This window comes from Chelonia mydas, chromosome 27 (genome assembly GCF_015237465.2).
Source record: "Chelonia mydas isolate rCheMyd1 chromosome 27, rCheMyd1.pri.v2, whole genome shotgun sequence".
Lineage (NCBI taxonomy): Eukaryota > Metazoa > Chordata > Testudines > Cheloniidae > Chelonia > Chelonia mydas.
In genome coordinates this window covers 12,211,922-12,353,654 of record NC_057860.1, presented here as the reverse complement: position 1 = coordinate 12,353,654, position 141,733 = coordinate 12,211,922, and the positions used below count along the sequence as shown (strand labels likewise).

Below are 141,733 nucleotides of genomic sequence, written 5' to 3'. Positions count from 1 at the left end.
GGGATGCCAGTATCAGCAGAAGGGGTGACAATATTGTTCCTATTACAACACTGGCTGGTATTTCACTTTAAGAGGATCAGGATTTTTTTCTTGCCATCCATTCATGTTCTTCTAGGTTCTTTCATTCATGGTCTCTCTCACTGTCCCCTGCTCTCCCCACCCCAAACAGCGAACACCTTCTCCCTCTCAACCCAGGGGGCCCCCTCCCCAAACCCAGGGGGCCAGCCCCTGCCCAAGATTGCCAGACCCAGAGACCTGCTTTATCCCAGACTTGACAATTACACAACTCACCCTGGGACTTGTAAACAATTTTTAAAGACACAGCCAGTATTAATTATGCAGATAACGACTTGGGAATTGTCCAGTTACAAACGTAACCGCTGTCAGAACGGAGTGGGCTGGGAATAACGTGCCTCATGGCTGGAGATACACATCTCACAGCTTATCTAACACAGCACCAGGTGAGGTTGCTTCTGGTCACAGCACTGCCTAAGGTAACGTAGGCACGAGGCCGGGAGATCTGGCTTCGATTCCCAGCTCCACAAGAGGCTCTGTGTGTGACCTCGGACGAGTCACTTCTTCACTCTGGGCCCTGATTTCCCCCTCTGTAAAATAGGGATAACAATACTTGCCCACCTCCTGAGGATGCTCAGGCGGTACCTGATGGGGTGAATACAGGTACTCTAAAAAGATCTTTGCAATAGGTTCCGTTCAAACTATACCGTCAGTGTCATGGGAGAGCACTAGATTTATAATACAGGAGCACTTTAGACCAAACCCGAACCTGACTTTGGTTGTACGCTTTTTTGGGGGGTGGGACCATCTCATTGTTCTGTGTTTGTAAGGTGGTGGGCACGGGGGGGGAGGGGGCTGCTCCTAGGTGCTGCAGTAATACATAATAATAAATACTAATAATTAACCACAGTCTTGATGAGGGACCAACAACCTATTGTGAATGGTGCTGTACAAACTCTCAAGCCATCCATTGCTCCAGACAGTTTGCAATTGAGGCTAATGCTATTAACCATGTCAGGCAAGCAAAGGAAGGCACAAACTTTGGGCGGGGTTGCTAGACTTGCCTTCATTTACCAAGGAGGGAAGCAATTAGCAGAACTCATTAATTTTTTTAAATGCCTCTTTTCACTGAATAGATCCCAGGCCACAGAGTGTAGAGGGAGGGGCTGCACAGGTATCACTTGAAAAATTCTTCCAAATGAAGCACGGCCCTAGCCTGAATCACTGGGGTTTGAGATTGTCTGTGAGTGTTAAATACAAGGGAAACAGATTGCTCGTGATCAGCAGGGGCATGATAATGAAAGGTCCAGGAGCTGGCAAAATGTAGGCCTGGTCTCACAGTACAACAGCCAGGGACAGTGGATGGCATGGCAAGGTGGCCCATTTAAAACAGATGAGATGCTTTTTCATGCCCTGTGCAATCAGCCAGCGGAACTCACTGCCACACGTTGAGTCCAGGAGCTTAGTGGGATTAGGGGGAAGGGGAAAATCAGACATTTATATGGAGAACAGGACTAGGCGGAGTTGTAATAAGTAAGAGTTAAAAATAGCCAAAAGCTTTGGAGGCATTACAAACCCACATGCTTCAGGGCATAGACCAACCTCTAACTGACAGGGGTCAGGAGGAAACGTCCCCTAGGGGCAGGTCAGCCCAATCACTGCTGGGGTTCTTGCACCTTGCCATTGCTGGCCGCTGTGTGCCACAGGTTACGGGGCTAGATGAGCTATTGGTCTGATTCACTACAGCAATTACTAGGTTCCTCTGGTCCAGGGGATTGTAGGAAAGGGCCACCGGCCAGGGGAGTTGAAATGCCCCTATGCGTGATCTTGGGGAAGGGAGCCGACCTCCCTGCCTCAGTTAAACTGGCCGGGAAACCGGGCACAGAGAAAGCAGGATTTTCAGGAGGACAACGGTGCTGAAGCCGAGATGAGATCAGATGCAACAGGAAACCTACCGAGGCCTTGGATCCTGTTTTAAGTCTGTGGTGGGACTCTTCTGTGTGTTGTCTGCTTCCTGTGGGGCTACCAGTGCCCAGGGACCAGTCACACACACAGCCTTTGTGTGGTGTCTATTGGTTGGGGGCGGGGAAGAGAGGAGGGACAGTGTGATCCAGCAGCTAGGGCATTAACTGGGCAGTCAGGACTCCTGAGTTCTACGCTTGGCTCTGACACTGACCTGCTATGTTGCGTCCCCTCTCTGTGCCTCAGTTCCTCTACGATCAGCCCTCTCCAAAGCGCTTTCATGCCATGAGCTGTCCCGGTGCTCAGCCGGAGGAGCGAATTTCCTGCACATTCTCAGACCATAGAGGGAGCTCTAGGGAATGAAATGGGAGTGGAGGAGGCAGTTGGTGGGAGCCTGGGGGGTTTGGGGACTTCGCTTGACTGAAGAATCGAGGCTCGTAGAATTTCATTGACGGAGCAGCTGTTTGCCATGGTGCTGCTCATCCACTTCCTGTTAGATCCCAGCAGGGTCCACTAGGTGGCGCAGGACCATGGCCCCTATAAGAAGTGGCTTCTGGGATCTCATGGCCGTAGCGAAGACTGAGCTCTTTGGGGCAGGGACGGTCTCTCATCCTGCGTTTTGTACAGCACCTAGCGCAGTGGGGTCCTAACGGGGGGTGCTACGGCAATACAGAAGGGCAGGCAGCCTCCACTAGTTCTCCCACACACAGCGAGCGGGTCCTGCGCATACAGACTGCATGGGAGTTTGCTTTGTAGTTAAGGAAAGCAAAGAAAGAACGAATATAAAGTCTCCCTGAGAGCGAACGTAGGGGGAGCGACTGGCTCTTTGAACTGACTCCCAGCAGGGCGCCTCCCACAGGTAGGGAGGGAGAGCTCACCTGTTTAAAAGTGCAGGAGGCACAAACCAGATCCCTAACGGCTTTCATGGATTCACGTAAACACCTGTTGTTAGGCCAGGGGGGTTAGGGATTGCTGTCCTGCCGCCCAGAGCAGTGGATGGGGCGGGCACACGGGAGTAGGCGCCAAAGGTCTGGGTTGAGGGACGCTGCCACAGCTGTGGGAGTGGGGAGCCCAGGGTTGGGGTAGCAGGGGGCTGTGGGTCACAACTGAGGGGCATCGCCCGATCCATGCCTATTGGGACCCTGAATGTGCCCAGCTCTAATCGCCCTGCGTTGATCTCTCCCTCCCAAGAGCACTGAACCTGCTCTCAAGTTTCCTTCCCTTTCACCCCCCCTCACCTGCCTTTTTTGGCAGCACGGGCCCCTCCCTTGCCCCTCACAGACAGGGGCCATATAGCCCCTTCAGCCCCCTCCTCCCCCCAGACACAGCTGCCACCCCCCAGGCGAGAGATTGAGCAGCAACAGAAGGAGTTGCCGGCCTCTAGCCGGGAAGGCAGACTGGCTGCCAGCCCTGCCAGTCTCCCCGGAGGAGCCGTCTCACTGGCTGAGAACGTGCAAGCGAGTGGCCAGAGAGACAGAGCATGGGGAGCAGGTGTGTGGGGGGGGATCAGCTAAACTCTGGCTCACCCGCCTTCCCCCCTTGGCCTAGGTGAGTGCCCAGTTGGTTGCTGGGTCAGGATCAAGGCCTGGAGCTGATCTCTGGGCTTTATTGGATCCAGCCGCGCCTGAAAACAAGGAGAATTTCCTCCGGGAAGCAGGAAGACAAACAGGCCAGGCCAGCCTGGAAATGCTGGCGCGGGAATGCGGCAAGGCCCGGGAGCGCGGCCCCAGCAGGAGCACAGGGTTAGCTCCGCTGGGAAGCAGAGCCAGGAGCTTCCGAGCGGCGCCGGCTGCAGGGAGATAGAGATCAGAGACAGCAACACAATTGATACAAAAAGAAAAGGAGGACTTGTGGCACCTTAGAGACTAACCAATTTATTTGAGCATAAGCTTTCGTGAGCTACAGCTCACTTCATCGGATGCATACTGTGGAAAGTACAGAAGATCTTTTTATACACACAAACCATGAAAAAATGGGTGTTTACCACTACAAAAGGTTTTCTCTCCCCCACCCCACTCTCCTGCTGGTAATAGCTTGTCTAAAGTGATCACTCTCCTTACAATGTGTATGATCATCAAGTTGGGCCATTGGAATTAGCACCACAGGAAGGGCAGAGCCGAGCGCGCCACTCGCCAACATTGCAACCCGAGTCGGCAGAGCAAATGGGCTCGTTGCCATCTCTGCCCCTGCAGGCCTCACCTGGAGAGGGCTCCCATCGTGCGAGGCACTGTAAGGGCACCTCCCCTTTGCTGTGCCTCAGTTTCCTCAACTGTAACAGGAGGGTAATGATTAAGGAAGCATTCTGAGATCCGTGGAAAGAGCTAGGGAATACTCCCTATCCCCCTGTGCGTCAGGAGAGCTCGAAGCATTTTATACAGGAGAGTGGGACCATCATCCTCATTTTACAGAGGGGGAAACTAAGGCACGCAGCAGGGACGCAACCTGCTTGAGGCCACCCAGCAGGCCAGTGGCAGAACCAGGAATAGAACCCAGCTCTCCCAAGTGCCAGTCCAGTGATCTCTACACAAGGCCATACTGCCTCTTGCAACAGCAAATTTGGGGAGGCCGGGAGAAGGGGTGGCGTTAGCTGCAGGGAGCTCTCCTAGCCACAAACTCGGCCCTAGCTGAAACCTGAACCTCTTTCTCCAGTCCCACTCTACAGAGCCCAGCACTTACCCCCTTGTCGATGTCTATGGACCCCATTATCCACCCCCTGCAGTGTCTCACCAGCTTCCTCACTCACATCCGCGTCGCCCCTTCCACTGCTAACACTCCCCTCCGCTGCCCTCTCATTGTTCAAGTCCTTTCCAAAAGCCCCCGCCTCCCGCTGACACTAGCTCAGAATCAGTCGCCTGATGGATTCCTGTGTGGGTGCCTGCCTCAGTTTCCCCAGCCCTGGAAAAGGGGGGGGGGGTGAGGAGCCGTCCTTTTTCAGTCTTGCTGATTTAGATTCTAGGTTCTTCAGGGCGGGGACTGTCTCCCCCCCCCCCATGGGTTTGTACAGCACCAAACACAACGGGGCCCCAATCTCAGCTGGGGGCCTCTGGGCACCACTCTAACACACGATAACAATCATCAATTCGTACAGCTGGGGGGGGAGGGAGGTTTTTTTTTTCCCTCCCAAGGAAAATTTCAACCACAAACAAACAAAACCCTCACGTTAGTCAACAGTTTCCTATGGAAAAACATTGGGGGGTTGGACACGGAATCCCCCCCTTCTTTTTAAACCCCAAATGTTCAGTTTTCGGCAAACCAACCCAACCCATTGTGGGGCCAGCACTGAAGACCTACAGCCCCCCCAGATATTTTGCTCCAACACAAAAGCTCACCCCACTTTGTAGATTAGCCAGGTAGGTCACTGCATGTTTCTGCAAGGCTGCTTCTCCCCTCCCAGGGGCTTAGCCCACAGGCTCCCAGCCTGGGTCTCTCCTGGGACCAGAAGCTTGGCCTGCGAATAACAAGAATTATTACCATAGTGCCTGCCTAGAAGCCCCCACTATGGGCCAGACACCCTCTGTACAGACACTTGGTGGGCTCTTTGGGGCATGGACTAGCTAGTCAGACCCAATGGCTGTTGCACCTCAGAGCCTTGTGGCCTAGTGGATAGAGCACTGAACTGGATTTCAGCAGGCCTGGGTTCTAGTCTGGCTCTGCCCACTGACTGGCTGGCCTAAGACAAGTCCCTTCCCCTCTCTGTGCCTCAGTTTCCCCATCTGTAGAATGGGGATAATGATACTCCCCTCCTTAGGGAAGCCCTGTCAGATCGACTGATGAAGAATGGCGGCAGTTAGTCTATAGCCCTTCGTCTTCACAGATCTCAAAACACAGGTGGGTCTGCAGCATTAGCCACCTGTTTCAGGTGGGGAAACCGAGGCACAGCACAGGGTTGTGACCCTCTGGAGGTCAGTGGCAGAGGTGGGACTAGAGCCCCAGTCTAGTGGGAGGCAGGAGCCCTGTGCTTTAGCCACTGGGCCACGCTGCCTCCAGAGAAGAAGCCCCTCCCTCCCCCAGCTTGGCTGATGGCCAGATCCCCTTAAACGCAGCACCCGCTCTTGCGGCTCCCATCTATTTTTAAGGCCCCGCAGGATGACGGCGCACAGCCATCGGGATCTTAATAGGATTCGAGCCCATTAGGAACATCTGTGTCGAGGGGAATCGGGGGAAGCGGCATTAAGAATCGGACCCTGCAGGGATCCCGGGCCCTGGCCTCGTTTATTCACCGGTGGGGGGGGCTGGATGGATGGGGGGGAGGTTTCTCTCTCTCTCCCCCTCCTCTGCCATTTTCCCTGACAGTGGTTCCATTACACACATTATCCCATCGATCTATCTGTAGCCAGAAATATTGCCATGTGGCCATCTGGCACTGCCTGGGCTCCCCCCGCTTCGCCCCCAACTGCAGCTTGCAGGGTAAGGGCTCAGCTAGGAAGAAGCAAGAAAGAGCCATGAAGTCGGCTCCACTCGGGTGTCAGGGCAGCCCGGTGGCTCATGTTGTCCCTGCGGAGGGTCCACTGCTGGGCCTCAAGGCCTGAGGGTCACCCCTGTTCTACCCCATGGGAAGTGCATGCAGCATGGGCAGTGACGAGGTGAACCCCCCCCACCCGTGCCCCATTGGCATCAGATCTCACCTGGACAGGGTGGCAAGGTGCCAGGAGGACAGAGGCAGCCCATGGGCTCTGCTGAGGCTGCCAGCAAAGGGGCCAATCGGTGCCAGTGGCCTCGTCGTGATGTGGGAGCCGGGTGGAGACCCAGCAAACTCGTGTCCCGCAGACACCTGGTGGGAGCCCAATTCCCCACACGGCTTCACTGAGCTGAACCGGCCCAAGCCAGCGAGATGGGCTGTTCAGATCCGAGGCCAACGACAAACACCCCCATCCAGAGGGGGGAATGGCCACAAGGACACCAAACGGGAGCCCCGCAGTCCCTGGCTAGCCCAGCCCCGGGCTCCATCCCCAGATCTGCAGTGCCCCTCATCCCGATCCACAGCCCCCACTCCACCCCCCGCTATCCCAGCCCTTGGCCCCCTTTCCAGATCTGCCAGGGCCCCTCATCCCGATCCACAGCTCCCACCCCACCTCCCACTAGCCCCACCCTGTGCTCCCTGAACCAGCTCTGCCAGGGCCCCTCGTTCTGACCTGACATCCCCCTGCTATCCTAATCCTGGGCTCCCACCTCCCACCCCACTGCCTTAAAGCAAGTTACAGCTCATCTTAAAGTCCTCAGTCATCCCCTTCCTCTCTGCACCAGGTTCTTTGGGGAACTTTCCTGGGCACGGGGCCTCAGGGTTCTTCCAACAATGAAAAAGGAAACCCAGAGGATCTCCTCCCACCCCAGGGGAATCAATTCACAGCCCTTCATAGCGCCCAGTTCCCCCCGCCTCTCCCAGCCTGCCAGCTTACCTTCCTTCCAAGCAGCTTCCCCAGCCCTTCTCTTTCTGGCCCCCCTCCAGGATAATCACCACAGGAGCTAACTCTCCCCCCCCCCGACCCCTCAGCTCTCTTCAGGGCCTTCCCCTTGGCCACTCCGGCCACACTCCTACTGCCAGGCATTTCTCCTCTGATCCCCTGCCTAAGCTGTCGTCCCAGCCCTCGTCAGGCCCAAGCTGGGTGTACCTGCCTGGTCATCTGGGGAGCAGGACCAGCCTCACTTAAAGGGGCCCGCCACCCTGTGAGGAGGGGAGGGGTGAAAGCCCCCCTCCCTGGGACAGCTGACTAGCCCACCAGGTATCAGGTAGTGGGCACGTGTGGGGTTTGGGAGCAGCCTGCCCTCGCTGCTCGCACATCAGCTGAGCCATCCCCGGGGCTCACCTGTGCGCCGCAGACAACAGCTGAGCTGTCCAGAACGAAGGGCCCGGTCTGCCACACGCAAAGCAACTCCCTGGCTCGGGTCACCTGAAGGCCTGAGGCGGGATCTGCAGCTGTACGGGCAGAGACCAGCTCTGGGAGCTAAAGGACCAGCAATTACCTGGCTCCTAAAACACTGGGGACAAAGTGCGGCACCCTGTTCCACACAGCACAGGTCCCGTTGTACATACCTGGTGCCTTAGACCGTAAATTCTTCCTGCTGGGCACCAGCTCTTTGTTCTGGGTGCAGCACCTGGCTCATGACGGGGGCCTTTGGGTGCTACCGTAATACAAGGGAAAATGTGAATCATGCCCAGATGAGATGCGCTGCGGGGGTCATGGGTCCCGCAGCTGCTTGGGCGTCTGGCTAACGAGAGGCCTGCTGTCTAAAACCTGGCCTTACTTTGGGCACCTGCCTATAATTGAAGGCACAATGTGGGGTGGGGGTGCAATTCTCTGAAGGCATGCAGACCTGGACCACAGTGCCAGGGAGGAAGAATCCACCTTCCCTTCATTGGTACCCGCAAATACCGACACCCCGAGACGACTGGCAGACACAATCCAGGAGAGCACACTGACACGGTGTGGGTTTGTCCAAAAAGCACCCTTGGGTTTGAGCCCTGGGGACAAGCAGCCCCTTGTTTAGGTGTCTACGTAGCAGCTGGATTCTGCTGAACATTTGAGTGGGAGCAGCAGGGGGAGGCGTGGAGGAATTAACCCTCTGAAAATCAGCCCCATGTGTCCGGGGGGAAGAAGGGGGGGATTGATGCCACCCTGCACTGGCCACATCTGCATCTCAGGCCAACTGCCAGCTGCTACTCCCAGGGTGGCTTGGGGAGGGGGCCAGCGAGGAAGTGGGGGAGGGGGGGAAAAGGGAGCTATCCATTAGAGAAAGTCCACAGCACAATTAAGACGCGTTTTGGTTTCCATCTCGCAGCTCTCCTTTTATCCGCTCTTCCTTTTTCATGTCTCTGCTTCCTTCTCTCTCGGAGCGGCCATGCATGCTGATGAGCCCAGGCCACTCGCAAAGCCCAGTCGCTCCTTTTCAGGTCAGTGGACTTGACTGGACTCCCGTTTTGAGCTTCTGGTGGCTTCCCCCCGAGTTTGAGGGGTTTTTAATGCCATCTCCTTAGTCCCTAAGCTGCTTCTTGGGTGGAGCTTTTTAAGTCACTTCCTCCCCCAGCCAGTCTGCCCTGGAACCGTGACTTCCTTGGTCTCTTACCTTCATAATCTATATCCGCTTTAAGGCACCTACAGTGGGCATCAGGGGGCCTGGGCATCGCTGAGAATCGGGCCTTTTGTATCTTTCAGTCGCTCTCTCAGGGTTTTATACAGCTGCCCATCACCGTAGCTTCTGGCTGCGTAACCTAACAGCAATAGCCAAGACCCCAGTGGACTTGCCCCTTGTCCATTGCCTAGTTTGGTGGCTACATTTTAGCGCCACAGAATATTTATCATTTGTTATTATTTATAGTGCAATGACGTCTACAGGCCCCAGCCAAACTGAAGCCCCATTGTGCCGGGCACAGTCCAGATTCATACCGAGCGACAGTCCCTGCCCCAAAGAGCTTACAGTCCAAACAGACTAGATCTAGGATGGGGAGGGAAACTGAGGCACAAGGGGGTGACCCCCGCAAGGTCACTCAGCGAGTCAGCGGTGGAGCTCGAACTCAGGCCCCTGTAACTCCCATCTGTAGTAGGAAGGAGGGATATAAAGAGGTGAGGTTGGAGAGGCAGGACTCCTGGGTTCCACTCCTGGCTCCAGCACTGACACACTACATGACCTTCAGCAAGGCGTTTCCCCCATCTGTGCCTCAGTTTCCCCTTCTGAAAAATGAGGGTGGGAACACCGGGCAGCTTGCGAGGCTAAATTCACTCATGTCGGTAACGGGGTTTGATGGGCTGGTATAGCAGTTGGTGAGGAAAGGATACAAGTTGCAGGACTTTGCCCGTCCTCTGACCAGCTGGCACCGGTATATTTGGGCTGGAGACTCAGGCTGCCCCATGGGCCTGACCTTGGCTCGTGACCTCTTGTGAGCCCTCATGGAGGAGGGGATGGAGAGACGGCCAAGGTGGGCGCGTCTGCACACCCCCCCCCCCTCCCGTCCTAGTTTAAATGACAACGCAAGGTGCGAGGCAAAGGGAATCGGGCCCTGACTTTCCTCCTGGCTCTTAGATGGGCGAGGTGACTCCGTAAACAAGCCTCCGCTGGCTCCATCCTCCCTGTGTGCTGCGGGCGCTCACGTGATGGGGGGCATCGGCTCCCTGCACGAGAGCTGCGCCGGAGAGGCAGCCTGCTTGAGCGAACGCTCCGGATGCTGCTGCGTCTGGTGCCCTCGCAAGCTGCCACCTCCCTCCCCTCTGCGGTGGATGCCAGTTCGTGCTCTCGGGAGACGGGTCGAGAGACACACTTTGGATCTTAATATGCTAAGACGAGGAAAATCAATTTCAATCTCCACAACGCGGGAGCAGCAGAGCAGAAGGGGAGTGAGCATTTCCCAGTCACTCGGCAACCGCGCAGTCTTGAAGGCAAAATAAATAAATAAATCCATGGCCAAGGGCGAGCGGAAGACGGACGGAGGCGTGGGCTGAGGCCGGGGGCCAGGTGGTGCGGGCGAGCCCCGACCGGGGCCGAGGCGAGAAACGGGGAGTGGGGCGAAGGGGAGATCTGGGGGTTGCCTTCCCCCAGCGAAATGCATGGCAGTGCTGGGTCTGCACAGCCTGGTGCAGAGATACGGGTAGTGAAGCTGTGGGATCCCCGTCGATGGGGGGGTTTTAAGAACAAGCTGGACAAATGCTCACCAGGAACGGCTCACTTGGCCCCTTGCTGACCTCCCATGGTCCCTTCCGGCCCCGCCGAGCCCCCTCGAGGCAGGGGGTTATCTTCAAGGTGCCAATAGGCTCTCGGCTCTTTCAATGTTCACAGAGCAGGCCTCGCTTGGGCGGGTGTGTGTGCATGGGAAAACGTGTGAGCGTGTATGAGTGACCACGTGTGAGCACGCATGCTTCTCCATGCATGGACATGCGTGTACACCTCTATGTGTGTAGGCATGTACGTGAGCACACACGTGTCCATTCACGCTAGCCCCTGCATCTCTGGCCCTGGCTTTGTGACTCACACACACCTGTGATCCAGGCAGACAATGGTCCCAGCTCCTGTTTCGTAATCCCTTCTGCTGCCGAACAGCTCTCACGCCAGTTCCCGAAGGTGGGGCACCTCTTGGGACGCGTTTCACCTGAAGATCTGCCTTCTCTGGAATACAGAAGTTGGTTGATAATAAACCTTGGGCCTACGTGGGGCCGACAAGGAGCCTGGCTCACTCTCAGATCTGGGCCATAGCTGGGCCTGGACATGCCTAGGTTATTACTACTTGCTCAGCGGGAGGGTACAAAATGCCCGTCTCATCACCTGGGTGCCTCATTCGGCCAGCTGGGCGTGGGAGACATTGCGTCCTGTGGTCAGTTCCTGGGATCTCGCGCGGAAGACAGAAGCCCAGAAGGGGAGATTTGAACCACATCCCAGCAGACATTTGTCGAAGCAGAAGGGGAGGTGAAGCCACACAATCAGCTTTGATCAGCCTCACCTGCTTTCCCACCCAGGCTTTGTCCAGGGAAAGGCCTACACAGGGGCCTGCGACAGGCCTGGCGAACCGTACCTCGGCGCCAAGGTGGCGTCCGAATCGGCCAGCTCTGCCTCCCTCAGGAGAGTTCAGCCTCTATCGATAACCCGGAGCGGCTGCTGAATTGGTCACTCTGGTTTAAAGAGAGGGAGAAAAGGGAGTGGACACCTGGGGATCTTTGATGAGTGGCTGTTTCTCAGCTGAGAAGGAGGCGGGTGCGTTGAGACAGGCAGTAATGACGCCCCATTATGCTGTATGGGGGCTCGCCATTACCCTGTTATTACCCACTGCAAGTTTGCAAACACGACAGCAGCGAGCATCCTAGCTGGCAAGCCCGGCCCTGTGATTATGCCTCACAAAGTCGGGGGCTTGTTCCTAGCCTGGGTCAAATCTGGGAGCGGCCTGATTTTATCCCTCTCTTTACAGGTAGAGCCAAAAAATAGAACCACGCTCCTGGATTGTTAATTCAGCCGTGTGTGTGTTGGGGGGGTGGGGGAGAGAAAGACAGAGGAAGGGGTGTGTGTGAGAGAGAGGGTGTGTGTGTGTAACAGGGGAAGGTGTGTGTGTGTGTGAGAGAGAGAGAGGTGTGAAATATAGGAAGGGGTGTGTGTGACAGAGGGTGTGTGTGAGAGAGAGAGAGAATGGGGGGCAGCCTTTGTGCACAATATTGGCAAATGCCCAGACATTTACCTACCCTCTAACCTGCTTAGTGTGTATGTTGGGTGAGGGTGGGGGAAGCTAATCAATAACACAGCCCCTCCCCAGACACAATTCCACCTTGTGTGGGGATTGGATACAGCAGAAAGGAGTGTCCTCTGCTAGAAACCTTCCCTGGCACCTGGCTCTGGGGCCCTCCTCGGGGGGTGGGGGTGACATAAATTTGGGAGCCTCCCCCGTGCCCCCCCCCCGCTACCGCCTGGGCTCCTTCCCCTGGTTCGCTGGTGGCAGATCTGGGGAGGGAGCGGGGCTTGTCATTTTTTTGCAGCCTGCAAACCGCCCGGGCTAGATCTGGGTCCCTCGGTGCAGCCCCCTAGCCCCCCAACATCCCCCTGCCCCCCCCGCGACAGGAGCCTGCCCCCCACATTCCAGGGGGGCGTTGCTCCGGCTCGCTCCCTACACCCCATTGTTCAGCCCCCGCGCTGCTTCCTTGCCCGTGGTCCCATTTTGCAGCGTGTGGGCAGATCTGTAGATTTGGAAAAAAAAAATTTTTTTTTTCTTTTGGACTACAGAGTGACAGATGGCGATTCCTCCTTCCCCAGAGAGAAAAATCTCCCTGAATGCAGGCGCATGTCAATCATTGGCTCTCATGTGATCGCTCCGGCCGATGACGTGCCAACCATATGGCATGAGCATCAGAGCTGGTACCCCCTTTGCTTGGTCGAGATGCCACTCTCGCCTCCTTTTGGATAGCGCACTGAAGAAAGCTGAGCACCTTAAGGAGCAGTGCCCGAGTCCCAGAAGATGCTGGGGACAAGGAAATAAGAATCCCCCCCGTTAGCTTTGAAGGTAAGTTATGTAAGAAGTGCAGGGGGGGTGCGGGGCTGGAAACTTGAATGGATAAAAAGCAACTTCCAGGGGCGTGTGTGTGGGGGGGTTCTCCCCCAGAACTGGCTTTATTTATTTTTTTTAAGATCCGATCTGTTTTTTGGTTGAGGGGGGAGGGGAGGCTCATTGACATGCCCCCGATTTAAGAGGGCATCGCTCTACAAAAATGAAAATACACCCAATAAACTATCTTCCATCTGTTGTCCCACCCGGGAACCAGATAGCTCTGTGTATCTGCACACATCGGGTAGGAACAAAGATGAAGCCGGAGATTTTTTTTATTTTTTGACGGAGGCGAGGTGTCTTCAAAATCAGAAGGCTCCGGCTTTAATTTTTTGCTGGTTAAAAAAATAAAATAAAAAATTGCACACAGACACACACAGACAGAGACACAGACAGACACACACACACACACACACAGACAGACACACACAAATTGACATGAGATCTCCCTCCAGCCGCCTGGCTGGAGCGAAAGATTCCGGCGGCGAGATAAACCTCGCAAAGCAGAGGGAATTTGCTAGTTACAGCTCGCGGGAAACCCACTCCCGCTGCAAACTCCGTAGTTTTAGCAAGACACTCCCGTGGCTGGGAGCAGGGCTGGCCTCGAAGGGGCATTTTGATTCTTCAGTTGGATTTTTTAATGTCTCTATTTTTAAAAAATCGTTAACTGCGCTGGTTTGGTTTTAGCAGCAGCCTCTGAGGGGTTGATCGGGAGCCGCAGCTGGGGTGTGAATTATGTCTCGCCCCGTGCAGGGGGCTTGAGCGAACCCGCAAAAACGGGGCGTGGGCAGGGGACAGTGATCGGATGCAAAGTTGGACAGCTGGGCCGGGGTCGGGGGGGTGCCGTGGGTCGGATCGGGCCGGTCTGGGGAGAAGGGAGGGAGGTCAGAGTTATTCATAATAATGGGAATGAGCTGATCGCCTGTTTCAAGACGGGCGAAGGATGGGGGGACACGGGTCTGCTCTGACCCACACGGAAGGAAAAGTTGAAGCGTGTTCGCAGTGTCTTGGCCCGCAATGAATGGAGCAGAAATTGACACCCAGGGGGAGGAAGTATCAGCCGGGAAGGTGGGGCGGGGGAGAGAGACGCGAATGGGGTGAAATCGGTTTCCTAGCATTTAAATCCCAGCCCTGAGCCAAACGGGACGGAATAAAGACGGCGGGAAATAAAAATAAAAAGTAATTTAATTTTTTTTTAAATAACCGGGAGTTCAGAATGAATTGTGAACCCAAATCGACCAACCAAACGAGACGCCCTTTCCCGGGATCCGTCGCAAGGCGATGGGGAAGCCAGTTAATTGTAATCACACTTCCAAACGATTGGATCGTTTTGACGAGGGATCTGGAGGGGTATCTCAGTCCTTCCGATGGCAATTTCTCCACCCTCCCAGCACACGCTGGGTTTCCATCTCTCGGCGTGTGTTCCGCGTGGGGAGGGTTTCTCACCAGCTGACTGCAGGGCGGAAAGTCAAGGGCAGAATGGCCATCAAACGAACATCCCTCCCCGCCCCCCTGCTTCGTCTCCATGGCCAACTGCACCCCCCGGCCCTCCGGTTCGGCGCCTGGGGAAGCACCAATGCAAATCGCGTCCCCCCCCCCCCGGCAAAAAAAAATCGAATCGCTGGCCAGTCACCCCCCCCCCCCCCACACGGGTCAGGGGCTGAGATGCTGCTGAGCCCCCGCTTCAGGCAGCCGAGACAGGGGTCAGGGGACGGAATCGCCGCCGGGGCGGGACGCAGCCGAGACAATGAGCCGGGGGGGGGGGGGCGGGTTGGGAAGGAGCCTGGCTAAAATGTTTCCTCTCCCTCCTCCCCCGTTTCCCCTCTCCAGCCATCATGTTGACGAGGCTGTTCAGCGAGCCCAGCCTGCTCCCCGACGTGCAGAAATTCCCCAGCTGGGCGGAGGAGTGCGAGGAGGATGACCGCAGCGACAAGGAGGAGCGGAAAGGTAAAAGCTGCCCGCTGCAGGAGGAGCAGCGGGAAGGCTCCTTGGGCGAAAACAAAGAGGAAGGGGACCTAGGCGGGGACGAGGAGGAGGAGGAGGAGGAGGAGGAGGAAGGGGTGGAGGAGGCCGAAGGGGACCGGCCCAAGAAGCGCGGCCCGAAGAAGAGGAAGATGACCAAGGCCCGGCTGGAGCGCTCCAAGCTGCGGCGCCAGAAGGCCAACGCGCGGGAGCGGAACCGCATGCACGACCTGAACGCGGCGCTGGACAACCTGCGCAAGGTGGTGCCCTGCTACTCCAAGACCCAGAAACTCTCCAAAATCGAGACGCTGCGGCTGGCCAAGAACTACATCTGGGCGCTCTCCGAGATCCTGCGCTCGGGCAAGCGGCCCGACCTGGTCAGCTACGTGCAGACTCTGTGCAAGGGCTTGTCCCAGCCCACCACCAACCTGGTGGCCGGCTGCCTCCAGCTCAACTCCCGGAACTTCCTCACGGAGCAAGGCCAGGAGGCCGCCAGGTACCACGGCCCCAATTCTTCCTTTGCCCTGCACCCTTACACCTACCAGTGCTCCCGGCTCTCCGGCAGCCAGTGCCAGTCCAGCACCATGGCCAGCTCCCACGCCCTGCGGACACACGCCTACTGCGCCACCTACGAGAGCCTCTACGGGAACGCCTCCCCAGAGTACAACAGCTCGGAGTACGACGCCCCCCTGAGCCCCCCACTGTGCATTAATGGCAACTTTTCCCTCAAGCAAGACTCTTCCCCGGACCACGAGAAAAACTACCACTATTCTATGCATTACTCTGCCCTGCCAAGCTCCCGGCCGGCCGGCCACAACCTGGTGTTTGGCTCCTCTGGGATGCGCGGGGGGGTGCACTCCGAGAACATCCTGCCTTACGACATGCATCTGCACCATGACAGAGGCCCGATGTACGAAGAGCTCAATGCGTTTTTCCATAATTAACCCCCTCGTGACCACTGGAAATCCATCCCCCACCCCCACCCCCGACTGCACATAGCAATCCCTTCTCCCCCCGCCCCAAAAAAACCCACTTCCATTCTGCTCTAGGTTTTAAATGTCTCCTCCGCCCCAAAACTGTGAACGTACAATTGTTAGGTGTCTCCCTGTAACACACACACACACACAAAGCTAGACTTTGCTCAACTCACGGCTGTATGTGAACTAGTATCCCCCTTTACTTGTCCCCCAAGGATAGCAGACCAGGGCAGAGTATACACGGACAAGAAAATTTACTTTGGTGCAATATATATATATATAGAAAATGTACAAATATTATTGTTACAAAAGCTAGCCTTCGGGTTTGCAGTCGGTTGGAACAAGTGTCTATTCTGGCCACATGGAAAGAGAGTTTTAGGGAGAAAAAATTGGAAAATTAGAAAGCCCGTACCACTATTTAAAAAAAAAAATCATAATGTGGACAGTAAAAAAAGGGGGGAGGAATGGAGAAATAAAGCAATTTTCACTCCCCTCAAAAGTAAAGTATATTGTTTGGCAACACATCAAAGTAAATTTTAAACAATGCCAGCTCGTTGGGGTTTTTTTTTTTAATTTTATTTATCAGGATGCTTGTAGAAGGGGTTATCTCAGACCAGGGGAATTCTATATTCTTTCCGAGGATTAAATAAAAGATCCCATGGAAGTGTAATGAAGAAACACACAATGTTTGCCTCTTCAAATCAGCATTTCGATGCAGTAAGAACTTTTAGAAGCAATAAAGAGGCAAACAGAAGATAAATATATATATATCTATATATATCTATGCAAGTAGGCTCTGAACTAGAAAAGTAAAACACAAAAGAATTCATATGGAATATTAGACCATGGACCAAGCAACGTGTTGAGGTTAATAAAGGTGCACTTTTTGATTTGAAGGGAACTGAATGTTTGCCTTCCCTTCACTGTTAACAATCAGTGACTTCAGCTTTTTTGAACACCCTCGTACCACAAGTGACATGCTTTCCAAATTGTGCGTCGTGATGTTTTTTACCTGTTTTAAAAACTTTAAAAAAAAAAAAGAGGGAAAAACAAACAAGATTTCTATGAAAGGGCAAAAATCTTTTGTTATGCGTGGGTGGGAGCAAAAAACAATGCAAATATGCAAATGATAAAGGTGGTGTGAAGAGAGACTCACTATGCTATATATTTTAGTTGGCTATTTTTCCTACGATGAGAACTCTTTACTTTAGTTCTTTATGTGATGCATTTTTAGGGGAGGGAGGGAAAAATTTGTGTAACGAATACATCCGTGTAAACCCATGATACCAAGAGCCCGACTGATACATCCCGGTATATTTCTTGGTGCATTGCTCTAATTTGTTTCATTATTATTTATTCCAATCGTAACGCATTCTTTCAACCAGGAGACACTGTTAAAATATTTCTAACCCTGCCTACATCACCTTTAAACACACCAGCATTTTTAAATAAAAGGGAGGAAGAGAATTTCTGATAAATGTTTAAAAAAAGTTTTACAAAAAACAAACAAACAAACAAACAAACTTGTAGCCAAGGTGAAAATGTCTGTCGGACACCAGAAGTGCTTTTTTGTGTTTCTGTTCCGTTTAATTAAGATGAATAAATATTTATGTCAAATGAAATGCAACAGAAAACCAGTTTCTTACAGTGATGTAATTTTTTAAAAAGCAGTCCTCTTTTGCTACAATCATTTACACAACGTCTCTTGGTTTTACAGACGTCCCAAAGTTATTCGACATTTTAGACAGCATCGTAAGGCAGATTCTAAAGGGTTAGAAATGACATCCTATTCTGTATTTTCCCTTAAATCTCTCTGGCACTACTTTTTAAAAAGTGAAACCAAGAATGTGACGGTGTAAGCAAACCAACCAGAGATTCCGAGAAACTTACCAGACGGGGCGGGGGGGCTGCTTACAAGCTAGAGAAGTTAAAAAAGTAAATAAATAAACTGCATGCATCAGTATAAAAAAAAAGAAAGTAAAATACTTTTTCCAGAATCTAAACTCGTATTCAATTGGATGTTTTAAGTATTACTCACAGTGGAAATTTCCACCAGAGCTGATATCTTCTGTGAAATGCACCAGTATACTCATCTGACGTTAAGAGCAGCAGTCAGTAGTGATTTGATTCAAAAGTGTAATTAACAAGCGTCCTAAGACGACAATTAATAAATATTAAATGTTGACTCTGTCATGTTTACTAGTTTACTTGAAATACTCATGCTAAATATATATACACGAGACCCCATTCTTTCAACCAGAGCACTCTCTGAGTACTTTTTTGGAGTGAGGGGCAAAGGAGATCTCAGAACTACTCCACTCCCAGAAGCTTAACTTGTCTTCAAGGCAGCTGTCGATTGGCAACATGCTTAAAAATATATAGCGACTTTTGGAAGAGTCACATTCGATGTTATAAAGCTTAATGCAGTTTCCTTGTCTTGTACAGCTGGCGTCTCCTTGTAACCTTTCTAAACAGTCTTTTTCCTTGCCTTTATTCTGCACGCCAGTTGCGCGATAAATTCAGAACAAAAATATATCTAAATACTGGTGCAATGCATGCATGGTTTGCAAACAGGGGAGAAAACACAGGGTTTTGGATAAGGTGCATAGGGCTTATATTTTAATATTCCGGCTTGCAGATTTTTTTAAAAAATACATAATAATTAACATTTGAAAATACCCACCAGCGGCACTGATATGAAATCTCTCTGTACCAGGAAGACACCGTAGAGATAGTGACAACAATATCACCCCCAAATAAATACATAAATGCAATCTAGCTGCTTCTGATCGATGGGGGAGTCTGAGCCATTCATGATGGCACCCGGAGTTACCCTAAGGGGCTGGCAAAGAACGAAGAAGCGTTTGGTTCCCTTCCCCCCGAGGTTTGCTATTAAAAGGCATTGTCTGAGAGCCGGCCAGCGTGTGACCAGGCGGATCCTGGGAGCTGTCCAGACCTCCCAGGTGCTGAGCAAGGAGCTCGCAGGCAACCCGAAGCCTCCCACTCAAAGGGATCTTGGGAAGCGCAGACACCTGATCACCAATCCTTGTGACCCTGGATCCACCCTGGTCATTTCGTTCCCCCCCTCACTCGCCTTGGCTCATAAACCCAGAGTCGTGTCTAGGGAGGGCAGAGGGGTTACTGTCCACACGAAACAACCAAGGCATCAGGGAGGCTTTGACGGGCGCATGGTTTGCGCTGCCAGCCGCCGCACAAAAATGTCACAGTGGCCAGCCGAGAGAGTTGGAGCCTTGGCAATCCATGGAGGGGCAGGCAAAGGCACCCCTTAAAACACGGGGAGATAAATATCTCCCGCGGCTGATCGCTCCCTTTGGGGGAGGTCTGGGGAAGAGGCCCAAGCCAAGAGGCGCCCTTGCAACCTGCCATGTGATGCGTCACGGCGTTTGGCCAAAATTCAGACCAGTGTTTTTTGTTTGTTTTGTTCCCCTCAGCAAATTAATAAGTCATCAAGGCAGGTAGAAAGATGATCTTGAACTTACCAGCCATTAAAAACGGAAGGCGGGGGGGAATTCGCACCTTTATTTGAAGGCTAATTGAGGGGCTAATTGTGGGGTTTTTTCTTCCTATAACTCGCTGCGATCACTAAATGGACCTCCGTAAGCAAGGCTCGGGATTCCTATAGGAGAGGCTCTCCTTTGCTTAGTACGAAGTCCTTAGGGTCTCAGTCCCTGGGGCAGGGGCCCAACTGGACTGGGCAGCTGCCCATAGGGGGTGGGAAAGAAGAAAGAGACGTGATTCTGGAACTAGCCAGCCAGTGGCAGTCAATAATCTACCGGGCACCTCGGGGGGAATTCCAGGACCCCTGGTGCAGTTCACCCGCATCTCTCTCTCTGCCTCTCTCTCTCTCACACACACACACAAATACACACACACACCATTTTCACCCCCTATTTTCAAATCTTTGAATTTGAGGCGAGGAAGCAAAGGATGAGCCTGGAGCCACCCCGCCACGAGGATTTCTCCACAGAGCTGTGTGTGGACACACGCAAGCAGGCAGCCCCCGCACTGCCCGCACAAGGAGGTGACCTAGGCTGGGCTTTGGCGTTTTGAATTTCCCAGCAACAAAGTTCGTCGGGATTTTCAAATGGACCCGCTTTCTGTGAATCCCAGGCACGCTCGTTATGCTTGGGTCGCCCTTTGCTAGGAGTGTGGCTACATCACACACACGTGTGCGAGGTCTGTGTACACTGCGCAGCTCGAGTTCCACGTCTATTTCATGTATGACACTCTGCTCTGTGTATAGACACGTTTCTGGTCCAGCTATATCGATCGCATCTTGATGGATCATATGGAGGACACGTAGACAGTTAGGGCTACACCTCGGTTGGAAACCCATTTGGAGAGGGGGGGGTGTCGTGTTTTGCGGCGTGCCAGCGTCAAGATGAAAAGGAAAAAGGCTTTTTTTGTGGGGGAAAACCACTGGCGATTTCTGAATTGCAGAGGGAAAGGCGCAGTGGCCGAATGAAAGGGAACAGAGCAAGAGCAAAAGGAAGGCGCACAGCTGAAGACCCACTTAAGCAATTGGGTCTGGGTACAATCTGAGTAGCCCAGAAAATGTCACTTTTAAAGTTCGCATTAATTTGCTGTTTGTAGGATGGCCTGAACACCGCCCCCACCCCCACCTCCGAAGATGCGCGGGGCAGGCGAGGGGCCCAGCTCGGGTTCTCTTACACCCAGAAAGCTCCTTCCTCCAGGGAACCACCAACAACGTGTTTCAACAATCTGCCTTTCCAATGTCCACCTTGGCTGGAAACGAGCTCTGAAGGAGAAACTACTTTCCAGTCCCCCCGGAGGGAAAGCCAGGGAAACCTCCCCCCGCCTCAATAAAGAGCTCAAATGTCGAACTCTTCGGTTCAGCTCCCAGCCCCGGCCAGGCGCTCCGGTGCCCACCCGCCCAAAGGACAGCAGGAAACGGAATCCATTCGCCGCCCCTCTGACTTTTGAATCCATCAAAATATCCCCGCCAGAAACAGACCCACCGCGACCCTCCGCGACCAGCGCTGAAAATTCGATTCGCGGCCGCGCCGGCGCAGGCTGCGCTGGTTCGGTTTGGTTGGAAATGGCAGAGATCGGACAGAAGAGCGCGGGAGTTTGGAAGTTCTCTAAAAGAGGGGCTAATTTGAGGGACTTTGGAAGAGGGGATCGGATGACATCTGGGGGTTATAATTTCACCTGACGGCCATCTCACACACCGCCTTCCCCGCGCCCCTTTGCAAACTAAAGTTTGCCTGTTTTGCGCAGTTCATTTCTTAACACCTCTTTCCAGATCCGCTTTCCGCGCGGGATCTAAAAATGACCCACAGACCCGTTAGCGGTTTAAGCAAAACGCACCCCAGCCTAAGACATTCAGCAGGATTTCATTGTTCCAGTTCAAAACTTTCCCCCCTCTTGGCTTCCAATCTTGCCGTTTTCCAAAGGGAAAATTCGGCGTTTGAATTGCCACTTTCCCCCCTAAAATTCATTCCTTTCCCCCATTCATAAATGCACCGGGAAGCGGCTCGCTCCCAGCAGAAACAGTCATTCCAGCCTAATGCGAAACTCCATCAACTCCTTGTTTTCAGTTCCGGGAAGCAGATCCGAGCCACAGTCCGGGGCGTGTGTCCCACTACCATCGCCTCTCCCGAATAACCGGAATTTGTAGCTAGATTTGAATTTCAGGCTTTGGAGTGTAGCATTATGTCCAGAGCGATTATTCAAACGTCCCCGTCTGGTCTATATTTTCAGTACCTACAGAGGCGGGGTGACAGAACCTTCCCCCCCAGAGCAACTATAAATAGAAACAGTTTCTAGATTGGGTTTATACAGTAGCCAGAATTACAGGTAGCAAAAATTCGCCCACGCAACAGCTTCTGGAGGCGAAGCAAAACCAGGAGAAAAAAAAAGTTTTGCTCACTTTCCAACCTTGCTGGGGAAAGGGCAGTCTGGATTTTCAGAATCGCATTTTCAGACATTAAAAATGTCCCCGTTCCTAAGCAGGGCTCTATAACTATCTAGCTCGGGATCTGCCCCTTTGGGCTGGATTTTTTTTTTAAAAAAAGGGCTAAGCTTTTCAGATTCCTACTGTCTGGAAAGCTAGATTAGCTGTAACATTTATACTTCGCACGCCGGCTGCTTCTCTGAGCCACGGTCTCTGGTTCCGCGGTGGTAAACCAGAGGTTCTCTTTTGGGAGTCTAATGCCAGGCGCTATTTCGTGCCAACTGCCAGCCAAGGGGCACTGCGGGGAAGAGGTTAGCCAGCTATCCTGATTCTAGGACATCTGTTCATTATATAGCAGTTTTAAAGGGAAAGGCCCCTGGTATGCGAGGCACACCCCAGCATACGTCCATTGCACTAACCTGCCGGCTACAGCTGAGCAAAAGCAAAGCCCTGAGACCTGAGGAATGTACCGTGTAAGAGGGGCCAGGGGAAGAGGGGTATTTACAAAGGTGGGATGGGGAGGTGCGGTGGGAACTAGGATTCATTTGCAAATGTTGGAAGGCTTCTATTTTCTGAAGTCTCTTCCCTCCCATCCCTCATTTTCCTTGTTCTTCTGCCAAATTCCCAGACTTACAAATTCAACATTTTCTCCTTTTTCACCAGAGTTCGGCGTGATACAATAAAACTCTCTGGGGTTCCCCCCTTCTCCTTAAGAGCAGCTACTCTCTGCAACAATCCAGACTAGTTCCATATGGAAACGGCGGAGAAAATATGGGAAAAAAATACGAAAATACAAACCATAGTAGCTGGCCGACGGAAAGACAGGGATTGTTGATGTCACCTTGGTCTTACTGAAGAGAGGGCAAAGATTTCCTGGTGATGGTGTCATCAAAATATCTCGACAGGATAGGGTAGATTAGGCTAAAACCCATCAAAGCTTAGATACAAGGGTGAAGGGCTTCACATAGGACCCTAAAATAGATAGATAGATAGATAGGTAGACAGATAGATAGATAGATAGATAGATAGATAGATAGATAGATAGATAGATAGATAGATAGATAGATAGATAGATAGGGTGTATGGGGATAGATAGATAGATAGATAGATAGATAGATAGATAGATAGATAGATAGATAGAGGGGGTGTATGGGGATAGATAGATAGATAGATAGATAGATAGATAGATAGATAGATAGATAGTTTGCGTGGCTCTGAACGGCATTAAGGATTTCGAACTGGGGAAAAGATTTAGACACATTTAAATCAAGTCTGGAATCAACCCAAATCATTAAAAACGGAGATTTCTTTTTTCAACCCTACCATCCACGCAGCTGAATTCTGGATATTCCTCCCCCAGTATTCGAGAAACACAATTTAAATTCATTTAAAAACACTAATATTTGATAACAATACTAGCAGATAGCCAGCGATACCGAATCACTCAGCTGGGCTCCTTTGGTCTATTTCATTTTAAAAGTTTGACCCCCCCCCCACCCCAACCCCCAACTCTCTTTTAAAAGCGGCGGTAGCCAAAGCGAACAGCAAATCGCCCCATGGTTTTTTTCCCCCTTTCTTTTTTTCCTTTCCATGACAAAAAAAGAAGCGAATGTAAACACTCCTGTATGCCAACCTACTGCCACCGTGTGCCCACTGGGCAGTGCCAGCCAAAGAGGGGGGGGATGATGGGAGGAGTCATTGCTTCAGTTTAAATTTCATGGCATCTGTTCATTATTATACAGTGTGGATGTTTATATGGACAGCTAAATTAAAGACAGATTTCTGCCAAAATTGCAGCTTCCATAAAAAACCCCGATGATACAGAACCTGGTGGCTTTGCTTTAACCCCCCCTAGAATGGGATAGCAGGGGGGACGTGGGCTTTACTGTTACAAAAAGTCTTGCCCAGGGTGCGGGAGATGTGATATTTACCCGAATTCTGTGTGGAATAAATATAGGCGGAAAGCTGAGGGGGGGGGAGAAGGTCTTTTCTTCACATCGCACTAAAAACCAGGCAATTCCACCATTCTCAGGCTCAGAGCACGGGCAGTGGCGATCATTTTTAAATCGCCGGCTCAGATTTTTTCCGATGATGGGAGGCAGCTACAAAAAGGCAGAGAATGCAGAAGGCTTTTCGGGTTGGTTTCTCGCAAGAATCTGAAAATTTCAATTAAAAAAAAAATTCACAGGGGGATTGGGTTAGATTAATTCCCAGGTATTTTAAAATAAATAATAATAATAATTAAAAGACCCTGGTGGATTTAAACCTCCCCTGAATTTGAGGCGGAAGGAGGGCAGTTCAGATTTCTCTTTTTCCTGCCCCTTATACAGTCTGTCTTTCCATTCCCCAGCCCCCTCCTCACCACTCCAGTCTGACAGGATTCATATCAAAAGAGTTAAAACAAGGACATCTGTGCCTAGAATTACTGTGAATATCAAAACCTGCCAATGACTGTTGGCATGAACCGAGTAACAAATGCTTGATACTCCGGAATGCTGAGCGCTTGGCAACTCACACGCTGCTAGTTCGGGAGAGAGAGAGAAAAACCCTCCCAACTGGACCCAGTTGAAACTTGCTGCCCCTCTCCCTCTTCTCATAACCCGGCCACGTCTTTCAGGGCTGAGCGCCCCCGCGCTCGGCCTCTGCTGAGCTTCGCTCTGGAAGGCAACGGGACCCACACATTCAGTGCACTGATGGCAGGGAAGCCCAGGTTAAATCCAGCAGACCCGAGGCTGGTTCCCCTCGAAGGTGGGTTGCTCACCCTAGAGGCAGGCGGGGTCGGAGGGCCGGATCAAAGAGCGAACGAGCTACGTTTTGAAATGCCCAGGGTCCAAAATGCTAAGAAAATTAATGACATTTGCACGGGAGTAGACAGATAAAACAGGTACCGAAAAAATACATATATAATATATAACCCAGTCACACATTTCATATTCATGGAGAAAGAGACGCATATATATTACTAACATAGATAGATAGATAGATAGATAGATAGATAGATAGATAGATAGATAGATAGATAGATAGATATTGGGGTGTGTAGGGGGATGGATGGATGGATAGATAGATAGATAGATAGATAGATAGCTAGATAGATAGATAGATAGATAGATATTGGGGTGTGTATGGGGATAGATAGATAGATAGATAGATAGATAGATAGATAGATAGATAGATAGATAGATAGGATTATACCTTATTTTCGCTATGTAGGTCACTTTATTCTACCTATATACAATATGTACATCCACAAAGATATATGTATGTATAGAAGAAGAAGGAATTTATATATGTAAATGATAAACGGGGGTGATGTGTGTATTATTGTGTGTGTGAAGTAAAATTTCAATCTGGTCAAGTGTATTGTCCATATGATATCTAGATAAATAGAAGTCTAGATACATAAATACAGTGAGGGGGTGTAACTTTATTTCTACTTATTTAGAGACAATATGTGTGTACTCATAACATATAGCTATATATATGAGTGACATCAATTATATAATACACCCTCGCATAGGTTATCTCCGGATTATAATATGCTCTGTATTCACACCTTTAGAAATCACAGACCCTGCATTCTTTTTCGCTCGGGGTAGATTTTCACTCTGCCTGTCTAGAAATCGGACAGTCAGAGGCAGACGTGTAGGACGGATTTCAGACATAGACATGCAGGGCTAGAAGGCACCTGACGGGTCACCGAGTCCAGCCCCCTGCACTGACGTAGGACAAAATAACCCCAGACTGCGATATACACACCTCGCATTCTTTATTTGTGTAGCACAAACCCACACGCGGATTTCAGCCCATCTATATAATTTATGACACGGCGATACAATCCGCACCCGGTGTGTGTAGCCGTATCGGGGTGTTTACATCTCCTGCGTCCATGCCTAGTACAACGGATCACACACCACGCCTCGGTCAGCCCCTCTTCATCGGTGCACGTCGGTTTGTGTCTAGATACACATGGCTCAGCTAGAGATGTGCACACAGAGAAAATATACAAAGAACCCCCCCACACGTATACACCCAGGTGTCTACACCGCACCCCCAGGTCTCACACGAGGAGGGGGGGGGAGAGACGGTGTATCTACATTACTGGGCCAAACCCTCAGCGTCGCTCCACTGAGTCAGCGGAGTTACACCGTCTACACCAGCTGGCGGAGGGAAATATACACAATTTATTACACGACCACAACACAAACCCATTCCCTCTTTACAAAGGGCTCTTCGTTTCTCTCTCTAATTGCGCACCGAGAGACAACACGCCCAGCGCACACGAGAGGTGCACAGAAGGGATGCCACCCTCCCACGTGTGGGTGCGTTTATTTTGCGCACACTTCCATATAATCCACCCCCCGCCCTCCATCCATCGGTCTCCCCACCCCCCGTCTCCCCCGACTCTGCTTCTCTCTAAACCCACATTTGGATGTGAGACTGGCCGGGCTTGCATTTTCCCAGCCAAAAAAGCAGGGAGCTTTTCGCCAGGAAAATGAAGCTTTCTCCAGGGGGAGTCGAGCGCCACTCAGTGCCCAGTGCCAGCTTGGGGGGGGGGAGATGGGGGCTCCAAGGAGGAGTCTCGCGCGCATCTAAAATTCCAAGACATCTGTTCACGATATAAGTCAGATCCCGCTCTGGTTCAAGGCACGACAATTCTTGCCTAAGCCTTCAGCCCTTGTCAGTGTCTCCGGGAGAGATGCATGCCAGCCCAAAGACTGGGGTGCGTTTGTGTACGGGGCGGGGACCCCCTTCCAGAAGGACTTCCCCTTTTGTATACTGGCCGAGAGCTGTTGAAATGGCTTGATCTGAACCCTGGGAGCTGGGGGCGGAGGGGCACTCACCCCCTCACAATTGTGCTAGATGGGAAGCCGAGCGATCTCGTTAAGGATGCAAGTCTCTTTCCCAAGCTGGCAACGGTTTTGGCAAGGTTGCCACGAAAGGTTAGAGGACGAGGCTTTCAGTAGCAGCCAGAATCAATTAGTCGGTGGCCCTGTTATTACCGGTTTAATTTGGATAAAGGCTTAAACACACAAGAAAACTGCTTGACTCTTGTATCTAAAACGGATCAATGGAGTGGGGGGGGGGGCAGGCAAACGTTGTGGATCAGGACGGCTGGGAGCTCAGGGGCAAAGGGACAGATTCCCCTCTCCCAAGGCGTGGGGAGGATGGGTTTGGGAAGGGGATATCGAAGGGAAACCGAGGAGATCACCGTCCCCGTTGGCGCTCAGTGCTCTGGAAAAACCCACTGAACCAGAAAGAAACAAAGCAACGAGACGCTCGTCTAGTGGGTTCCCTTTCAACGTTATTATTTAACGCCAGGAGGGTTCAGACCTGCCTGAGAGGAGGGGCCCAGGGGTGGGAGGACAGGGGCAGACCAGGGCTCCAGGGGACATTTTAGACCTAGATCTGTCCTGTTGCTTGTCCAAATGCCCCTGATTACGTGTAAATTCCGGGGCAGCGCGGGCAGCCTGTAATTGACCTGGGCGGGGGGGGGGGGGTCAGGGCAGTTTGGCTCTTCTGCAACTGACAAGAAGTTGAGGGGGCGGCTCGGGATGGCATTTGTGGGCCCGGGTGAGATTCGGGTGACAGGGGGCGGTTGTTTTTTTCCACACCCGCCGTGGGAAAATTCCTGGCTTTCCTCGTGCTGAGAGGACTTCGATCCGCTGACCAGGTCAGCCTCAGACAACAGCGCTCAGGTCTCTCCAGCCAGGCGAGATATTTACCCTCCGGTCCCACGGCTTCAGGGCCGGGGCTGGGAAGGGATTGCTTTTCTTTCTTCTTTTCTTTAAATGACCTCTAGTCATTTTTTGAATGGCACAAATCTCCTTCCTGCCGCCTGGCAGGTGATCGGGCAGAGGCTCGTGGAAGGATTTGGATGGTAAATTTAGTTTCAACCAGACAGATTTCAGACGAAGTGCTGGCGAATCAGAAATGCCCCCTCCCTCCACTCAGCCAAATAAATGAGAGCCAAAAAATGGCGATCTTGTATGGGATCCACAAGCCACAGGCCCTGCGAGGATTTGCGGGTGAGCTAATGGAAAGGCTGGCCCCGATCCTGCAGGTGTTTAACTCTCCGCGCTGGGCGGTCCCAGCGGGGGAAATCCTGGCCCCGCCAAATGTTGTCTGGATTTCAGAATTTATCCCCATGGCGCTCGCAGGGCACAAAGCTAAGCAGGTGGCCAAGCGCTTGAGGATCTGGGTCGTTCACAATTTCTATCCACCCAGTTTGCAGCTAGGGGCAGGGTGACAAGGGCACTGAGCTAGTTAAAGACCCCCTCCCCACCCCCCCACCTCCACACTGAGAGCTGGGCGCTCTGCAAGCAGGGTGACAAAGGAAGGTGCCGAATAACTAGCCCAGGCTTCAGTCCTTGGCACTTGGCTGTATCTGGGCTGCAGCTTCCTGCCTCCCTGGCCAGGGATGCGCCAGGAGCAGGTGCTACCCACCTGATCAGCTGTCCCCAGGCAGCAGTGCAAAGGCTGGTAAGTGGGTTTCTGCTGCCATGCGGCCTGGGTCCTGCCGCCAGGCCTGGCTGGGGGGTTTTAAAGCCACAGGAGCAAATGGAACCCCCCGGGGCAGGGGAGCTGGGAATTGGCCCTGGGAGAGGGTGGATAATTGGGAGAGGAAATCAGCTCCCCCCTCGCTGAGAGGCTACAGCCCAAACCTTTGCACATTCAGTAGCTGTCCTAGCTGCATCATACACCCATGGCTAGCTGGCACTTCAGCCACCCATCCAAACCAGGGACCCGGGTCCGAGTCACCCCATTCCTGGGCTGGGGGAAGGAGGAGCTCAGCTGCCTTTAAACCCTCTTTGCAATCCCTGTCTACATTGCATTGTAAACCCAGGGACCCAGGCTCCTTGACTTGGTGGTTCCAAGCCAGCGCTTCAGCCTCCTTGGTTCACCAAGGCTCAGCCCAGGTCTCACAGCTGTGTCCGTGCTGCACCTGACTCTGGTGTGCGGCTTGACCTGCATCCACACTGCAAAATGACATGGCTTGGACACGAGTCACACCGGGACTCGGACGCTGAGCCACACACCCCCAGCAGAGCCCTAGGACCTGAGTCCTGAAAGCTCACTGATCCAAGTCAGGCCGATTTGTGCGTGGACACAAGGGGGACTTGGGCTCAAACCTTAGTCAGAACCTGGGTTTAGTGCAAGTGTAGACAGACTTGCAGGGCTGGGTGGAAAGCTCATAGGCCTCAGGGCTGCTCTGACTTCTGCTCTGCATCCCACGCTCCATCGCCATGGTCTGTGGGAAGCAGAGAACAGCTGCAGTGCTAGGAACACCGCTCAAGTCCTCTGCACCCCTGCTCAGGGGGAGGTTTCCACAAGCAAACAGCATAAAGGGGCCTTAATGCAACTGGATGAGGCCTTGGGGCAGACGGATCACACATGTTGACCACAACCAAAGATAAACCAAATTATGCTGGCATAGTGGGGCACCTACTCTCCCATCTACCCTCTGCTGAGCCCAGCTCTGGGTTTTAGCCCCAGCCCAGGGCTGAGGAGAAAGGCAAAGTGCTGTGATCCCCAGGAGCATTTGTCAGCCCTAGGTTTTTGTATGCGTGTGTGTGAGACAGAGAGGTCTGGACAAATTGCAGAAAGTCCAGAGAAGAGCAACAAAAATGATGAAAGGTCTAGAAAACATGAGCGATGAGGGAAGATTGAAAAAATTGGGTTTGTTTAGTCTGGAGAAGAGAAGACCGAGAGGGGACATGAGAACAATTTTCAAGTACACACAAGGTTGTTACAAGGGGGAGCGAGAAGAATTGTTCTTCTTAACCAGTGAGGATAGGGCAAGAAGCAATGGGCTTAAATTACAGCAAGGGAGGTTTAGGTTGGACATTAGGAAAAACTTCCTACCTGTCAGGGCGGTGAAGCACTGGAATACATTGCCCAGGGAGGTTGTGGAATCTCCATCATTGGGGATTTTTAAGAGCAGGTTAGACAAACACCTGTCAGGGATGGTCTAGATAATACTTAGTCCTGCCTTGAATGCAGGGGACTGGACTAGATGACCTCTCGAGGTTCCTTCCAGTCCGATGATTCGACCAATTCCTGTGTGTGGCAGTTGTTGCAAATTGCATATGGGAAATGTCCATTTTGTTGCTATTTAAAAGCTGATTTACAGCCCCATGTCACCAGCCTTGGTTTGGCCTGAATCCCTCCCCTAACATGCCCATTTCTCTTGGCAGCTTGGGGATGGCCAGGCTTGGGGGAGGCCTGTATTGGATCAAAGTAGCTCTTCCCCCCCCCCATCTCTCTCTCTCTCTCACTTACTCTCCCTCCCAAGTGACTTTAAGCAGCCTGTTCTTCATGCTGGTGCTCACAGCTGTAACCCATCTGCTTTGATTGAACATTGACAGTGACGAGACAGGAGCACTGCTTGATGCATCCTGCATGCCTTGTGCTGACTGCGGCAGGAGGGAGGGGCCTTTATTAGTAGTAGTCGTACTGGGCTTGCATCTTTTGGGGGGCAGGAGGGGACCAGGCTAGTAAAATCCGGGTGTCCTCAGTGGGGGAGGGAATTAAAGGGATCTTAACTCCCCCCCTCCCCCCGCCTCTTAGCTTCCCCTCTCTGGCAGGGACCTAACACACACCCACAAATGTCTAGCGCCTTTAAAAAAAAAAAAGACAGGTGGGCTTGACACAGGTGGGTGGGTTGTAGGTGGGGGAGCCTTGATAGAGGAGTGGAATGCAGAAGGTTTAGAGTCGGGTGACCAGACAGCAAGTGTGAAAAATCGGGACAGGGGATGGGAGCGGGGGGGGTAATAGGCGCCTATATCAGAAAAAGCCCCAAATATCGGGACTGTCCCCATAAGATCAGGACATCAGGTCATCCTCGTTTAGAGGGACTGGAACTGGCTGCTTCTCAGATGGACCCACACTGCCCACCCCTGCGGTATTCCCCCCAGTGGCTCCGATGAGCAAAATCAAGGCTCTGAGCCCCTTGTGGGATGCAGGTGGCTGGATTGGGCCCAGCAAAGACTGGTGACATTTGGAAAGCGAGGAGGCAAAACTGACACGCCAGAGATCAGGCAGCGCATGACTCCTCGCCTAACCCGGCCTTGCGGTCCTGAAGGGGGGACGGGGCCTTCTCTCTCCCATGCCGGGGTATTCTAGATCTGGCAGAGATGACAGCAAATGCGTTCACACAAGGGGTGTCAATGGTACTGCTCACAGACACGTCTGCTGGATCAGGGCCTGGCTTCTTAAAGGGGCAGGGAATCAGGTTGTAGGGAGATACCTCCCCTAAAGGAGGGGATGCCTTCCCTTCAAAGAGAGTGTGTGGGTTCTGGGGACCTCAGGGGACCCACCTAAAAGGGGGATTTAATCTCTACTGTGGATTCCGGATTGGGGCCAGGCAGAGGGTCAGAGAGAGTACAGTATCTCCCCATGGAAAGTGTTTGGTTTTGATTCCATGAGGCTGCCTTTTTAACTCCTATGACATGCCAAAGGTGCAAGCTCTGCTCAGTCCTGGCACACACCCCGAGAGATACTAACAGAACGACTCCTGCTGGAAGGCTACTGCATTAGGGCCACTTGATTTCTTAGAATTCAGAGCAATAATGCCCAAGAATGCCAAGTCAGAGAGAGAGAAAGCAGGCTGCTCCCTAAGACAGGGGCACAATTCAGCCCATCTTATTCTAGGCTGGCTGGCTGACAGCTGACTGATTGCTTCTCTACAGTGCCCTCTAGCCTGCAGATAGGACCAGGAAATCCCTGAGGATTTTAAAAGTTATAGCTCTACAATTGTAACACAGTTTTCAACATACCGCATCCCCTTTCCTAGTGGAGAGAACAGGAGGGTTGCTCCTTGCTTTTATCAGGTGGACCCAGGCAGGATTAGGGCCCCATGAAGAGATGTAGCCAGAGGCAACAACCCCCTGAAGAGCTTACGATGTAACATGCTGATCTGCAGGTGGTCCTGGTCTCATTGAGCCCCCCGGGAGCCGGGCTACCCCCCGTGGATCTAATCCCAGGGTGGAAGGGCTTGAGCTAGGTCGTTGCTCCCTGCGATTAATGCTCATGACCCCACTCAGCCTCTATTCTCTGGGGGCTGGGAGAGGCTAACTGAGAACTGATGCCAGGGCAGAGAAGGGACACGAGAGAGGAGGGAGGAAGAAGGTGAAAGGGAGGCGGTATTGCCTAGTGGTTAGAACACTGGTGTGCGTTTTATTCCTGGTGCTGCCACTGGCCTGCTGCGGGACCTTGGGCAAGTCACGTCTCAGCTCTGGGCCTCAGTTTCCCCATCTGTAAAATGGGGGAAAAGATACTGACGTCTTTCATGATGTGTTTTGAGATCTATGGATGAAAAGCGCTAGATAAGAGTTAGGGCTTATTTTTCTCTTGGCCCCTCCCTCTTCTCATGGGCAGCATCGAAAACCTAGATACCGCTTTAGGATAGCAAGTTCTGTGCTGCCATTACAGGTGTAAGGGGAGTGTTCTGGGTTCAGCCCAAGGGACTCTGGCGGCTCATCTGTGAAACGAGTCGGGGAGGTCTCAGTCCAGTTCCCAGTGGACAGAGCCAAACCCACTCTCATGCCTGGCATTCACTGGGCCCCTGGTTGGGCAGCCTCAGTAGAGACCGAGGACCACATGGGCCATGACAGTGAACTGTGCCTTTGGCCTCAAGCCCCTAGATGGTGCCTCGGACTCGGGGGGGTGGGGTGGGCAGCTTCTTTTGCTGGTGCCCATGCGGTACCCATGCTGGGAATAAGCAGAGCCCTCCCATCAAGCCAGCACTAGACCTCACCTAAAGGCTTGCACTGTTTAAGGAGAGTGGAGGACCTGGGTTTAATGCCCAGCTGGAGCACAAGTGGCCCGTCCCTGTCTTCAAACCACTCCAGTCGGGGGCCTTGCTTGAAGCCTGCCATAGAGAGCAGGGGCCTGGCTGTAAATCAGGATTAAGGTGCCTCAGCACCTAAACACAGGCCTGAGAGTCGCCCCCCAGCCCCGCGGGCTAATCCAACATCTTTTACAAAACGCACCCAGACTTGATTTGAAGACTCCAGATGTGAACTTGCCCTACCCCTGGGGCAGCAGCTCCAGGGCGAAATTCCCTCACTATTAAACATGCCTCTTATTTCCAGGTTGAATTTGTCTGACTTCAAATTCGGGCTATTTGATCTCGTTCACTCTTTGTCTGCTAGGTTAAAGATCAGTTTACGCTCTGTTCTCTGCTCCTCACGTCGGTGCCCATAGACCATGCAAGAGTCACCCGGGGACCTTTTCTCCAAGAAGCTACGTCGACTGATCTTCTCCCGTCGCTCGCCAAGGGCCCTGCTGCAGCTCACCAGTCCGTCCGGGAGCTCTTCTCTGCAGCCCTCTCCAGTTTTCCAAGCTGGTCCCTGACAGCTGTAATCAAAACAAGTCTCCGGTCTAGGCGAGGGCAAAGCTAGTCAAGTGTAGCTGGTTCTTTATCCTCACCGTCCTGGTTGAGACTGGGAGAAACTGATCATTTGTATGGAGAGAAAGTCCGAGTCTCCTTTCAGGCTTTTAAATGTCCCAGTCTGCTTTATACACTCTGGTTCCACTCTGAGACCCGTTGTACTCAGTGAGTGAAGGAAATTGGACCTAGGGCCAGATCCTCAGCTGGTGCAAATTGGTGGCATCAGTGGAGCTCAGACCTTTTCAGAGGCAGGTCGGGAGGAACTCAGCACGTGGGACAAAAATCAGACCCTTCGGTGCCGTTGCTATGATTTTTGACCTGCGATCCCCGCCCGGTTGTGGTCATTCTGAACCAAACAACAAAAACCACCACTTGCTAAAATAAAGAGGCACCCTCCCTCCTGGCTTGTTACGGCGAATGCATCGACATAATAAGGAACACGAAACAATCCAATTCCAAATGGTTCGTTCAACTGTTATTAATGCTCAACCCACTCCACACACACCCGCACACTTCACTGGCTCTTTCCCTGGCACTCGACTGCGGCTGCAGCTTCGCCGTGGCCCAGTAATGCATTGCTCCCAGCAGTGTCTTGGGCCCTGCAGCTCTGGGAGTATAATGCCAGTGTCAACAGCTGGAAGAACAGTCTGGAATTCCCCTCCTCACGCAGGAAGCAGGGCATAATGATGGCACTCAATCAGCCCAGCGTTAGCAGCCTTTGTGCGTTATTAACAAACCGCCGTGTGCCGCCGAGGGGGCATTTGCTGGACAGCCTCCTTATGATTTCAATTTTGCAGGGATCCCTGTTGGACACGGTTGTTCTTTCCTGCAACGGGATTTGTCCAGGGCGACCTGGCCTCCACACGCAGCGTCTGAGGAGGTGCAAGTGCAGAACAAGGAGCCAGCAACGCTTACATTCTAATCGTCCGAGTTGGATCACAAGTGCCATGAGTTAGCTAGCCTCAGCCTGTGCCATAATGGGCCCACGCATCTCTCCATGGGTAATCCACCTCCCCGAGGGGCTGTCTACATGGGGGACTTCGGTCGGCTTAACCATGTTGCTCAGGGGTGTAGATCTTTCCTAGTGTCGGGCCCATTTCCTAGTGTAGACCAGGCTGTATCTGGTGTGACATCACCCATTCCAGGATGCCAGGGCCAGGTGGCTGGACACACACCAGCCCCTTAGCCTGTAATGCTGACACCCGTGCATGCTCAGTACAGATCTCTTCCCCACAACTCCGCCTGCCTGCTGCATCCCTTATTTCTCACAAAATAATCCCTGCCTCAGTTTCCCCATCAACAAAACGGGGGTTACAGCCATTACTCAACCACCTTGCAGCACTGTGAACCATCCAGTTGCTTGGGAGTTGGTAATTGACATAGGATTCGGCTGAAGACATCGAAGGACCCATCCCCTGTGGTAGCCCGTGGTGGAGAACAGGCATCTGCCCCCTTTAGAGCCGGTCGCTGCATCTCCTCTCCCGGGCAGGATTCTAACCCTGCCTCCCAACCTGTCACTCTAGCTAGAGCGTGGAGCGGGCACCTGTCACCATAGCAACTCAGGGGCTTGGGCCTAGATTTTCAAAAGGAACTAGACATTTTGGGTGCCCAACTTGAGATAACTCGACGGGGGGCCTGATTTGGGGGGGAGGGGCTCTGCAATTCCTGAAAATCAGGCCTCTTTATGGTGCCTTATGGTTGGCGCCCTCCAGAAAAAAGCCACCCCCCCCCCCACTCCTAGCCCCCCTTTCAAACCTCGGCCATAGACTCTAGTCCCCGCCCAGGGGAGTGGAGACAGAGGAAGGGGGAGATGCTGGGAGCTGCCCCATCGTACTGAGCTCAATAGGGTCGGCTCGAAGGTCAGATCCTGGCCAGGTCGCAGATTTAGACACGATGGAGGCCTCAGGCGAAGGAGCGGGGCAGGGGATCTGCGTATGTTTGGGCGGGCGGGCGCACCGTCTGCCTCAAGGCAAGGGGGGGCCCAGCAGCTTGCCGCTCCTTTGACCAGCTCTCTGCACCTTGCGGCTTTACGCCTTGGTCCTCCCCCGTCCCCAGCCTCGAGTCCCCCAGCAGGCCAGACGCAGCCCCCGTCTGCTTTGCTCTGGCGCCTGCAAGGCCAGGAGGGGGCGAACCCTGGGCGACTCCGCATCGCGGCGGTGCTAACATCTGTTCCTCCCGCTCTAACCCGGCTAATACGGCAGCAGTATTGCCAGCCCGGAGAGTACAGGAGGTGCCTTTGTGAATGCGAGAGAGACGGAGAACAGTAGGATCCAGACCAGATTCCTGCTCCACAATCTTATAGCAGGCAGAGATTTTTCCAAGACCCCCCCCCCATCCATTGTCAAACCTCCCCCCATCATCTGCTCTTTTTTCCAGGTGATCTTTGCAATGAGACAGGGAAGAAAGAAATCGGGGAGGGGAAACGTGACCCTCCCAGATCTCTACAGGACAAAGATGTGACTCCCATCCAGACAAGATCAAATACGCCAGGACTGGCGAACGAACGTACACACGTCCCCGTCTCGCTAATGAGCAGAGCTCGGGCACAGGGCCCTCGCCGTGGAGGAAGAAAAGAGAGCGGGGCGGGCTTCGAAGAGGGGGTTGGCGGAGCTGGCTGTGGGGTGGCCCCCCGCGTCTGGCCACAGGAGAAGAGCCGACACCTGACACGAGGGTGGCCTGTACCAAAGCCGGAAGGGGTCGTTCTTCCCGGGGATCTGTCAGGGGTGAGGATTGGCGGGATGGTCTGTGGTGCCCAGCAGGCGGAAGTGAACCCAAAGGACGGAAGAGAAGCTCCCCACTTCAGTGCCAACCCTTGAGGTAGTGGGGAGGGTGGTGGGAGCTATCGGGCGGGGACCACGGTCAAGCGTGAGCGAGTAGGGGGTGGGCTCCGCACCAAGGCCGTAGGTGGCGAGGTTAGCGGAGAGGGACTCAACGCCAACACCGGTGGTAAGGCAGAGCTGAGCTGCCGAGGGAGATGTAACCGTTTGTCACCACCCCATGCCGGGGGCTCAGCTCTGCAGCCCCGGCTGAGCTTGGATTCAGTGGGACACGGGGCGGATGGTTCCTTGATTTCAGAGCTGATTTTCTAGGCCACAGGGGAACTCGTTTCATGGAGGCCTGGTGAGCGATTTTCCTGATTTCAGACCTGATTTCATGGGACAAAAGAGGGACTGCTGTCCATGCATACAGGACACTGGTGGGCTGATTTAATTGATTTCTGACTTCATTTCACGGGGCACAGGCAGGTGATTTCAGAGCTGATTTTGGTGGGATACCAGAGGGACAGATTTCAGTGTTTTCATGGAGCACACTGGTATTGATTTCATCGCCTGTGGGACTGATTTCCTGGGACCCTGGAGAGTGATTTCACGGATTTCAACACGGAATGGCCTCCTGCATGCTGCAGCTTTCCTGCTCTTTGGTCAATGTTGAAAACTTTAGCAGGCAAAGCAGCGGGGATAAAAGGCCAGTGCCTGTCCCCCATTAGACCCACTGCAGTGGGGCTGAACCTGGGAAGGGTCAGGGCCAGGCTGCAGGGAGAAAGGATGGCTTTTGGGCAAGAACTAAAGGCAGTAAATGGCTCCTAGACTTCAAAGCCAGCATGGACCATCGCGATCACTTCGTCCGACCTACTGCAAATCGCAGGCCACAGCCCCTCACCCAAGCCCTCATGTCTCACCTGCATGGAAAGCAGCAGTGCAGATCGAGAAGGTGGGTATTGAACGCAATGCAGTTAAACCAGTGCAAACGGCTTTGCGCCTGCTCTTCATTGTCAGGCCTGACCTCCTGTATATCACAGCCACTACATTTCCCCCCGTTGTCTTGAGCCCAGTGACTTGTTTGGCTCAAGCGTCTTGAGGTCTGCAGGGTAGAGTAAGTCAATTGCAATGTCTGCACTGGCGTACCTCTGACGATAAGGGGAGTGATTTTTTTACTGCTCCAGTTAAACTGGTGCGATGCCTAGTGTGGGGGGCCGTTATCCTGGCATCAAGGTGTCTTCGAGCACTTTCCTGGGCTTCGCGATCCCATTGAAAGGAGACAAGCACCTTCCCTCTCTCCAGCAAATTCTGCCCAGCGGAGGCATGGAGAGATGACAGACCCACAGTGGCAGGTGCTGAGAACCTCCAGCAAAGGCCTTGGCTCCCTCTGACTTCCCTGGGCCCTGAGGGCTGGAGAAGGAGGAGAGGCGATTTTGGGGGCGGGGAGGTTGATCTCCGATGGAGGTCTGTAACCAGCAGGACTGGGTTTTGAACTGGCTCCAGAGTGCAGGGGTCAGAGGAGACGGATTCCTCCAGCCAGGGTCAGTCCAGAGCAGGTCAGAGAACATCTCCGGGCCGTCTAGCAGCTGCTTCTTCCTACCTGCCAGAGACTGTGGCCACAGCCCAACCCCAAAGAGCGAGTAGCACCGGGACCATCAGACAGCAGGGGCTGGCAAGTTCCCTCCATCCCAATAGCAGCACTGGCATTAGTCCAGGAGCACGTGTGCAGGGAAGGCGAGTGGCCTGGGATGAGGAAGCCTGGGGGAAACCTGAGGGTCTGTGAGTGCAGCGAGGAGGGAACATTGAAGGAAGCTGGGGGGGGGGGGGGGAGATTGTTTTCCAATCCCTGCCTGGACAGTTAGGGCCTTGTCCAGGAGCAAGGCTAGTCCAGGGCTCTGGGAGACCCCAGTGGGATTCCCTACTTCCCTGGACTTCAAAATCCTCCACGAAACAGAGCGTGAATCCTCCACCCAGCTCGGCTCCCAGCCTATCAGATTATTCTCTGTACTGCAGTAGCACCTAGGGACCCGAGTCATGGACCCACTGTGCCAGGCGCTGTACAGGCAGAACAGAGATGGTCCCTGCCCCAAGGAAGGTCCAATCTAAGTACAAAGCACCAGCCACCAGCTGGGTGCAGACAGACCGCATGGAACCGAGAAGGCCACATCATGCTGTCAAGTTCTTTGCAGGCACCAGGATACGAAGGACAACGAGGATTTTGTGTGTGTGTGTGGGGGGAGGGTTATGGAGAGGTCAGCCTGGGACAAAGCCCGAAGGTGCTCGTTTGAAAATGTAACAAGTGGGTGATGGCTTGTCTCTCACTCTGTGTTCGTGCTCCACCGAGCGCAACGGGCCCCTGATCTTGGTGAAGGCCTCTGGGTGTGACTGTAATAATCACAATGGGCTTTTCTCTCCCGGATTCATTGACTCGGAGAGATCACGGGGACTGCTCGGGGGTCCCTTGCCATGCAGTGAAATGGAGCCAGGCACCCAAACCTGGGCCCGTGAAGTCTCTACCTCACCCCGCCAGCCTGTTCCCTGGGTGCCGGTGATTCCCGCGGGCCAGCCCTTTTGCACACGCATAATTGAATTTCACTTGACTATAAATCTTACCGTTAAATGTAATTGAAAAACACACCTTTGGAATCATCAAATTAACCCACCATCCTCTTTATTAGAGTAATTAAGCCTTTCTAAAGTTAAAGCCGGTAGCATAGGCTGGAATGCTGCATAATCCCGGCAAAGCAAACAAACTCAGAGCAAAACTAATTACATTTGGAACAGCTGTGATAATAATCCTAATTCAACCCATTTGGTGCCTAAATTCCAGAGATTCAGGTGGTTAAGGGAGGGGTGGGGGAGACACGCAGTAGGCACGGTATGCGTCAACCTCTCCGGGGCCGAGAGACAGTTAGCTTTGGATCTCTGTGCCCTGGAGTTCTCCCAAAGGGTCTTGGGGTCACTCACTGCACACCAGTGGGGCGAAGGGGTCAGAAAGACAGTGAATCCAGCCGGCTGACAATGTTCCCCCCGGTCCCCAGCTGGTTTAGCTGTCTCTACAGCTGCTCATTTACCAGTCCCTGGTGGCGGGGGGGAAGAGCTGGGGGAAAGCAGGCGTGGTCAGAGCGCGCCTGCGCCCTGGCATTCCTCAGCAGAGGAATCATCCCTGCCAGCAGAGCTTAGGGAAGTCCCGAGGCTGCTCTAAACTACACTGGGACAAGGCTGGCATAGAACTGGGCCCAGGATCAGGAAGGTGCACTACATCAGCAGAGTCCGGAGCGCAACACGTGCAGCTGACAAGTTGGTCCAATACCAGATGTTCCCGCACCCACCTTGTCTCTCTAATATCCTGGGACCAGCTGCATTCAGTGGGTCCCACTGCAGCCCTCAGGGAAGCGCCGGGAGCATCGTACCAAGCAAGGTAAAACAATGCGCTGGGGAACAAGCTCCATGGAGACAGAAAGAGCCGAAGGGCTGAACTTTGGGACCACGGCCTGAACTTTCAGGCCCAAGCGGGGAGCTCGGGCAATCATGGAGGGGGCAGGCCCACCTACTTCATTCAACTGTTACAACAGCAGCATCTTGGGGCCACGCTGGGCTCCACCCTCTCTCACCCCTTCGCCGACGGCCGCGTCCACCAGCTGGACTGGAGGAGATGCAAACTCCAGGGCGCGGTGCAGACGCAGCACAAGGCCTGGGCGTTACTTCAGGGCTCAGGGGGTTGTGTGCAAAGGGGTATTGCCACCCCCTTTCCCCTGTGCCGAGCAGCCGCCTGCAGGGACGCTGGCTGGCTCTGGTCCCCTCTGAACCCCATAGGGTCCTGCTCAGAGGTCAGTGTGATCCAAAGGGTGGGGCTTGTTGTTATGGGAGTGAGCTCGGAGCCCCATGAAATCCAATCAGATTCCTCTCTCTCCAAGGGGCGGGGAGCAGCTCCAATGCCAGGAGCTCCTATTTGCATAGTTACATATGCAAATAAGGCACCTGCCATTCCAATATTCCTGAGGCAGCTTGGCAGGGAATTGATTGCCGAGTGGTGCTGGGAAGCCACCCAGAGGGCAACGGGGACCGCCCAGGCATAAAGGGTGGCTCAAAGGGAGAATGGCCTCAGCCCTGGACTGGCTCAGCTGCATGAACTTGGACAAGCCCTGCTCACTCATCTATGCCTCAGTTTCCCTATCTGTCAAATGGGGGCTCTCCTGGAGCCTGTGCAGTGGATCCCCACACGTTATGCTTTATGTTTCAGTTTGGCAGAATTCCAGTTTTGTAACTTGGGAGGAGAACATCAATGGTTATTTCCAGCATTGCTTAGGATTTTACCCAGTTAAATGTTCACAGTTGCACGAAATGATGGGTTTTAAGCATTTTTACCTATTTAAATGTTCACAGTTGTGTGAAATCTTGGGGGGGGGGGGCAGGGTCAGACAATTATATAAGGAGAGTAGATGGGGAGATTCACAAAGTTAAAGCTTGACAAACCTCTCAAGCACAACTTGTCAACATCACACGTCAAAACACACAAAGTCCATATCCTGAAATCAACAACTCAGACCTGTTTTCACTACGCTTTCCCTCCCCATTTTTCAAACACCTAAATCAGAAGCAGCATTTCTCTTGCTTTGCTCGTGGTAAAGGATGATCATCATTAAGGGAAATCTTTTTCGTTTGTTCACGCACGTATAGTGAAATCAACACACAAATCTAGTCCTTTCCCACCTACTGACTGTTGTCTGAAGAGCACAGCTGAGATCACAGGGCGCCCACTGTGCAGACCCACAGGAAGAGACAGTCACTGCTCTGAAAAGCTTCCCATCGAAATAGACACGACCGATGGGGAGGGGGAAGGAGGAAACTGAGGCAGAGAAAGAAGGAACATGCCTAAGGTCACCAGCCAATCAGTGTCAGAACCAAGAATAGAACCCTAATTGCTCAAGCGGGCGGGGTTCCAGGAAGGTATTAACGGCGCTGGACATGTCACCTTGGAAGGCAGCCCTGCGCCATGGCCTGGGACAGCTCCCAGGGGGAAGAGGTGGCACCGCCCCCGCCCCCCAGAACACACCCCGGGGGGGGGGGGGGGGAGACGGGAGACAGACAATGGTACCGGTTGCACTAGCCTGGTACAATGTGTCACAAACGAGTCTGCTCCCACAGTGGGGTGCTTTGCAGTGACAACAGGTCATTCGGCTCCAGGTGCAGACAGCTGGCTGGGTAGCCTAACGCCGGCCCGGGGGGGCCTCAATTGCTCCTGGTGCCCCAGGGGAGGGGAAGCCAGGGATTTAATCTGGAGCACCCTGCCGCTCTGACCAGCTGTGAGGGGCGATGCCCAGAGTGGCACGGCCACGGGCCGTAGGCGCCTGGGAGATCGGCCTTCAACATTCTGCAGTGCTTTCCCCGCAGGTCTCTGCGATGAACCTTTGCTCTGAGCTGCAGCCCCCTCCCTCCCTCCCCCCCACCCCAGCTATTCCAGCCACAGGCTCCCTACGGCCAGCTCGGCTGCTGCCCCTCCATCCCAACCCTCAGCCCCTCCCCCTGCAATTCCAGTCCTGCACCCGCGCCTCAGTCCTGACCCACCGCCCTTCTGTGCTCAATCCTGCCAGCGCACCCTAGTCCAGACCTTCTGATTCCCCTGTTATCCCAACCCTGGATGCACACCCCCAGACACACACCCCCCAGACACACACCCCCCCCAGACACACACTGCTTTGCTGCGTCCCGTCCCGCAGCCCCTTTATATTCCAGTTTTAGTCCTAGGCCTGCATGGCAGCTGCTGACTATGGCACGTTGTGCGGTGACATGGCTGAGTTGAGACCACCAAACTCATCCCACTTGTGGCTTCAAATCCCTCCTTAGGACGAAGGCCTCCAGGGAGATCAATCTAGCACAGCAGCCCGTCGTCCCCTCCGCTCTCCTCCCTGGGCTCCAGCCCCCGGCAGCAATAGCCCTTGCAAAACTACTGCCGCCGACTCCCCGTTCGGTGGCTCAGACCACGGACTCCAGCGAGGCACTCGCAGGCCGGGTGAATTGTCAGGTGGGCCCGGGAGGGGCCAAGCTGGCGGTGCTGCTTGAAGTCTGAATTCTCATCTCGGGGAGCTCTGCTGATGGAGCAGCTCAGAATCCGCACTCTCCTTCGGGTTCATTTGCGGGGCCAGGTCTTTATTTCAGTGCCAATTTAAACAAACAAACAACCCCCCCCCCCCACCCCAGCCTCTCTTAGCTCAGCCACTTTCACAGCTAAATAACCTTGCATCTAGGATTGGGATTGTTCTGTAGAATAGAGTGTGTGTGTGGGGGGGGGGGGAGCACGTGCCAGCTACGGGACAATTTATTTACAAAAAAAAAGGGGGGGGCGGTGAGACGGGAGGCGGTGGGAAATAAAAAGGTTATTTGCATCTTTGGAAGATACCTTGGGGAGCGTTTGCTAGCAATGTAGAGTGGAGCTTTTTATTAAAGTTGCCAAAAATTTGTGTTAGCTAATGGCTTCTTAATTCTGTCTAAAATGAGAGAAGGAAAATTATGCTATTCATCTTGTATTGGTTCGAAATCACATCTGACAACTAATCGATCATACTGTGGAACATTAACTCTTTGGATCGGGGCCCAACTTGCTCTCTCTCTCTCTCAATCTCGCTTGCTCGCTTTTGCCGTTAAATTAACTACTTTACTGCTGGTATTTGGCAATAGTTGCCAGGGCTTTTGTGTGTGTGTGTGGGAGTGGTGGGGGGGGCTCTCTCCCATTTATAGCTGGCTTGTTCCATTTCATTGTGATTATTTTTCCCCGCCACATCCCTGTCTTCTAAACTCATGGCTGTGCCTCCCCTCACTTGGCTTGCCAAGGATTTGATGGGTGACCTTCACCTGACCTTGCTTCCTCCCACCCCTGCTATAAAAGGCGGGCAGGGTTTGGCCCCCTGCTGCCCTGCTCCTTTGGCCCAATGCTCCGTGACCCTGCGGCTGGGCCTTCACTCACCATTATCCTCCATCTTACGGTGTCATTTACAGCAGTGCAAAGGTGGGATCCGAATGAGAGCGTTTCACGCCTCCTTGGGGTGACCAGAGACGTCCCAATATTAGGGACCGAGATGCAACAGAAAACAAAGCATCTGCATTGGGTGATTGAATCAGTGCCTTGTTAATTCAAATGTTGGTCTCTGAAATACCTTCTGCAATTTCTCAGATGCTGGGGGTGGGAAATAAAGTGGTGACATTTTTCTCCCCCAATTTGAAATTTCAGCCAAAATGTCAATGAATCCCAATTTTGAAAATTAACTAGGAAAAAAGTCCCAAATCGATCAGTTTTCCCTGCTGGTGGGTGTGGGTGTGTGTATTAAAACACTGGAAAGTGTGGCCAAAATTTGGAAAAATACCTTGTGTGCGCATTGCAGCCTTTCCAGTGAATGAACACTGCTCTGGTTGACACCTCTCTGCAAGTGTGTTGTTATTAAAGAAGGGTTTGGAGGGAAATTTTGGGGAGCAGAGTAGGGGAAAGGCTGGGGCAGACACAGGGCTGCAGGGCAGAACTCAAAGAGACACAGAGAGATCCAAATCCTCAGCGGATGTAAATCAAGGTGTCTCCCCCACAGCAGAGGCCTACAGTGATTTACACCAGCTGAGATCTGGCCTCACTGCAGCGAGGACGATTGCATTCAAGCGGCACCATTTCCTCCCTCTGTTTTGGCTGGCAGATGGGACCGGAGAGGTGACAAGAGGCAGGGTCCCATCAGGTCCCGCATAGATCGAAAGGGGCTGCATGGATCCAGAGCTGCAGCTGGGTAATGCGGCCTGGCGCTGGAGCCATTGTTCTTGGTGCAAGAGACACCCCCCCCCCCCTCCACAAGCCTGCCAAGGGGGCAGAGGCAGGCAGAACAAGCCCCTGAGATCCTTCGCTTCCCCCCCCCCCCACAGCCCCTCCATCCTTGTAAAACTGTTCATTGCAAAAATCAGTGGCCGTATGTTGCCTTCAGAGCTGACCTCCTGGAAGCCCGGAGGCAAAAGTTAATGCAAGAGCAGTTTGAAAAGTAACTGACTGGAGAGCAGATGAAACCATATGTCGGATCAAAACAAAATATCTAGAGCACACGTTTGGGCAGCTTACAGGGAACGAGCCATGGTACGTCTAGCGGCCCCCCCCGTTACCGGAGCGGCTGAGTGCCCCGCTCTGTAGCAGATCCTTCCAACCCCTTGGATTTCAGTGGGAGCTAGGGCCCTGAACGTGGGGCTTTGGCAGAGCTGGGTGTGGGCCCAGGGCTGCTGCAGCAGCAGGGGGGGGCTGAGGGCCTGGTGAGAGAAATGTGGGGCCCTGGTACATCACATTCCCTGGGGTCCCATCCCCTCCCATTTCACCCCGCTTACGCAGATGTTACAGATATGTAGGGAGCCCCCCACACGCGAGACCTGATACAATTGCCCCCTTTTCTCACCCCCTTGATGCTGGAGCAGCAGAGCGGAGAGGAGGGGGCCCAGGGCCGGACTAGCAGGGCTGCTGCCCGGTGGGGTTGATTGGCAGAAGCTCAGCACCTGTCTGCGGCTCGAATCTCTCTGCCGTTATTAATCTCTGGCTTTCATGGCGGCCAAGTTGACAGACGAACTTACACCTTAAGAACCCGGTGACGCTCGCCCCGGCTACCTCCCCCAGGGACGCAGAGCCCCCGAGCCCCCGCTCCTAAGAACGTCTCAGCTGGCTGGCGATTAAGAGCCCCCGGCTCCTCCTGCAAAGCAGGTACAATCCCTCCCCGCACGCTTCACCCCAACTCAGGTGGGGGAGTGTGTGTTTGGGGGGGAATTTGCCCATCGCTGCTTGAGTCGGTGGCATCAAGGACATTTCTGTGACGTGACTTCGCAGCTCGCGTGACCCTCCCAGATGAAAAGCAAAGACCCTCCCGGCTCCCCCCGTGTTTCTGATCTCCCCGCTCCTGGTTCAGGAGGCAGAGATCGGACCGGCAGCATCCCACTGCCACCTTCCAAACAGCCTCTTTTGTTCAGCCGGCTGGGGGGGGCGGGGGGGGGCACTTGCCCGCAGTGGGGCCCACTCGCCACTAGGTGGCTTCGCAGAAACACAAAGACTCAGGGGACTGGCATCTGGCTGCGGATATTGCCCAGGGAGGCCTGTTGGCTCCTTGGCACGGGTTCCTGGCCAGCTGCTGATGGTTTGTAAAATCCTTCCTGATCTAGGCCTGGCCTCTCGTCCCGGGTCCCACCCCCACTCGGCTTCCCTCCTCTGGCCTGTCCTTGGCCTGGATGCGAAGGGCGATTAGTTACCGAGGCTGCTGGACCCAGCCAGACCCCGTCATCCCCCCAGCTTGTTATTGTTACTCGATGGGAAACCACCCTGCGCTGATTTGGCCGCTGCCCTTCCGTCCTTTTCCTCCCCCGTCCTCCTCGCTCGTCTGGGTCGCCTCCGTTCCCCTCTCTGCATTTCGTTCCTTGCAGCAATTCCCACCCCCGGGCGTCTCTCCCACACGCCCGTCCGCGCCGGCTGCTAAAATGAGCAGCAATGGATGGAAGCATTTACTCACTGCAGGCGGCACGGCGGCCTCTTCTCCTCTGCCGACAGGCGCTCCTGTGACCAGGGAGAAACCGAGTCCACACGCCAATAGCCTGGCACCATCATGCCAGAGCTTCGGCCCAACGTCAGGCTCTGTGGGCCCTCCACCGGGGTCTTCAGGCCACCGCCCTGCGTGGGCCGGTGGGGGGACCTAGGCCAGCCCTCTGCTCTGGGTTCCTTGCAGAGCAGGGACCCTGGACGAAGCAGACTTGGCCCGTTTTTTCAGGCCCTCTGCTGTCTCCCTGGGCTGCTTCCTGCCACGGTGCCCAGCTTGGCCTTTTTCTCAGTCTCTTCCCAGGCTGACCCTTCTGTGGAGCTCCCAAAAGAGGAACCAAACTACTTAAAGGGAATAAAAGGTCCCACCCCAGGCTTACCTGCTCCCTGGAGGGTCAAACATTGACGAGTCTCCAATTTGGCTTGCCAGGCCTTCCTTCCAGAGCCAGCTAAAAAGATCCACTCCCTCACCCAATCACCTACTGCTGAGCTGAGCTCTTCCTCTTTAGCTCTTCCCTCCAGGCCTGACACCTGGCCCAGGTGTAACAGGGTGGGGCTGATTGGGGCCCCAGGCTTTCATTAACCCCTTCCTGGTCAGGGTGATGCCTGTATATCCCATCACACAATGCCGCAGTCAATGTCAAACTTCAAGCAGTATTTCAACTGCAAGGCCAGTGAGATAAATAGAGGGTCAAGGGGGTCACATCTGCCTGAGTCATTGTTCCAGGCTGTCTGCAGATTCAGGAAGGCAACACTGCAGGGGGTTTGCCCTTGGAAGGTTTCCTTCACAAGCCCAAGGGCTAGAAACTTGCAAGGAGTAGAGATTTTTCACAACCAGTTGTGCGGGCCACAGAAATCCAGTTGGCAGCCCAGATCCAACCTGCAGGAGGTACATATGGGCCTCCCCCTTTGATCAGAATCAGGCCATTTAGTTATAGGACCCGTAAGGTACTTATATCCCCCCTCACAGCACCCTGGGAGGCAGGACAGTGTCAGGATATTAACGTCATTGTACAGAGCAGGCCCAGAGATTGACCCAGGTCACACAAGAAGCCTGTAGCAGGGCATGGAATCAGACTCCGGGCTCCTTGGGACTAGGCTAGTGCTCTAACTGCTAGCCCATCCTTTGTCTGCAGCACCTCGACCCCAGACTCAAGAACCAATTGAGGCGCGGGGACTGCCGACTCTCCGTAGCTGCCTGCCAGGCTTCTGGTCCTTCTGCCCTTCCATTTTTCCCGGCTCTGCTTCCTTGGAGCCTGCGTCTCTGGTACAGTCTGGTTGGGTCTCCCAGTTGCAGGGCCCAGTTTGACTTAATCTCTGCTCAGCCTCTTGGATCACACACGGGAGATGGGCTCTTTGTACATGAAATGAGAGTTAAGTAGCATGTGGCCAAAATGCCCTTGCTTCTTTCTCGGCTACTACTTAAGCGTCAGCCAGCTCGTGGCTGGAAGTTGCGGCAGCCAGATAATGGTGCTCAGGGGCTTTGGAGGAAGAACTGCTGCTGTACAAGCCACTCCAGCTTGGGCTGAAGGGATCCGCTGTGAGCTGTAGGGCCTGCAGCTGTGCAGGCTGCCCCCCCGCCGCCACCCCCCCAAAAGCGATGCAATTGTAACACTGATAGACCCCGGTCATCGGCGGGCAGGATCGAACCTGGGACCCCGGAGCTTTAGTGCATGAGCCTCTCCTGCATGAGCTGAAAGCCAAACAGCTCTTAGCTAAGGCTGGAGAGCAGACTCATTTTCTCTCTCTTTCTAAGTGGGTTCGGGGCCGTTAGCTGGGACAGAACGCCACACCCAGGTGCTGTGTGGGTTACACAATCACCCCCCTTTCAGAAGCTCTGCCTTCAGCAGAGGGGAGCAGTCACACCTGGGCACAGCCTTTCCCGCTCTGCACCTCCGCTCCTTCCCTGACTCATTTGCCCGTGTCCCCCCCAACCATAGGACTCCACTCCCCGAGCCAGCAAGAGAACCCAGGAGTCCTGATTCCTCGTCCTCCCACTCCAACTGCTAGACCACATTCTCATCCCAGAGCCAGGAACCCTGACAGCTAGTCCTCAGCTGTGTTAACCTCTGGACCCCATCCCCTCTCCCAGCAAGAAGTAGACCCCAGGAGTCCTGACGCCTTGTCCTCCCTGCTCTAACCACTAGTCAGCAGTCACCGACCGATTCCAAAAGCCACTGCCCAGCCAGACAGCTCCCCACATAGCTGTAACCAGCACCTGAAAGCCTGCAGAACCCTGGCTGTTCACACATGTCTTTATAGACTCAGCAAGAAGCTTTAATTACTCCGCTTGGCAAGGAGCTAACCCTTGCGCTGGAGAGTTCACAGCTCCCTGAGCCGTGCGGGGACTGGAGCACCAGCCGCCTGCTACAGCTGCAGAGCCGGGCTGCGACATAATGCCGAAGCGTTTTCAAACGTCTGTGTCAGGAGGAGATTGACCTGCCTTCCCCTGCCAGTGCGCCGGGGCTGCTGCCGTCACAGGCGGGCTGGAGGGGAGAGCCAGGCTGGGACCAACTCATGCCCAGCCCAGGTGAAAGGCGCTGGCTGCACTGGTCTGGGCCACACGTGACTTGACCGAGCTTTGCTGAAGCCACTGGAGTGCTGCTGGTTTACCTAGCAGGTGATGCCCTGGGGTTTGTGCCGGGCCCTCTGCATGGGGAGATTTCACTTGCACAGAGGCATGTCACACCCGTGTACTAGGCCCATGGACTTGGCCAGGGCTTTGGAGCGGATCTGGTCCAAAGGATCAGGCACGAACCACAGGCTTGTGCTTCAATTCCTGGCTCTGCCACAGGTGCTCTTTGGGATATTGGCCAAGTCAGTTCAGCCCATTGATTTCATCCCCATGCGCATAATCCATCCATCCCCATACACGCTCCTCTCTCCATCCACCCATCCACCCCCATGCACATCATCCATCCATCGCCATACACACTCCTCTATCCATCCACCCCCATGCACATCATCCATCCATCCCCATTCACACTCCTCTCTCCATCCACCCATCCATCCACCCCCATGCACATCATCCATCCATCGCCATCCACCCTCCTCTCTCCATCCACCCCCGTGCACATCATCCATCCATCCCCATACACGCTCCTCTCTCCATCCACCCATCCACCCCCGTGCACATCACCCATCCATCGCCATCCACCCTCCTCTCTCCATCTACCCATCCACCCCCATGCACATCATCCATCCATCCCCATACACACTCCTCTCTCCATCCACCCATCCACCCCCATGCACATCATCCATCCATCGCCATCCACCCTCCTCTCTCCATCCACCCATCCACCCCCATGCACATCATCCATCCATCCCCATACACACTCCTCTATCCATCCACCCATCCACCCCCATACACATCATCCATCCATCCACCCCCATGCACATCATCCATCCATCGCCATACACACTCCTCTATCCATACACCCATCCACATCATCCATCCATCCCCATACACACTCCTCTCTCCATCCACCCATCCACCCCCGTGCACATCACCCATCCATCGCCATCCATCCTCCTCTCTCCATCTACCCATCCACCCCCATGCACATCATCCATCCATCCCCATACCCGCTCCTCTCTCCATCCATCCATCCACCCCCATACACATCATCCATCCATCCCCATACACACTCCTCTATGCATCCACCCCCGTGCACATCATCCATCCATCCCCATACACACTCCTCTATCCATCCACCCATCCACCCCCGTGCACATCACCCATCCATCGCCATCCACCCTCCTCTCTCCATCCACCCATCCACATCATCCATCCATCCCCATACACACTCCTCTATCCATCCATCCATCCACCCCCATGCACATCATCCATCCATCGCCATCCACCCTCCTCTCTCCATCTACCCATCCACCCCCATGCACATCATCCATCCATCCCCATACACATTCTTCTCTCCATCCACCCATCCACCCCCATGCACATCATCCATCCATCCATCCCCATACACACTCCTCTCTCCATCCACCCCCATGCACATCACCCATCCATCGCCATATATACTCCTCTCTCCATCCACCCCCGTGCACATCATCCATCCATCCCCATACACACTCCTCTCTCCATCCACCCATCCACATCATCCATCCATTGCCATACACACTCCTCTATCCATCCATCCACCCATCCACCCCCATGCACATCATCCATCCATCCCCATACACACTCCTCTATCCATCCATCCATCCATCCATCCACTCCATACACATCATCCATCCATCGCCATATACACTCCTCTATCCATCCACCCATCCACCCCCATGCACATCATCCATCCATCCCCATATACACTCCTCTATGCATCCACCCCCGTGCACATCATCCATCCATCCCCATACACACTCCTCTATGCAACCCTCCCCCGTGCACATCATCCATCCATCCCCATACACACTCCTCTATCCATCCATCCATCCACCCCCATGCACATCATCCATCCATCGCCATACACACTCCTCTCTCCATCCACCCATCCACCCCCATGCACATCATCCATCCATCCCCATACACGCTCCTCTCTCCATCCACCCATCCACCCCCGTGCACATCACCCATCCATCGCCATCCACCCTCCTCTCTCCATCTACCCATCCACCCCCATGCACATCATCCATCCATCCCCATACACACTCCTCTCTCCATCCACCCATCCACATCATCCATCCATCCCCATACACACTCCTCTATCCATCCATCCATCCATCCATCCACCCCATACACATCATCCATCCATCGCCATATACACTCCTCTATCCATCCACCCATCCACCCCCATGCACATCATCCATCCATCCCCATATACACTCCTCTATGCATCCACCCCCGTGCACATCATCCATCCATCCCCATACACACTCCTCTATCCATCCATCCATCCACCCCCATGCACATCATCCATCCATCGCCATACACACTCTTCTATCCATCCACCCATCCATATCATCCAACCATCTATCTGCATACACATTCTATCTATCTGTCCATTCTCATACACATCTAGCTATACAGCCCTTCATCCACCTCATCTGTCTCTCTCTCTCTCTCTCTCTCTGTCCATTCTCATACACATTTAGCTATCCAGCCCTCCATTCACCTCCATACAGCTCATCTGTCTCTCATCCACCCATAGCCATACACACTCCTCTGTCCATCCATCCATCCACCCCCATGCACATCATCCATCCATCCATCCATCTATCGCCATACACATCATCCATCCATCGCCATACACACTCCTCTCTCCATCCATCCATCCACCCCCATGCACATCATCCATCCATCCATCCATTCCCATACACATCATCCAATCTAATCTATCTGCTGCACCTCTCACCATGGTATTCAGGTGCCATGGGCACTGATAAAAACCCATCTGGAGAAGGACATAAGCTCTCCACTGCCTCCCCATTGCAGATGCTGTCCAGAATGGGCCCACTGGGCTCTCAGGTCCCAGGCCATCCCCAGCTGTTACAGGCCTGTGCAAAGAGCTGGGCTCTCGCTTTGTGCCCATAACCAGGAAAGCCTCAGAGCCATCCTGGCCTGCTGCATTAGGAAGCCTCACCGGGGACTGGCCAAGACTAGGAGAGGCTCATGAGCCGAGCATTGCTGACATCCCACCCCAGGGGCCTTTCTCCAGCGTCGATGCCTCCTGCTCTCCACTCACATCTCCCGCTTCATGGAGCAAATGAAACACCTTCTCCCTCACTTCTTTGGGGCGCAGCTCACTAGGCTCCATCTGAAACTGGACCCTCTGATCTTCCCCCAGACCTCCAGGCTAAGAGGGCACCCCAACAACCCCACGCCACGCTCTGGAGCCAAGCGCCGGAGCAGGGTTGTGGCACTTTCCCAGATGCAGCCCACTCCCTGTTTTCCTCTGGAGCCAGGCCCCCACTGTGTGCTAGCAGCTAAAGGAATCAATCACCGTAATGAAGCTGCAGCCTGCCATGCATGCCGGCTCACCGCAGGGGCACTGAGGAGAGGGAAATGGTGCCAAGTCCTCCAGACGGTTCAGAGATTCGGGGCCTGGTGCTTGCGTGAGCTGGGCCATGCCGGAGCAGGAGGGATCTGACAGGCTGGGTTTGTCCCAAAGCAACTGCACCTTGGCAATGGTCACATTCACGTGGCATCAGAATCAGGGGGCCCAGGTACAGTCTCTCTCCTCCCTGGTTCCCCCCACCCGTCTTTTCATAAAGCTCCAAGATGGCAAACAGGGCCGGAGTTCGGCTGCCACACAGGAATCTGGGCCCGTGCGGTGTCAGAGACCTTCCCGTTCCCTGGCTGACGGGGTGCCAGGCTGGGTGCTGATAGGGGACTCAGGGGACCTCCTGTGGGCAGCGCTCCCACCCCTCCCGCAGAATTCACCCCGAACGTTACAGCCCAGCCATCCGTAGGGATGGCTCCCACGGCCATTGCACCACGGGGTGTTTACATGCTGTGCAGGGTGCAGACTGGGCAGGGTCAGGGCGGGAGTCACCCTGTCACAGCTGAGCGACCCCGCCCAGCATCCAACACCACCACCGCCCTGCCCCAGAACAACAACGGTACCTCCACCAACACAGCATCGTACCAACACCAACACCTCCATCCATCACCGTCACCTCCGCTATCCCACCATCATCTCCACATCTCCACCCGCACCGTCATCCCAGAACTTCCACCATCACCCCAACACCGTCACACTGACGCCAACCCCTCGCACTGCATCTAGCACCCCCGCCATCATGCCTCCTCCCATCAACACCTCCGCTTTCATTTTGCCACCCTCAGCTTCACCCCCACCGACACCCGCATTTCCTTCCAGTGTCACACAAGGTGGTGGGACTGGCTTGGAAATGAGCTAGGGCTCCTCTCTCCACGGTGCCATGTGTGGCAGGGTGAGCCACCGATCTTCTGGAACTGGCTTCCCCGCTGCCTGAGCTCGGACCCTGCTGACTGGAGTTATGTGCTGCCCGCTCCTTCAGACCCGAACGGGCTCTCCCTGCCCCAGCACCGAAGCAAGGGGCCAGCGCTGTTCCATCAGAACACCACATCCCAAACAGCAGCAGAAGAAAGATCGGCCGGCCAGAGCAGGCCATGGAGTCCAGCCCGCTTCCAGGACATTTCAGATGAAGTGATCTTCTCCCCGGAGATCCCTCCTCCCCGGAGTGGTCTGCCTGCTGATGGCCAAGCGCGGCAGCCTCTGATCCCCCTCCACCCCCCGCCCCACCAGCTCCTCCCCACAACGCCCATCTGTGGATCATCCTGCATCCTACTGCCATTGAGAGTGACAATGTCCTACTGGTCTAGAACCACTGGCTTTCTCAGCAGGAGCCATCCCGAGCTGGTCCCAGCGGGGAGTCACCTCCCCAGGCTGGGCTGGTAGGAGGGGGTCTGAGCCAACAGTCACTCTCCAGAGATCTTACAGATGCCTCATTTTGCTTGGCGTGACTTGATCCAGAGGCCAGAGTGTAGGACTGAGAGCCAGGAGCTGTGGAGTTCCAGCCCCTGACACCCACTCTCGCTGAAGCTGTGAGCAAGGTACGTAACTCCTCGGCCTCAGTTTCCCCATCTGTGAGTGGGGATGGGATATTTCCTCCCCCTGGGGAGCTAAGGGGATTAGTTAACATCCGTGCAAGGGGATTGTATTCCCAAGGGCAATGGAGAGAGGGGTGTGCAGGCTCTGAACTAGCCAGAAAATACAAAGCCTGTTTTGTGAAAAATGTCAAGGTTTCAACAATTTTTTCTCATCCCCGAGACCATTCAATATGTTTCATGAAAAACTAATAAGAAAGAGAGAAGCCCAAGCCCAGATGGCCAATAGCCCAGTGGTTATTCCTGGGACACAACAGTCACAGGGTCAGGTTCTCAGCCCAAATCATAGAGCGGAGGGATTTGAACCCAGAACTCCAACAACCCTGGAAAGTGTCCGCCAGTGGGCTATTAGCAAGGCTACTATTGGCCATTTGCTGGTTCTTGCTCTCCCTAGTTCTGACCCCAAATTCCATCCAGGCCCTCAGAACCTTCCCAACGAAACTTTAATTTAAATCGAGACGTCTTTTATTCCAGTGTCGACTCCAGCTGCAGGCCCACCACTCACGCACGTGTGCTGACTGCCCCCACCCCGGCTGTGCCCCCCTCCATTGCAGGCCTGAGCCGGTGCTGTTAAAGCAGGGGGAGTTTGGCCACCAATTTCAGTGGATGCAGGACTGGAACTTCTATAAACAGCTTCTAGCGTTTCCATTGCCCGCCTCCCTCTGGTAAACAATGGCTCCCCAGCACCAAAATCCCAGGATGGGAAGGCCAGGCCAGGCCCATCACAGTCATCGAGCGCATCCTGCTGCATACCCAGACTAGAGCATCTCCCCGCCAAATAAGGCAGTTATTCAAGGGACAGCCAGATTTGAACCAGGGACTGTTTGATTGGCACTCAACCACTCTACCACTGAGTATAAGCCCACCACTAAAGAAGCATCCGTAACCCTGCTACATATTACTTCTATGAGACTTGCTCCGCAGAAGCACTTAAAAACTCACCTGCAAAATCATATTGAAAAGGGTAGAAGTGTCTTCTCTCCCCTAGTTCTTTGGAACCTATGAAATTATCATCTCAACCCTCATGCTCCAGGGCACAAACCAAGCTCTAACCTAGTGGGTCAGGAAGAAACTTCTTTTATTGAGTGGTTATTCAATAACTGTCCACTTCTGAGACCCAGCTCTCCAGAAGGTTGGCCAGAGAAAAGCATGATCTAGGGTTGACCCTCTGTTCCCCTTAACTCTGACCTCATTGACATTCCCCAACTTCAAGAGCTTCCCATGTATGTGTGGGGAGGCACTCTCTGGCATCAGATCCCTTCCTTGGCATGGAACATTCACCCATGCCAGGCAACTTCTGCCTGCCCCCCCGCCCTCCACACACCATCCAAAAGAAAACAAGAAGCCCAGCAGCATATTCTTTCCACATCCATCTATGCCCATCAAATTGCCGAAGAGGGGAGGGTCCGTTTGCGGTGGTGGTGGTGGGGGGTGCGATATTGTTAGCTTTTGACTGGGTCCCTTCTGTGCATTCGCTCTCATTTAAAATTCCGATTTAACCCAAAGAGCCTCTTTAAATTTCCGCATTAGCATGCCGTTTGTACGTTAGGCCAAGATGCTGGGGACGCGTTTGGCACGAGCCATCCTCCGACAGCTTTTGCCAGCAATAAAATAACACATGAATAAAAGAAAGTGAGTCGCTCTGGCACATGATCGCAAGGTAGCTTTGTACTCGGGGGGGATCGAAGAGCAGGGCCGGGGGGCGGGGGCGTTGGGAGCTCAGTTCTGAGGGGTTCGGGTCCCCTTTGGCACTGTGCAGTGGAATGCAGGGGTTCTGCTGGGGACCGAGAGCAGAGCACGATGCATTTGCAGGGGCAGTTTGAGCCCTTTTATTATCAAAGGGAAGGTCTCTCACTCGCTCGCCCCCCCCTTAGCCCAGCCCCCACTCCCCTCCCTTTTCCCCCTTGGGTGATATCTTCCTTCTTGGAGGGGACAGATGTCTCCTTTGATGAGGACATGAGGATTTGGCTGGGATCCTGTTCAGCCCAACTTCATTAATGGGCTTCCACTGAGCTGGGGAACAGGTGGGGTCAGAGCGTGATCAATTCTCCAAAGAGCGTCTTTGCGCATAAAATACGACGTGTGGGATGGTTCTGACAGACCGAAGGACGGGGAGCAAAGCCGTCTAGTTACTCACAGGCGAGGGCTTGGGAAGGCGTCTCTCTCTCTCTCTCTCGCACACGCACACAGACGCGGCTAGGTTACTGATCACTAATTCTATGGGCGCGCACACACCTTGCTTCACGACCAACGCACGCGCACGCCTCCTGCTCCCAGCATGGCGTGCCGGCCTCTGCTAATCTCAGCCCTCCTCAGCTCCGGCCAGCAGCCTGCAGCGGGTGGCTCACTAGGCAACAGAGTTGCCAAATGCCCTCCTCTCTCCTCTGCTGGTTTGTACAAGACGGATCCGTTTAGCCCTCTGTTTATTACAGGGCTGGGGCGATAGGGCAGGATCTTAGTTCTGCCCAGGCCAGCCGGGGCACAAGGCCCCTGCCAGAAGGGGAGCCTGGTGCATCTTCCACCATAACAAGTGGATGGGGCTCAGGGGGCGGAAGGACATCATATGTGCTTGCATGAGCCCCACTGATATTGACAAGCATCTTTGTTTATCTGCTCAGTAGCGTCCCGCCATGATACCCCGGGGCATGACACCCTCTCTCCTACAGTCCAGCCAGTTCAGCTGGCCCTGATCCCTAGGTCTCCTCCTGGCAAATGTGCACGAAGCTATTTGTTCCCCCAAAAGATTCCAAATCTTCCATGCTCCCAGGTTATTAACACCTGCTTTGCCTTCCTAAAGCATCTTACCTGGCAGGAGCTGAGAGCCCTTTAGATCCATTCATTCACCAAACCTCCCAGCACTGTTATCAAATAGCTGGCTTTATTCCAGATGAGTAAACTGAGGCACGGAAGTTAAATGACATGCCCAAGGTTATCAGTAAGGCAGGGAGAGGTAGAGCTGAGACTAGAACCCAAGAGGCTGGAGTTCGGCCCCCCTCCTCTAACTCGGAGGCCTGCTGAATGGCTCCTGTTGACGATGAGCTGCCAGGCGTGGTTGGTCAGCGGCACCAGCTCTGCCTGAGATGCTGTTAAGTTCAGCGCTGCGGTTTCCTTGTGGAAGGCTGCAGATGCCCCCTGCGCCCCAGCCGGCTGGGATCAGACAGAGGACGTGGCAGGTTTGGAAGCAGTGGTGGAGGGGCCAGGGAAGTGCCACGATCTCACAAACAAGGAGTTTGCTCTAGACTGTCACTGGCTCAGAGCAGCAGCTGTTCTTGGTTGGATCTGAAGAGGCCTGGGCCAGCTCCTTCTGCTGAGAGATCCCAGGCCAAGAGGGGGATGGGCGTGGGGGCAGCCCCTTCCCTCCAGCGGGGAGGGAACATGAGCAGCCTCTGACATGCAAGATTCACACCTTCCTGCTGCCAAACCCATAAAGCCGGTGTCACGGGCTCTCCCATAGTGCCCCCCACCACCCCGGGCCGATCCTTTCGACAGCAAATTCCCCAATCGGGAGCCTCCTGGGCGGGTTGAAATACAATTCAGAGACCCCTGAGCCAAGGCCTGCCCCAGATGCAGGGCCCCCGAGTGCAGCCAACAGGCGCCTGATTGGGGTTTTAACAGCCAGGAGAGAGAGGGGCTGGGCAAGCAGGCACAGAACAGAGCCCACCTGCTGTACCAGTCTTGGGGTCCCGCCTACACACACCACTCCACTGCTACCCAGGCCTTAAGTTCTCGTAGCATATTTCCCGGGGCTCGGGGCTTCAGTGATGCAGGAGGCGCCAGGGCTCAGGGCTTCAGCTCCGACTCCGGCCAGCTCCAGCTGAATTTAAGCTCTGCTGATAGCCCTCAGTCCCACCCCAGGGCTCCCCCTCCCCACTATCCCCACCCTGGGCTATGCCTCCAGCCACACCTCCACTAAATACCCCTCAATCCTAACCTGCAACCTCCACTGCTTGTCCAGTCCTCCTCCCTCTCTGCCAAAGCATCTCTGCAGCTGGCCTGCTGCCCTTCCAGGCTTCCCCTGCCCCGCTCTTGCAGCCCCCGCTTCTGGCGGTGGGCTCACCTGGCTATCACCACAGGATCTGAGCTGTCACAATCCCTTCCAGTATTTCTCCTCCCTGTGGGGCAGGGCGAGGCTTTGACCCCCATTGCACAGCAGGGGACCTGAGGCCCAGGGAGGCGAAGCGAGGCGCCCGTGGTCACGCCGAAAGTCCAGCCGAGCAAGGAATTAAACACACGTCTCCCAAGTCCCAGGCTAGTTCTCTAACCACTGCACCCTCCTTCCTCCGCTGCTCCAGCTCGGTGCTTCTCCTGCACAAAGACAGACCCCAGCCTTGGACGGGACGGTGGTGAACTTGGCCTTTGACCCAAGCCAGAACTGGACACCAAGGCTCCTGCGAGGAAGGTCCCAAGCTCCCTGTTCCTTCTGTCTCTGCACAGGTGGTGCCAGGCCAGGCTTCCCAGCCCGCTGCCCCCCAGGGCTGCTCAGTGCGCTCACGGGGCCCTTCCGTTCTCAGTCCGGGGGCGGGGGGTTCGGCTTCCATCTTTGTTTCCTGGAGTTGCATGAAGGTTTCTTCAAAAACAAACAAAAAAGCCCCCAAAATAACAGTAATCGACCCCCAGGCCCAAAGGCCTCAGTGCCAGGGATTGATTCAGAAAAACGGAGTGGGTGTTGCTAAGCAACAGGTCTCCGCAGAGGGCTGGCAGCGTGATGCCCCCCCTGCTGAGAGGCACTTTTGGACCACTTGCCCAGGATCAAGGCAGGTGCTGGGTTCCCTGATCTGAATCCAGGGTGAAAGGGACAATGGGCTTGAACCAGCAGCGGGGCTGGGCTGACGTTTCTCATGTTTTTTTCCCCAACAGGGTTCAACGTAACGACAAGAATTTGCTCTTCTCTAGCCTTTTACAGCTGAGTCACCATGTGCTTTGCAACCAGGGTGCAGCCCCATAAATCCACATCATGACAGGGAGGTTTGACTCAATCTCAGTTTTACACATAGGGAAACCGAGGCAAAGTGACACCGTCAACCTGGCTTACAAACCCCAGACTCCTGACTCCCAGTTCTCCTTGCTGGCTAACCTGTCTCAGAAAAGATCTAGTGGAAACAGAGGGGGGTTGGCGATAGGCGATGAAAATGGCTAGAGGTCTGGAGAGATTTTTGCATGAAGAGGGGCTGGAATGATTGGAGCGGTTTAGACAGGAGACTTGCTAGAGAGCTACAAAATAACGACCGTCATTGAGAGGTAAAAAACAAACCTCTTTCAGTTTTCAAAACCACCCAATGAAAACCCTGCTTTCTCCATATTTTCATTTCATCCCACTCTGCCAGTGGCAAAGTGGGGGAAGAAAGTGGAGGGTTGGAACAAAGTAAAAAACAAACAACAAAAAAAGAGAAAATCCAGAAAACATCAAACTATTTCACGGAAAAGTTTGAGAAAAGGAAATTTTAAAAGGAAATGTGTGAAACATGCTCACTAATTACATGAAACATTTGCCACACCTTTGATAATTAGCCTCTGGAACTCATTGCCACGAGAGATCTTTGAGCTTAGGAGGACTCTGGATGCTTATATGGAGAATGAGATCATCCACAGTTGCATTAGAGAGCATGAAAAGCATTTTGTTTTTTAGAAGATATAAATTCTTGTATCAGCTCAATTGGTAACCGACAAGAGTTGAGGGAACACTGTCCCTATGGGTAGGTTATTCCGTAATTGACCACTAGGGGGGTGTTTCTTGCACCTTCATCTGAAGCAACTGGTGCTGGAGACAGCTGGGGATGAAATACTGGATGGAGCAGAGTTCCTCATGATAACAGTGGCTGCACACTGGCCCCGCTGGCCTTCTCAGGGAGGCAGATAATTGGCCCACAAGGAATGATAGCAATGGGAGAAGATGGCTCTTTCCAGATGGAAATTCTCCTTCTCAGATCAGATGAACTATTGTGATGGGCACATTATAGGTAGCTGTTGCCCCTTCTTCTGACTCCAGTATCCCACTACTACCACCATCCTCATCCCTTTGACCAGGACTAGCAGGTGTCCAGGGCCTTGCACGTTAGCTTTCCCACAGAGGAGAAATGAGTCTCACGGAGTTGGGGTTTGCTCTGTTTTCACACCCCCACCAGTCCTGCAACGATGACACCGCACACAGGCAATCCCTGCTCCCAGGGATCTCAGCCCACCATCGGTGCCCCATTCCCGAGAAGCAGTTGAATTTGCCCCAGTCAGAGCTCGAGGCCCAGTGCAAACTCCTGCTGCTTCTACGGCTCCCAAAGTCGCCTCTGCACAAAACCTTGCACAGCCCAAAACTTACAATACGCCCAGCATGTCTTCCTCCCAAGAGCTAAAACTCGCTTGCGTGCCAGGAACCGTGTGCAGCAGCACCGCCTAGGGAGGCAGCCACAGCAGTACAAATGTGGACGCCCCGGGCTTTTGGGAGGTTCCGGAAGCTTTGGAGCCAAGCCAACCTAACCCACGGTTCCACCCCGAATCCCACTGTGTTTCCAGGACCAGTTTTGCTCAGACCAATTCAAATCCCAAACTCACCGTGACATTTGGGGAGTGGGGCATGAACGCCCCCCCCAAAGCGAGGCTGGAGGAAAAGGCCGGCTCCAACGCACTGCAGGCCAAACACACGTAAACTCCTTGGCCGCAGGAAGCTCCAAGCAGGAGGCCAGGCTGGCTGGGGAAATAAACACTTCCCTTAAATGCAACGGGGTGCGCACATAGCATTTTGGGTGCCCACTAATGGCAGCTGTCATGACAGGGCTTCTTAGTAAAGGAAACGCAACAGCGGGGGTAGAACTCGGAACCTCTGCATCCAACTGCCCAAACTAAAGGAGAATCTCTACTACACACAAACACCGGGCAGTGTGGGGTCTATGACACAGTTGATTCGTGCGGATCTCACCCAATGGGGGGCAGCGGTGCGCACACCAGCCCTTCCTCTTTTCTCTCCCAGGTGACGCCGAAGGAATGGAACTCGAGGGCCCTTTGGAAGCGGCTCGTGGGAGGTTCCCAGGGGCTCAGAGCCTGCATCTATGGCTTCTGCCACTGGAAGATTGGTTGATGTCAACCGTGGTGCGAGACTAATTTACACCAGCCGAGGATTTGGCCCAGCCCCGGTGCTGAGACTCAGCTAAAGAAGCAGGGGGGCGGCTGCTTGGCAAGCTAGCTAGCAACCTGGCATGGCGCTGGGCAGCCCTGGGTCCAGCTCTACCGGTCGTGCGGGATGGGGAATACCAAACCACTTGGGGTGCAGGGAAGGAGGGAGACTGGCACCTCCTGCTGGCTCTTTAAAGACAGCTTCCATCTCAGTCGCCTAGAACCGCGCCCCTTTGCCCTTCCCCCATCCCTTCCAGCCAGATTGGTGAATGCTGCCAGGGGAGAGGGGGCGCTCACTGGAGGGGAAGGAGAGGAGATAGGCTGTAAAGGAGATTGGTGAACATCTGGCCCGATCTGGAGTGACTCTTGGTTCAGAGCCAGGAGGAGGAACCATCCTCAGATGCTTTGGCGGGGATTGGGGAGTGAAGAGGAACCGCAGGGCCTGTACAAACCAGACTGAGTAGAAGAGTCCATGGGGAGATGCCCAACGGGGTGGGAAAGGGGGGGGGCTAGTGGGGGAGGGGAACAGAGGCAGCTTCCAAGCAAGAGACATGGATTTTTGAAGGGACAAAAGTGGGGCTCTTTGACCTCAGTGGGAAGCTGTCCCCCCTCCTCCCCTGACTGCTGCCATCCAGCCACCAACAGCTTTGGCCCAGGGCTCAGCCAACCCCCCACCAGGGGCTTCTGTGGCACGTCAACGTGGCAGGATCTGGCCATCCCAGGTCAGGGCAGTGGGATGAGATTAATAATGGGGCGGGGCAGAGGATGGGTAGGAAACTCCCCCTCCCGCTGCCCCAGCTGTCCCGTCAGCCCCGCCAAGCTGGAAGAGGGCAGCAGTCGGAGCAGAGCAAAGGGTCAGGGCAGGACGAGCAGGAGCCTCTGACAGTGCTGTCTCTTACGGAGCGGCTGGGAATACCCGGACACCTGGGTTCCAATCCGGTCCCTTGTCGAGTCAGTGGAATTACACCAGGGCTTTCTGTGAAGAGCCGGGTTGATAACGGTTGCCCCCTTTCTGAGCCTGATTTAGGCCAGCCATGGGGGGGCTGGGCACAAAGACTGGGTTAAAATTTTCAGAGCCTCCCCCTCCCCTCCCCTCCCCTCCCCTCAAGGATACAACACAGAGCTCCTCCCCGCGGCCACAAAGTGCCCATCACCCAGGTATCCAGGCAAGACTGCCCTCTCCGCGCAGCCAGTCGAGAGGAATAACTCGAGACAGCAGGTTCTAATTTGGCTGCCGACGAGTTTTGCCCCCGTGCGCCGCGCCAGACGCTGTCCAAACCTGGCCAATTAACTGGCCTAAGGGAGAGGAGGTTCAAAGTTCCTCAGAATGAACCCCCCCCCCCCCCCCCGCGGCCAGCTGCCTCCCCTTTTCATTTAACCCTTTGCATTTCTGAACCAAAACACCACACCGGGGGTTAAACTGGGGGCGATGGGGGGGGGGCAGGATAGAGGCATAGATGCCAAAGCCAGAAGGAACCATTGTGATCATCTAGTCTGACCCTTTATATGCCACAGGGCAGAGGCCTTCCAGACATCTGCGTACAGTAGGCTGCAGAATCCAAGCCAGACACACACACACACACACTTATGCACAGGGCTGGGTTTTCTCTCACTCCTTGGAGGCTGGGGGTAGGGGGCTCGGCAGGAGGGCACGAGTCACCCCCTTTATCGGGAGCCCCCCGCTCCCCAGCACGCAAAGGCTAAACCCCAAAAGCTTGCCCGCCTCAAGATGGGCGAATTAAGATATAGAATATTAACGTATGTCAGGAATAAATGACTGCCACAGAGGTGCCTAATCTGTTTTTCTAATATGACCACAAGCAGAGAGTTAGTGGAATTAGGACGACAGCTGCTGTGGGGGTTTTTTTTTTCCTCCCCTCCCTCTGTCTCTCTCTCTCTCTCTCCTCCTCAGCGCTCCACACACCGATCGAAACGGTGCCCTTCACTCTATTTCTCTTCATCTTCCTCCATTCTGCGCTTTTTCCGCAGGCTGTTCTGCCAAAGCTGGCTGTCGTTGGCGTCACACCTTACTGCTTTTAAAGATTGCTCCGCAGAGAGCTGGGGGAAATGGCAATTTTGTGTTGATGCAGCCTGGCAGCAGTTGGGAGCAGGGGAAAGTGAAGAAAAGTTGGAACCGGTGCCAAGTTTTCCCTTGGGAGAGATACGGGAGGGAGGGGAAGAAGAAGAGAGAGACACACACACACTGAGAGGACACACACACACACACACACATACGCACAAGACACAGATGATGGCTTATGTATGCTAAAAGCCCATGAATTTATAAGCCCTTTTGAAATCTACCACCAAGACTCTAAGCATGTGCCAACACAAGACATGGAGCTGTATGTTGCTGAGTGTATTCCTGCGTGCGTGTGTGTGTGTCTGTGTGTATGTTCCCTTTTTTTTTTTTTGGATAGCAGTAGAATGCAGTATGCAAATGAGATGGTTATTACCGCAATGTTCGTCAAGCTGAGCTGAGAAGACATTAATAGCCTGATGAATATGCATGTGAATTTGTTAATTAAGTTAATTATTCTGCTGAAAATGCATTCGTCTTCCAAGGACATTTTCCCAATGATTTTTACATGCTTCAGTCATTAGTCATGCTATATTTTATCAGGGAAATGAGTTTGCTTAAGTTGTAAAGAAAAAGAAAAGAATGTAAAAAAAAAGGGGAGGGGGAATGAAAAGACAAAAAGAAAGAAGAAAAGTTGAGAAATGCAGAATTTATTACCAGAAAAAAAGTTTGGAGAAGTCTTTGTGATTTGGAAACAAACCCAGGATTTCTTGAGGGGGTGGCTTAGGGTAAATTCTACTTTGCGATTTTTTTCTCTCTCTCTCTTTTCCTCTCTCTCTCTCTTTTTTTTTATGACAAACTTTTTTTTTCCAGTGCCAAATTTCCAACACATTAATTAATTGTTGTAGCCAATTAACTGTAGTTGTGCAAATGAGTTTAGCACTAATTACCATGCAGTGCTTGTAATCACATAAAAAAACTTGCGGAGAGAGAGAGAAAGAGAGAGAGAGAGAGAGAAGGGGAAAGAAAGAAAGAAAGAAAAGAAAGAAAGAAAGAAAAATGGAAGAGAAGCAATGCATTTAAAGGACCAGTGCCTTGATTCCACCCTACGCCCCTCCACAGGGGCAGAGCTGAGGGGAGTGGAATCGTAGGGGAAGATTCCTGGATGGCTGAGTAACAGCGGAGAACGCGCATGAGCTGCCTTTTGTCTCCTAAACGCTGGTGGGATTTTAAGAATACGACTCAAACTCCAGCCGTGATGATTAAATCAAGTCATCTCCGCTTTACATAATATTTCTGTCGTTCCTTTAATTCCACCGCTCGGCAAGGAATTAAAGCAAGTAGCCCCCAATGGAAATGGCGATAAGCAGCCTTTTTAAAGACCTCTTTTTAATAGAAGTGAGGAGATTTGTATCCTTCCAACGGAGGCTGGGCGAGGCAGTTTTGCTAGTTTAGAAGTGAATTTAGCACCTGTGAAAGTTGCCAACGCCGTGGAATTATGGGATGACCTGGGCAGTTGCCGTGCAGGCTTCCTGCTCATATGCACACTCAGGGCCTCTGCTCAAATTCAGAGCCAGCATTGCCATGGGAATTTGGCCTCCAAGGCCTGTTAAAACCCTGCGGCTGAAACTCACCTGCCTTGCTATTACATGTATTACAGTAGCACCTAGAGGTCCCCAGCTAAGATCAGGTCTCATTGTGCTGGATGCTGCACAGAGGCAGAGGCCGTCCCTGCCCCAGCAAGGTTCCGATCTAAACAGGCAAAGGGAAGATGATTCTACCCAATTGACAGATGGGGAAACTGAGGCTCAAAGAGATGGAGTTTGTGCCAGAGACAGGAATTCTGTCCCAGAAACCCAGTTTCCTACAGGCCAGGCCAGCACCTTACCCACAAGCCCACACAGCCAGGTCGCCAAACAGGCGTGGGACCATAGCCACTTTGGGTTGCTGTTGACCTGGGCTGCATTCAAAGCCATAACCAAGAGGTGAGAGCCTCCGTACCCCACTCCTCCTAGCCTGCCCATCTCTTCTTTCTTTGCCCTAGAAACAATGGCAACGCTGAAGCTCCATCTCCTCCTATCTAGTTGCAGAGCATGACGTACTCCGGGCTCCTAAGAGCTTACAGCGTAAAGGCCCAACCCAACTCCCAGCCACACAGGGGGCCCCAAGGTAGGCAAGACTCCTATGCCAGAGCGGTTCTCACAGACAACCCTTCGAGTCAGCGAGGGTGTGGGGCCCGGTGGGTAAGAGCAGGAAGACGGCACTGTAGGGGGCTCGTGGTCGAAGGAGCAAAGCCAAGGCTGGGAGAGGGAGGCCGAGGGAGCAGCGAGGCGAAGAACAGAAGAGCGAAGGGAGTGAGAGGCCGTGATTTTGTTATTCTGGTTACAGCTGTGCCCCCTCCTCAGGCCGGTGGTAACATGATGGCACCACGTGGTGTTAGCAGCGGGTGCAACCTATCGGCATCCGCTGCACCCAGGAAAGGGTTTCTCAGGCAGAGTGACTCGGGGAGGGTTCAAGCTTTACCAGCCGTATGCTCATTGTCGAAGCCCTGCACCACAGCTGGCAATAAGCATTTCTCCAAAGATCTAATGCCTTTGCAGTCAGATAAACGCAACCCTGGACTCATGGACAAGCAAAGCACCCGGCCATTTGGAGCCCACAACTCACAGGGAGGCCTCACCTTCCTCTTCAGCGATAGAATCAGCTCACCATCACCACAACTTCCATTCTAGCAGCAGGAGCAGAGGAGGAAACTCAAGGCCAAATCCTCCCACTCCATAAATCTAGGGGCTTGTTGTCACTTGGGGGACTTTTGAACAAAAATCACAAGCCCCCTGAGGCAACCAGGAGAGCCAGAAGGGCACAGACATTTAAGAGACCACTCACGAAACACCTTCCCCCCCCGCACACACACACCTGAATGAACACCCAAAACATTAGCCAAAACTTTTTTGAACCTCCCACATGGTCCAGGCTGGGACTGAGGTCCCAAGCTGGTTATTGGATCTAAGTCAGTTGTACTGCTGTCCACAATTCCCACTTCCTATCAGGAAAACCCAACGGTCTTTGATTTCTGCTGGCACAGGGTGGCATGTGGGTCAGTTACAACCCTATCATGAGCTTGGTGTCAGCCTCTGTGCAGGGAGCTATTTCTGTCTCAAGAACTTGCTAGTCTCCAAATGCTGATGCTTCCTCAAGCAGTAGATTCCAGAAGCCTCTTTGACCCAAGCACAAACCCGCCTCTCCACCAGGTGGAGCTGTTTTGTGTCCTGCTTTGTTGGGTGTGTCTGGTGTAAACTCAACCGCGATCTGCTTTGCAGAAGTCCCCACAACTGGAGCGAGCAGCAAACCCACTGGGGGGCCAGAATCAAACCGTCAAGTGACCTGCATCAATAGGGGTGTGAGGGCAGCTTTGCTCGAGATGTGCGTCAAGGGATACGAAACCAAACAGTTCAGATACACCGTGTGCGTGTGTAAAATGCTGCAGCTTTGGTTTTAGCTCCTCTCCTGATTACCCGCATTACCATTATCCCAAGCAATTGAGTTGCCTCTGGCAGGTTGGGGACTGGGAAAGGAGAGACAATGCATGGACTGTGAGACTTCCTGGGCAAGTCACTTAATTGCTCCGTGCCTCAGTTTCCCCAGCTGTAAAATGGGGGTGAGGGTCCTGCCCTCGATGGCGGGTTGGGAGGGTCTGTTCATGCTAGCAAAGGGGGAGGGGAGAGCTTGGCATTCACATCCGGGCTGCTTTCCACAAGCGCTGAGCACGGGCAGCTCCTCTTACAGGAACACTCTAGACACGAGGGACGTCTGAACACACGTGAGTAGCTAGTTAACAAACGAGGTGCCAGGGGTTGGCGCTCAACGATACGGAGCATCGTTCCTGGGGTTTGCAGGGGTTTGGCTAGAGAAGAACCGATTGTGAGACGCAACCCAGACAGGAGCACAAGCGCGTAGGTCACACGCCCATCGAGTGCAGCGCCGCACACAAGCCATTGCACAGAGCAGCGATGGAATCGGACTCACAAGTGAAATCCGTTGGTTGGTCTGCGTTTAGTCCTGAGTCCGCATCGCGGAAGAACCACCAGAGGGCTGGGAGCGGCCTTAAGAGACGGTCCGGAATAAGGGGGCGCTACAGGCTGAGAGGCATCGGCAAATCTGGACGGGGGAGCCCCAGATTGTATCCGGGGGGTGGGGGGCGCTGCAGGTCAGGAGTGAAGAGCGCTGGCAGAGCTGGGAGGCCCCGGAACTGGCATAGCAATGGGGCTGCGTGCTGGGCTTGAGGGGCACCAGCTGAGCCGTGTGGGATGCCCAGGACGGGAACAAGTCACTCGCCATCTCCAGGGCAGAGGTGGTGACCGTGCTGGGCGACCCGGAGGAAGGGGAGTTTGACATCACGTGGGTTGGCTGAGTCTCTTCTTGAGGGGCCCAAATGCCGACTGGGGAGGCTGGGAGGGTCGGGGGAGGAAAGGTACCTCATGCAGCTGGGGAGAGAAAGCCAGGAGGGGTCAGGCAGGTTCTATTTGGGGTCCTGGAATCGATCATCTTAAGTCTCCGCAGACATCTGGAGCTTCTTGCACCTGTCTCCATTTCCCAGGAGCTGGGCTCTGCCCACAGAGTTGAGAAAAGGAGACTGGACCCGGAGAGGAGGGGCCCTGCTTTGCCTCGTCGGTTGCCTCTGTCAGGGCCGCACAGATCCAGGCCAGCCGGAAACGTCCCACGCGATGGGAGACTCTCGACGGATGGAACCAGCGGGACGTTTTGACCCGTTCTTTAGCCGACGTTTCCCCGAGTGCGATTTCGCCCTGTCCTGGGAGAGAATCTCCAGCCCTACACATTTGCCTGCTCTGGGCTGGATTTCTCAGTTTGAGATAAACAGCAGGTGGCCTGTTATTACCAGTATCCTGGCATTACAGAGAGGAGCTCGCCAAGGTCAGGGCCCCATGGTGCCAGGCACTGCACAGTCAGGCCCTGCCTGAGCAGCTGACAGTCTTCATCGCATTGGGAAGGACCACTGGCTCCCTTTTACAGATGAGGAACCAGGGATAGAGAGATTAAGGGAGTTGCTCAGGATCACATAAGGAGCCTGTGGCAGAACAGGGACGAGAACCAGGATCTCCCGAGTCCCCACCCGCTGCCTTTAACCACACGGCAGTCCCTCCTGCGCGTATAATTTTATTTCAACAAGCCATCCTTAAACCTTTCCCAGCCTCCCCCACCCTCCTCAGTCACTGGCTCCAATCTGACCCAGGGTGGCTAGTAACGTCAACTGGAAGGCAACATCATAGCCTGTGTGAATGAGTTCATTGGGACTCAGCTCAGTTTCTCGCGGGGATGGGAGTCGATGTCACAAGACACCAGGATCGCAACTGGCACCTCTTGGTTTCAGCAGAGCACTCAAGGACCGAATGGGCCATGGAGATGGAGCTCCCCTTCCACAGTTTGAGGTGGGCTGGGACAGGGCAGGCTCAATGTGCCAACTCAGCCAAAAGTGGGCACTGGGGGATGATACTCCCCCCTGCCAGGCGCTGAGCATTCAGCCTCCACAGCACTCCGAGACCTTGCTATGTCTCCCATGTGGCAGTGCCACCAGGCTGGTGCCCCAGGCATCATGGCACAGGGGCACTTGACTGATATTGCCATGCAGAATTCACAGCAGGCCCCATCCCCCCCTTCGAACTTTTTGCATCCAGCTGGGGAAACACCCTCCTGGCCCAAATGCAGGGGCAGCAACCAGTTCTCTGAGCACACAGTTGCTGCTGGGACACCCATATGTCTAGAGAAGATGCCCTGGTGCGGGGAGGGTTATTGGGCTATTTCACATAGTCTCTTTCCAGAAAGATGCACTTTAAAGGTGCCCTGCAAAAAGGAAATGAATGGGCTTCTGCCCTTTTCCTCTGTGGTTCGAAGAGGTGGAGACGAAAAGCCTGACAAGTGTTTTTTGCTCCGCTCCTTCCTCCCTAGAAATCTCAGGGATGTCACCTCTGATCTTCCCTGGTTTTGCAGAAGAGCTGCTTGCAGGACACTGGGATCGAGGCCTGGAGCTTTTTCAACCCTTTGTCGAAGGGGCAAGGAATCCTTCCCGAAGAGCTTTTTCTCCCCAGGGTTTCCCCAAAAATGTCTGAATAAACATCACTTCCCTTCTCACACAGCCTTTGCTTCCTTGGTATTCACGACGTCATCTCTCTACCAGTTCTCCTGTCGTCCACGGAGTCTCCCAGGGGAACGAGATCAGAGCTGCTGATGTGAAAAGCAAACAGAATAAACACACTTAATAATTATATTATATATTATGCGCACAAACACAGGGCGCTGCCCCCCCCCCACAAAACCGATCTAGATTTTTATGATGTCATCCATTACTGTGTTCTCTGCGTAGTCATAGGCGCATACACACACACCTGACTATGTACGCTTTTATCAGGTCACCCATCACCGTGGTATCTGCTGCATCAGCGAATCAGTACAAGGAAACTCTTTCGGAGCTTGGGGGTGAACTCTCTCTTAGCCAATCAGAAGCCAGTAGCTTCTCATATCCATTTGTGAGCTGCTCCTTCTGACCAATCAGATCAAGGGAAAAGCACATTGCCTCCTGCAGCCATGCCCCTAACTTTCTAGCCAACTGATCTGAGCCTGCTACTGACATACTTTGGTCCCCTGCGATCGGATTGGTGGCGCGTGTGCAACTGGAAGGGCTGCCATTGGTGGCCAATCAATCCAGCTTTTGCAAATTGCAAGCAATGGAAAGCAGTGGCCTGAGGGACTCAAGAGCGGATGTACCATTTTGAAGATTTAAAAAAACCCAATGAAATGGAACCATCTGGCAATAAATATTCAGTGACGTCCTGTAAGGTTTGCCAAAATCTGAATGGTCACAATGTTTTCCAGCACATTCCCAGTAGGGCTGGAATAATAAATGATCATAATACTCTGAATGCTTTGGCCTCTTTGACTGGAGAATCTTAAGGTACATGCATTAGTTATTCAAGGTAGGTCAGTGTTATCCCCCCATTGTATAGATGGGGAAACTGAGTCACGGGGGGGTAGAACCAGGAATCGGTCCCAGCAATCTCAGTTAGAACAGGAAATGGTGAGCCAAGACTCTTGCATTCTATTCCCAGTTCTGGGTGGGGAGTGTCACCTACTGGACAGAGTACGGTGGGGCTGGGAGCTGTTAAACTGCACTTTCTTACCAGGCACGGAAACAGAACCCAGGAGTCTTGGTTCCTAGACAACGCCTCTAACCACTAGACCACCTGTCTCATTCTATAGCTATACATTAGCAAGCCACCCACATACATGCACATGTAGGGCCCAATCCTGCAGTCGTTCCTTCAAAGGGAGGTTTATTTTGCGCTAAGACTCTGAGCACCTCGTGCTGGATAAACAGAGAGAGAGTCTGGAGGAATTCAGAATCCATCCTACCTATGGAGTAAAGACGAGCAGGTGTGGTACGTACATCAACCACGAACGTATGAACGATACGTACATCAACCACGAACGAGTGGGCTTCATGCAGGAACGGGGGGAGATTCTCCGGCCTGTGCTAGGCAGGAGATCAGACTAGATGTTCGGAATGGCCTAGCAATCTACGTGTGCGCGCGCGCACACACACACACACACACACACAATTTAAAGTAACCCAAGCTCAAGCATCAGCACCGTCTCCTCTCAGCCTCGCTCTGCTAGCCGTGTCTGCAATCTCTCTCTAGAGCCAGATCAATTGCATTCATATGAGGGGCTCCCAACCAGACAGCCTCCGAGCTGGGTTCTCTCTCCTGCCAAGGTTCATTCATGCCATCAAGTTTTCACCTTGTGGGCCGGTTGCCTCAGTTTCTCTTAACTCCACCGGGATTCCTTGCTTTCCCGCCAGCCATCCGGACGGGAGAGGGTTAAAGGGACAGGATGGGTAAGCTATAAATTTCGCATCAGAGAGTGGGGAGAGCGGAGCTGTGGGGGGAAGCTGGGAAAAAGCCAGTGGGCTGTCTCTAGGTAACAATAAACACGGCGAGCAAGGAGCAGCTGTTACACTGACTCTCTCTGCATCACAATGTTGAAATAACGCTAATAAACCGCACACGCACACACGCCGCTGGTTCATGGGGGGAGAGGGTCGCACCCGGGGCTCGGCTGGCCTGGACCACAGGCCTGGGGATGGTGAGTTGAGTTTTGCTATCCAGAGAGGGGGCTGGTGGTTAGCATGAGCCGTGCCCCAGCTCTGGGGGGGGAAAGGGGAATGGAGAACAAGTCACAATGAAAAATACTGCCAAGAGAGGATGGAGGCCGCGATCCAGTGTGCTACAGAGCGTGAAGTCAGCGATGGCCCGGGGGCGGAGGGGGTGTCTGTTTATTAGGCCCTTGGCAACCCTGCATTGGAGCAGCTTAGTCATTAAAGGATTCGATCCTCAAACAGCGAGGGGAGCAGCATCCCCGTTTTACAGGTAGGGAATCGAGGCACAAGGCCGGCAGAAAGACTTACCTGAGCAGTCTGCGGCTCAGCGAGGAGATGAACCAAGGGCTGGGAGTTCCCAGTCTGGTACCCTGCCTACTAGGCCACCCACTTGGTCTTGTGAGTAGAACCAAGACCTTAAGTTTAGACATAACAGGCCCCAGTTAGCCCCATGTTTGGATGTATAGGTGCCTATAGAAACACGCTTAGATGTATAGGTACCTATCAACCCATGCTTAGAGGCATAGATGCCTATAGATACACGCTTAGATGCATAGGTGCTTATAGGTACATCATGAGATTTAAATCTAGGAGCAGCCCTGTTGGCATCACTGAGTTCAGTGCAACTGCTCCTGTGTGTGCAGCGTTACCAACTCTCCATTTTTCCAAGTCCTACAACATTTGGTGTTTCTCGAGGTCCCTTCCAGCCCGAATCCTGCTGCTAAATGGGACAGGAGCGAAAAGAAACAAAGGCCACGTCTTTTGCAAATGTGACTAGCACTTTGTGGGCTGCACCCTGACACCTTTAAATGGGGCTGGTTTCCAGAGGGTGGGTACTCAGCACTTTCTGAAAGCCAGGCCCTTTGGAGGTGCTTCTGGTACCCCAAATCACCGGCCTAAGATCCATGGGGGTGCGAGGGGAGGAGTTGATGTTTTAAAGGAAGAAAACAGGGGGGAACGTGGTGAACCTAAAAGGACAATATTGGTGTCATGGACCTGGAGCAGATCCCACCACCCTCCAGCACTAAAGCTTTGGGGAGACTGCGCCCCACCCCACAGAACCCAGCCCAGGTTTTGGGAGTGTAGCTGGGGCTGGGTGGATTCTTCGGCAATGCAGACAGGATCAACAAAGCTCCTGGTTTGTGCTTCTCACAATGGAGTCTTGGGGCTCTGATGGAAGGATCATTGTGGTGACTGAAGAGTTGGCACCCACAATTCTGTGATTGAAAAGCACCCACAGTATGACTTACACATGGACTCAGAAATGGCCGATGGAGCCCACTTCCATGCTTGACTCGAGGTTGGTGGCGACCATCTGACCATGCTTTGGTGGCCTCCAGGTGTGGCTGACACTAGCGCCGTGGGCACAGAACAAAACAACAGCTGCACTTGAACATAAGAACGGCCACACTGCATCAGACCAATGGTCCATCCAGCCCAGTCTCCTGTCTTCCAACAATGGCCAACATCAGGTGCCCCAGAGGGAATGAACAGAACAGGGAATTATCCAGTGAGCCATCCCCTGTCACCCATTCCCAGCTTCTGACAACCAGAGGCTAAGGATGCTTCAGAGCATGGTTTTGCAACCCTGCCCATCCTGGCTAATAGCCATTGATGGACCTATCCTCCAGGAACTTATCTAGTTCTTTTTTGAACCCTGTTATGGTCTTGGCCTTCACAACATCCTCTGGCAAGGAGTTCCACAGGCTGGCTGAGTGTTGTGTGAAAAAATACTTCCTTTTGTTTTAAACCTGCTGCCTATTAATTTCATGTAGTGACCCCTAGTTCTTGTGTTATGAGAAGGAGTAAATAACACTTCCTTATTTACTTTCTCCACACCAGTTATGATTTTATAGTCTCTATCATTTCCCCCCTTAGTTGTCTCTTTTCCAAGCTGAAAAGTCCCAGTCTTATTAATCTCTCCTCATATGGAAGCTGTTCCATACCCCTAATCATTTTTGTTGCCCTTTTCTGAACCTTTTCCAATTCCAGTATATCTTTTTTGAGATGGGGCAACTACATCTGCACACAGTATTCAAGATGCGGGTGTACCACGGATTTATATAGAGGCAACATGATATTTTCTGTCTTATTGTCTGTCCCTTTCTTAATGATGCCCAACATTCTGTTCGCTTCTTTGACGGCCGCTGCACAGTGAGTGGATGTTTTCAGAGAACGATCCACAATGACTCCAAGATCTCTTTCTTGAGTGGTAACAGCTAATTTAGACCCCATCATTGTATATGTAGGGTTGGGATTATGTTCTCCAATGTGCATTCCTTTGCATTTATCAACATTGAATTTCACCTGCCCGTTTGTTGCCCAGTTTTAAAGCCACCTTTAAAGAGTGCTTGACCTTCTCAGCCCTAGGCGGTGGCAGCTCAGGGTTAAGGTCAGGTACGTTATAAGAGGCCATGCGCACGCGTTCTCTGCTCGGTGGCTCAGTGCAAGAGTGTTGTTTTGTAGGGCTAACAATCTTGCACCCTGGCTACCAATGGCGAAAGGGAAATGCAAGCTGGTTTGCTTTGCTGTCGGAAGCCAGGCAGCCGCATTCTTGGGAGTAAGAGCATGGGGGAGGCTCTTTGAGCCCCAAATATAACGATGCAGCTGCTCTAGCTAATTAACAGGCCCTGGAGTGTCTAATTCCAGTAGCTCGTGGTGCACGGATCTGGCAAGAAAAATATTCCCAGAAGATCTGGGATACAGGAGGAAAAATCCAAGCCCCATTGGAATTTCAGAGGCGACACTTCCCATATTCATTGGGCACTGATATCTCCACTGGTCTGATTTGACTTTATCCCAGTCATTAAAAAAAAAACCCTGCTTGGCAAGCTGGCGGAGTCGCAGTTTTTGGGGGAGGGATAGCTCAGTGGTTTGAGCATTGGCCTGCTAAACCCAGGGTTGTGAGTTCAATCCTTGAGGGGGCCATTTAGGGATCTGGGGCAAAAATTGGGGATTGGTCCTGCTTTGAGCTGGGGGTTGGACTAGATGACCTCCTGGGGTCCCTTCCAACCCTGATAGTCTATGGCTCTATGACACCTGCAAGGCAGATAAACCCAGAACTGCCCCGGGAGCCCATTTCCTTGGCTCCCGGGAATCTGCAATGCAGGCAAGCGGCCTCTGTGTGCGCCCTGTGTTACCGCAAGGGGGGCGGGGGGGAGAGACTTGATTCTGCCTTTGCAGTCTGGGCCGGTCTCGGAAGCTGGCTTGGGCATGCCAGCTGCTTTCTTGGCACTGCCTGCTGGCGAGGGAGGTGTTTAGCTAGAGACGGCAGCGGTGTTTTTTGATGCCAGCACGCCCAGCCCGGAAGGGGAGCCGCGGATGCTGCCCCCAAGATCTTAGCCACAGAGATAGTGACTATCGGTCTAGTCCAATGTCTCCCCCTTTCTATTCAGATCAGGAAGCAACTGATGCCAGTCAAGTCTATTGCAGTGAGATTCCATCTCTCCGCCTGTCCCTTTATTTCCTCCGTCCCTGTTCTTCTCTTCCAAGTCTCTGTCATTCTCACAAGAGAAACGCTGCCAAGACGCAAGGGGGGTATACAGAGACTGTATCCAGACACGTACACACCCCAACCCTTCAGGGAGGTAGGAAGCCATGTAAACAAGCACGTGGGATAGCACACAGGCCCCGTGTACATGGAGAAGTGCTGTCTGGCACAAGGTCTGGGTTTTCAATTCCCATCATGCCACTGAACGAGGGGGAATTCTGAGTAACATCCGTCCGAAGGAGCGTCGGAGCTGAGAGCAGCATCAAACATGCAAGCGGCAAGGGAACGTCCCGGGTGGAAGGTAACTGTTGTTCCAGCAAAGGGTGGGAAGTAAAGATTCCTGAGATGACCAGGGCCGTGTGCTCTTGTAGGCAGACTTTCGCCCGTGGACTGGCAAAGGTTTTGTCCCACCCTGCCAGCTGAATTCATTTGATCGGTGGGTCAACTCATGGTGCCCACAGGAAAGGAGACATGGCCAAGGATGCACAGTAAGTCCCTGGAAGCAAGAGTAACCAGGGAAATTAGACTAACCATAGAAGGTTAACCGTTTGGAGGAGCGATGCCAAGCAATGGAAGCCAGGTAAGAAGGGATGGAGGGATGGACGGACGGATGGGTGCGCATGGGGGTGGGTAGATAGACGGATAGCTTCACTCCACGCTTCCTATAGCAACTCAGGCATTGCCAGAATGGGCCAGAGCCGAGGGCCATCCAGCCCAAAGGTCCCATCTCTGACAGCGCCAGCTACAGTTGCTTCAGAAGAAGGTGCAAGGAACCCAGGAGTGGACAGCCAGGGAATAGCCTGCCTGGGGGGGGCGGGTCTCTGTCTTAGCCCCCACGCGTTAGAGCTCGGCTTAGCCCGCACTCCCAGGCTCTTGCTAGGAAGAGCCGTGTGTCCAGCTGGCGGGGAGGTGATCAGCAGGGCCCGGCCTGGGAATCAGGAGCCCTGGGTTCTAGCACTGACGTGCCGGTGCCCTCAGGCAAGTCATTCTGTGCCACTGTTGCCCTTCCCTGCCGTCTTCCGGGGCAGGGCCGGTCTCTCGCTCCGAGCCGGTGCAGCACCCGGCCCAGCAGGGCCTCTCCATGCTCCCGACAGGCACGGGGGGCGCTTTGCCTCCCTCTCTGGGCTTGGCGGCACGTGCCGGCCCACGTGGTGCTGCCACGCCACCGACAACTGCGCGGGGCGCCGGCACGGGCGGAAAGCGTGAGATCCTGTCGGTATAGAAGCCGGGCCTGGCGTTGGGCCACGGGAGGCGCCTGGGAGACAGACGCCAACCCCCCTTCAGCAGGCAGCGCGGTCGCGCCAGGGGCTGTACTTTGCATTCCAGCGCAGACGGCGGCCGTGCAGCAAACACGGCAAGAAAAAAAAACCCCAAATGACACTAAATATTAATGGCTGCCCTACATTAGGCAGCCTGCACCTGACTCGAGTGAGCCGGGAGAGCCGAGTGCCTTCCCCACCCCTTGCATTCTGCAGGGCAGCTGCCCTCGCGCATGGCCCAGGAGACAGCCTTCCCTTCCCTGCCAGCAGGACGCCCCCCATCCCGCCCCCGACTGGGACACGCCAGAAGGTGGGGGGGGGAGGGGGCTGGTGCAGCCGAGCAGGAAGCTTGTGCACCAGCTGTGCTCCCCTTTCCAGAGGTTCCCCTCCCACACACACACACACACACACACACACGCACGCACACACGCACCTCCCAGGCATCGGTGTGCATGGGAGCCAGGGAGGGGAAGATATAAACAAAGCAAAGGAGGGGGGCTGGATGCTAAGTGGGGGCTTCGGGAGAGGTGGGCTTTGCCCCTAAGGGGTAGCAGCACTGACCGGAGGGGGGGGTCTCAGCGGAGGGTTGGGGAGCAGAGCTGATGAGGATCCCGCTGTGTCGGGGGCTGGGTGAAGGGAAGCATTGGATGGGATCCAGGCCACAGAGGGAACCCACCCAATGGAGGAGCCATCAGCCTCCCAGGCCTGAAAGGCAACAGCTCCTGGGACAGCGAGTCGCATGGGAAAAGATCGATCAGCTGTTGAGTCCAGCCCAGCCAGAGCCCGGCCCACCCCAGCCAACCCGTGCAAGTGACGCACACGGAGGGCCAGGGTCGGCTCGTGGGCGCAAGGCTCCATCCAAGCGCAAAAGGCTTCCCAGCCCCGGGCACAACGCTCAGTGTAGACGGGCCCCCTCATCCACCTGGCTCTTAGCACAGAAAGGGCCCATGGGTCCTCATCCTCCAGGTCTCGCTACGAGGAGGAAGCGGTCACAGGAAATTCCAGTTTGTCGCCCCGGGTTGAAAAGCGTTCCATTCCCAGTCACCCGCTGGGCAGCGCCTTCCTGCCCCACAACAGGACCATCCATCCCCACCTCGTTCTGGGAACGTCCCCCCTCCCCGCTCGGCTCAGCTGGGGGTCCGAACACCATAGCGGCACTCGGGTTTGCCACGCAGGACCCAGGCCAGCTCCGCCCTACACACAGCGCTGCCTCTCCTGCCAGTGGTGCCCACAGATCATCCAGGGACAGCCAGTGGAGAGAGCATGGGGGGTAGGGGGGTTCATGATCAGCTGCTAAAAGTGACCCAAAACTCCGTTCTCTCAGCATAAGGGCTGGGCTTTTGGGGACACCCAGAATGCACTGGTGCGGCACAAGGCCCTGCTGTACGTGGCCACGAGCTGACGGCTTCCAGTCCAACCGGTGCTGCTGGATGGACGCTCCAAGCTGCCATAACCCAGGGGCCAAGTGAGACGCGCTGAGCTCCTGCCCCTGTGACCCAAGGCCGGGTCCTCGCTTCTGTTTTGCTCTTTCCTCAGGTTGTCCTGTAGCTCCCCGACAGATCCTGGCCACAGAAAGCCACAGTTGCCCTGGCCCCCCGGGGGCCAGAGGGAGCTTCTATCACAGTGTCTGGGCAACAAGGGGTTACCTCCCTGCTGCAGCTTGCTTCCCTGTCGAGTTTGATCTTCTTGCCCTCGCTCCCCAGCAGGGCTGCACCCCCAGCCCCAGGAGAAACCCCTTTAAAGCCCCAGGTCCAGGGTGGAGAGCCGGTGGGCCTGGCCTTTGCTGAGGTGGGGTCTGCTTTGGAGCTACACCCCAGGTACCCGTGCTCCAGCCAAGGGCTGGGCATGGGCACACGGAGAACAGCTGGGAGCGAGGACTGCTCGCCTCTTCGGAGCGACCTCCATCCTGGGTCAAGCTGTTGGCACCACATGGCGTCTCTCTGCTTGCTCCAGAGCGGCTTGAGGACACTGCCGTCCTGGAGGCAATGAGCCATGGGTCACCCACCCCAGCTCTAGAATAGGCGCTGAGGATCTCCAAAGACCTGGAGGTTGGTACCGCCAGCAGTCTCCTCTTAGGGGTGGGGAAGGTGGACTGGAGGGGGCGTCACAGCCCAGGCCCTCCCGTCTGTCCGTCCATCCGGAGAGAGAACCGTCGTGGCTTAAGGGGAAGCAGAAGCCGCTGGATCTCAGGAAGGCCCAAGCGTTGTCTTTGCATTGTGCAGTCAGAGCATCGGCCGCGGGGTCTCCGCAGGGCGAAGGGAGGAGACGCATCAGTGAATCCTGAGGCCGTTAGGGGAGACCGGCTGTGGGTCATCCTGCACCTTGCACGGCTGTGTCCGCCTGATGGTCCCACAACACCGTACGCAGCTGCTCAAATTACCCAGAAGTCCCTTCTTTCAGCAACAGGCCTGGCTCTCCAGGACTCCCAGAATGCACTGGGGCAGCAAGGGACCCTGGCGTGAGCAAGCAGGACGGTTCCAGTCAACACCAGAGGCTCCAACCCCCCAAGCAGTGGGAGGGAGGGCAGCAGGTGTCCCACGTGGGGCGTGAAGGACAACAGCAAGAGGGCGACAATTAGGAGGAGAAGTTTGCTTTAAAAGAGCCAAACCCGAGAAGAGCGCCAGCTGCCCATCACTGTCTGCACGAGGTGCCGTCTCCCACCCGTTCTGTGCCCGCGCTGCGCGAGGGAACAGCGTCTGCCCAAGCTGCTCTCCCCAGCCAAACCATGCAGCCGCTCTTGGATGGAAACCTGCCCACTGCTACCTCGAGGGGCGCTGGCCCCCAGCCTGGGCTGAAGGGGCACAAAGGGCCAGGCCTGCTGTGGGCTAGAATGTGGGGCACCAGCCCAGCTTCAATGTCCACCCGGTCTCAGATTGGGGGCTGCCCCGTGGCCAAGAGGAAGCAGGCCTGGGGCCTGGCGGGGAGTGGGGTGTTTCCTGTGGGGGTGACGTCATGTCAGCAATTCCCCCAGCGCAGTTTATTTACAGAACGTACCCACCTCCCACGCTCTCTGGGTCCACACTGCACCCAAGCCAGCCTCAGGCCTCTGCCCCATCCCACAAAGCAGCTGCCTCTCCTGTTCATAGGCTCAAACCCCAAACAGATCCATCTACCTTAGCGGACCCACGGTGCCCGTTTTCCTTCAGCTCCTTGTTCCGGGTTTGTACAGAGCCTAGCACAATGAGGTCCTGGGCCGTGACCCAGGGCCTGGCACTGCCACAATACAGAGAGCAAGCACCTGGCCGGAAGGTGGGGATGGGGGGGATTGGGGAAGGCTGTTGGGGGGGTTAACAGTGGCTGAGGGTGAAGGGTGGAGCAGAAGTGGTGGAGCAGGGGCGCTGCTCTCGGGGCTGGCCCATGGCCAAACTTTCCCCTGCTCTAAACTGCTACAAAGCGTGTAAACAAGCACCCCCCCGCAATGTAAGGCTGGGTCCAGCCATTCAGCTGGCACCCATGAAAGGCCTCGACTAGACCGGGAAGAAAGGTCTGCTTTCAAAGACACGTTAAAACCCTAGTGTAGACAGGGCAAGCTGCATTTTAAGCTGGGTTAGTTGGTTGGGGTGAAACATGGGATTGGGGCAGGACCTGGGAGTTCGTCTCCCCACCAATACACATCAAAACTCCAACTGGCCTTGTCAACACTTAGGATTTCACCCCGTCTCCGCGAGTGTACAATCCGCTGAAAGCGAAGAGCTGACCCTGGCTACGCCATGGTGAAACCGACGAAGGGGACTGGCTGCATACCCACGCTGTCCTGCAGTGTGCCGGTGTACTTTGGAAGTGACGATACCAGTGTAAAGGTCCCCAGAGGGAAGGGGAATTAGCCAGACTGGGACACAGTGCCATTATACTGGAACGGTCTAACTAGAGTGGTATAAAAATCACCCCCCTTACTGACCCAGTTATTCTGACACAATCTTCGTGAACACCAAGCCGTGGGGCGACCAGGCAGGTCTGCAGTGATTTCACCCAGAGGGGTTCAAATCACATCTTCTGGTCAATCCACGCGACTAGGTGTGTAGACCAGGCCTCAGCCATCGGGCTCTCAACTCGCCGGCTGCGGGCAAATGGGAGTGCAGGGTACATGGGGGTAGTTTAAATTTCTAGACCTGGAGGAGAGGGACAAGGAGCAGCCCTTTGGCTTTCTCAGCCCCAGGGCCAAAGCCGTGGGACTGACCCCAGTCATCCCGGCCTGTGGAACCAAGCACCAACCCCAGCTGCCTTGGGTGAAGGTACAGCGGAAACACCACGAAGCTAGTGGAGCAAGCACCAGATGGGGACTCAGGGGATCTGGGGTCTTATCCCAGCTCGGCCACTGGGTGGCTAGGCGACCGTGCCTCAGTTTCCCCACCTGGAAAATGGGGACAACGATCCTGCTCTTCTCCAGAAAGCACTTGGAGATCGACTGACAGAAATAAGGTGAACCAGGGACGATGATTATTGGGTTATTACCTCTTGGGAGTGCCTCCGAAACCCTTCTCAACAGAGTCAGCCACTGAGACTTTGCAGGACATGTGGCTCTCATCTGGGCTGAAGGGTTCTCCTCCTCATAACCCTCTTAGGGCGAACTTGCCCCCTCCCCCAAGCTGGCTAAATGGCAGAGGCTGGAATATTCATTTTCATTTCCTCCCCCCCCGCTACCCCTTTTCCCTCCGCGCTGATCCCCAGCCAAGAGTCCAGAGCTGAAAGTAGCGCGTGATTGATGGCGGTGTTTTCGCGGTAAGCGCACCCTGTAGTCCAATCCTTGTACCTTTCCCAATTCCTCCCTTGTCCCTATTCAGAGATCATGTTGTCTCATGTTGGTCCCAGAGGCACCATTAATTAAAAATACATCCAATTAAATGGCAGGTGAAAACGTGCAATTCCTGGCCCATTCCACCCCTGGTCCCCCTTCCGCCTTGGCTCAGCTGCGCTTTGATTTGAGTGAGAGGAATAGGGGAGGGTTCTCTGAACCTCAGCCAGCAGTGCCCGTGCCAGTCTGTTCGGGTGAGTGTGCGCGTGTGTGTGCGCGCACACTGATCTCCATGGCTGGTGGATCATCAGCTGTGCCCTGCTGCTCTTCAAGTCGCATGGCTCCCAGCTCCCCTTGGCCACTTGGGGTGCCAGGGCCGAAGCTAGGAAGGCTGGGGTGGGCCCCGGTGAGCAGAGCTGTCGGAGCTACAAGCCGGTGCAAAGGCTTCTGCAGGGTAGAACACCCCTGCCCAAATACTCACTGTGCCCTCCCCCCGAATGGATGGGACAGACAGACAGAGGATAACAGGCCTGGTAATGATGTGACAGCTGGGATACGAATGGCTGAATCTGGCAAGATGCTCATTACTGATTGTGCCCACGGACGCGGGGTGGACTCTGTGCCAACTCCCCCCTGCCCTTACCGCTGGGAGAAATGAATCCTAATGGGCCAGTGGAGCCAGGGTGCCCGGCGGGCATTTCCTCTCAGGGCTGGGGAGGGCGGGGGAGATGGGAAATGCCAGAAGGCCACGCAGGGTGGAGGGGAAGCCAAACGGCGGGGGTGGGAGTGGAGGGACACATGGGCTGATGGCAGAGGCCTGACTAGAAGCTGGAAGACATACAGAGGGGGCACAGACACCTACCCAGAGAGCGGGCATGGCCAGTGGAGAGAGGACTGGGTGGAGACACAGGAGACCTGTGCTCTAGTCCCAGCTCTGGCACTGATTTGCTGTGGGACCTTGGGCCAGTCATTCCCTGCTTCTGTGCCTCAGTTTCCCTTCCTCTTTGTCTGCCTTGCAATTTAGACCGTCAGCTTGTTGGGAGCAGGGACACTCTCTTACCCTGTCTGTACAGCGCCTAGCACCCAAGGGCCTAGCCCCAGCTGCAGTTGCCAGGCACGCCTCTGTTGCAGAGAACAGCAGCTGGCAAAAGTGACCAGGTGGCTAAACGACCAGGTGCTTCCTGGCTCGCGGGCTGCTTGTCACTGTGACGTCCAAGTGCCCTGCAACCCCTCTGCAGTCACACATTAGCCAAGGAAATGACAGGCAGGTAAACCGCCAGGGCCAGACGCAGAAGCCACAGACATGGAGACAGTTGCCAGTGGCCGGGATGCTCTGGTGGCTAGAGCCCTGTGTTAGCCACCAAGGAGGTGGGGCGGGAGCAAAGGAGGGAACTGGCCGGTGGACACACCTCGCCAGCAGCCAGGACCTGTGTACAGCGCCTGGCACCACACCCAAGGCACAGTAACTGTGGAAGCAGGCAGGAGGGGGCCGGTAGATTGGGGCCGGGGAAGGATGAGGGCCCCTGCTCCGTTTAGCTCCCGGACAGGAGCAACCAGAGTAAATACAAGAGACAGGTCTGTGTGGGAAGGGACGGGAGGCAAAGGAGTGATCCGAAAGGGGGCTGAGATCCTGGGCCAGGAGGCGGTTCAAGGGGGCCAGGCCATTTGGGGCTGGGGAACCCGCAGAGCTTCGCCAGCTTCACTTTAACGCTAATTGGAGCTTTTAATCTTCAGTGACTTTCCGCTCGGGGGGCCGGCAGGCGCGCCAGCTGTGCTGCAATTCCACCCGCGCCGGCTTTTTAATCAAGCCGCCTTCGCCGCGGAGGGCTGGGGGAAGGGAGGACGCAGAGCAGGGTCGCTGAGGCCGGGCGGCCTGCTAGCCCTAGCAAGGGAAGCTAGTGCGCCTGGTGCCCCCACGCCCGAGACCTGAGCTCGGAGATCTCAGGCCAGGGCCAAGCCCGGGAGTTCAAAGGGCGGCTGGGCTGGGGAGGTCTCATTCCAGGCATCCGGCCTGCACCGCGCTCCACCCCATTGTAGCAAACAGCACAAGGACTGAAAGGACCCCGGAGCCAGACTGCCAGGCTGGGTCCCTACAGCTCCGGGCTGGGCTCCAGCAGCGGGGGGACAGGGGAATCTGACACTGCAAGTTCAATAAGTGAAGCTTCCTTGGCAGATTACTAAAGTCTGATCTCCCGTGTAGCATGGGCTAGAGACCCTTCCCCAGGGGTCCCTGCCTCCAGCCCAGATCTTACGGCTGAGCCAGAGCAGAGCTTCTAGAAAGAGACATCCAGTCCTGAGTGGAAGACTCACCCATGTGATGGACAATCCACCGCAGCCCTAGTGGTTAATTCTCCTCCCTTCAAATTCTGCACCTTATTTTTAGCCTGAATCTCTCTGCTTCCGCTGCCAGCCATTGGCTCTTGCTCTGCCAGAGTGGAGCCTTCTCCCTGTCTAGCTAGTTACAGATCAAATCGCCTCTTAATCTCCCGCTAAGCTAAACCGATCAAGCTTCATAAGTGCAAATCATGCAAAGGCGGCGAGGGAACAGAACAATCCGGTGAAGGTGGCCACTTGCCCCGGCTCGTACGTGGGTTTTCTACAGCACCTGCCAGCAGAGTCTCGCAAAATGGCGAGATTTAGGCTGAAAACGCCTATGGGATTTGCCACCCAGTTCTCCTCTCAGCCTCCCTCGCCCTACCCCACATCCCTCCCTCTCTGGCTCAGGGATGTGACACTTTTGAGCTTGTGGAAGGGTGATGGTCAAACACAGGGATCGGTACTGAAGAGAGGTTTGCAGGCAGCTGTCCCCGAGGCCACCTCGATCTTTCAGGAAGGATGACCCCGTCACTAGGTGCTAACCTGGGACTTAGGAAACCCAGGTTCAATTCCCTGCTCTGCCACAAACATACTGTATGATCTTAGGCAAGTCACTTAGTTGCTGTGTGCCTCAGTCTCCCCACCTGTACAGTAGGGATAATCAGGGTGCTGCGAGGATAGATACCTTAAGAGAGTGTGATGCCCAGTCACTACGGTGATAGGGCCACATAAGTAGCACAGAGAGAAGAGAGATTTCTTTTTCCCCCCGAGTGGAAATGCAGGATGAAGCGCCACTTCTGAGCTGTTCAAATTGTTCTTTGCAATTAACCCTGGATTGGCCCTGCCAGACAGGTGCCCAATTGCCAAGCTCACCATGGCCCTGCTGAAGCTCTCACGCAGGCTCCTCGAGCACCGACTCACCTCTGGGTGGCATCCACAAATTTAACTCCCTCGCTGTCTTCGATGAGAGAAGCAGGGACTCTGGAGAGCTCTGCAGGGCCTTTCACACCACAGCCCAGGGCAGCAGGCTCCCAACCCTGCGGGGTGTTGAACCAAGCCCTGGCCATGGGAACCTGCATCGAGTTTCTGGTTTAATGTCTGGGTTGAACAGACAGAACCAGGGCTGGGCAGAAAAAAGGGCAGAAAATTGAATGAACTTTTTTTCAAAAACTTGGCTCTTCTTAGAAATTCCAAATTTTGAGGCATTTCTAGGAGCCCCTGAGAAACCACTGAAACAGAAGCACATTTCATTGACATTTTCCCCCACGTGGTGGAGGGAAATTTGGGTTCTGTGACCTCTAACCCAGTAGTTCTCAACCTTTCCAGACTACCGTACCCCTCCGAGAGGTGGATTTGTCTTGTGTACCCCAAGTTTCATCTCACTTGCTTACAAAATCAGACAGAAAAATACAAAAAAGTGTCTCAGCCCACTAGTACTGAAAATTGCTAACTTTCTCCTTTATAGCAGGTTGCAGAGTAGCAGCCAGGTTAGTTGGTATCTGCAAAAAGAAAAGGAGGACTTGTGGCACCTTAGACGCTAACGATTTTCCACTGAATGCATCCGATGAAGTGAGCTTATGCTCAAATAAATTTGTTCATCTCTAAGGTGCCACAAGTCCTCCTTTCCTTTTATATCATGTAATTGTAAAATAAATTGCAAAACCCCCCAACCCTCCCCCCCCAGTTTGAGTAACACTGATATAGTCTAGAGAGCAGTACAAACAAGTCACTGTGTGTATGAAGTTTTAGTTGGCACTGACTTCGCTTGTGCTTTTCATGTAGCCTGTTGTAAAACTAGGCAAATCTCTAGATGAGTCAATGTGGCCCCGGAGAACCTCTGTGTACCCCTGGTTGAGAACCACTGTTCTGTCCCAAACACCCTGAACTGGTCATTAAATGAGTGGGCCGGGTGGCTTTTTATCTATCATTCTTAAGCACTTTTAGGACCACCCCTACATTACCCTAGTATCTGAGCTTCTCCACAATCTTGTATTTATCCTCACAACACCCCTGGGAGGCCAGGCAGGGCTGTAATCCCCTTTGTACAGATGGAGAAACTGAGGCACAGGGAAGCTAAATGACTTACCCGTGGTCACCGGGGGAGGAGGGGTGCTGTGGCAGAGCCAGGAATTAAACCCAGTTCTCGAGCCCCAGACTAGTGTCCTAACCACTGGGCCAGCTGTCTCTGAGGATGGCTGTTTTCTCAGCAAGCTATCTGAGCGAAAAGTAGGATGAGGTTGCTCTGGATCTACACGTGCGTTCTATGGATCAACGACTGGTCAAGAGCAACACGGGAAGAGGGTCTTGACAGTTAACTACAGGTCGAGTTCAGCGGGAATCCTGCAGGATTTGCACACACAAGGTCTCGAAGTGCGTGTTGCGGGGTGGTAGGTACCATTCAAGGTGCCTGAAGCATTCGGCGCTGATGCGTTTCCGTTTGTCGCTCGAAATCACCCAGCCAAGGTTTCACACAAAAAAGTTTCCACCGTTGCTGTCTCCACCTTGTTTCCGGTGTGATGGGTGGCCCACTCTGTGCCCCGAGTGGAGGGGTAACGAAGAGGTGGGGAAAGTTGTGATCACGCCAGCACTGCAGAGAGACGCTGTGGGGAAGCAGGCTGGTTCGCAGGCTCTGGCAGAAACAGGGATTCTGGGCCCCTCTTGTGAGCAAAGCTCAAGAGAAGGCAGGCGAGTTCAGCCCTATCGAGGAAGATGGCCGTGCAACACATTGTCCTGAGCATGCTCCACATCTCTCTCTAGTGGCTGGTCCACACACACGTCTGCTACAGCTCCCACCTAGGAGATTTCGGTAACAGTCGTGCTGAAGGTTGCGAGTTCAAATCCTGCTGCTCGGCAGCACGAGCACAGAGCCAGTTACTCCTGCAGAGAGGAGCGTGGCGCGGCTCTGAGCACGGACGACACACATCTTCTCCGCGCGGAACGGTCCCATGAGCACAGAGAGCCCAGAAGACCACCAGACGACGGCCAGTCACTGTCTATCTTCAGGGATCATCTGGGCCCCAGCACTGCAGTGTCCCAGAGGGGCTAAGTGACATGCTCATGGTTACACAGGGAGTCTGTGGCAGAGCGTGAAATTAAACTCAGCTCTTCAGAGTCCCGATTCAGGGCCTTCAGCACAAGGCCAGCTCTCCATCCTACTGGCTCATCCCTACGCTAAGGCCAAGCGCCTTCCCGCTCGCCATCGGCAGCCCGGCTCATGCAGGCTGCAAGGGCTTTTCCCTGCAACTGCCATCTGCTAATCCAGCACAGGAGCCTCTTTAGGCACCCACCTCCCCTCCCCCGTCCCACGCGGCTTATGAGAGCCATGAGGCCAAAATTCATTGTGCGCAAGCCAGGCCCCTCTTGACCGGAGGCCGAGTGTGAAACGCCAGGACAAGTGGGCAGTGGGGAACAGAAACCCAGGTCCCACGCGGATGGAAGCTTTGACAGCAAGTCGCTCTCCCCAAGACACAGCACGTGGGAGAGGAATGCAAGCAGGGATGGGAAAGGGGGTCTCTTGTTAGGACGCACAGCTGCCTAAGAGATTCCAACCCAACCGGCATGTGTGGGAAGGGGGGAGGGGGAGGTTTACTGGTTTGCAGTGCCCTCGTGTGGCCAGAAAAGAGACTGGATTGGCTAACATCTTAACCTCCACAGATAAACACAGCCGGACACACACATGCACCAGAGTCCTGAATGTCATTGGAGGAACAATATCTTCCGTTCTTGAGTTTGGGTCCAAGTAGAAAGTAACTTGCAAACTGCTGGAAGCTAGCAGGGCTGGAGGGGGTGACGGGTGACCCATAGAGAGCTAGAGGGGTTGCAAACCTCTCAGACTAGCGTCTGGGCCAAGGTATTTGAAATCAAAAGCCCTGCGTCGTTAAAGCGGCAGCCAAAAAGCATGAGTCAGGCCCCAAACTATCAGGTCACCAGACTGACTTAAAAACGGGGAATTTTTTTTAAAACAAATCATACATTTGGGATTCTTTCTTGGCCTTCTGGTGTCCGAGCCAAGAATTCACGTTTTTAAGATTTCTCTGAACCATGAAGACTAGAAACTTACTTTGTATTTGAAAGCCGAGATTCGCACCTAAACCAGGGACTCTGGGGCTTTGAGAAAAACTGCAAATATTACAAGAAAAGCATGAGCGTTGGCAACAATGTTTAAGACCAATTTTCTTCCCCCCGCCCACCTCCAACCCATTCGATTCACACACACACACACAGAGCCCATCAGCTTGAAGTGTGTATCAGGGATATGTCACCTAACATACACCGCGCACACCCCAATACAGGATACAGAGGGCGCATATTATACATTAAATAGGTTGATATAGATCCTGCACTCTTGGATTACTCCCTTTCCTGCTCCATTTTTCACCTGCTGTCCTGAGCCAAACAACTCAACCTAATCACGTCAGCATCTGAGCTGCACTTTGAAACCAGCAGCATTCTGGTGGCTTTGAAATTCTTTGGGTGTTCACACAGCCCCTGCAGGATCCCTCCACCTGGCACACATGAAAGCATTTATTTTTGCAAATCCCCCCGCCCTGCCCCCGTAGTGAGGCAGGGAACTGTCATTCTCCCCATTTTGCAGGTGGGGGAAACTGAGGCACAAAGGGATGGCATGACTTGCCCAGTGTCCCACACGGGAGCATGACAGACCTGGGGTTTGAATTTTGAGGTCTAGAACCCCAGTCCAGTGACTTATTCACAAGATCAACCTCTAGTCCAGTGTCACCCAAACTGTTCTTAAAAAAACTGGGAAAAACAAAGACTCTGCGTGCCACACAATATCAGTTTTAACAAACAGGTTCCAGGCCTAGAACACGCCACCAAGCGTTGCAGCCCACTGGGTATAGCTCTGGCCTGGGAGTCAGGACGCCTTGGCTTTATTTACAGCTCTGCTGCTGACTTCCTGTGTGACCTTGGGCAAGTCACTACCCTACCTGTGCCTCAGTCTCCCCCTCTGTAAAACGGGGGGATAACAACACTCATCTTCTGTGGCAAAAACCTGAAGAGCTGGGGATGAAAAGCACTAGGCAAGAGTTATGTATTATTATTAATGGAGAGTTCCTTGGCTTTTTGCATCGAATGCAGCAGCAATCATCCATTTGAGAGGACAATTCTTTTTCAAACACTTAAGCAAAGGTGGTAGCAGCTTTGGAAGGAAACAGGTCATATTACAGCGGAAACCTGTAACGCAGATATAAATAGTACCTGGAGGGAGAAATGTAGGTGTGAAAATTTAAAGTGACAGACTAACTTTTGTTAACTTTAAATGTGCTCGCTACGAAATCCTGACCACAGTGCTACACGGTCACTGTGCTGAGAGCGACATCTGGTGGCTATTTCATGCTTCCACATATGGCAGGCATTACTGGGTGATTCCGAGCCCTTCCAACACCTCCATTCCCAGGGTGCATCTACACTGCATTGTACACCCAGGTCTGTGGGGCCCGGGCTTGGGGACATGGTGTTTCCATGCCCGTGGCTTGAGCATCCACCCTACATTGTAAAGCTTGGGTTTATAATTGCAGGACCCAGATCTCGCAGCCGGGTCCTGAGTGCTTGCTGTCCAACGTCCGACTGACTTGTGTGTGGACGGAAGAGGGGCTTGGGCTCAAACCCGAGTCAGAGCTTGGGCTTAGTGTGAATGTAGACATACCCTCAGTGTCTGGAAATGGATCCATAAATTAGGTGAGGATGGATCCACAAAGGACAGGTGCGGCCTTCATGGCTGACCATCTGCAGCCATTAACTTGGATCCTGGATGTTTTGTCCATGTTTGGTTTGCACCCAATGCCCCAGCCCACTCTTCAGAACAAAGCAACGCCTGCTGTGGGGAGCAGATTAGGGAGTAGCTGCAAACAGCTTCCTATGGCCACAGACTGCCCATTGGCTCCCAGTTACGGTGAGCTCTGAGCCGCAGCGTCCTGATCTGGATCCAGACTCTGTAGCCAGTTCATATCTAGCACAAGAGTCTGACCTGTAAGTAGCAGCCCTGCAGCCTACCATGTGCAAGAGGGACATGTCATGGTGTCAGAAGTAAAGGCACCCAGAAGAGAGCACAAACAGAAGGAAAGCAGCAACAAAGGTTGCAGGATCTGTCTCATGAACATGCCACTTTCAGCGCCCCAGAGAACTTCAGCTTTGCCACACCTCCAGATAGGGACTGGCTACAGAGCTTCTATTCCAGAGAGAGAGAGACTAGAAATGTGTCTTCAGTTCACTGCTAGCTCTTGCTATTAGCAGCTCAGGTAGGTTACACATGGTACCTTCTCCTGGCTAAACAGGGTATTGCAATTTAGCGTTCCATTCCATCTCCCGCTGTAAGTTTTACATTCCTACCATTTACAAATCGTGCTCTATCATGCTGTCTTTAGCGCTCAGTACGTATCAGTCTCTGGATTATGCTGGTTTTCTAATTACACGATTAGCAGCCCTACAACGGGATCCATAACCAGGGCTCCCAGGTGCTGCCACAAAACAAACAAACAAACAACAACATTAGCTGGTAGCAGTAGAAGGCTGTTATCCACTGGGAACCAGCTACCAGCAGGAGGACACTTTATAAGCATGCGAGACTTTATCCAGTGTGGGTTGGCTTAGTGGCATCTCATTTCTTTTCTGCCTTTATAGACTGTTCTAAACCATTCCTCGCCTGCCTTGAGCTTTCCCTCTCTCTAGCACAACCCCCGCCCCCAGTTAGCAGATACACAAGACCCCATCACAACAGGACAGTTTGCAGCCAGCCCTTGCAGCTGGGGTTGGTGCAGCTCCTCGACCATTGGTTACTTACGAAGGAAGAAGGCTTAAAGATGCCAAGGTGCCATGGGCCATCACCCTCCACAATGAGCAGGGACTCTCAGACAGGCGTTGGCTAAAGGCATACTCCAGTCAGGCATCAGCTGCTAAGAGACGTGCCAGCACCCGACCTAAAACAAAGAAGAAGATTATACATGAAGGTGTATTGAAGGAAGGGGCTGCAGAGTGAGCCTGGCCATCCCCGAAGGGAGGTTATTCAAGCCTCTGTTAAAAGAAAGAGGGCATTGAATCTGTTCCCAGCACAAGAGTCCTGGTCCAGCAGTGAGGCTCCCTGGAGCTGCTTCAGTAAAACATAGTAAATAAGAGTAATTTAGCACAGACTACCTTTCTCCAGCGTGTTCACTGGTCATATTTGTTCGCATGTACTGAACGTTAAACAAAAAGGGGAGTGCTTTAGACAGTCTTGGAAAAACCCCTTCCCTTCTGCTCTGAGAGACACTGCACAAGTTAGTGCAACACCGCAGGGTGCAGAGAAAGTCCCAAGGAACAGCCCACGGCTCCCATTGCCTTTACTGTAGCCCAAGTCAAGAAAAACCTTAGCAGAGATTTAAACTGCCCAGCTGCCCTGTCGATATTTTATAAGAACAACTGCGGTCTCCCCATGTTATGGCAGCAGAGAAGTGGAAGAGAAGTAATGAGCATTAGCCCTTCTCTAGCAGCTTTCCCAGAGGATCTCAAAAAACTTTACAAAAGGCAGGTCAGTCTCATAAAACATTTCACAGGTAGGGAAACTGAGGCACAGGGACTCACTCAAAGTCACTGAGTGAGTCACCGGCAGAGCCAGGAATAGAACCTAGGAATCCTGGCGCCCATTCTCCTGCTCCAGCCACTAACCCCTACTCCTTCCTCTTGCCCAGCAGTACGTAAAGCTGCAGCACTCACAGTTATGGCCCTTAGTGAAAGAGCAACAGGTGTTTAAAAATAACCTTGCTGGAAACCGCAAGACCAACGAGGCAGCACGCACTGATTTCCAGCCACTACTTTGGTATTATTATTTGTATTTCGGCAGCATCCAACAGCCACTTTTCAGAAGCAAGGCCCTGTTGGGCTGCGCATCATACACAACACAGTCAGGAGACGCAGGCCCTGTCCGCTTTGATTTCAGTGTTATGCTCCGTTTCCTTTTTCTTCTCAATCATCGATTCACATGCATAGGTGATGGGATTTATTTTCGTATAGACATTTAATAACAACCACCCCTCACTCTTATATAGCATTTTTCATCAGTAGATCTCAAAGCACTCTACAAAGGGGAACAGTTTCATTATCCCCATTTTACAGATGAAGAAACTGAGGCCAGGATTGGGGAAGTGACTTGCCCAAGGGGTCACCCAGCAGGCCAACAGCAGAGCCAGGAATAGAACCCTGGTCTCCTCAGTCCCAGCCCAGCACTCGATCCACTGGACCACACTGCTACATCCACTGAGACTTTAAAAAGCTGACTTTTTAGAAACACATATTAGGACCTCTCTAGCCCCTTATTCAGAAAATATTTAACCTCTCCATAGCTACGACAGCCCAAAGGCACCACTTGCTTAACTGTAACATCCATGGAGCTGCCCAGGGGCCAAGTTGAGCATGTGCATATGTGATTTGCAGAATCAGGTCCTGTGTGCCAGAATTACAGCAAATGGCTAATCTACAGCCAAACAGCAGCCGCGAAGGACGAGCCATTGACTCCTTCAAAGCCTCACAACTAGAAATCTGAGAGGAGACCCCGTTAGCCAGCTCTTCCTCCCCTGCTAAACAGACCCCATGACTATCAGCAAGCTAGGGACCTGGTTCCATCACAGTTAACATAAGAACAGCCATAATGGGTCAGACCAATGGTCCATCTAGCCCAGTGTCCCTGTCTTCCAACAGTGGCCAATGCCAGATGCTTCAGAGGAAATGAACAGAACAGGTAATCATCAAGTGATCTATCCCCTGTCACCCATTCCCAGCTTCCAGCAGTCAGAGGTTTAGGGAGACCCAGAGCATGGGATTGTGTCCCTGAGCACCTTGGCCAATGGCTACTGATGGATCTATCCTCCATGAACTTAGCCAATTCATTTTTCTACCCAGTTATACGTTTGGCCTTTACAACATCCCCTGGCAAGGAGTTCCACAGGTTGACCGTGCGTTGTGTGAAGAAGTACTTCCTTTTGTTGGTTGTAACCCTGCTGCCCTATTAGTTTCTTTGGGTGACCCTGGCTCTCGTGTTATGGGAAGGGATAAATAACACTTCCCTGTTCCCTTTCTCCACCCCATTCCTGATTTTATAAACCCCCATTACGTCTCCCCAACCCACGCCTTGATCGTCTCTCTTCTAAGCTGACCAGTCCCTGCCTTTTTAGTGTCTCCTCGTCTGGAAACTGTCCCGTACCCCTCACCATCCTTGTTCCACATGTGCAATGTGGATGGGAACTAGCTGTGTCCACTTAGACATCGCCCACCTCCATCCGCCACGCGAAAATGGGCAAGATTTTCAAAAGTGGCTAGTGATTTCAGGGGCCCCACTTCAGACTTCTTTAAAGGGGCCTGATTCACAGAAGGTACTCAGCACCCACCCTCTGGAAAATCGGAGAGTTTCGAAGAGGTCTCAATTCCGGGCCCCCCCAGAACACCTTTGAAAAGCATGGCCACGGTAGCTATTTTTACTTGCCCGTGTGGATATAATCATGTTAGAAACCCATGTTCTAACCTAGGGATCTACCAGGCTTACAACATGGGGTTAGCATGTGGCCCACCCATTTCCCCCCACCCAGACACGGTAAAAGAAACATGCCACACCCACATGGTGGTTTTTGGGGTAGAATTCCGCCTCCGCCCAAGACTTCGCAGCCTGGTGTCAAGACAGTGGTGACGTGTTGTCCACACTACAACTTTTACCTCTACTGTACCTGGGGTAGAATCACAGTGTAGACAATGGGATCAAATTTAGGAGCCTACGTCTCATTGAAAGCCTCAGTCACTTCAAAAAGGACACTGAGGTGCTTCTGAAAATGTTACCAAGTACTGTAGAGGTGACCTGAAGAGGAGGTGGGATGGAATTTAAGCTGGGGGCCTCCTTTTTCCCCCTCTTTAGGATAGGAAGAGAAGCACTGAAGGGTTCTTTATCTTTTTACTGTTAAGGGTTTTCTCCCTGCCTTGTTGTTTTTTTTTACAGTAGAAATTCAAGGCTTGTCTGAACCGGGTGCCTCTCTCAGGACTGAAGACTTAGCGCCATGACGACATCATGAGAACCAAGCCAGTGAAAGCTGAGCCATTGACAGGGGAAGACATTCGCAGTCAGACTATTGGGTGGGTGGGATGGTTTCCATCAATAGCGATTGACAAATACAAATGGCCTGTTAACATTTTGGAGAAAAGAAGCCTTTGCTAAAGAACGCCCATTATTCAATTAAAGTTAACAAAACCTCCTCAGGGACCCTCTAATGAGTTCTCCAATGAAGTCAGGACACCAGAGGTGACATTTCTAATAGTTTTAAGGTTAAAAATGTTGTATTTATTTTTACAGTTTCAAGCTGTCAAGTTTACACCATTAAGCAAAATAAAGGGCACAAACCCAGTTAAAAACAAATCCTTCAAAGGTCTCTAATTTGGCTACTAAAATGCCAAGCTAACCGGCTGCAACAGCACCTCAAAGTACCTTGGGAGCAATAATACTTTAGGTGCAAACCCATCAAACATAACCTTCTGTAGTGGATCCTGCCTCTCCTTGCCAGCACACATTCAGGCAACTAGATAAGCTGAATCTTGCCTCAGTGATCCCACCTGATTCACTGTAACCTGGGGACGTCCTGTCCCTTGGCTGGAAAGGATGGGATGGCAGCAGTTAACAAGTATCCACTTTCTGCAGAAACATCTCCGTTTTTCATATTCCCCCAAATTGGGGTGTTTCAATTTGGATATGCTGCTACTGGGCCTCATGGGAGTTACAGTGCAGTTGCCGAAAGGTCTCCATTCTCCTATCTGGGGCAGGGTTCCCAAGTGGACATCTCCCGTAATGTACCATGGCCAGGGATTTCCAAGACACATGGCTTCTGCCTCTCCAAGGGGAGAGATCATGGGAGATGTAGTCCAATCAGGCAATCTGTCCTTTAGAGGAGAATGGGAGCATGGGGCATTTGAACTACAACTCCCATGAGGCACCACAAAACCAGATCCAAATCAAAATATGTAGAGTGTCAGCTGAAGTTTTTTGGTTTCCAAATTCTTGCTAAACAAAAAAAAAAGTTACCATTTTTCATGAGGGGAAAAAAAAAAATTCAACCAGCGCTACTAAAGACTAGGCCATGGACTGCAAGATTGGGATCACAGAGTATGCAAAAGAAAGCAGTGATCAGACAGCTGTAATTACTGAGAATGGCAGGGACCAGTGAGGACAGAGCCAGGAATGGCCTTTTTCAGCAAACAGGCTATAAACGTATTGAACCTTAAGTTGTCTTCCAACCAGAGGGCTGTCCTGGGCCAGTGGTCACCATGGCTTGGCCCAGGGGCTCAGTTCCACTACCGATGTCCCACCCTGCAACATGGGCTAATCAAGATGGGCCAGACTTTTTTGCAAAAAAGAAATGGATCATCATCCAGTCTCTGAGAAGCAGGGCACCTGCAGTAGACGCACCCTGAAAGGTGCCATTGGTTACTAATCTATGGCCTGCATAATGCTGGAATGCAGGATGGAGGATCAGAACAGTTGCTTCTTGATTTCATGTCCGGGAATCTAAGGTTTCACTGCACCGCACTGAACCTGATCTGTAGCAAAAAGTCTTAAAAATACATAAAAGATGGGATTTCTGAATTTGATTCATGAAAAATATGAGGACCACGTGCACACACAGACACACGCCATTAGTCGGCAAATAATCACCTGTGGCTGAACCACTTGAATTTTGGACCTTCAACTTACGTATTAGATCTGATTCAGAGTAGAAGTGACCATTAGCTCCCTCTATGTACACACAGTGCCAAGAACACAGAGTGCAATCATCAGATAGAATAGAAATGATCTAGCCAGAAGCAAGGCAGTTCTGTTACCAAAACGTAGGCAAGAGGCTTTTCTTGGAGCAGAGCTAAAGCATTTAATGCCATTACCCTCTGCTTTGGATCTTAAACCAGCAGTATTGCACCATACTGTTTTAACCAAATGGAAACATGATCTTAACTAGACAAGGAGGAAAAATAGGAGTTTGCCAACATGTACAATAACCAGATTCCAGCTGTGTTTGCACCATTCTAGTCAGACCAAGAGGGAGGGATCTGTATGCTCATTCTGCCTCATCTTGGGAGCAGCAAGGGCATAGCTAGCCTGTGGAACTCATTGCCCCATGATGTCATTGCAGCCAAGAGTTTAGCAGAATTCCAGAAGGGATCAGCCATCTTTATGGCGAACAAGAGCAGCCAGAGCAAAGATTTTAAAAGTAACCAAGAGTTTTGGAATGTTCCTGTATTAGGGCAGAGCCAATCTCTAAGTGTCTGAAATTAGGAAGAAATCTCTCCAACCAGCAGATTAATCCATAACCACCTACTGCAAAATTTCTTGCACCTTCTGGTATGGTGCACAAGACACTGGACTGGAGGGGCCATTGAGTTGATCTGGTATGGGAATTCTAAGATGTCCATGAGAAACATTCGACGCAGCTTTGGTATCTCTACTGCCAATGGACAATGGATTTGGGAAGAAGGGGCAGGAGGATATGGGAATCTCAGCTGGGAGGGGAAAGGTACCAATAGGCCCACGGGAGAAAGGGGAGCAGTGGACATAGGTGGTGGGAAGAGGAGGAGTTAAGTTCAATGTTGGGGTTTTCACTCTGGCATTAACAGCACAGTCCCACAGCCAGCTTTAAAAGCCCCTTTGACACCGCACTGGGGAGATACACGAAGCAGCGCTGTGCACGATCGATACGGGCAGCGTGACGAGACTGATGGGAATGAAGCCCGGGGTTGCCAAGGCCTACATCACTGCAGGAGACAGAGAGAAGAGCCTTTTGGCTTGCAGCAAATCACAAAGTCCTCACAGCTGTAATGGGCCGCTAAAGGCTCCCGCAGGCCTTGCTCAGATCTGCTTAAGGCGAGGAGGGAGAGTTTTTAAAGGGGAAGAACTGAGCATGAAGACAATTACCATTGTTCATAGGAATCTGCTAATGGGATCCTTCAGAGGGACGACCCAAAGGATTGAAGATTTAACCTCCTTCCCCCTCCTTAAACCCAATCTAATTAATAAGAAGTCGGAGACGCTTTATTGCTTGGGGAACGGGATGAGACTAAATCAAACTAGGGCATCTACGACACAGCAGACGGGTTTGCCGTTGGATCGGCCCTTAGGAAAAAGCAGAAAGGGTAGGAAACATGGGACCTTTAAATTTTTGGGGCCAATAAAATAAGCAGGACTCTAATCAGTTTGACTACAAGATCTATGGGGCAGGTAATATATCTCTCTGCTGTCTGTACAGCACCCAGTGCAACTGGGATCTCTAGGTGCTACCGTAATGTAAATAAATGAGACGTTCAAGACATCCAGAACTTGTGCATTAGAACATACTGCACCAGCAAGAAGCAGAAAACACCCTTGACTGCAAACTAGAGAGGTAATGGGATAAGTTTTCAGTGATGGGTCTTACTTTCCAGGGGGGTTTGCTTCTTTTTGTTACAGAGGCCCCAGATTTTACCTTCCGCGCTATTTTAGTGCCATTATGTCAAATTTGGGCCCAGCCGTCCATTGGTCCCATATAAAAACTGCAAAAGCAGCCCCAGTTATGAACCTGCATTCTCAAGATAAAGGAACAGTCAGCCATACATCTGTCTGGATATTTTTTTTAAAAAAAACTTATTGCTACTTGTAACTCTCCTCCTCCCTTCCAAGATTCTTGTAACAAAGAGCCAGGAAAAATGACATTTACTTTTCCAGTTTGTTTATTTTGCACACTTGATAGTGCTTTGAGGCTAGTCAGTTTCCCGGGCTCCCATGTATAGTCAGTTTCCCAAGGTGTTTGCATGGGTCTTTCACAGAAGTGATGGAAAAAAAGACTATTTAAACCAGCTAGGAAAATGTGATTGTAAAACCATAATTGGCAGGGAGACTTGGGGCAAATACAGCAACTGCTGCTTCCCCTGACACCTTTTAGATGGACTACCTCACGAGTTAATTGCATCCCTTGAAGTCCTGGTGAAGCCTGTTTGAATGAGAGCAGAAGTATTGACAAGGGACAAACCATGGGTCTCACATTCCCCGTTTCAGACTGTGACCTACATTTGGGGCTCCTCACTAGGCTAAGTGCTGAGGAAGGCATCTGTATAGGGGTGAATGAACAAAGTATTGTCTACACAAGGCAGAAAATCAGACTCCAGTTCTCCCCAGTGCAATCACCAGCAGGAAGAGTCAGCAGAGCAGTCGGGGATTTAGTTGGATTAGATGAGATGGTAGGAAATCCATCTCAGCCTTGGCTATACAAGTTCTATCATTGCTATTTCCAGCTGAGAGTTACAGATCTGATTTTTCCCCCACATGAGACAACCTGTGGGAAGCGGGACCGCTGTTGCGTGGGATGGAAGGGCAACAGAAGTGGCCAAATAAAGTACCTTAAAAAGCATTTCAAATGTATTCCATTAGGCCAGGATTGTCAGAACAGTGGGCTGATTTTTGGTTGGCTAACGGCTCAGTTTTGGTGAACACTCGCTTAGTCCAAACCCGTGGGAGGAAATCTCTTTGGTAAGGACTCCTCACCCCCGCTGGTAAGGGCTAAGACGACTCCTGAAACATGAGTCATCCCAGAAGTCCTCCAGCAAAAGGGACGATGATACGATTTGACAGTCCTAAGGCAGTGGATAAGGCACTGGGCTGGGACTAAGGGGACCAGGGTGGTATTTCAGAAGCAATAAAAGTGCTAGGTAGTAGTGTTACTTCTGACTGGGGTTAACAAACAAGCCAAGGCCTGCAGTCTTCCTCACACATCATAAAGCAACAAACAAGCGTGCAGGCCCTTTAAACATAATCATTCCCAAGTCACCTTTAATTGTTCAAATCTACTGTAAGTTCTTAAGTGGGGGAGCAGTCTTGAGGTGAACACCGCTTAGACCCCAAATACAGAGTACTTTCTTCTGGGGGCATTGGTAAAGGGTTCCTGAGCCTTCCCCCCAGGGCACTAGTGCAGAACTGGCACAGGTAAATGAGGATTAATTCCCAATTTGCTGCGGTTTAGGGCCCAACCCCTTTGTGAAACCGGCTTCTCCAACTGTATGCATTTGCAGCAGTGTCCACAATGCGCCAGGCACTTCCCAAAGAGGGGGCCATTCCTGCTCCATCGAGCTCATGATTTAAAGAAAGTCACCAAAGCCCCAGTCAGGACAAACCAGCGGCTCTGGGCCTTTTCATTGGCAAAGTAGGCTAGGATTGAGGGAGCCCAGGAAACAACTCCCATAACCTTAGAGCAGAGCCAGGTCAGCAGTAGGTACAACGGCGGGACAGCTTGCACTGCGGCTGCCGGTTCTGCAACCAGGAGCTCTCAATCCAGCAGTTTACACTAGTACAAAACACACAATGGAGAAAGCTCAGTTTGTTGGTAAATGCAAAACATCATGGGGAGGGCGGGGGGAAGAAAACAACTCAACAGGACAAAGGAGCTCAGTGCTCAAATTTCATCTACCTTAGAGCTTCCCTTTTGATGGAACCATCAACCCCCTCTTTCCCATAAATGCTCCATAGAAATTATGATCTAGGATGTGTCTCAATCTTACCCTCCCAAGAAGTGCCATAATCTTTGATGTCCCACCATGTGGAACAGATAAAGCCTCTCCATGAATTATCTGAAAGACCCAGACAAAACAAACCGCACAGAACTCTTTCTGGCCGGAGTGGACCTTGTCTGGACTGGAACCTGCAATCAGGATGTTAACAGGCATTTCAAACCTTCTGGTTCCCTGCCCCATTCCACTGACCAAGCCATCTTCCTCTGTAGCTACAAACATCAGAGCCTCAAACTAATGTGACAATGGGAAAAATCAGCCTTGGATCTCTCTACTTCACCCATCAGGACCATCATCAGCTATGAAGAACCCGATTCTCAGCCATGGATCCCGCCATCTTTCCTCACACAAGTTTTCCACTGAAAATCAGTGGGAATTCTGCTTGAGTAAGGAGTACAGCCTCAAGCCTTGTGTTGGTAATTTTACTCTTGATGTGCAAGGCAGAATAGCTGGGCCACAGGTAGGATTAGGGTTTCAGCTACATCCAAAAACCTTTTCAACGTCCAACAGCAAACAAAGCAGGGCTGAACTGAAGATGCCCAACTGCATCTTCCTGATCCCAACCTTTAAAACATGGTATCAAAACGCCATTTAATTCTTCATACTTAGCAGCTCTCTGCCAGACTCATTCAGTGGGGACATCAATCAAGTCTGAGGCAGTCACATCGGGGGTGATGGATGGCAATGCAGATCCATTCCGTGGTGTCCCATGGCCAGGTAACAAGCAATTTGTGCTAAGCGAATGCATGCTGCTGGGAACCTGCCAAGGCTGTCCAACAATAAATGTCTTTCAGATAGAACTTCCCTCACATAGACTTATAATTCAGCTGGTTTTTACAGCTACCAAGAGTTTTGCAGAAACAGGGAAGCAAAGGAGTCCTCAATCAGGCAATGAGACACACCAGTCTCTAAGGGTCTAGGCTGACCGATCTGCCGGCTAACCTCTGCATTGCATCCCAATAAGCTCGATTTTTAAGGCTCCCTGGTGGAAGCACTTAAATCCCGATTATCCTTAACGAGGGCTCCTGCTTTATTACTCCCTCCGTTTATATCTGAGCAGGTGTGGGGGCACGGGAAACAGCTAGAGTTAACTCTTCACCCACTGCTCTCTGCGCCTATGCTGGCAAGGCATCCAGCCAAAGATAACATGGCAATTGCCATAGGGTTCTGGGCAAAACCATTCAATGTATTCATGGCTGCGGACTGTCACTTTGATTTGAAGATAAAAATGTGCTAAATCCAGTTTGATCTAGTTCATCACCTCCTCCCTTCCCCTGGGCTCATTCATGGTCATGGCAGCTGCTGTAACAATTAGATTCACAACACATGCACAGTAATCCTTTTACGGGGCTCTACCAACTCCCCCTTTCTCTAGAAGACGGGAGATAGCATCACAATAGGTAGATGAGACCCACTGAGATCATCTCATCTGCCCCTCTGCAAATGCAGGAGACAGGCCCAAGGGAGGGGAGCCTGGGTAGCAAACTGGTATCACATCATCTTAGTTTTGATTCTCTCTTGCTTGGCCTGTAGCCTAATTTTTGTCCTGGAGTCCTTAACTCACCCTGCTGGACCCATCTCTGCCAACACGCTTTCCCACAGCCTGAGGTGGAGACACACCAAGCCATGCTGTGATACTGAGGCTTCTCTTGGGAGCGGAGGTGTTAAATAAGATGCTTTTGTTTCTAAACCTCCCCCCTCAAATCTTTATATTTAATCTGGTTTCCGAGGAGAACCTGCTCTGCCTGCCCTGCTCTGAAAATGCAGTGACTAAACTCAGGAGCTCAGGCAGAACTAATCCTTCCCTTCCCTGTGCTCTTCTGCAAGCCAAGCTGGCAGTGCTTGGACGCAACTCCAACGGCACGGCCTAAACCCAAGGGAGGGATCTCCTAAGGGCCACAGTGGTGGAAGACCAGCCCACGTGGTGAGGAGGGGCCTCCTCTCCATGATGGGCAAAGGGCCGCTTTTTAATGTGTAAAGTCTCCCCACTGCCATGATTGGCCAACACCCTGCAGACTAGGCCCCCGTGTGGCCCTGGGGATGGCTCAGAAGGGCAGAGGAGTCAACGCAGCAGGCCAGCTGCCCTGCTAATAAGTCACCACAACAGGGGCAGATCCCTAAGTTTTGTCACTGCTTCCAAGCGCACAGCAGAGCATGAATCCCCGGTGCTGCCTCTTTCCCCGGCACCCACCCACTGCAAACTGATCTCTTTTAATAGCGTCAGAGGCAGGGGGGACACCAACCCAGGCCTCTGCCAGGAGAGAACAGGCCAGATCTAGGATTAGGGACTCTAAAGTCCAGCGAGGACTAGATGATCTGCACGCTCCTGATGGAAATGCCCTGATGATCCATCACTACCGGCACCCTGCCAGCAGGACAGAGAATGCCTGAGAGACGCCCATCTAGCAGGATGGGTGAGCAGACCTCTAGCTCAGGAAGGCGCTCAGGCATCGGTGGGGTGAGGACCATCTAAGCACCTGGATAGACCGGAACTGGACCCAGGCAGATCTGAGCGCACAGCAACCCAGTTTCCTTTCTCGGATTCTACCCCACCTCTGTCAGGGCAGGATTTGGCCCTACAGTACGGTCTAACAGGGAAATCACCTGGCCCTGTCAAGAGAGTCTCAGGCTAGACACACCCATCAAGGACAAAGGTCACTCAGGAAGGACGAGTTTAATTCACCCTGGAGGAATGAGCCAAATGTTACAATTCTGACATGGGTCTGGTGGCTTTCCCCAGCTTTAGAGGCCAGGCTTGTACGGCTGTGCCTTGGCTCTCCATAGGGATGGAGCACACAAATCGCAGAGAGCTAAGAGAATCCTCTGGTTTTAGCAGCTGCTTGGAGCAGGGTAGGAGAGGGCTATGCTATGGCTTGATTTGCATGAGTCAATACCCAGCATGCTTTGGCTCACAGTTCTGGTGCTGGGGGCGGAGCAAAAGCTGCCTTCCGAAGCATGCCACGTGGAAAGGGCAATTTTGTACGTAAGAGGGGATGGGACAGGTGGATAGCAGTAAGGACGGCACCCCCACGCACACACTAGGAACAAATGGTACAAGTCTCCCCACTGGGCGAAGGGCCACGCTCAACCCTAAGAGATTGGCACTGTGCTGATCTCAGGCAAATCAGCCCTTTAGTGAAAGGCTGTGATGGCAGCTGAGATCTTTGGGAAATCTGACGAAGGCTGCATCTTCAATGCAAAAAGTGTGTTCTTAACTCAGGTTACAATAGCAGTGAGGACGCAACGTGACTCGTCACTCAGGTTAGCAGCTCAAGTTAAAGCCTATACAGCAGCTTATCTGCTAACCCACGTTAAAAGCTGAGTTGCTATGTCCTCCCTGCTATTTTAACCTGAGTTAAGAACACATGCAGTGTAGACACACACAGAGTCTGGCACTCCCAGGGAGGTGAGAGGGTTGCTCAGGCCACGCCCACAGGAGGGGAGGGATAGGAGCCAGGTTTGCCTCCTCTCCCTCCATCCCCTTTCTCCCCTTGTTGCAGTAACTCCCACCCCTTTCACTTGTTACTGAGTCCCAGCAGCTCTTTGCCAGGCTCTAATTTTAGATCCCTGCGTTTCCTTCCACCCTCTGCTCCCTGTTCTCCTCTCAGCCCTACCACCAGCCAGCCCGCCCACCTTCATCTCTCCTTCCTCGTTCTCCCTTTTTAGGCCCTTTCCAATTCTTGTTGCTGCTTTCTCATCTAGGTCTCCAGACCATGATCCTCACACCGAATTAGCCCATGCTCTGGTTCTCTCCTTCTCCCTCCAGCTTGCTGATGCCACCATCCTTTCTTCATGGCCCAACCACGTCTCCCCACCTTCTGAAATTCTTGCACTGGCCTCAGCTCCTCTTTATGTATCACCTCCTGCCTAGTCAGACCCAACCTGGCTTCTGTGTTCATGTGTTCTGGAACACATGCCAGTAACCCAGACTGCACACCTGTCTGCTCTCCTGCAGCTCTTTTGGAAGGGACTGTTCCCTTTGTTCATAAACCCCTTGGCCCAGGAAGTCTGCTCTGGTTTGGCATGTTCACTAGTTGGGTGTGCACGATACACACCCAGTGGCATTATAATAATTTTCTCTCAATACACCTAATGGTCTTTCCTCCTCCAACTCAGACCTGGCTTGGCTTCTATTTCACCACTGCTTCCCCTCCTTCCATTCACTGTGTTTTCCCAAATTTGTCCTCCCCTTATTTTTCCCTTCACCTGTACAAACCTAAGATTTAAGTGTTGCCCAAATAAACGAAACGCCCCAGTGTCCAGAGCCTGTCCTCCACAGACCTAACCAGAGTAAGCATTAGAAGAGCACAGGTAACTTAAACACTTCAAAGCCACAGTTCTGAGCGACAGACAAGGAGATTCAGGGAAGGATGGAGACAGACTCCTGGGACTCTGGTATTGACTCAATTGAAAAGGATTCTCTCCACAACCTGGGCCTTATGAATGGACAATGGTACTTCAACAATGCATCTAAGAGGCTGGGACTATGTGTTGGTGCATTTTGGCAAATCCCATTCACCCACACCAACCAGCATTAAGGTAAGACCCACTTACCGGTATATCTGGCCATTCAGCATCAAGCTACAGTTGGGAATGGAGAAGTGGGAAAAGAGAATCCTTTAAAGGCAAAAGTTACCATATGTGCTTTAAAGACTACAATGAGGAGCGTAATAACTCAATGCAATGGAGCAAAAGATAATACAGTAACAGGAAATATTTAATTTTCCAATCTCCACTTTCCATTTTTATAAACTGAAAAAAAAAATTAATATATTACAAAATATCTGTACAGAGACAAAGGTACAACCAAAAAAAGGCGCGCTCAGTCTCAAAACAAAACTCAGGAGAGGTACAAGAAGGTGTTGGTATCAGACACTTCTCTGCTGGGGAACACAGTGGCTACAGCTTTTAGACATTGGTGTTAAACCCAAAGATGATCTAACATTAAGAAAAAAAAAAGGAGGGGTGAATAATCATCTAATGAGTTCCCTGTAACCTGTACCACCAGCTTATAATCACATACAGTTTGTTTTTTCTTTGTAAAATCCTTTAGTCTTCTACGTACAGAGTCCCTCAGGATAAATTCAGATATGGCTAACGAAAGGGAGTAAACAAACGCTTCCACCACCCTCCTTCCCCAGGATCACAAATACAAAGTAGAGGTTTGTGCCCCTTCCATCTACAGCTCCCTCCATCAGAAATGGAGCCACTTTCTCTCATCTGTTCTAGAGTCACCTGTGCAATGGAATTAATGTCTTCATGGTGCACTTAAGTAAACGCATTTTGGATGGAGCTCAGTGACTTTCCCCCCACTCTCATTCTAACTAGGAGAGATTTAATTCTGTCCAACTTTGCTCAGCATGTTTAAAGGGATAACAGATGAACAGCAAATACCATTTCCCCTCCCGCCAAGATCCCCTGGTATTCAAAGGCATGACCCAATGCTCACTGAAATAGATGGGTGCTGGATCAGGTTGAATATCAGGTGCATATGGGGGGCGGGAGGGTGTTTAAACTTAAAAACAAACAAACAAAAAATTCAGATTTTGTCTTGTTTTTAGATTCAGACTTGAAAGGGGAATGAAGATCCACTTTCACATTACCACTGCCTTTGGGATCCCCAGCATGGTTTTAGGGCATCCTGCATAATTTGTTATTGAATGATGCAATCAAAGAAACAAAATCAATGTAATAGCATTTGATGGTTTGTGACACAAATACGTGTATAGAAACAGCATGAATGGCTGTTCTCTTTATTCACGCTTATGGGGAAGCTGGCAGGACAAGTCAGGGTTCACAGCATTGCTTCTTTTCAGAGCCAAGTTTCACTACAAAAGCCAAGACAGATAGTGCCCTCGCATCTTGAGAGTTGCTCCACCCAGACAGACCGAGGAGCTCAACTAAAGTCAATACAGGCCTGGTCTCACGGAGCAGCTCACAAGACTGAGGTTCTTGACTAGAACTCCTGGAATTCAGTTCTGTTAGAAAGCAAATAGCACATAGATGGGGCCACATCAGAAGAATTCAAGTAGATTTTTGTTTTCCCCTAAAGAACACTAGTTTCTGGGGAGGCGGACAAATCCGTGGATGAAAACTGGTAACAAAAGTGGAAAGGAAATAAAAAATTAAAGAAAGAAAAGGATGCATCTGCTTCCTGCACAGACTCAGGACTGTAACACAATTCTCCTTCCAAAATTCAAACAGGCTTGGGAGGAAGAGCAGGACAACTAAAATGTGCCAGAATGTCTGACAGCTGCATGTTGAAAAGAAAAAAAATATATATATATTTAAATAAAATGTCTGGAGAGGTTATTCTGTTTTATTTAGTGCACTCTGCATTTTTACAGTACTATTTTTGCACATTAGGCATTAACTGGCAATTGAAAAAAAATCCACAAATTTACACTTGGAATTTTGCAAAGTGTGTTACTAGTCTTTGCTGAATTGACAATATAAGGATTTGCTATTTTAGTCATACAAATGGACTCGTATATATTACAGGATAATATATATTCTCTCTCCTTCTTCCACCTGCCTCTGGAAAGCTTTTCCCTACAGTCACTTGTCTGTGTTAATAAGGCAGATTTTTGCCCGGCAGGTCACGATGCACCACCTGCTGGGGGTAGGGCGTGGCTTTTATCTTAAAAAAACAAGAAAATAAATCCTTTTGCAATGATCAGAAGGTCTCACGGCCATAAAGTTTCTGATCCATTTTACACATCAACTCTGTCATTTTAAAAATTAAAAGAATAGATGTACGTTTTCCTTCAGAAAAGCCCACTTGGAAGAAAAAACCCAAAAATATGTATTCTTGTTTTATTAATTTGTTTTTTTTGTTTTGAAGCCTTACTGAAATGGACAACATTGCAATGTTCTGCAGGAGAAGAAAATCCATTGTAAATACTTTCTTGACCACACCAAAAATATATATGTATATAGAAATGATACATTAACCCTCGAAGTACTCAAACGCTGTCAGCCTGGTTTAAAACAGCAGACACACACACCACCAGCCCTGAGAGCATGATTGACATTTACAAAAGACACTCCCAGCTGGCAAAGTTTCCCTGCCAGAAAATTTCTGCTTTAAATCTTAAAATGTTTTAGATTTTAAGTATTACAAAGGTTTTTTTCTTGCTGTTGTTTTAAAGTCAGGAGTTCTCTTAGGCTCTTGAGTTTCTAAAAAGACCATTTCCACTGCAAATGTATGGAGGAATAATAATAATAATTAAAAAAAAAACCCAAAGAGCCCTTTCAAAAGCCAGTGCACTAAGGCTGCCATCAAAACACACCATCTAGGATCTGGGAGGGAGCGAGACTGAGCTTGTGATCTCCCAAGTGTAAAACTTTGAGAGACGATCTGACCTGAAAAGAAAGAGGAGGGTGAGGGGGTGTCCAGCAGCCTAGTGGAAAGAAGGGACGCTAAATAAAAATTTGTAATACAAACCAGTGCCATATCCTGGTTCTCCAAATCCAGTATAGGTGATCTAGGCACCAGTCCATGAATACTTTAAATAAAGACTGGGGACAAAAAATTGCCTTGGGAAACGGACCCTCTCCGAGTCCTACCTGAACACCAAGGTGGTTCTCTTTCTGAGAAGCCCGAGTGCCAGGCAAGTAAAACATTTTTATTTCCTTTTTCCATTTTTTTCTCCTTTTTCAAACGATTCCCCACCATCTGCAGCCTAAGGCAGAAACCAACTAACCAGGTGAGAAGTTTGGCTAGCAAAATGCCCAGTTAGGATTCTTACAGTATTTTGGAGGGCACCAGCTAGCGGCCTAGCGAGCAAGGAATACAACATAGAGCTTTGCAGTAGCCGAAATGTAGACAATACCTCGCTCTGGCAAAAAAAAAAAAAATAATAATAATAATAATTCATTTCACTAAAGGTTGAGAGGCAAGGGAGGGAAGGAGATCATCACAAAACTCAAGTCTCTTAATAAGGAACCCCTCTGCCCCTTCCCCCTCTTGGAGGCACTCTACTAGGCCCATGATAGGCCTTCCCATAAACGCCCCAGTTGTGACCTGTTCCTGTCCCGCTGGAGCCAGCAGTCCCTGGCCCCAGCTCGCTGTAGTTTTGAATTTTGGCCTCTGGGTGTGCCAGTGTGTTGTTGCTCCCCTCAGCTTTTACAAAGGACTGCCCAATAACCGAATGTAACGCTATGGGGACTCTGGTGAAACGGAGGTCCTGGTCCCCTGGAAACTGGACAGATCCTGTGCCCTGGTAATTGCTCGCCTCCCCATGGTGGCTCACAGAGCCCAAAAAGGTCCTGCTTTTCCCCAGAGTCTGGGCAGAGGGTTCTGTTAAAGTTTGGCCAGCATTCCGCTCGTCAGCACTGAATCCCCCCTCCGACTCCTCAGTGCCGTAAGTCCTGGACGACTGTGATCTGACGTAATCCGCAGATCTCAAGGCTTGGTGATCCTGCGTCGAGTGGCTTAGCGGCTCCGCCTCTTGCTGAGAAAAAAGCTGCAGCAGAGCAGCCGTCACAGCTGGGTTCAACTCCTGTGCTGCACTGGAGAGATCTCCTTCAGACAGAGGAGGTGGAGGCGGTGGTGGTCCAGGGGGCTCAGGGGGTCTCTTCTCTGGTGGGAGAATGCGAGGAGGACACGCTGTGGAAGGGTTACTTCTTTTAAACAACATCTTAAATCACATGTTAGCAGATATCAATACATTTACAGAAAACAAACAGCCCACCACTGGAGACAGCCTGCTTTCTGGGATGGACAGAGAAAGAGGCGGAGTTTTTAAAGCTGGTAATCCTTGAAAGACAAGTGTACAGTTCATTAACATTTTCCCCTGCTCTTACTCCCCCACCTCCCCACATTCTTGGCTCATCAAACACTGCTGCCCTAACACACGGGTACCTGTGAATACAATTCCTACTTCTAGATCAAAGACTAACGCAGCGAGGGAGAGAAAGACAGATGCGAAATCACATGACAGAGTGTGCGCCTTGCGAGCGCTACCTCTTGCTGCTGCAAAAGGACATAAGGCTTCAATGCTCTATTAATACACTTACTGGCAGCTGTATCTCGGGGCTAACTGTATGCAATTTTACTGATGAAGCATGGACCCACCGTGTAAAAATCAAGAACAAGTTTTGACCAAGATCCGAGCCTTAGAGCAAAACATAATTTCCCTTCTTCACTACTTAGGAAGCTTGTGACAAGAATTATATTTTTTACTTGGTTTGTTTTATAGCAGCTTAAGAAATAAATTTGCACAAGGACAGTCTTAAAAAAATATATATAAAACACTTAGAAGTATAAAAATGTTTTCACATGATTTACAGATTGCCAGTTACAAAAGGACAATCAGTTTCTTTTGTGCTCTGTTTTGCCCAGATTTGAACTAATAAGGATGTTTGTTTCAAAAAGATCTCCCCTTATGAGAACAAAATATTTTCTGCACATTGTCATGGTCACAACTCTGTCACTGGTGCCTATTTACTCCTGCTACTGAGTCAGTGGTAAGAACAAAGCGTTCTGCTTTCTTACATCACAACAGTGAAGGGTTCCATCCCATTCCCAGTTAAAGTGCAGTCACAGTCAGAAAAGTGACTATGCATTTAAAAAAAAAAAAAAAAAACAGAAGGAAGGCAATTTCCTATTGGACATATCTGCTTCCCTAGGTGTCTCTGTGTCAGTGTGCTGGCTTTACTGAAAAAAACAGTCCTGGCTCTTGTTAGGCTTGCAGAGCCAGCGCAGCCGTAAGAATGTGATTCAACGTGAGCTCATTGTCAACAACACGATCAGCTGAATGGATAGTGATTCTTGTTATTACCGATGATGTTATAAGATGCAGCAAGGACACAGCCTGAGAGCCAGAGCCTTGGTGGAATTTGCAACAATGGTAATTAAGAAAATCATCTTTTGACTTAAAGCAGATCAGATCTGGTCAGAACATAAAGCACACACTTCCCTGTAATATTTTTAAGTTTACTTTTCTGACTATTAATTGCTCTTTAAAACTAGGTTGTGTTAGAATCCAGAGGAGAAGCAAGACTCTTTTGGGCCAGTGCCCATTTTTCAAACAGTTAATAATAATGCAAGATGTTGCACTGTACTTGAACCTGTTCTACAATAATTATATTTCAGTACTGGGGCAAAAGTATGATCATGACTAAATTCTAATGGGTGTGTGCATTTGGATGGAGTGATTGCTATTACTGAAAAGCAAGGTCTTCAACTGTATTGCAGAGAGGAGCTGTGAATAAGGTTGAAAGCGGTTCTCCGGAGAAATAAGTTGTAATTCATATGCAGCAGAAGCTTCTATAATCTGCTGCTCCTATCATCCTGTGTTGCTCTGTTGGCAGTAATGGAAAATATGAATGCACATTTAAACTCACCTCTGGAAAGGAAATCCAAGATTCCACTGGCACAAGCGAAATCTTTTAGAAACAAACCTCTCTCTCTCTCACTATCTTAGGAATGAGCACTCAGCTCAATTTTGTTCAAGTCTGTTGAATTTTAGGACTCATGAAAATGAGAGACACCATTAGAACGGTCTAAAACCAGGCATAGTGAAGCCAGGTGTGCCAGCTTTTTCCTTACAGAGCTGCTGCTGCATTCCCTGCCAATCCCATCCCCAACACACTCCAGTCTTTTCTATATATATTTTTGCATGTGTGAGAAAGACCACTACGATGTTAAGAGGAATTAGTCACTGTGCGGCTCTGATATCCCGTGCAAAACCTGCCTGCATGTGTATAAATGCAACATGAATTTATTAGCACAGTATCACTGGCCAATGTTAATCAGCCACTGGGCATTGGATCATACCAAAAAAGAACTCATCGGGTTTGTCTTTTACAAGAGGAATCTTTTCAGACTTCACTGCCCATTCACCACCCTGTTGAAGGATTTTAAGTGCTCTGGAGAAGTGAGGTGGCCTGACCAATTTTTGAAATATCTGTGGTGCGCTTGGCTACTCAGGAAGTTTTAACCATCTGCCCTAGCTGCTCAAGCCTATTTATGAGATTCTGCTGCACCCAGTCTCAGATAAAGCGACTTGAGTGAGTGGCCAGTCACCTCCCACAGAGAGTCCTGCAGTCTGACACCCTACCAAAACTGGTGTAAGCCTGGCACCATGCTTCTTTTCATCCCTTTGTAAATCACCCTCTTTACAATGCGCAAGAGGCCTGGCTCCCCACGGTCACAGTTATAAACTAGATGCACTTTTATGGAATGCTTAAGATTCCTCAGAAGGGTGAATGGCACCCAAGGTCCACAAGCAACAGTCACGATTATTTACCTGTGCTTTCCTCCTGATGCGTGGAAGGAGTTTTCCTTGGCCCACGTTGCTCACTGCTCTTTTCCCCGTTGCTTTCCTCCAGGTTTACAGCAGGTTCCTGGGTCTTCATCAGCTGACTCAGAAGAACAGCCAGCATGTTCTGCATATCTCCCTGAGTGCTAGCCGCTTCTGGGGTTGTCTGCTCCTCTGACGGCTGGACCTCTGTGGTTGGCTCTTCTTCTATGGCTTCCTCCAGGGCCACTTTCTGAGAGTCCTGCTGCTGAGTTGTGACTTCTGTCAGAGCACTGATGGACTGGTTGAGAGCTTCCAGCTGCTGCTGCATCTCTGGGTTAGAATGTACGTTTAACAGCTGGGCCATCTGTGGGACACTGAGATCCGTCTGGCTCTGCAGCAAGTTCAGTAAAACAGCCAGTTCGCTTTGATTCAGCTGCTGCGTGATGTCTCCAAGGCCTGCAGAGAATACAAGAAGCGTCACAGAAAGCGGCTCAGGAGAGGCATAGGACATAAGTGCAGAACCATTCCTTTGGAAAAGCAGAGCAGAAAACCCACCCCCCAACCTTTCAAAAGCAAGGAGGGAGTTTTAGGAAAGGAATTCCATGTTAAAGTTTGCTCAAGTACCTCCTGACGATCTCGGTTTGGGCACTTAGCGTTTGGCTGATTTTTATCCCCCTTTGTGTGGTTAATATTTTACACCTAGCACTTTCCAACCAGAATTCCCCAGAGTGCTTTGCAGACCAGAAGTGCTTCCTTCAGCCCTGAAAAGCAGGTCCTTCTGGGTTGGAAGGCAGCAGCTGTTTAACAGCACACATGACAATTTGGGGCAGAAAGTGCAGCAGCGTAGGCATCCAATCAAAATGGGAGGGGAAACTGTACTGGGAAAAATGTAATTTCTCACGCCGGAATCTGGTCAGAGAGCATGAGGGACTGGGCCCTGTTAAGCATGTGTCAAAGTCTCATCTGAAATATGACACCCCCAGCGGCACAGCCGCCCTTTGCACCAAGCTGGAGCACAGCATCTGACTCAGCGGCTGACTCAGAGAAAAGTGCCATTTGTTGCTGAATCACCAAGCTGCGAGTACATTATCAGATAACCGGTAAGAAATTAGCCGGGGTATTTTATTTTATACTTTGTTCTTTTTTGCAAAACCGTCAGAAGCTTGAAAACAAGCTTCCATTACTTGTTAGGCAAATAGCAAGCTGGGATTTCTGATTTTCCACTTCACTCGGCATGTTTTATTGTTCCCTCATTCACCCAACCCCATTCCCCTTCTTTCAGCCGCATGCTGCATCCCAACGCACAATCTCACTGGGGCATGGACTGTCTTCTTTGTTCTTTGTCTGTACAGCACCTAGAACAACGGGGTCCTGACCCGACTGAGGTTCCTCGGTGCTTCCATAATACAGACAACAGATTTATTTAGAAAACGTTGCATATGTCTATTTCCAGGAGTCAATATGGCTCCCTTGCATTTACTTAATATTTAGACACCAGCATGAATAGATAGTGTAAGGTCCTGATCCTGCAAATGTTTACTACCAGGCATTATTTACTACAATGATTAATGGGCAAAAATCCATTGATCCCAGCAGAGAATTTGGACTTTGCCTACAAGATATTCCCAGCTCCTCCTACTCTGAAAGTTAGTCATTATAATGCAACACATAATTAGGTCAAAAACAGTTACAGAATAGAATTCTTAGGTCACCCAGTCCATCCGCCTGCCAGTGCACGATTGTTTCCTTCAGTATATTCTCAGATACTTTGCTGGTCTTAAGTGACTCACAAGATTCTCTTTCATGTTTGTTGTCATATAGGAATACATGCAAAGGAGCAGAGGGTGTATAATTGTATGTACTAGGCGCTCATTTCTTCTCTATGTAATGTATACTCCAGCTGATTATAAATTCGACCAGGAGCCTTCAGAGACCGGCTAGAAACATTTGCAACTGACAAAAGTTCCCACTGGAATAGACACAGGAAACCGTTGTGACAACATCAAACTGACCTATTGCATCTCCAGCACCAGGCTCTATCTTGAGCTGGACAGGCTGCGGGTGTGCCGGGCTGCTGCTGTTCTTCACAGCGTCTGTGCTCGTTACAGAGGTAGTTTCTTTCCGAGAAACTTTAGACGACGGAGGCTCCTCCACTGTTATCCCACTTTGCCGCTGTCGTCGGCGTTTCTTGCTCCACAGCTCATGGCAATCCTGCCAGTGAGGGAGGCTGGAAGAGGACAAGACTTGGTGAGAGAAGAAACATAGGAAAAGCGACGAGAAGTCCTGAGTTACCCTTGCATGGGCTGGTGAAGTTCTCAGTAACACAAAGGGATCACTGAGACATTGTTCTGATGGCAGCAACATTACGAAACAAGGAGGGGTTTGTGTCCTACAGTGATGAGGGAGACATTACTGTGCTCACACCGCTTAAACTGTACAGGGATCTTAATTAAGTCAGGGCTAGATTAGCTTTGATGCATGTAGCTCCGTTAGGACTCAATAAAAGGGTAACTGGGTGAAATTCTATGGCTTGGGACAGACAGAAGACTCAGATCAGATGATCTAATATAGGGGTTCTCAAACTTTATTGCACCGTGATCCCCTTCTGACAACAAATATTACTACATGACTCCAGGAAGGGGGTCCGAAGCCTACACCCACCCAAGCCCCACTGCCCCAAAGGGGCGGGGGGGCGCGCATCAAAGCCAAAGCCAAAGCCTGGGCGGTGGGGCTTCCACTTCAACCCTGGGCAGTAGGCGGTCAGACTTTGGCCCCGTGTGGTGGGATTCGGGCTTTGGCCCTGGGCCCCAGCAAGTCTAACGCCAGCCCTGGTAACCCCATTAAAAAGGGGTTCACGACCCACAGTTTGAGAACCGCTGATCTAATGGTCCTGTAAGGATAAGGCCTTTTCCTGTAGCCATATTATAAGACCTAAGGTCTTTGTCTGCAGCCATATTAAGAGCAGCAGCCATTAGCTTAGAAGCAGGAAGTCATGCTCACATTCCATCTGAATTACATTAAAACAATGTCATATCAGGCTGTTAGGAAGGAACCCTGTCCTAATGGCACCTACTATAACCAGATAAACAGATTTTAAGATGGTTAAAGAAAACTTAGTTTGACCGCATCCTGTCGGTCAAGAAATCACTTATCAATAGTTGTGAAATCCTCATTTCTTTATTGTTTTGTCATTATGGTCCCCACTTCTCTATTGTTTGTCTGTATGATCTCCGTCTTGTTCATTGATTGTTTCTGTCTGTTACATAATTAATTTTACTAGGTGTAAATTAATTAAGGTGGCGGGATGATTAGGTTAGAGAATTTTGTTACAGTATGTTAGGTTTGGTTAGTAAAATTTTAGTAAAATGATTGGTTAAGGCACAGCTAAGCAGGACTCAAGTTTCACTATATAAACTGGGGTCCAAAAGAAAGTTCTTTGGGAATCAACTCCAGGACACAGCCCCAAGATCAGAGCTCAACACTCTGCCAACCACACCGTGCAGAAGCTGGAGTCCTCCAGATGACCTGATCCTGTCTGGCCATCAAGAAAAGTTAATCTGTCTTATTGGGAGTGATGAGCATTGTATGTGTAGCGTGTGCATTCTGTTTTGGTGACTGTTAATAAATAGAGGGTAAGTAGGATATTACTGTGTAAGGCTCTTTCACTGGTAAAAGATCCTGTAAACTCACAAAAGATTAAGCCCTGAGTCCACCAGGAATGAGTGTTTGCTCTGAGCCCAGAGCCCACGGAGGGTAAAGTTAGGTGCCTTTTGCCTGGAGCCCTAGGAACTGGGAAAGGGTGGTGGTGCCTACATTAACCGGGTTATGCCTCGAGCCATAGAAACTAGGTAGGAGGTGGGTTCCCTAGAGTGTGCAAGTGATAGATAATTTTGTGCGGGTAACAGTCCCTTTTGGCCTTAAAAAACAAAAACAAAAACCTCAATCTAGTTCACAGGCCCAGGAAAAACCCAGACTCCCATTTCACTGCCTTGCATATATCTGGATTCCTCATCTGGAGCGTTAAGAGAGTTCAGTGCCTCGCTGAGACCTTTCAAACAATCCATGTTTATAGTTTTGGGTTTTGCTTGGGAACAGCCAGCTGCTCCAGCAGATTTCTAAACCCAAACCCATCAGGGCCTGGCCATTCATGTGACGTGCTAAATTGCGAGACAAAGTGATGGTCTCATGACGGGGCTGCCCTTGGCAGCTCTAAAGGGGTCACAGGTATTTCAAAGCCAGTCATCCCTGCATGCGGAGACACAAAGGAACAGGGTTTCACAATCAGTGTGCTCTGTGGGTGGAGCTGTGTGATGCTACTCAACAGCAACCCTTCTAGCCAATTAATAAGCAGTATTAACGAACTCAAAAGGCCCAGCCAATCCTCCTTGGCAAAGAGGTTGGGGGTTTTTAATGATACTTTACCGTTCTATATCATCTTCCATCAGAGGATCTCAGAGCACTTTACAAGCATTACTAAAGTGAGCTTCAGTCCCTGTGAGAGATAAGTGGTATCCCCATTTTACAGAGGGGGGAGGCAAAAGAGACACTAAGGTAAAGTGACTTGCCCACAGTCACATGGCTGGGGCAGAGCAGAGAAGAGCCTAGGAATCCTAGCTCAGGCCACCACTTTTGGCAAACTGCAGTGGGTGATGCCCATCGATACATACTCTGGAGGAGCCATCTTGCCGAGGTCCACATCCTTAAGAAAATCGCTCTGCAAGGCCTGTTCTGCTGTGCAACGTTTGCTGGGGTCCAGCGTCAGCATGTGGTCCAGCAGATCAAGAGCAGCCGAAGGAACGCTGGGTGAAGATTATGGGGACCAGGTCAGAATTAAGAGGCTGTTCTAAAAGGAGAGGGCGGGTAGAAACTGTGCCACATGCTCAGAAAATGGCTTGACCACTCCCCTTGAGACTTGGGGAAGACCCACCAAGTCCAAATTAATATTGGAGTCGTACCGGCTCAAGCAAGGAACACACTCCAAAGTATCTGTGGCACAAAAACCAGACACTGGATTCATAATATTTTCAGTGTCACATTAGCCATTAGTGACTTTAAATTCCTATTTGAAGCCACAAAGCAAATCACATGATTAAGGTCTTCCAGAGACCATGCACACCACTGCCCTTGGAGGCAGACAATTGCAGCTTTCTGGGATAGCTGGTCCCTTGGGCCTGGTTCTCATGAAGGGAGTCTTGACAGGCTGATGCTGTCCTGAAAGTTTCCTAGCCAATGGATTTAAAGTGAGTGCTGCAAAGAGCTGTGGGTGGGGTTAGAAGGCAGCTCATTCTTGAGCAACAATCATGGGGTAGAAATTCAAAGAGGTGTTGATAGGCCACCTCCAGCTTTCCTGGGACGGGAAAGAGTCCCCCAGGAGGGCACAGTGAAATGGAAGAACTGTCCCTTCATCCCACCACCACCTGCCGTGCCACCTAAAGTAGAAGGCAGCCAGTGGACATTATAGTGCCATCACTAGCAAGCAGTTACAGAAGGTCACAAAGCCACAAACACAGTCACTCATCTCCTCTCTTATCAAACTCACAAAGAGAACTCCTCCCGTAGGCGCCTTCGGTATTGCTTCTTCGGTTTCATAGTGTTGAAGTAGGGCAGCTTGATGACGTCTGGCCACACAGCTGGGCAGGGGCTCCCGCAGAGCCGGCTACAAGAGAACCGGGGAACAAGAACACAGTCAGCATGCGCAGCACAGACAGCAGGAGAAGAAGAAGAGCTGCCCAAGTGAAACAATTTCCTCTCTGAATCAGCTTAGCATACAGACAGCCCAGGTCTGAGGACACACTGAGGAGGATTAGACAAAAGCTCAGGTAAAAGCAGTATCAGGAAGACAGAGGCTTATCTTGGTTTTAAAACCATTTGACAGACAAGAGTTTTCAGTTCTGATCTCTACTTTTGCAGGAGTGATTTTTACACTCAAATACTTACACCCTCACTTCACTATTGGTGTAAATATGAATAGTCAGGCATCAACCTGGTCTGCAAGCACAAACACCTAGAGGCCTAACTACTTGTATTTGTAGTTACGGTCATTGCTGGTCTCACTTTGCAGACTGATTAGGGCTCGAGAACGGCTGTGATACTAAGACTAAGCGCATGAGCAGTTTCCGCAGTACTACTTCTCACAGACATGCGCGCACAATGCTTTACCTGATTAATTCAAGCTGAGCCAGTTCCAGATTGGCTTGAAAAATAGGCTTCTTTGTAAACAGTTCCCCGAGGATACAACTGGAAGAGGAAAACCGACAGGTCATGACAGCAGACACTGGGGATGATCATTTGACTAGTGTTGCATTTCTGGCTATAAAGCAGCTTTGCCTGAGGGTTCATTTGCATCCGAGCTCAAAACTTGGAGCTGACCAACTAACCTGCGTGCGAAGAGTCAGCCATCACATGCATTTAGGGAGCAACACTTGCCAGTGGCCCTGTTAAGATGTCACACCTGCGACATCAGTCTTCTCAGACAAAGGGAAATGTAAACAGGATCATGAAGGCTTAGCTAGGCTAGTCTATAAGAAATGGCCAGCAGTATTTCACCTGCCTTGAAAAAGATAAATTGAGTCTATTATACCTCCAGCTAGGAAAAAAATAGAGGAGGGAAGAGTTCAGTCTCCATTACCCATTCAATCCCTGGCCTCTGTGGTGAGCCTTCCGACAGGAGTACCAATTAGTGCCAAATATAGCAGTGGTTTGATGTGGGCAAGTGGGCTAACAACTCTTTCTCTGTTGGACACTGAACAACAACTTGACTTCATAGTCACAGTTTTCAGAAGGGATCGGCACTCTCAGATTGGGGCCAAATTGTCAAGAGAGCTGAGTTCCCACTAAAAGGCCAACATAAGCAAGCAGATTTACAAAACAGAGCTCAGCCTGTCGTGTGCTGAGCTCAGCTGAAAATTCATCCGAAAGCATCACAAAGAAAGCTGCTGGGTGCTGAGCCCTTTGGAAAATCTGGCCCCACCTGTGGATCCTGCATTCTTGAAACTCAAGTTCTGAGATTCTTTAAAAATCTTGCTAAATTCACAGGCATCAAATTGCTCTGGTGGCTATATAAGGCCACTGGAAGGCCCTGAGTTCTCCAATTTATGATCTTGTATGGATATTGCTCTCTTCTGAGAAATCTAAACTTCCTTTAGCTTCTCTGTTTAAATAAAGTTTCCTTGATTCCGAAGAACCTCCATCATGTCATCAATTCATTGATGCACTGAGTCAGCAAGCTGCACAAAATGAACAAAGAGCACCTGAGAAATGAACTTCCCTTGTGCACCTTAATGGGGCATTAACTTCAAGGCTTACTAGTTAAAATTTAAATAGTAATGACATCTAAGCAAGTGGTTTAGAACTAAACATAACGATGCCTCAGTCACTGTAAAAAGCTAACTAGGTAAATTTTATGCTACTGTTCTTCAATACTAATGTACACTGGCCTTCCTACACGCGTTCAAATATTCCACACTCGCTCTTAAGAGTCCTTAATAAATGTTTCAGTTACTTGGGTGGTAAGGCACCCTTATTTTGGATCCAGTTTAAAAACATTTTAGACTCTGCCTCAAGTTTTTTCATCAAAATATTTACAAAGCTAATACAAATTTCACGGGCTTAACGTCAACTGTTATAGCTAGAGAGAAAACTCTGCTAATGAGGCCTTTTCTCTACTCCTGTCCCCACTACAGCTCAGTCAGGGATTCACAGACATGGCATGGTCACAGTTTGTAGCACAGAATTGACTTAACCATGTTCTGTAACCACGCTAAAGCCTTGGACAGGGTCTAATAATCACCAAACCTGTCATCTAGGTTTTGACTGCAGCACCTTTGTTTACCCGGTGTAGCAGAAGAATGAAATTCCACCTAGATCTCTTTGACCCCATGGAGATTTTGCCAGTTTAGAAAAAAATAAAATAAAGTCTTCAGACTTGTAAACTGAGCTAGTTTGATGTAGAAGTCAACGAGAGAGAATATACAAATTCTACAAAGGTCCTTTGTGCAAAATATTAACTGTATTGGATTTGGAATTTACCCAAAGTTTGCTAACTAAGCATGGCTGAAACTATACCAGGGATGAAGGAAGTGAAAAGAAAGAGGCATTACTTTAGTAGGTGGGCTACGTATAGTAATGGTAGTGGTCTTACATATGTCAAAAAAAGAAAGTCATTATAACCAGGAATTAAGCCCTTTACAGGGAAAGATACAGCTGCGAATTTTTAGCAGACCATCCCCAAGTTTCCATTTAGACGAACCCTTGTGTTAAAAGTTTAATTAATGATAGTTCTGGAAAAGACACAAGGGTTACATCACCAGTACATTTTCGGAACTTCTCAAATGTTGCAGAGACGAGATCAAGTGGAACCTACTTGTACGGTTACTATTGCACGACCAACAGATACAACACATTACACAAGGCTGTTCTGTCAGAACCTTTAGAACCACATTTGGACTCTTTTGGATTCTCACAGCTCAAACAAAATGCTACCAAATAAAACGAGGCACTTACCCACAGCTCCACACGTCTATGGCTGGTGTGTAACGCTCCTCGCCTAGCAGCAATTCTGGAGGTCGATACCATAATGTAATGACTTTATTTGTGTATGGACGGCTGGAAGGCAAGATGACAGACTTACATTTGTACAGTTCTTTTCATATCAGTGGATCCCAAAATGCTTAAGAACCATGGCCTTCGCTTTCAAACACAGGGGCCTAGAATTAGGCAGTTAAACAAGAGCAGCCTGGTTTTCAGAAGTGTGGGGGAGGGGGGCACACAGTTCCTCTGTAAGTCAATGAGAGCTGTAGGTGGGCCACATGTCTGAAAATCAGGCCACTTCTTTAAGTGGCTAGCCTCAGAAATCCTTGCCGATACACCCACATACACAAATCACCTAACCCAGCACTGAAGTGCAGCTAACTCTAAACTGGAAGGCAGCTGAGGTTTAACAGCAACCCTGCTGAAAAGTTAAGGTAGGAAGTGAAAAATAATGGTACAAAAATTTGAAGAGCAGACTCATGGTAATCAAGGAAGTGAAACTTCTGCACAGTCAGCTGGGTTTGTCTAAAGAAAGACTATTAGACAGCTGGCATAGTATTACACATTTACTCTATAAAGGGGCTGCCGGCTGGCTTCCCAGGCTGACCGAGTATTGGGGCATCAGGAGACTCAGTGGTTCAATTCACATATGTTAGCAAATTCCCCCTTTGAGTGACTTACCTCTCTTCAGAGCTGTACAGTCGAGCAAGTCCAAAATCTGCAAGTTTGATCTGCCCACTGAAAAACAAAAGCACAACTATTGGCATGAGTTACAGATGGGATCACTTGCTGAAATAGAAAGAAAGGTAACAGAAAGGATCAAGGACAACTGGTGTTTGGCAACTGCTCATGTTGGATATGCCTGTCTGATTTTTAACAGATCCTATGCTCTATGGAAGGAAAGACATACAAGCATTCAATTTCATGACCATCACAAATGATGGTCTGCATGTGGCTGCAGTTACTTGCAGTGTTACAATCAGATTCTATCAGTTTTAATTTTCCCTCACTGGCATTCAGATGGCGACCGGAAGAATCCTAGAAAACTGTCTCCAATTTGTAACCTATCCCACAAAGAACTACACTGCATCCAGCGACTTTAGCAGAAGACTACATAGGAAGTCATTCTGACACCTCTATGCCACTCCTAAAACTGGTCTCCAGGTGGTCAACAGTGAGGGACATCGGAGCCCACATCCAATACACTGCCACCACCACAATCCCAGCCTCTAAACAGCTAAGGAATTAAACTCTGACAGTGCAGAGCATGGGTGGGTCTGCATGTGATGGGAAGTGGGGAGGAACACTCAGAAAAATCCAGAGACATTGAGAGAGAGGAAGACTCCTTTCCCACATTATTTATGCCAACAAAGGACTCAGTGGAGATGGTGCTGGAATAAACCCATTACATTCTCCCCCAGGGACTTTGAGACTTGAACCTAGCAGCAATAGCTGCAGGAATACTCCTTTGGGCTCTTTCACTGAACAAACACCTTATTTATTATAACTCAGCCTTCCCACAATGTTCTTTATGACATTTTGTTGCAGATGGTTTTCAGTAGCAAGGTTTAACCTTGTGATGCACCCGGAATGATCCATTCCAGGATGCCATTTCCTATTCAAAAGGCATATATGTTTCCTTTAACATAACCAAACCAGTCCCCTAAATACTAGTATTAAATAAGCAACATTTTTGTTGAAATGCTGTGGAGTCAGAAACTGCACCCAGACACGGTTTGCCATCCTTAAGAGAGACTGAGATAAGGAGCAGTAAGTTTGCCAGCAAAAGGTCTCTTCTGCAGAGGTTGCCGCCAACAGGAAGTTAAGCAGAAGGTTATTAGGCTCATTCACCTTTGGTTAAAGAAAACTCCTATTACAGATGCAGCACCTAGGGGACCTATTGCTTAATTAGAATATCTGTCACTTCTGATGGAAACATAGGAGACAAGACCACTACAGCAGATAAGATCCTTGTATTCTTTCCCATAATCTAAATGAATCAGTGAGCTATCATCTCACAGCTCAAATTAGCCAGTTTGATGAAATCATCATCTACCCTATCCAGTACCAAGTTACCTGTTGTTTAATAAGATGTTGGAACATTTAATGTCTCGATGAAGGAAGTTCTTTTTGTGACAATAATCCAGCCCCTCCATCAACTGTTTCATGAAAGACTTGATATGGTCCTCTGAGAAATGCACCAGGCCGGATTCTAGCAGCCCCATGAGGTCATGGTCCATGTATTCAAACACAAGGTAAAAGGCACCTGCCACAGAAACAGACAAAGTTTAAGACAGGGGGTGAAAAGTAGAGTCAAAAGTTTCAATGTTTTTGGTTATGTAGAGGAATTGCTTCAAAATAAAGGCCAAGATTTAGAAAAAGGTGACTTGTGATTTTATGTGCTCAGCTGCATACTTCTGAGGCAGGGGGTGAGGAGGGGAGGGGGTCTGATCTCCAGAGGGCAGGAGCTCAGCACTTTTCTTTTCATGGAAAGCGACAAAAGGCCAGAGTGGAAGCATTACCATAAGCTACCTGTGGCATCAAGGACTTGAATCTGCTGGAAAAAGGGACTCTCCAAGTGCAACCTAAAACGGCTGTGTTTTTAAAAGCACCGTCAAACTTAGAAGTGAGATAGGATGGGAAACCTTCCATACCATTAACTCGCTCTTGAGACAGGCAACGTTATCCAGCATAATAAAGGGACTGCCCAGTGCTGGGGGAAAAATGCTACAGCTAAACCAGCAAAGGCTAACTCAGTTTTAAAGACTGATCACTCACAAACCTCCCGGGACAGAAACAAGTATACTTTACCCTTGGGACGCACTAAGTGACAGGACTCTAAGATTGGTACCGTGGCATTCCACATTCATTGCCTCCCAATCACATTCATCTCAAGCATGCTTAGTTTACAAGAACAGATATATTTCTTCTAACAGACAGTTCTGCAAAGTCAGCCTGGACCCTTGTACAGCACCACCATTATTAAAGGATCTGCAACCCATTTTTACACCTATGAAAATCCACAGTCTTCAATAGGAACAGGGTTGCTCAGGTGTAACTGATTAAGATTTAAGCAACAATTCTGTTGTTGATGCACAAGGGACAGACTTCAGCTCACTCTCAGCTCACAAACTCCCCTCACCCCTCCCATTTCAGACAGTCTGATGGCTGCATTGGCTCTGCAGGGAGAAGGGACGCTGGAGTCTTCTCTTTAGAGCATCAGAGTAATTCATTACGTTGATACCAGTTTCCAAACGGCGTAACTATTGATCTCGGCCTCTAGCAGCTCATGAGCTAATGCTGCTATAAGACTGCCGCAAAGCTGGATACTTGGACTAGCATGAATGCTTGGAGTCTTGGGAACACTTCCAAGCAATGATTCTGTACCAGTGATCAGAAAACGCATGTTCTGTTGCCCGCAACCCACAAAAAGGATAATATCTGATACCGAAGCAAAATCAGTAGCAGGCTGTGGAGATTTTGTTGCTGTGATCTGCAGTCATAAAATACATGTAGACTTTTTTTTTTTTAATCCAGATGCAGACACATAGCAACAGGCAATTCTAGAGTTTTCTCTAGCAAGAAACCCTATAATAAATCAGAACTGTATCAGATTTCTAGACCCACCCTTACACCAGGACAGTAAACAAGGTGCTGGAGACATTTCTGTCAGTTAAACCACACTATGCAGCTAGCAGTACCTTTGTCCTTCTTGAAGTCCAGTGCATCTTGTTTGTCTGTAACAATTTCCTTCATGTTAACAACGCTGCGATGGATCAACTGCCGAAGGATTTTAATCTCGCGGATGGCCGTTATGGGGAAGCCTTCCTTCTCATTGTCCAATCGCACTTTCTTTAAAGCCACCAGTTCACCTGTCAAAACAAGTCAGTGTCAAAGCGTTTGCGGACAGATACTCCAAATAATCCAAATGATACACTCTTGATGCTGTCCCGCCTCTGGCCTGCCCAGGCCTTTGAGTTTGGTCTTTTTATGATTAGTTTTCATTAAGAAAACTGCTCATTCAGTCTTTAATTATGTTCTTAGCAAAGACCTTTCTAGGCTCCAGTTACATTGGTAATAGAAGAACATTGCAATCTGAAGACAGTTAGGGATGGGCAACTTTAAGGTAGTAGACGGCCACAAAAGCCACTAAAACCCTTTGGGCTGGGGCATGTGTATGTTGGGTCCTGCCCCCAGAGGGTGTGACACAGCGTATGTGTGTCGGGTCCTGGCCTCCAGGGTGGGAGTTGGAGAGTGAGTCCACCTGACAGCGACGGCTATTGTCCCAGAAGGTTAGGCCCAGCTACCTGATCCGGCCCACTGGTTCTCACCATGTGATGCCTTGCCCCACATGCTGCTAGATGCCTGCCCTAAGCTGGGCTGTGGCGGGCCAAATAAGATGATCTGGTGGGCCGGATGCAGCCCTGGGCTGCTGCTGCCCATCCCTGCACGAAGACATTTTCCAAAAAAGTTACATGGATCAATCTGAACTCTATCTTAAAGTATTTTTTTGCTTGGGAATACTATTTCACTAGTTCAACACAAAAGAGCTACCCAGTGATGTGGTGGTTAGAACCAGACAGAGGGTATCAGGACTCCTGGTTTCTATTCCCAGCTCTGCAAACGGCTAACTATGTTACTTTCCCAAAGTCAGTTCAAACCATGTGGCGTGGTTTCTCAATCTGAAAAATGAGGACGCCACCTTCTTCACACAGGAATAGGGCTTGTGAGATTCAGTGTTTGTAAAGCATTTTGAGATCTTGAGATGAAAGACGTCCTAGAAATGCAAGGTACATGACAATAGAGCTTCACTAATTTGCACTGACTGGGAGACACAATACGAATTAGCAAGTGGACAGCACACTAAAGAGCAAGGATCCCACCACCGCAGAACGTGGTTTGTTCATTTAATCTGGAATTGATTTCTTATACTTTGTAATTCACTGGAAAACGCACTGTAGGACATTGGGTGAAACACTTCGTATTAAGCAAACTCACTATCTACAATGCTGTCTCGTCTACTAAAACTTTGCTAAGCGGGGAGAGAACACCATCTATGTGCAAACTATAAAGTGCAGGATTAGCAAACTCTCCCATAGTATACCCACACAAAACCAGAAACATTGAGAGCAATTAGATGCTACAATACTAAGCAGAGAAAGGTGAGTTAAGAACAGGATCACAGTTTTGTTGAACTTATTTGCTTTGGTCACTCTACATTAGAGGCTTTGTTGTGCCAATGATCTCATCTGTGGTTTGACAGACAGCAGCCATGAAAACAAATTTGTGGGTTTACAGGATGGAGTAACACTGTGGATGCACATGGGGAGATTTTCACAGGAACAAAAGAACAGTTAGGTGCCAACTTCCAAAGAAGGCCAATGGGGTTTGGGAAGCCTTGCTCCCCGAGAGTCCTCTGAAAGTCCATGTTCCAAAGTCCATTACTGGTCATGGTGGTATTCCCCATTGAGTGGTAACAGCACTAAAACTGGAATGAGCTTTTAAGCAGGCTCACTGTGATAGCACCAAAAATAATTAAAAAGACATCCAAGAATCACTTAGGGAAATTCTTTCAATATTGCCTTATTCAGACTAAGGCTATATCTAACCTTTACCTGTATCCTTGTCCTTGGCTTTGTACACTTGCCCATATGTTCCCTCTCCAATAATCCCAATGATATCAAATTTATCCACGCAGCGCTTCCCCCAGTCGCTTTCTGTCTGTCTCCTCTCACCATAACGAGGACAACAGATTCTGAAAAAGGGAAGATTAGTTTTAAAATCCCGCACAATAGGACTTGATCATAACTGCTTTAAATGGAAGTGAATTTTTTAAATTTAAATCCTAAAAATTAATAGACTGAAGAGCAATTTGGTCATCTTACCTATCCAACTTGTAACACAGGATTGTTCCTCAGACTACAGTATACCTTAAATCTAGATAGTAATTACCAACAAGCAAAGGGATACCATCACTTCCTTGGGGGGGAATGTTCTGTAGTCTAACAGACTGCAGAGTTAGGAATTTTATACGGTGTGCTAGATCAGTGTTTCTCAACCTTTTTGATACCAGGGACTGGCTTGCTGCGTCAGGGAGATTTCAGGGACTGGCGCCAGGCCAAAGACCGGTTATTGAGAAACACTGTGCTAGATGGAGGTGAATTTTCTTTACTCAATACAGCAGGCATCACTAGACAAACATTTATATCAACCCATCCCACACAACAATATTTATATATCATACTAAGAACAGGAAAAAACATAATAAGAACAGGAAAAAAATTAACTATCCAAGCAACAAATGCCATCTTTAATTTAAAATGGCAACTACTGTACTCATTGTTTCAACCTGCCCTAAAATGAGGCCTGTAACAGGCTATTTCCATGGTCGCTTTCATGACTAACTCTCATTCAGTGCTATTTTGTAAATTTTTACTCCAATAGTCTTTAGTGAATTATGCTATATAGTCCTATACCTCCTACAGGCAGAGTAGCCAAATGGGACTTTTTTCTATGCCCATCATCCTGCAGTGTTATGCTATATCAGGTCCCTACACTTAAAGAACAGACCTAACAATTGTACAAGACCAAAGAGCATAATTTGAACTCCATCCAATGTCATCCCTTATTTATCCACATACAATGATCTAAAATAGGGATCAAGGGTTATGATGTATCAAAACACACTACTAAAAGGTTCTCAGTATGTCTCACCATTCTTCAGTTAGCCTGTACCTCAAACAAATGGATTTGCCCTGTCTTATGAACGGAGAATGATACACAGGATTCTGCTAAAGATCTTGTTACATTGCTCTTAATGTGAGTGGGGTTTGGACAGAAGCCAATTGGTATTCTTTACTGTAACATAATTCTTTCATAATTTTAGATTTGTTAAGTATTTGGAAATGAACATAGGACATTTGATCATTATTTAGGACACAATGTAGCAAATATGCCTTGGGAAAGGAAAGAAAACATAGAAGACACTCCTAATTATACAAAAGAGTTTATACCCTTGACGAATGCATAGTTCTCATTAGCGTTCAAGAAAGAAAGTCAAGTATGCCCACTGAGTGGAGAATAGATCACCAATACTTCACCAATGTCATGGGTGAAGGTATGTAGCCCCTTTCCTGAACAACTGCTTCCTAGAAACACTGAAGATTCTACATGATCTTGTTTGTCAGCCAGGTTTCTTTGGCTTCAGAATGACAGGTCCTTTCCCAATTCAGCCACAATACTGTTTTCAAGGCAATTGTTAAATGAAAGTTTATGGGAATTTTCAAGGTGGACTAGGTTTAAGGTGTACATGAAACACTCCAGTAATTCACACCACAGGAAGGATCATGTAATAGATTATAGAACAATGGGACCTGTCAGAACCTTGACAAAATAAAGTCTGAATTAAAGGCAGGCATTGTGATGCAAATATGCTACATTTCACCTGCTCTTTTCCCCCCCCCCCCCCATCTGTAGCCCTTCTAGTTTGTTAATATTCAAATGGACGGAGAAAGGACCCCATTCTCCTGCATGGACAAACACCCGTGTTTAGACTGACAGACAGAGCCTTAAACCTGTCAAATGTGAACTAGAAACCCAAAGGAGTCGGTGCAGTGAATAAAAGAAAGCCAGCACAACAGGGGTTTAGTTTCTTTCTAACAATGTTTTGGGTTTTTTTTTAGAAGCACAGTATCATGATTCAAGCCTGTCTCAAGTCAAATGATTTCCAGAAAAAATTATGGGTTGTCCAGAAGAGAGGTAAGTTGGGCTGTAAAACAGAACATGCCCCTTGAAGAAACATAAAACTGAGATCCTGAATATGTGTAGTCATTAAAAATCCACTAGTACTTTTTGCACAGCTGGTAGCATTAACAGCAGTGTCCTGACTAGACTCCAACTGGGCATTTGCATTGTGCCTACTTACACTTCTCTCTTCAGATTCATCAAATACATTAGGAATTTTTTTTTCAACCTGAAGTGACTTGCTAGGTTGCTGAGAACTGCTAAAACAGTTGCAGATTTAACCTCAGAGGTAGGTGCATTTTCATGATAGGGAAAACAGTTTCAATGTCCAATTTATAGCCACATTCTAAAACACTTTGGGATCTTTCTGGATGAAAGGTGCTATATAAACAAAAGATCACCACCATAAGAAGACACCGTTTAGAGATGCTAGCATGCAGTCTGTGCAAACACTTACTTTGGTCTCTTTTTGAATGGTTGCTGAGGTGGTGTGGCTGCCTTTGGTTCTGGAGACTCCGGTGGAGATGGATCCCCTCCAGGAAGCTCTGGAGGGAGCGGGAGGTCCATGAGCAAGTGTCGTGGTCTCTGCTCTCTCTCTTTCTTCACAAGTTTTGGAGGAAGAATCTCCTTTGGACTAAATCCCAGAAAGTTACAGCAAGTTAATACAATGTGATCAAACTTAAGATGCCACTTCAAATAAAGAGGATCGCAGGCCAAAAGTTTCAGACTTGAGTGCCTGAAGTTAGGGGGCCAAGTATGGATTTAGGAGCCTAGCTCTAGACACTCAGGGTTAAAGTTAAGCATCTTTCTTGTTTCAAAGCCAAAGTCAACGTAGAAAAATACTAAATTAAAAACACAGTCCAGCCTCAAAAGACCACATAACTCTTTGCAACTAAAAGTCTCCCATGACAGTGGAATAGAAATTCTTAACATTATATAAACGCAACAACAAATTTGGGATATAACCTTTATCTATTTATTGAGCTCTACTTCCCATCTCCTGTCTACTCATTAAAACAGATTTAAAGGCATGTTCTGATCCTTAAGCCCATTAATGGCCATTGCAAATCTACAACATGGAAGCAAAACTAACCATCTCTCCACTATATTGATTTTAACTCAAGGACCTAACGCAAGGACAGAAATGGGGCAACAATAACTTCTGCATATTGCAGGTAGACCACCAGCTCATTTCTTCTTTTATTATGGTACCAATGGTAACGTAGTGTTATCTTTAACTAGTGGAAGACTGATATGCAGAATCTATTTTATCGGGGGTTGGGGGGACACAGAAGGAGTATCAGGGAGAATTCCTGGATTTGAATAAATTGGAATTAAAATCCAAGTTGAATGGCAGTAGGCAAGTCACATTATTCATAATACTTACCCTTTACAAGACTCCACCCTCCCCAGGAAAGGGAAAAGCTGTCTATTGAGAAATAGACAAGCAGCCTTTCTTGGATCATTCTTAGGGCAACCTGCTTGGGGAGGTTGATGCATGTCAGCATCAGCAGGTCTAAAATTCTGCTCGTCAGCACAAAGAAGCCAATGCAACTGAACTGATGGGAATAGAAAATTAGGAAAGTTACCTTACTCACTAGCCACTTCCCAACCTAGCTGAAACCTGTGATGAAACACAATGTATTCCACAAATGAATACAGAAGCAAGACATGGAAGGAGGTTTTGATTGAAGTACAGTACTTTCCCCTTTGGAATTACTGAGTCCTGATACTCTTTAAAGGAATAGACAAAAAAAATTTGTCTTTTTACTCCTACTGAGGTCAGCACATAGGTTTAGTGAACTAATTAGAAAAGCCCTGCTACTCCGAGTACTAGAGGAAAACTGTCACTGATATGTATCACTATGGCTGTTATAAGCCATGAAAGTAACAACAGACATAAGAGAAAGATCTATGGGCCTGCTCTTGCCCCCGTTTAAAAGCCACCCGAAGTACTGCAATTGACTTAGAAGAGCAGGATTGCCCCGTATCGGTCAGTCTTAACGAAAGCAAAGAACATCAGCGTTAAGGCTGACAAGAGGAGCCCTCAAAATGGGATTCAGACATGGGATCGAGCCGGCAGGCTAAAAATAGCAGTCTAAACAGGGGTGGCCCGGGCGGCAGGTCGGATTAGCCGCTCGAGTACGAACGTTCCTGGGGGCGTGGGCAGGTTTGTACTTGGGCAGCCAGCACAAGCTGCTGCCTGCCCTACCACTGCCTGCCCTGCTCTTTTCGGTGCACTAGCTCCAGCATGTTCCCAGCTGCAGTGTAGACGTCCCTAAATGTCGGACGAAGGCACCTAACTCAAGTGCCACGTCTGAAAATCAGTTCTTGTGGTAGAGCCTGATCGACTTGGTCAAATTATCTCGCCAGCTTCATAGGTTATAAACAAGCTATTTGAAGAATATTTAAAAGTTATGTATTCGGATTCAGTGCCTAGTTATTTCAGCCTGTGTATGCCATTCACCACCAGGAGAAGCAGTTCCTGTTCCACCCACTGCAACGGAGCTTTACCCACTTTTGCTAGCAGGGAATTTGTTCTAGATCCGTAACATTATGCAGTGTTTTAACATGCTCCACACACCTTCATCCAAAAAAGCCTGAATTTGATACTTTTGCAGCTTGCTGGGAAGAGTATTTGTTAGACGGGGTTTTTGGGGAAGGATGAAGATGTGTTGCTCGGTAGCATCTGGAGAGGAGAGGCTTTTCTGGAGTTTTTTCATGGTTATCTGATGACTGATGTAAATTGTCACCTTCGTTTGATTATTTAAGGCTGCTGGCTAGCTGGAGTTAATTTATTTGTATCTCAGAATTATGCTGCTAGGTGGCTATTTTAAATTTAGTTATGGTCAGGGCGCACAGACATTTGCATAGCCATTCTTTTTTTTAAACACTAAATCTAAACAAACATCACCTCTGCATTACCTAAACCTGAGTGTTGCATACAGAGGGAGTGGAAAACCTTAAAGATGAGCTGCAAAGCTTCAAAAAACCAAAACCCCATCAATACAAAGAACAAGGGAAATAAAATCCCATAACAGTAAAACAGCTGTAGCTGCTCTAAAAAACTGTAATTAGCACATCTCTTAGCTATTTTGGGGATAGTCATTACCTCCCAGAGATCCCGAGGAATTCAAGCTATGAGACTTAGAGTGACGTCAGCCATCACATGCCTAAAATGATTCTAAAACCTTCGTTTCCACTCCCTCCTCATGCCCTCCCCTGTAAGATGAAACATCTCATGCTGCATCTGAACGCAAAGGTGAATCCTTTGGAATGATACATCACGAGTCTTTTTAGCATTACACAAGCATGAAGAGAAAGGTACAAGAATCTTTATTTACTCATCTGAGCTGCATTTTGTACTTGGGTAACTCCAATGGGATTCTAAACTTCATGCTTGCCATAGTCTTAGAAATCGAGAAGGGCATGTGTTTTTTCCACATGTTGGAAACAGAATAAAGAAACCTACTTAAAGAAATTTTGTTCACAAGCAACAAATAGTTATAAGTGATTGAAAACAATGTACTGTGCATGGTCCATGTGTCATTTGCAACTAACACCTGCTAACCCTAATGAAGTGGCTTTATTTGTTTGCCTCCTCTTTTTTCAAATGAACCGGCTGGCTGAGAACTTGTTTGCCAATCTTTGGGTGGAAATATATTCCGCAATTATGTTATAAATCTCTCAAAATACACAATGGTAGTGGAGGTAAAATGAAGAAACTGACAAAGCTGCAAGTCAACCTTGAAAGAGTAATCAGCCACTCATCTGGGGACACATACAATATTAGCGTGGCAGCGATGAAAATAAGAGGTGTGTGAGTTTGTGGTAAAGTTTATGATGCTTTACAAGGCTGGCTTAACTATACCAGAGCTGACTCAATAGGCTATAGGCTATTATACCATGTTAGCAACCACAGCATTATGTCTAGTGTGTACTTTTCCAATACAAGTACTGGTCTAGGTACCACATTAAAGCTATTCTTTCCACTCTCGCTGCTATTTAAAAAGCTGAACAACACTAAACCAAGTGCTGTTTGTGAAAGACAACATAAGGCTGCACAGGTCTAAACTTCAATAATGTATTGTAATGATCACAATTACAGCAGTACCTTGCTAATACTAATGCCTAAAAGATCGATTGAGAACAGTAAGTGAACAAAGAACATATAATGAACTTTGCTCACGTAAGAAGTGGTAATAATACTTCAGAGTATACTAGTAGATTGTTTTGTTTTACATTATGCAAGAGTAATTAAGTCTTATATTAAGATATCCCAGTACCTCTTTACTGAGAAGTAGAGAGAGAGCAAGGGTTTTGGTGAGCAATTAAGTAAAAAATAGTGAGGACCTAATGTGGAATCATTCACAAATTACAAAACTTCAAGAAAGTATTCTGCCATGACAAAAAAGTTTTTAATCCTTTTTCACTTGATTCTATTTCCTTTGCCCTGGTTTATTCAGATAATTTCCATCACCATAAAAAGTGTGTGTTTGGAGTCATCTAGGGGATTAGTTGAGTAATCTATCAGATCTCAAAATGATTGGTGTAGCAGTCAATACTACAACTCACTTGGGAAAGGACTCAGTCTTGACATTCTGCTTAGGGCTCATCTATAAGTGAACTCTCAGGAGAATTAATTAGAATTAATTTAAGATGTGAAATTAAAGTAGATTGGTTAAACTGCATTAAACCCCTGTGTGACACAATCAAAATTAAGGTCACTTATTTTGAATAAGAGTATCCACACCTGGGTTTAATTTGGTTTAAGTAATCCACTTTAAAAGTTAACTTGGATTAATTTCCTGAGCATCCCTATGTAAACAAAACCCCTTAGAGATAGACAGTAAAGGGTTACCCTCTTCCACATTAAAATTATATAACAATGTAATTAGATAAGCAGCATGGGGCACAGATAAAGAACAGGTTGCACGTGAAACCACAGGGTGAATTACCATTAAAACTACTGAACTACGCATGGTTTCCTTATTCCCAACAACCCTCCTCCCAGATATGCTACTTAACTTCTGAGATTCTTTTATTTTCTGTCTATGGCCTTGCTTACAGGACAAAGTTGCACCAGGTGCGATTTTAAAGCAGCTTAGTTAGTCTGAGGCAAACTTCTGTCGACACTCTTAGTTCAGTTTATTATAAATAAATAAAATACTACCTAGTTCTCATATAGTACTTTTAGTTTAGCTTAAATCAATTAGCAATTGATTTAAAAACCCAATGTAAGTTAAAGCAATGCAATCTGTTTCAGGTAGACAAGGCCTGCATGTCCCAATAACATGTTGTAAGTGTGACACTGCTTTGTGTTGTCCTCTCCTATAAGTCACACGCTCTTTCCTGTTACTTTAACACAGCTTTTTGGAGCATTCCAGTTTTTATAATAATTCAGGACCTTCTCTTGCAAGTTGCTGCACGCAACAGGATCCCTTCTCCCATATTTTTTTTTGTAACTGTTTTTTTAAAAAAGCCTCTAAACTTCTCTTCCTCACTGAGATTTTGTGTTAGTTTCAGCACTGAATCATAAGCCCCTCAAAATAGCTATTTTGGATGGAGAGACGGACAAGAAGATAACATTGTGAACGACAACATGACAGGGCATTTAGTTATGAGTGGTGTTTTCAGCAGAATGGCACAGGCTTCAACAGAATCAAGTACAAAACTAGGTATCTTCTAAGAAACATACACAGGGTAAAGGAGGAGTCACCAAGCTAAAAATAAAATCTCTTCTCTGTAACGTGTTAGTGCAATGTATTCCAACCCAAGCAGCACTGAGGTTTCCACATGACCTTACCTATCTAAGTCATCTTCCCCGAGCAGAATAGGTGGGAGCGGGAGTGGAGGCAGCGTTGAAGTCTTCAGGTGTGGGATAGCAGCCGTCACAGACACCTGTGGTTTTGTAGAGACCTGGACAGAGGGCTGAGAGTTTGCCTGAGTGGACAAAGCAGATGTTCTTGAGTGGGAAGAAGATGGCAAAGAGGCTGGGACTGAAGTAGGGACCTGAACAGAAGTCAGCTGGGAAAGCGGTAGAGGTGGAACAGCTGGTGATGGAGGGAAAGGAGGCAACGGGGGAATCTGAGGTGGCGGTGTAGTCGTTGGTAGAGGTGGAGGAGGTGATTTTATTGAGGGCAATGGAGGTGGGTTCTCCTTCTCTGTTGTCTCTGTCTCTTTTGGAGTTGCAATCTCCTCTTTCGCTACTACAGACTTGGAGTCTTTTGTTCCCATCGTTTTTGAGTCTTTAACTGGAGCTGCATGCTTCTTCTCAGAGTTCTCGTCTATCTTGGTTTTTATTGGCTCCAGAGATGTTTTAGTCTCTGCATTTATGTGTATTAAATTAACCAGTTCCGTATCGGAGGCTGATTTTTCAGATTTAATGATTTTGGGTACCTTTTTAGACTCCGCCCCTGTCTCCTTAACCTCAGATGAGCTGTTCTCTTTTATAGACAGAAAAACAGGTGAGTTCTTTGCCTCCTTCCCATCCACCTTTGCTGCTGCTGCTGCTGCTGCAGCTCGTTCCTTCTTTTTCCTGCTAAGCTCTGCTCCCAGGCTGGAGTTCAATGGTAGCCTCGCAGGTGATATACTGGAATGGCGACTACGTGAACCGGACCTCTGCTTTTTACTGTGAGATGATGAGTGTCTTGAATATACAGGACTTCGACTTCGGGACTTCACAGACTTCCTATGGAAAGAGCAGGAAGCAGAAAACTGAGATGCAGTCTGATGCATACTCTGTTAGTTACTGAAATTAACATATAGGGATAGCCCTCTTGAAAGACAAAAGCATTCATAAATTGTCAACTCCACTTCTGACCATACCCAAGGCTTGTCTGAGGATACTTAAATTAATGATACCAGTTTGATGACACTTGAAAATAATCCAACATCTAGGGAGCTTCCAAGGTCAAAGATCCTGCTGCTTACAAATCAACAATTAAAACAACAAAACCGCAAGATGAGGGTTAGACAAACCCCAAGTTGAAGAAGAGATTACAGATGCACAGTGCTTGACTGGAGGATTTTAGTTGAGGATGAGCTGACAGTTTACGAATCTTTCAGGGCAGTAGAGCAGGAGGGAAAACACAATGATAAGACATGAGTATTGCTTGTGGGAATGTTCTGCACAACCTTGTGGCGTTGATCAGTGGTGTTACAGTGAGGCAGTGATACTCAGACCTCAGTGGCTAAGGAATCAAACTAGCAATCAACATTACCCAAAACAGACACAGTAGTGTGAATTCATTGTTTCATTCACTATAGTATTATATATTCGCTCACACAGTGTTTTAATATCATATGCTGCACAGAGCCGCAGGAGACCCAATCAAGAGCTACTTGCAGCTCAAAAGCCTAAGCCTGAGTATCACTGCAATGAGGCATTCTCCTAGTGAATGCCACTTTTGCCCACAGAACATCCTCACTCCAAGTAGAGGTTTTACTATTACCATAAATGCATTTGTACATTGCAAGTCAGAAGGACAATTTGAGGCTTTCACCCTGATTTAGACATGTTCAGAGATACTCTAAGTCTGAATTTACAAAAAGTGGGCCACAATTTATTACATAAGCAGAGATATTAAATGAATTTGGAAATCTGCACCGTAGTGTGAGCCACAAATAAGGAGAAAAATGCCTTCCTTTAAAGTACACGAGCTGAACAGAGGATAAACTTGGATTAGGCACAAGTCTGCAGTATCTGTGAACCTAGTGGAGATTAGGAATGAAGATTCATTGGAAAGACTGGAAATAAAAATCAAACAAACAGAAAACTGGTATTTTCAATTCACAGGTCAGTGAATATTTTCTCCTTTTTAAGGGAGATTGGGATTTTGCAAGTCATGGGACAGTGTATTTTAAGAGGAGTAATGTGGAAATGATGGACTTTAATGATCTGGAAGACACGTTACTAAAAAATAAAAAAAAATCTTGAAGTCAGACTCTACCCATGCTTAGCTGAAATCATGCTCACAACTGATTTTTATTCTATGATTTATTCAAACCTAGAGTTCTCTGACCACAGTAGAAAATAGAGCATGATTTTAGATCATGGTTAAAAGAAATTCCCTTTTCCACACAGCTCAGAAAACATGTAATAGCAACTGTGTTTAAACATGGAAGCTGTTAGCAGATTTGTCAACTATAATTGAAATGCGGTGTAAGAGACTAATATAATTTGAATAAGATAAGAGAATCGCAATTTTAAACAAATATTCTGACAACATAAATGCTTTAAAAATAAGCTGAAGGACAGAAATGGCTTATTGTAAAGCATTTCACTAGACATTTGTGACTGCAGTGGCCAAATATCAACGTGACTACGTGGATCTTACCTTTAGTCTTAAAGAAAAAAAAAACAGCAGTAAGAGTATAAAAAAAGTCAAGACTTATTTCAGATCCTGTCTTCAATGTTCATGGAAGTTGTGCGTAAACAGAAGCTGGCAACATGCCTCAAGCTGGTATGTCATCTTCAGGGGACTCTGGACTATCAGTTTAACTGTCACACACACAGGCAGAATTTGCCATTTGGATAGTAGTTCACTTTCCACATCCCGCTGCAAAACTGTCAAGAGCTGAAGTAGCTAGCAGCATGCTTTCACTGCACTCAGAGGTCACACTTGCAGACTTTGCTGAGGACAACATTCCTAACTGAACTTGTATGACATGGTTAGCTGCAAACAGAGCTAACTTAATTCTAAACCTAAAGAGCACTGAATCATGCACTAAATCCCAGCTACAACTGATTCATAACATGGATCTGGAAACCTTCCCCTCCACAGGCAATATTAGCTTTTGTCACTGCTGACTAAATTGAAATATGTTTTAAGAGAAGCAAATATATACAGGAAGTTTTGTAAGGTGTTTCCCCTGTCTAGTGTAATCACTGAGTAACTTTATCTCTGACCGAGAGGTTAGTGATTTGCCCTCACACATCACCTTTGAAACCAACACTGCACTGCAGATTACCTAGTTTATAGTACTTAAAAAGGGAGGAAAAGCTCCCAGCTTTAGAGATGTTCAAGATTTTCTTTCCAGCTATAGTGGAATGGTTACAAAATTCCTGTATTTCTAATGCAGGAAACTGGACGTGTAAAATGCTAGCCACCAGGCCCGTGAATTAAGACAAAGGTATCAGTGGGAGAGAATGGGAATGACTTACTAAACAAGACCAAAGCACACTGGCAACAATCAGAGCTGTACCAAAGAGATTGCTGGAGGAATAACTGATAGAAATCTCTAGCCCTATCTATACTATGAAACTGGAAGCTGCTAAGAGTTGTTAGCAACAGTTTCCCCTCAGCCAGTGATGAATGCAGAACAAGAGATGATAGAGAGAGCACAACTGGACACTTCCAGAATGCCTGTCACCTGAGGCTCTCAGAGCAATTTAAAAACATTAAGCATACCTCACAGGTGAGGTTATTTGGCATTATTCCCCCATTATGCAATGGAGAAATCACAAGCATAGTACTGAAGTGAAAGTTAGTGGCGAAGGTGGGACTAGGACCCAGGCATCTTGACTCCTGGTTTCTTGTTTTAACCACTAGAGCAGGGGTGGGCAAACTTTTTGGCCCAAGGGCCACATCTGGGTATGGAAATTGTATGGTGGGCCATGAATGCTCATGAAATTGGGGTTGGGGTGCGGGAGGGGGTGAGCGAGAAATGAGGAGTTCAGGATGCGGGAGGGGGCTCCGGCTGGGGGTGTGGGTGTAAGAGGGTGCTCCAAGCTCGGACCAAGGTGTTCGGAGGGAAGGAGGGGTATCAGGGATGGGGCAGGGACACGGGGCGGGGGGGATGAGGGCTCTGGCTGGGGGTGCAGGCTCTGGGGTGGGGCTGGGTATGCGGGGTTTGGGGTGCATGGGGCTGGCTCAGGGGTGCAGGCTCCGGGCGTCACTTACCTCAAGCATCTCCTGGAAGCAGCAGCACGTCCCCCGCCTGGCTCCTACCCGGAGGCACAGCCAGGCGTCTCTGCTGCGCGCTGCCCCTTCTGCAGGTGCCACCCCTGCAGCTCCCATTGGCCACGATTCCCTGCCAATGGGAGCTGCGGGGGCAGCACTAGAGGCGGAGGCAGTGTGTGGAGCGGAGCCCCTGGCTGCCTCTACATGTAGGAGCCAGAGGGGGGACATGCCGCTGCTTCCACGAGCCGCGCAGAGCAGCCCCCGACCCTGCTCCCCGGCTGAAGCACAAGAGCGGGGCAAGCCCCAGACCTTGCTCCCCAGCAGGAGCTCAAGGGCCGAATTAAAACAGCTGGTGGGCCGGATGCGGCCTGCAGTTTGCCCACCCTTGCATTAGAGAAACTGCCTCAAATTAAACCTTCTAAATCCAGTTCATGGACATTTGACAATACATGATTTTGTGCTGCACACCAGTGACTATGGCGCACATACAAACCCAGAAACTAAAAACTCATAATAGTGTACAAGCCCACATCCATCAAGTGGGGTGTTACCTGAATTCTTTCTCTTGGCTATAGCTGCAATGGCATGGTTACTACAACTGCTATAGAGAACAACAGTGATTATATCTTTCAGAGTAACAGCCGTGTTAGTCTGTATTCGTAAAAAGAAAAGGAGTACTTGTGGCACCTTAGAGACTAACCAGTTTATTTGAGCATGAGCTTTCGTGAGCTACAGCTCACTTCATCGGATGCATAGCATGGGAGGAAGTTTTGTTTCATGGTCTCTGTGTGTATATAATGTCTTCTGCAGTTTCCACGATATGCTATGCATCCGATGAAGTGAGCTGTAGCTCACGAAAGCTCATGCTCAAATAAACTGGTTAGTCTCTAAGGTGCCACAAGTACTCCTTTTCTTTTTAGTGATTATATCTGTTACTTTCCCTCCCAACCAAAGACTCCACATTTCCTCCTTAACCAAAAGCAGTTTGTTTGGAGGGCCCACTTGGAATGTGACCCACAGTGTGCTTTCTGCATCAGGGACATTCCAGTATTTAGTTCACCATCTTCCTTCTCAGACTACATTTTGGGAATGGGGAGGTAAAAGAATCACTAGGAAGGATTTCACCCTCAGCCAATGAAAAAACATCAGTGCCACAGGAAAGACGCTTTCCTCCCCCTCTGAGGAATTTACACTGAACTTTCCTCACTGCATGGAATGCAAGTTCAGTGAAGCAACAACTAACACAAGCAAACTGAAAATCAGAACTCCTGTGTGTAACAGTTAGAAAGAAAATAAGGTCTGAACATTTCCCTCTGCTCATTTAAGAGTAATATTGTACTTTGGGGTAGCCATTTTCCGAAGGCTTCTTGCACACTCAGTTGACTCTTTATTTCTTGCTTTGTGTTGCTCATTGAAACCGAGCTTTGATTAAAAAGAGTGTGCTATAAAAAAACTGCAGACCAGCTTTAAGAGAAAGGGGCGGGACTGTGGTGGGTTATCAATTTAACCCTAGATTCAAAGAATTCGAAATAAACAGAGTGTAAACAAGCAGTAACCTTTGGAATTTTTTTGGGTTTGGTTAACTAGCTAAGTGCTGTACCAGAAAGGTGTCCTCGAAAACTTTCCCACATAGCTATGCAAGTTCACGGAAGCACATTCAAAGCTGCTTCCATGAAACCAGGTTCAGAAAAAGTGATCTTCACTTCACAGGAGTAACTAGCATTATACAGACTAAGGGGAGGAATGGAGGGAAAACACAGAGCTTTAGGATCCCACTGATTCCTCTACTACCCTCCAACCAATAGCAACCCTTTTGCTGGTTAAGGAAGAGTAGATACACACTCTTAACAGAGCCTACAAGCACAGCCAGAAAGGATACACAAGGCATCTGCCACGCAGTAGACTTTTCTAAAGGGTGTAAAAGCGCATAGTCTGTGAAAGCAATGTCTTCGTTCCCCCCCAGTATATATACATTTTTACATGGAGATGTCTCCACTAGGATTTTATATCAAGATGGCTAAGGGACAAGTAGCTTTTGCTTCCATGTAGCTAGTCAAATAAATTCCAGATGGGGGGAGAATAGGGTTGACCTCAGTGAGCTAAATCGAAGCAAAAATTACCAATGCCTTATCGCCACTAGGATTTTACACTGAGATAACTATTTGTGGTGAAGACAAAGGCAATGTTCTTAGCCCACACCAGCCCTGATTTTCATTCGAAAGCCTACTCCCTAAATGTTGAGAGCAGTGGATGTGGTTTTAGGGCTCAATTCCACAAGCAAGGAGTTCAATGGGACTACCCACATGAGAAGTACCAATCACATGGATAAAGATTGCCAAGACCAATCTCCTTGCTCACAGCTCCCAATGGAATCCAGGGAAGCAACACAACTAACATTGTACATGTTGTTTTGACAGTTTACCCTAAGGACTTACTTCATTCAAGTTCAGTTTGGAATTATGATAAAGCTATAACCATAGTTCCATAACACACATGCTGTGAACTGGAAGTTCATGGAGACACAAGCTTTAGATTGAAAAATAATGTTAGGCTACCTACCAATCTGTACTCAAAATACTCTTGATTACTATACATCCGAAATAAAATGCAGCACTATTACTAATTTCAAACAAAAATAGGCATTTTTTTTGTGTGTGTGTCAAAGTTACTGGTGCATAAAGAGAAAAAAAATACATCTGTTCCAAAATAAAAAAGTTACCTAATTACTCTTCTAGAATGCCAAGGAGTTATTTAAAACAAATGGAAGCAAATGATCCACAACTGAGCAGAACACAGCCTGAGAAAATCAACTTTAAACTAGAAAGAAGCAACTTAAATACGGTCAACTAATTATGATGAAAGAAAAAAATTAATCAGCTCAGAGTGAGATATGCTCTGAATTAAACAATCCTTCTGACAACTGCGATAAATCTCTTAGAATTTTGATCAAAGTTTCCAGGACGTGAGAGCTTTTTAAAGTACATTTAGTGCTAATGAAAGGTGCTGGATTTTTATCGCTAGAAATTTAGATACTTTCTACAGAACATTCACTAGTGCAAACTTCCCCACAATGCTTCACTCGTATTCTGCAGGAGCCACCTCTACAGGCAAGTGTAATTCAATCCTAATGGCTCATTCAGTATTGGCCTCTTTGCTGAGGCTGCCAACACGGAGGCTGATCAGTGCCAACAATGGCGGTGATTTTTAAGATGCAGATATCTATCAAAAGGGAACTGTAATGAGCCCATCAAACTCACACAGACCAGTGAGGAGCCCTTGGCAGTAAGAAGTGAACACTGATTACCTGGGCCAGACCTGAATAGATGATAGAGGGTCAATCACTCGCAACCCCAGAGCCATCCAATCTCCCCCCAACACATAAGAGACAACACAGAGATCACACACCTGGCTACTGGACTTCGGCTCACTGACCGCTTGGCAATAAAAGGACTGCTCGAGCGCCTTCGGCTATATGGGCTGGGTGACCTCCCGCTGTACGACCCACTTCCTCTCTCATAACTGGATGAGCGCCTCCTGTTGTATGGGCTGACGGACCTCTGTCTCCTACTGTAAGGACTAGGAGACCGAGTGTTGGACTGGTATGCTACAGGTTCCTTGTAGGGTGGGCTGACCGACTGCCTGCGCGATGAGCCACCGGGGCTCTTCTTGTAGGAATCATAGTTGCTGGATGTATGCGACCGTGGAGGGCTGAGATCATATTCTTGGGTGTAGGATGCTCCTGAGGGGCTGTCATCCTGTTTGGGGCTGTCAGCCCATTTCCTGTGGGGACTCCTGGATTTCCGTTTTGGACTATCCGTTGCTTTGTAGCTTTTCAGAGTGTCCCTTTTCCGATGGCTTTTACTGCGGTCTTTGTGCCCAGACTTCAGTTCCCGCTCTTTTCTGGACTTCTCCTTGTGTGCTTTGGCCGACCTGGACTCCTTGTTGCTGCTTCTTGATGGCTGTGACTTAAAATGTTCCTCATTCTCCTCGTTGAGTCTCTTGGAGGTCCCCGACACCCGGTCCTTGGTGGACCCTGACTTGCTGGACACCTCCTGATTCTTTTCCAGTTTCTTCTCTTTGTCCACCTGCTTACTCCTGATCAGCTCCCGAATACGCTTGTGCTGGTGGTGCCGATGCTTGTGCAACCTGTCGCTCCTGTCTGAGCTTCCTTTCCTCTCATCATTCTCCCTTCTTTCCAGCTTGAGGGCCACATCATCTGAGAAGGTGTCCGAGTCGGAGCTGATGTCGTCATACTCCACCAGGGGCTTGATCATTGCACCCAGTGGTGCCGCCGCCTCTTGAGCCACCAGCGGGGAATCTTTGGAGTGCTTGGACCTGTGCCTCTTGTGTCTGGAGACCAGCCGGTGCCTCTCCTTGCTGTTCGAACTGCCACTGCTGGATGTCTGCTGCTGCAAGGACCCCCCTCCTCCTCCATCCTTCTTGCCCCCATGTCTCTCTGGATTTGGCATTCCTTCTCCACTGTGCTTGGAAGAGGGGAGGGGGGAATCCTCCAAAACCCCCAAACTTTAAACCCCAGTCACACACACACACACCCCCCTCGCTACAGGCCTCTCTCCTCTTTCCCTGGCTCTCCTTTCTCCTCCCACCATTCACAGCCACTTGCCCCCGCTGCCTGTCCTCCCTGGTTCTAGCTCTCTCCCTGCTTCATGGGGTGCAGCTCTTTGGATCAGGCCCTGGGGTGGGTGGCGGGGGGAGGGGCCTTGACCTCACAGGGCCCCTGGGCAGGAAGCTAAAGGGCCTGGAAAGCCCCCGGGAGGGGGGCCTTGGGAGGAGGGTGGCTGGGCCCTGGAGCGGGCGCCCTGGCCTGGGCAGAGGGTCGCCTGGGCAGGGGCCCCCTGGGCCTCTGAGCAGGTCCCTAGGCCCGGCTCCCTGAGTGGCTCCCGACGCGGAGGGTCCCCGGATCCCGCCCCCTCGGCCGCGGCGCGGCGGGTGCCCGGCTCGCGGCCCCCTTTGTCCGCCCCGCTCCCGGGGCCGCCTCCCCTCTCACTTCCCAAAGCGAAACGGCACCGCTTCCAAGGGGGCAGCCGCCAACTCTCGCGAGACTCCCGCTCTCGCGCGATGAGCGAAGCCTCCCCGCCTCGCTCGCCCAAACGCCGCGAGAAACTCCGGCCGGGCCCGCTCAAACCTCGCGAGAGCTCCGCGCTGGGCTCCGAAAACAAAACTTTATTGAGCGGCCTGGTAACGCGGGCAGAGAAACAAGCGAGCACAAGGCGGCCTCTCTTTTTAACAAAACTTTATTGAGGAGCCAGGCGAGCTGTTCGGACAGCTCCTCCCCCTTCCCCCCCCCCCCAAACAAAACTTTATGGAGATGCAGAGTGTGGACAAATCGCTAGGTCCCTGCCCCAAACACACTTGTCTTCAGGTTTCAGAGTAACAGCCGTGTTACTCTGTGTCCGCATTTGTATCAGGAGCACCATGGAATGCCCTCTCCAGCTCCAGAGGGAGCCTGACTGCCTTGCAATGGGCAGCATGAATCACATACCAAGCACGACCCCCAGGCAGGGAAGGGATGTGTGTGTCAGTGCCTCTCTAGGCCCAGCTTCATGGAAAGAGAACCCAGGCATCCTGACTCCCAGTCCCTTGCTCTAACCACGAGACCCCACTCCTGTTCCCAGAGCCAAAAACAGAACTGAGGAGTCCTGACGCGCAGTGGCTCTAAACCCCAGATCACGCTCCCCTTCAAGCTGGAAACAACCCAGGAGTTCTTACTCCCAATCCTATGGTTCTCACCCCCTAGACAATTTTTTTACATAGACAGTGAATTCCTGCAGTTCTTACAACACAGGCTGCGGGTCCTTGGCACCCTTTGAGAAACAGGCCCTACGTGTTTCTACCCAGAAACTGAAGCACTTAAAATCAGTGGGGAGACATCCGAACATTTGTCTTGCCTATCGCTCAGACAATTTGTCACTCCAGAGTATGTGGTGTAGTTGTAGCCGTGTCAGTCCCAGAATATTAGAGAGACAAGGTGTGTGAGATAATATATTTTATTGGATCAACTTCTGTTGGTGAGAGAGACAAGCTTTCAGCCAAGAACAGCTCTGTTTGGCTGGAAGCTTGTCTCTCTCACCAACAGAGTACTAAAAGATATTACCTCACCCACTTACCTCACCCATATTACCTCACTCACTTCAGTAGACATTTTACCTGAGTAAGGACTGAGCAAAAGCTGGGTGAAGGCCTCCAGATTTGTCTGATAGTGAGGAGTATAGTAAGGGCCTTTAAATGCCAGTTTTAAAACTTTAAATCAAATAGAAAAAGTAAAAACTCCCTCCCCTCCCTCTGATGAAAAATACCCCCTTGCAGTTTCCATCCCTGTCTTATTCTAAAGAGAAACAATAGTGAAAAGGACTATTTTGAGACTTGAGTGCTACACATGATGGAGTGGGGATCAGTGCTACTGAATGATATAGCAGTGGCCCCAGCAATGCACCATTAAATCTGTTGGAAACTGTAAGGTTTGGACTGTTACTGTAGAAGGCAGATGTAGTTTTG

General features: G+C 50.6%; 2 protein-coding genes and 1 long non-coding RNA gene across 6 annotated transcripts; 2 read left to right on the top strand and 1 right to left on the bottom strand.

Annotated features, from left to right (window-relative positions):
• The first annotated feature begins 12,671 nt into the window (after positions 1–12,671).
• On the top strand, positions 12,672–16,619 carry NEUROD2 (neuronal differentiation 2). The gene is made up of 2 exons (XM_037886986.2): positions 12,672–12,943; positions 14,816–16,619. The coding sequence occupies exon 2, from the start codon at positions 14,821–14,823 to the stop codon at positions 15,889–15,891; it is 1,071 nt and encodes a 356-aa protein (XP_037742914.1). The 5' UTR covers positions 12,672–12,943; positions 14,816–14,820; the 3' UTR covers positions 15,892–16,619.
• Positions 16,620–67,443: 50,824 nt separating this feature from the next.
• CDK12 (cyclin dependent kinase 12) lies at positions 67,444–140,288 on the bottom strand. Of its 4 annotated transcripts, none has more exons than XR_005223491.2 (15): positions 138,623–140,288; positions 131,119–132,003; positions 125,770–125,946; positions 123,185–123,324; positions 121,271–121,441; positions 119,646–119,835; positions 118,251–118,307; positions 117,543–117,644; positions 115,200–115,277; positions 114,580–114,696; positions 113,708–113,839; positions 111,053–111,267; positions 109,047–109,496; positions 89,042–89,177; positions 67,444–68,515 (listed from the first exon to the last, which is right to left on the bottom strand). XR_005223491.2 is itself a non-coding variant. In XM_007061959.4 (14 exons), the coding sequence occupies exons 1-14, from the start codon at positions 139,684–139,686 to the stop codon at positions 105,729–105,731; spliced, it is 4,452 nt and encodes a 1,483-aa protein (XP_007062021.2). In that variant the 5' UTR covers positions 139,687–140,287; the 3' UTR covers positions 102,491–105,728. The 4 variants fall into 4 exon arrangements, 2 of the variants coding, with proteins under 2 accessions (XP_007062021.2, XP_007062022.2); XR_005223492.2 differs by having other exon boundaries at positions 67,444–68,512; XM_007061959.4 differs by lacking the exons at positions 67,444–68,515; positions 89,042–89,177 and adding an exon at positions 102,491–106,402 and having other exon boundaries at positions 138,623–140,287.
• On the top strand, positions 109,492–112,680 carry LOC122463911. The gene is made up of 2 exons (XR_006287662.1): positions 109,492–110,140; positions 110,862–112,680. It is a non-coding gene; the product is annotated as an uncharacterized LOC122463911 (long non-coding RNA).
• Positions 140,289–141,733: the final 1,445 nt, after the last annotated feature.

What these genes read in the sequence shown, in the direction of transcription:
- NEUROD2 (XM_037886986.2), top strand. Translation starts at nt 14,821, where the DNA reads ATGTTGACGAGGCTGTTCAGCGAGCCCAGCCTGCTCCCCGACGTGCAG.
- CDK12 (XM_007061959.4), bottom strand. Translation starts at nt 139,686, where the DNA reads ATGCCAAATCCAGAGAGACATGGGGGCAAGAAGGATGGAGGAGGAGGG. An exon ending in CCATTCAAAAAGAGACCAAA is followed by an intron (nt 123,325 to 125,769) that starts GTAAGTGTTTGC and finishes TCCCTTTTTCAG; the next exon opens with AATCTGTTGTCCTCGTTATG. An exon ending in TGGTGCTGGAGATGCAATAG is followed by an intron (nt 109,497 to 111,052) that starts GTCAGTTTGATG and finishes TATTCTCTGCAG; the next exon opens with GCCTTGGAGACATCACGCAG.